This window comes from Canis aureus, chromosome 1 (genome assembly GCF_053574225.1).
Source record: "Canis aureus isolate CA01 chromosome 1, VMU_Caureus_v.1.0, whole genome shotgun sequence".
Classification (NCBI taxonomy): domain Eukaryota; kingdom Metazoa; phylum Chordata; class Mammalia; order Carnivora; family Canidae; genus Canis; species Canis aureus.
This window is the reverse complement of record NC_135611.1, coordinates 86,619,005-86,743,862: the sequence shown is the minus strand read 5'-3', so window position 1 is coordinate 86,743,862 and position 124,858 is coordinate 86,619,005. Positions and strand designations below refer to the sequence as shown.

General features: G+C 41.5%; 1 protein-coding gene across 5 annotated transcripts; it reads right to left on the bottom strand.

Moving 5' to 3' along the window:
• Window positions 1-42,099: 42,099 nt before the first annotated feature.
• On the bottom strand, window positions 42,100-121,583 carry CEMIP2 (cell migration inducing hyaluronidase 2). Of its 5 annotated transcripts, XM_077907002.1 has the most exons (25): window positions 120,045-120,200; window positions 119,618-119,804; window positions 101,910-102,252; window positions 97,206-97,346; window positions 96,108-96,669; window positions 90,473-90,642; window positions 85,144-85,332; window positions 83,263-83,432; window positions 81,596-81,805; window positions 81,081-81,286; window positions 80,862-80,931; window positions 77,582-77,710; window positions 76,021-76,109; window positions 71,258-71,389; window positions 69,878-69,913; window positions 69,067-69,222; window positions 65,849-66,026; window positions 63,528-63,743; window positions 60,066-60,274; window positions 56,318-56,500; window positions 53,788-54,007; window positions 50,817-50,915; window positions 47,035-47,189; window positions 44,488-44,591; window positions 42,100-44,134 (listed from the first exon to the last, which is right to left on the bottom strand). In XM_077907002.1, exons 3-25 carry the CDS (start codon window positions 102,238-102,240, stop codon window positions 43,938-43,940), a joined length of 4,152 nt encoding a protein of 1,383 aa, XP_077763128.1. In that variant the 5' UTR covers window positions 102,241-102,252; window positions 119,618-119,804; window positions 120,045-120,200; the 3' UTR covers window positions 42,100-43,937. The 5 variants fall into 5 exon arrangements, with proteins under 5 accessions (XP_077763128.1, XP_077763123.1, XP_077763118.1 ...); XM_077906997.1 differs by lacking the exons at window positions 119,618-119,804; window positions 120,045-120,200 and adding an exon at window positions 121,435-121,583; XM_077906992.1 differs by lacking the exons at window positions 119,618-119,804; window positions 120,045-120,200 and adding an exon at window positions 120,446-120,766.
• Window positions 121,584-124,858: the final 3,275 nt, after the last annotated feature.

Genomic DNA, 124,858 nt, shown 5'->3' with positions numbered 1-124,858 from the left:
TATATCTTGTTCTATAGGTTATACAGATATATATCTGTGTGTGTGTGTGTGTGTGTGTGTGTGTGTATATATATATATATATATATATATATATATATATATATCTGTATATATGTCAGGGGACTGCAAGACCACTTCCAAGTTCAATAGTTCCCAGGATGACACAAAGGACTCAGCATAGAGTCACAATTACAGCTATAATTTATTACCAAAAAAAAAAAAATGCACAATAAAATTAGCAAAGAGAAAAAGCACATGGGGCAAAGTTCAGAGTAAACCAGAAGCAAGATTCTAAGAGTCCCAATGAAGTCACACAGGATGTTATTAATTCCTACAGAAAGAAATGTGGTATGTGTGAAGTGCTATCTCCCAGGGAAACCCATTAAAGACTCAGTGCCAGGATTTTTATTGGGAGCTAGGCACACAGGTAGCTTTTGCCTAGCATGTACTAAATTACAAACTCTCAGAAGAAAAGCAAGTCTTCAGCATAAACAATTGTTCCCATAAACACACAATGAGCCATTTGCTTTTTTTAAATTTTTTTAAGTTTATTTTTATTTTTTTAGCAATCCCTACACCGAACGTGAGGCTCAAACCCTGAGATCAAAACTCGCATGCTCTGGGTGGCGCAGCGGTTTGGCGCCTGCCTTTGGCCCAGGGCGCGATCCTGGAGACTCGGGATCGAATCCCACGTCGGGCTCCGGTGCATGGAGCCTGCTTCTCTCTCTGCCTCTCTCTCTCTCCATGTCTATCATAAATAAATAAATCTTTAAAAAAAAAAAAAAATCGCATGCTCTTCCAAAAACCAGCCAGGGGGACCTACAATGAGTCATTCTTATCAGGAAACAATGCAAACCCTCTCCAAATTCAAATTCCTAGCAACCTTGAAAGCAGGCCTAACGATAGCAGTCAAGTCTTCTCGGCTCTTTCTCTGCAATGTGTCAGAAAAACAAACAAAAAGCAAAAAACAAAACACCTCACTGAACTGTACATTTAAGATTTTGGTGTTTTATCATGTAGATTATATATCAATTTTTAAACTTTAAACATATAAATAATATGAATGACAGATCCACAGATCCTCTTCTGTGAGCAGTTTGTCATGATAGTGAAATAAGAAAATCATAATGATTTTGGAGGCCTACAAACAAGGCAAAGTAAAAAGCAAGTCCCTCAACTTGCTAAGGCTCAACTCTCTCAGGGCCATGATGGGTCCTGTTCTTAAGCAGCGTAATGTAATGGAAAGAACATGGACTTTGGCATCAAACTGGTCTTAAAATCTAGCTCTATCATTTGCTAGCTCGGTGATAACAGTCAAGATAATTCACTTCTCTGAGCTCCAGTTCCTCAGCAAGCTGAGGATGATAATTTGCCACTGAAATGTTATAAGGATTAAATGAAATAACACATGCAGTTGATATTCAAAAAAAAATGTCAAGTCCCTCTACAGTAGATAAAACTCTAGAAGATAAGACATCCATATGAAAAGTTGTAAGGCAAGAGAGTACTTAGTAAGCGCCATGAAGGTTGTTCAAAGTTCTGACTGCTATAGAAGACCAAGCAGAAAGGTTCTCGGTGGCCCGAAACAGGCCCAAGAGGTGGCATTTGAGCTGGTGATGGAATGTGTGGTAAAATTTTGAGATTCAGAGATGAAGAGTAGGACATTTTAGGACCACAGAAAAGTACCTGCAAATCACAAGCTGGATTTGTCTTGGGCTTTTGTCAGTCCAAACTTTGCTGAGAGAACTAGCATTTCTTTACCTACATGACTTGTTGTGACTGAGCCATTTTTTTTTTTTTGCATAATATCAAATACTTTATTTTCCCTCATTTTGTTCAGCCCACATCTTAATCATATCTATATATGCATCTCCATTCCTATAATTACCCAAAGCTAAAAACATAACAGTCATCTTTGACTCCTGTTCTAGAAAATGTATCCAAATATGATTATTAGCCATCACCTACTCAGCTACCACTCTGGTCCAAGCCATAGTCACATCCTTCCTTGACCATTACAACAATCTCCTAACTGGCCTCTCGAACTTTTTTTTATTATTTTTTTAGAGTCTTATGGGGTTTATTTTTTTGTATATATTTTTTATTGGAATTTGATATGCCAACATATAGCATAACACCCAGTGCTCATCCCGTCAAGTGCCCCCCTCAATGCCCATCACCTAGTCACCCCATTCCCCCACCCACCTCCCTTTCCACCACCCCTTGTTCATTTCCCAGAGTTAGGAGTCTCTCATGTTCTGTGTGACCGAGCCATTATAGGGATTGAATATACTGCCATGCTGAATGGGGTGATACAGTGGGTTCTTCTACTCTGGATCTAAGGCCAATGACATTTTTGCCTCTTGACATCTAGCAATACGGAGCATGAGTATGACCTCAACCAGGAACACTATTGAACCATAGGCAAAATGGTGACTTCTATAGAAACATCAAATGCATGCACAATCTTCCATTCATTACAGTCCCCTCAGACTCCACTGTTGTTGTTGTTGTTGTTGTTGTTTTTCATTTATTCAGTAGGGATTTATTGAGTGGGCAGTCTGTGCTAGACATTGTGCTATATCCTAAGGATGAAATGTATGGGTTCCAGCCCCAGGGAGTTCACAGACTAGTCAGAAAGGCTACATGTAAATGCACAGACTACACTAGAAAACAATAAGGACCTTAGGGTAGAGATGAATGAAAGATCTCAGGATCACACAGGCTAGAGCCGGGCCCTCTTTTGATGCATCTGGTTTCTACTTCAAGGATACTCTCACTGCTGACAGTTAAACTGAGGGATGGATTTGATAAACTAGCTACTTTCCCAAACTGGTCAAAGGAAAAAACACTGGGCTCTAGGTAAGGTCAGAGTGCCCTCTGCTGAAATAGGAAGCTGGAAATCAGAAGACGAACTATTCTAGTCTTGTTTATACCAAAACACTCTCTATACCATTTTATTTATAGAAATGAATAAATATCCTCTTTCCCTAACAACAATCCATCTTGAGTCTCACTGGATTCTTATAAACATAAGAATTGGATCAGGAGGCAATGAAGGAAGACCAAGGAACATCAGACTCCTGTGAACATCACATGGCAAAACAGGCTTAGGCTAACCAGCATATAAAAGCTTTCCAGCTTGATTGGTGGGCTATCGAAATTCAAGGTGTGTTAGCCTAAGGCCTTTTCATAGAATGACTTCAACACTGGAGCCTCAACTCCTGCAAGGTACCATGTGTTTTCATTCTCCCACTCTCACATTTTATGTGGATGAGAAGAAATTCAGCCATGAAAGACATGGAGTAAACTTAACCTCATGTGACGACATGAAAAAAGCCAACTTGAAATGTGTACATACCATAATGATTCCAACAGTATGATGTTCTGAAGAAAGTAAAACCACAGAGACAGAAAAAGATCAGTGGTTCCCAGGGATTAGAAGAGAGGAATGAATAAGGCCAGAAGCTACCCTGGTGGATACATGGCATTAGACATTTGTCCAAACCCATAGAAAGTACACCACCAGAAGAGAACTGTAAGGTAAACTGTGGACTTTGGGTGATATCATGTGTTGACACGGGTTTATCGATTGTAACAGGTGTACCACTCTGGTGGGGGATAATGATAGTGGAGGAGGCTGCCCCGGGGAGGGGGAGGGATGATGCATATTTCATACTTTATGCTCAGTTGTGTTGCGAACCTAAAAAATAAGTCTATTAAAAATCAGAAAAGATTAACACCAGCTAAATTCTTTTTCTTTTTTTTAATAAAAATAGACCAGCTAAATTCATAAGGGCAGACCTCAGGAGGTAAAATATGTTCATAAAAAGCTAATTTGGGGGCACCTAGGTGGCTCAGTCAGTCAAGCTTCTGCCATCAGCTCAGGTCATGATCCTGGAGTCGCAGGATCGAGTCCCATATCAGGTTCCCCGCTCAGGGAAGAGTCCGCTTCTCCCTCTGCCCCTCACCCCGCTCATGCTCTCTCTCTCTCTCTCTCTCTCACTCACTCTCTGTCTCTCAAATAAATTAAACCTTTATTTAAAAAAAAGCTAATTTGTTTTACCAGCATAAGGGGCTGCAGATAGGATGAATGTGTGATGGAATGCATGATGGTGTGAGATTCCAAAAACACCATATTATTTCTATCCTGTTGCCCAACCCCCGTACCAAGCAACAAATCCCAAAAACAATAACTGTCATTACCTGTGGCTTACCCTGTGACTGATTTAGCAAAGACTGACACATTTCACTCCACAGTAGCAAAGACAGCGATCATAATTTCCTCTTATCTGGAATATGCATCCCAGACTATAGAACTCAAACTGACATTCAGAATGCAGTGTGACACCAAAGGGGGAAGTGGCTTGCGTAAGGACCCTCCCCCAGCAGCCTGGGACTGTCCAGCTCTGATGATTGACGGTGTGCTGAGGACACAGCGCTCTTATGCAATGGAAAAGGCAGTGGCAACTCCGTGGCTTGTAAACGGGGAGGCTCTGCAGTAAGGACTCTTTAGCAAATGGGTTACCTTAAGGGAGCAATCGGGGCTGCTAAAAGTCGGTGTCTTTCCTTGGGGCTGGATCATGTGTGATCTGAAGTCCTTTCCCACTCCAAATTAACATCCCAAAATGGATCCCATATTTTGAAACAGTGTGATTAATGAATTTTCAAACATGTCCCAGAGGAAACACTGTAGTCATTTACTTAACTGGCATTTAGAGTAAAATAACAAATGGTTTTAGACATTTTCCTTGCCTCTTTAATTATGGAGGCTAAATATTTCGGCACTCCTGATAATTAGCATGCTAGCCTGCATGAAAAGGTAAGGGGGAGGTCTCTTTAAACAGGTGCTGAATGCCTTATGTGCAATAAACATCTCCAGCCACCATGGATTTCTACATCTGGTAGAGATTTTGTAGCTGTAGAACATCTGGAATTTAATTTGCTACATGTAGTAGAAACCCTTTTCATTTAAAAAAAAAAAAAAACCTTCTTTATTCAAAGTAATTTGCAGTCTCTTATAATCCACTCACACACACCCCCATGTACCCCCTTTGAAAAAAATCTCCACAATGCCTATTGTGAAGACCCTTGGAATTTTTTGGCCTTGCAAAATAGTAACCTAATGCAATTCAGGCGAGGTTACTCCAATTCCTTTTTCCTCATTTCAATGCACTGATGAGCTCTGGCTTTATAATTAAAGTGGCCTCTTAGGTTATTCCAGCCTAATTATTATTCAGTGCTGTCATCTACCTATCCCATGGCCTGTGGATTCAACAATATGTATGAAGGTGTGATAAGAGGTATTGGAGTGGGGGTAAGGGGTGCAGCAGGGAGTTCATTTGTGTTTATTACATACAATGTTCTTTTCCTGTGGAAAGGGGCTTTTGTGACTGTTCTTTTCCTAGTCCTGTGGACTGCCTGCCCCACTGCAAACGGCTGCTATCAATAAACACCCTTACTTTCATTTGTGAGACCCAACCACCATTTCCTGGAGATAAAGGTGGCTTAGATTTCAGCACAATGTAAAACATATTCTATGACATTTCTTGAATGGAGTTGGGATATTTAAAGAAAACCTAACAGACAGACCTCTTAGGTAAGATGGTTCTTGCCCTTTTATGTTTTGCCATCTTCAGATATGGTGTAAATCCAGCTCCAGAAAGCAAGAAGGAACCAGTAAATAACATTAGCCCCCTTTGTCAATCTCAGTGGGACCAGATTGCCCCACAGGACAAAAGGCTAGAAGCTGACATGTAGATCCTGAATGTGTCTTTCTCAATTCTTTTGTAAACTTGGCCTATGGGCAGTGTCATGCACATTATAAGCCAGTAAGTACTTCTCAGAATGATTTCCTCCTCCTTTGGAACAGATCCCTAAAGGAAAGGAAACGTTGACTCTGACTTTTCCCTCAATTACTCATACTCAGCTTTTCCTAAGATCACTAACACCCATCTCATTAAAAGCAAACTGTCCTCAAACAGTTATAGCCATTACATAAATTTCATGTTCCCTTATTTCATTTATTTCTCCTTACAACAAATCTTCCCTTTGGGTCAAATCCATCATATTCAATCTGCTAAAGCACTTCGTTATTTTTCTAATAATTGAAATGCGAATTGATTGCCTGCAAAAAAAAAAAAACACATCCCTGTAGGTGGGATCTTTTGACACGGGAAGGTTACATATGGGAAATATACAATATGGCAACAGTTGAGGTTGGTTCCCCTACGTCAGGACCGGTTGACCTTCCAGTAGTCTTAAGCTTTAAGACGAAATGAAACCCAAAGCTGGGGGAGTAAAGGAGGACCTGTGGTCGGTTTTGTATTGTATATTAGATTGGGAACATGTGTTTTTTAAGGAAAGGAAGCCTGACACAGTGAAACCTTTTGACACAACAAAGGAAGGAAATTGATCTAAGTGTCTGTCTGTAATGTGCCATTTGCTGTGATCAGTCTCTCATTCAAGCCTGATCTCTGGCGTCCCTGTTTGTATTGGAGCCATTTCCTGCATGATAGTACATTCCTGTTTGACACACCATGCCTGGGAAAAGGCAGTATCACCTACCCCCACCCGGGCAGACACAAGCTGTGAGACGTCATCAGGACTCTTCCGTTTCCGTTGCTGGGCGTTGGTTATTCTGTGGGGCTTGCATCTTTCTCTATTGACTTCCTGCTCAGTTAAGGGAAAATTATAGAAGTGTCCAAAGACCTGGTTTCAAGATGAATTGGCAAAGCTTAGAAAAGGAAGACAAGGAGGAGGGGAAGATATATTTCAAGGTCAAAGATTTTATGATCAGAATTTTTGAAGCCTCTAGACTTTATCTGTTCTCGGCTGCTCAAAGTGTGATCCCTGGACCAGCAGCATCGAATTACATGGTTCCCTATTACCAATGCGACACCAGATCCTATCTATGACCTACTAGAATCTGTATTTTCACATGATACTCAAGGAATTTGTGTGCACCCTTACGTCTGAGATACAAGGATCTCAACCCATTTATTTACAGCTAAAGAAAAAGAGTCTCAAGTAAGTAGATTGTGCCAAACCATAAAGTTATTCAACAGAGCAGCTAGGACAAGGACCTTAAGATGACTGCTTCAGCTAGTCAGTCTACTTTTTGCCGTGCATGAAAGGAAGACGTACAGCTCAAATGCCCCCTTCAAACTCCTCACCATCCTTCAACTCATAGGCCAAACCAATGTCCCCTTATTCATCAGAGTCTCTTCACTTCTGTCTTCATCATCTTGGAATCCATAACAATGCTCCTCCTCCTGCAAACTCCTGAACTTCCCTAGGACCCTTTCTCAAAGCACCTACTTTGATTGAACTCAACCACCTACTTTCTCCATACCTGTAGCCAAACAGCCCAGTAAAGCTGGACAAAAATCACCCCACTGAACAGATGGCCGTCACTTTACATTTAAAACCACCAACCTCAGCCGAACCCTCAGCAAGGCTGATTCATCTTGCTGTTTATTTCTGTAGTTGCTTTTCTACTGTTTTTATATACCTTTTCCAATGTCCTTACACTTTCCATCATGCATTCTCAAGTAATGACTTGTCTCCAACTTCACAGAGGTAATAAAAGGAATTAGATATCAAACCCCTCAAATTCCCACCACTGATTCTTTTTAAAGATTTTATTTATTTTTTCATGGGAGACAGGGAAAGAGGCAGAGACATAGGCAGAGGGAGAAGCAGGCTCCTCACAGGGAGCCTGATGCAGAACCCGATCCCCAGATCTGGGATCATGCCCTGAGCCAAAGGCAGATGTTCAGCCACCAAGCCACCCAGGCATTCCCCCACCACTGATTCTAAAGCAACATAACCTCCCGCATCTGCCCACACCCATCTTCTCTTTTTCCCCTTTTTACAGTAGATAAAGCACCCATCTCCTCAACAAAAACTTGATCAGAATAGATGCTGTGAAACTCATTCACTGTCCTCTTCTCTGGAAGGGAATCCTACTCCATAGATCACCTCTCTTCCCTAAATATGCCACGCGTATACATTCTTGCTTCTGAGTCCATTTCATTTGCATTCTGGTTTATTCTAGTACCTCACTTCTAGCAAGCTAGCAAAATCTTAGAGAAAACCTCTCTAGTTTGATTTCTATTTCAATGCTCTCCTTCACAGGTAGTTTGTAAGCTTCTAGCTTGTAATATTCTCCACACATGTAGTCTGTGCTTTTTCATCTTTCATTCACTATTTTTCAGAATGACTTCGTTGATATGTGATCTTTTTTTTAAGTAATAGTGAAAAAATAAAGAAAACAGCAAAAAAAAAAATACTGGAACTCTCACAACCCCAAAATAATCGTTTTTTTCTTTTTGTAACATTTTTTTCATCCAAAAAGAAGATGGATATGTAGAGGAGAAAATGTAAAATGAAACTGTACTCTATATACAATCTTTTTAAAGTAAAATTTAATTGTTCTTGAATTTAACAGAAGAAATGTTCAGAAAATAAAATTAGGACTAACTCATTACCTGGAACAATAAGGAAATTCACCTTTTCTAATTCACATTTTTAGTTTTATAAGTTATATTTTATTTAACTTTGTCAAGATTTTTAATAATTAAAATCTGTTTTGTAATGATAATCCTCTGAGTATTCAGTCCTGGTCTTCTACTTAAATGTATTCAAACCTGAACACTAATCATTTTTTTATCATAAGTTTTCCAATCCTGAGTATATTCAATCATATGTTTGGAGTATCTGGACACTGGGGAGATGAGTCCAAAAATGGGTCAGATCCTTTCACTCACAGAACTTACATTCTAAAGGAGGAGAAAGAAAATAAACAAGGCAAAACAAAACAAGATATTTCTCAGACGGTGTGTGGTAAGTGCTACATGTATATAAGGATACATGGTGAATGAGTAGGGGGAAAAGCTATTTTAGCAAAAAAAATATGTCTCTTTAGATGTGACATGTAAGCTGAGTCATGAATAATTGAAAAGTCTCTATCACTAAAAGGCCTTAGAGGAGAAACATTCTATGTGGAAAGAATAAGAAATGCCCAAGTTAAAAATAAGTGTGGCTTGTTTAAGTACCAGAAAGCAGGCCAAGGTAGTGGGAAAGTAGCAGAGGAGACTATATGGACAGAGAGATAGTCAGGAGTCATTTTACACAGATATTTCAGATAATGATGTTCAAAATGAAATGTAAAACCTATAGGTGTAAGTAAGAGGGGGAAAGAGGGATGTAAACTGATATACATTTTTAAAAGATCAATTTGACCACCTGCCATGTAGAAATTGAAAGAAGAGGTAGAGTGAAAAAGTAGAAGCAGAAAGTCCTGCGAGGAGATAATACTAGTAACCCAGGCAAGAGATGACGATGTGGACTGGGGTAGAAACAATGAAGATACAGAGAGGGACATAATTGGGATGTACATCACAAGTAGAATAGATGGCACTTCCTAGAGTGGGTGGAATCACTGGTGGAGGAACAAGAAAAAGGGAACCAAAGATAAATTCTAATGGTTTGTTTGCTTGGTTGGTTGGTTGGTTGGTTGGTTTTGTTCTACTTGAGCAACTGGGTTAAAATTAGTACCACTTACTGAAATGGGCAAGGCTGGAGAAGTAATAGATTGGATCCAGGAGTGTCCAGGGGTGTCACATTTCAGATATCTATTAGAAATCCAGTAGACTCTATGTTGAGCCTAGAGTTCAGTGGAGAGAGAAGTTTTGAAGTGGTCAACATATGGACAAAATTAACACCAGGAAGAAAATCACCACGGGTAGCCAGTGTCTTCAGTCCTCGCTGTGCAACAAAATCATCTGAGCTTTAAGAAATACTGGTGCCCCATTCTCTAACCCCAAAACAAACAGCATATGTGAGGACTGGATGTGGCACTGACATAGATAGAAAAGTGCACCCAGGACTAAGATTTTGGATATAGTCACATCTGGACGTTGAGAAAAGGAGAATCCAGTAAAGAAGACCGAAAAGGAGTAGCCAAGGAGAAAGGAGAAATAGGTATTGTCCTAGAAGCCAAAGAAAGTAAGTGGTTCATGAAGGATGGAGAGGCCACTCTGCCACTGAGACATTCAGAAAGATGAGAACTAGGTCCCTGCAGAGGAGGAAGCCAACTTGCCAACCGTTTACTTTTTTCAGGTAAAGGGAAGCCATCAGCCAAGAGTGTCCATCAGGAACAGACTGATACTAAAGGTTGTAGGAGAGAGAGGGAATTATATCAAGATCAATTTGAAGAGTTAGAGAGCAAGGAGAACGTACACACAAAGAAGGCCAGGAAGTATCAAATGCTCATCTGAAAATTATGGGCATAAGTTTAAAGCAGGACTAGTCCATCTATGTGTACTAGTTACTCCAGCACCATTCAGGGGCTCAAAGTAACAGACGGTTGGATTTAGTCATGGTAGGGTTTTTGTTTAGAGATTTATTTTTTGCTTATTTGTTTTGCAGAGTAAATATAATAAAAGAGGAGATGGAGGCAAAGGAGTCAATTTATATACTGGTTTCCTCACAGTTGACTGCAGTGACAGCCCATAGCACAAGAGCCTTCAATATAGGCTATCTCTTGCTCTAAACCAAGCACCAGCCATTACCAGAAAGGCTACCATTCCAGGGAGAATTTGCCAAAAAGATAAAATAAAACAACAACCAAAGCATTATTCCCACTTTCAAGGAGTACAATAAGTAAATCTAAGCTGGATACAGTGGCAGTGAGGCAAGAAAGCTTGATGAATTAATTATGAAACGCACAGATCAAAGGATGATAATCGCAGTGAAGTGGAAGAGTTGGTAAGATGTGGCCTTGAGAGCGATCCAGAAGACCAGCATAGCGAGACTCTGTTCTAACTGCTTTCAACTCTTGCATTTTCCTTTTGAAATCTTCAGCCCTTTCTCTATGGAAATAATTTGATTTTCAGCTGTGTGTACTCTGCTCTTTGTTGTCTCTAATTTATGCGTAAATTTCTAATGACGTTGTTTGGGTCCTTAATTTGTTCCCTTAGCTCTGAAATCTTCTGTATTTCATGCTGTTGTTTTATTACCATTCTGTCCTTGAGTTCTTATTTTTTTGTCTGTTCTTAATAAAGAATTCCTGGGGTGCCTGGGTGGCTCAGTCAGTTAAGCATCTGACTCTCGATTTCGGCTCAGGTCATGATCTCAGGGTGATGAGACTGAGTCCCATGTTGGGACTCCACGCCCAGCATGGAGCCTGCTTAAGATTCTCTCTCTCCCTCTCCCTCTGCCCATCCTCCCTTTAAAAAAATAGAATTCCTGTTCATACTTCTTTTATGATCCAAAGCATTCATAGAAATACGGACTGAGCTAGTCATCTGTGATTTACTCACCATGTTCTCATTCCTTCCCTTTGTCACCCTCCCTTTCCTTTCTTCCCTTCCTTCTTTCCTTTTTTCCTTTCGTTCCTTTTTTTTTCATTCCTTTGTCCTTTCCAAGCTGTCTTCCTTCCTTCCGTCCTTCCTTCCTTTTCTCCTTCCCCTTACTTCCTTCAACTCTCTCTTCCTTTCTTTCCACTTCTCTTTTTCCTTCCTTCTTCTCAATCTATCTAGCATCGTGTGTTTTGTTTTTTACCCATATTTAAGGTGGACAGCTCTAACCAAACTTCTCTTTGCTCAGATAGAATGCAAGTCAGTTCTCATTGACATCTTTGCAGCTCATTTGAGACTACACTATTTTCTCCGTGTTATGGGTTAAAAGAGTGAATATTGTTTTAGATTCATTTTTCCACAGTCTGTGGTGTAAGGGAAAAGAGGAGAGTTCTGCTGGAACTCTGAGTAACCTTAATTTGAAGACACAGTTTCTTCCATTTCTTCAGAAATTCTCCTAATATCTTAAGAATTCACATCATTAATTGTGAGTGCTCTCCTCTCTAAAAAACTATTTCCATGGGGCAAGGGTGTCCAGGCTTTTTCCTATGCTGCCTATTCACTTCCTTTGTCTGCTTCTCCATAAATTTGGCAATATTTACAAGAATTTTATGAGCATTTTCACCTACTAGGGCAACTGGGTGGCTCAATTAAGCATTTGACTCTTGATTTTGGCTCAGATCATGTTCTTAGAATCATGGGATCAAGCCCCATGTCAGGCTCTATGCTAGGTGTTAAGTCTGCTTAAGAGTCTCTATCCCTTTCCCTCTGTCTCTCTCCCCCCTCCCTTCTCTTACTTAAAAAAAAGAAGAAGGAGAAGGAGGAAGAGGAGGAGGAGGGATGCCTGGGTTGCTCAGCAGTTAAGCATCTGCCTTTGGCTCAGGGAGTGATCCCAGGGTCCCAGGATCAAGTCCCACATCAGGCTTCCTGCAGGGAACCTGCTTCTCCCTCTGCCTGTGTCTCTGCTCTCTCTCTCTCTCTCTTTCTCTCTCTCTCTCTCTCTCTCTCTCCCCCTCTACCCGCGTCTCTGCTCTGTGTGTGTGTGTGTGTGTGTGTGTGTGTGTGTGTGTGTGTGTCTCATGAATAAATAAATAAGATCTCTAAAAAGACAGGCAGCCCGGGTGGCTCAGCAGTTTAGCCCCAACTTCAGCCCAGGGCCTGATCCTGGAGACCTGGGATTGAGTCCCACGTCGAGCTCCCTGCATGGAGCCTGCTTCTCCCTCTGCCTATGTCTCTTTATCTTATTTATGTTGCTTCCGTTTTTCTTTATTCTCAGAATACAGACTGAGAAGGAACCAGTGCCAGGATGATAGCCATGGGGAAAATTTTAGGGGAGGCTAGATCCATTTATTCACTCCACACACATCTGTTGAATACATGTCTTACGCCCATGTGTCAGGCTCAACTCTAGGAACTGAGGTCACAGAAACAAAGACACAGTCCTTGGCCTCAAGGACCCTAGAGATTAAGTGATACAGACATGTCAATTGGTAATAAAGGTATGGCGTGATAAATGCTAGACACAAAAATTCTGACGCTACAGAGCCTGTGGGGTCGGAGTGAGCTAAATTGAGAAAGAAGGAGACAGGGAAGCATTTTGTAGTTTGGAAGTGACACCTGAATGGCTGAGGTATAGTTCAGTTAAGAAAGGAGACAAGGGGGGCACCTGGGTAGCTCAGTGGCTGAGCATCTACCTTTGGCTCAGGGCATGATCCCAGGGTCCTGGGATCAAGTTCCATATTGGTCTCCCTGCGAGGAGCCTGCTTCTTCCTTTATGTCTCTGCCTTTCTCTCTGTGTCTTTCGTGAATAAATAAATTTTTTTTTAAATCTTTAAAAAAAAAAAAAAAAGAACCAGTAGAATGAGAAGAGAATACAGGGTCAAGGAGGCAAGCCAGGGGAACATAAATACCAAAAAAGAAGAGATGTGGAAAGAAAAAGCCAGAGATATATAGAGGGAATAAGAAGAGTTGAAAATCATATTAATCCTGTTTCAAGACTCAATTCAGGTACAGCCTTCTCCAAAAGCCTTCTCTTACTCCCCACCTTACCACCCTGTTTTGCTTTTTGCTCATCAGCAGAGTTACGGCCCAGTGCCCATGACATTCTACATCAATTCCCTGTCTCCAGCCTCTAAAGCCCTCAGGGACAGGTCCAAGTCTTACTCATCTCCCTATCTCTGGCACCTCTGATGGTTTCTGGTACATCTTATCTGTCCCATCAATAAATGTTCATTCAGGGCGCCTGGGTGGCTCAGCCTTCAGCTCAGGTTGTGATCCCAGGGCCCTGGGATGGAGCCCTGCATCGGTCTCCCTGCTCCTCTGGAGCCGGCTTCTCCCTCGCCCTCTGCCTGCCACTCCCCCAGCTGTGCGGCGCACGCACACACACTCACACACACACACACACACACACACACACTTTCTCTCTCTGTCAAATAAATAAGATCTTTAATAAATAAATAAATAAATGGTCATTCAACTAAATTGAAATCAGGGGAGGAAAGGCATTCAGTAAGGGGAAATAATGAACTTTATGAACTACTTCCAAGAAGCCAAGTCAAAACATTGTACTTACCAACAGCGAGTTGACAATGTTCTTGGCAAGAGAACTTAGTGAACTAAGAGAGGTGGGAACCAAACAACCATGGAAGGGGCCCTAGACAGTGCAGAAAGTGCATACAGCTCTCTCTTTTAAGGAATTTGATGGTGAAGGGTTAGGGTACTGCATGGAACAGCCAGTCAGAAAAGGATTTTCACCCTTACAGCTCTTCACATGGGGACAGAGTTTTCAGAAACCGATGTTGCTGAAGGAGGAATAAATAGGAGTAGTGGAAATGGGAAGGTCCCGGAAAATCAAGGGGGATTTTTTTTCTTTAAGTTAGACGACAGTTAAGCATAATTGTAGACCAAAGGGAAATAAAAACTCATAGGAGAGAATACCACCACGGGCGTCAGAGGCACCGTGGATAAACTGATGTTCTGAGAAAGTAAGCCAGGAGGGGATCCAGAACTCAGGTCAGTGAACGGGTGTAGAAGGCAGGCCGCTCACGGAGACTGAGGGGAATGGAGAGAATAAAGGCTTTTGGCCCAGACCCATGGGTCAGGAAGCAGAGGAGGAGAAGCTCTATGCTAGCTGGTGGCATCTGCTGAGGGTGGGGACTGTTAGGGAGCGTTAGAAGACTGCTGAAGGTGTGTGTGCAGTTGTGGACAAACAAGAGGTTGCTACTGAGAAAAGTGCAGGACCGGTCCCCGAAGCAGCAGCCTGAAGGATGCTGCGGGCTGGCAGCTGCTTGCACCCCACTACTGCCTCTCCAGGACTCCTGCGGCCAGAGCTCTACAGGCTTGCACAGCATGGGCACCAATAAAAGATGCCAGCCGGGGTGGGAGGATGGAGAAGGACCCTGCTGGGCATCACTGGTTTACAAGAATTATGCGTATGAGGGAAAGAATGCATTTTTCACATATTTTCATGTAGTGTTGTGAATGTTTAAATTGGTTAAATAAGTGTCACCTCAAGGTCCACATTCAACAACTTGCTTTTTTCATTCGACTTTTGTTTTTGAGATTTACCATGTTAACTCATATAACTGGAAAATTAGATTTAGTATTATAGGTTGTTTTTTTTAAAGATTTTATTGATTTGTTTATGAGAGATACAGAGAGTGAGGCAGAGACATAGGCAGAGGGGGAAGCCTGCTCCCTGTGGGGAGCCCAATGCAGGACTCTAATCCCAGGACGCCCCCCAATCATACCCTGAGCCAAAGGCAGACGCTCAACTGCTGAGCCACCCATGGCCCCAGATTTAGTATTATAGTTTTAAGTGAATGTTAGAAACACTAATTTTACTTCAAAAAATCCTTTTGCAGAGAGCAAGGCTTTAATTATACTTTATTAATTTTAATGAATTTTTTTATTACACTGGTTGTATTAATTGAAACAAGAACAGAATAACACTTTATTTCTTTAAATGAAAAATACAATTATCTATTACAAATTCCTTGACAAACATAAAATAAACAGACATTGTTTCAAGTTCACAAGTCAACTGTCTTTGGAAAAGAACTATTAAACAAACTTTTGCATATTATACAAAGTTCTTTGTTCTGTTTAGTAAACAGACTTAGATAGAGATAATTTTATCTAAAATATAAAGGAAGCACAGATTAATTTAAAAATCATGGTTACTGGAACGGAAATATTCTCTAACTTTCTCCATTATCTTTCTTTTTTTTCTTTTTTTTTTTTTTGCATTATCTTTCTAATCTAAACAAAGAGCAGCTAACCCAGTATTTTGGATTCACAAAAGCCCTTATGCCAATGACTTCACTGAAATTTCTTATCGTTGAAACTGTAAACTACATGTTTCAATGATAATTTTAGCTGAGGCTACTTCCAAGTATTTGGGGTCAATACTGTTGTCTAGTAAAGAACACCAGAGAATCTATAGGTAGAATGTATCTCCACATAGTACCAATTCATTTTAAGTATTCCATTTGATGAAGATCCTACATTTTCATCCACTTGCTGGTAAAAGAATTAGGTTATTTCCAGTCTTTCATTATCACACGCAATGCAGCAAGAACATTCATGCCCGCACCTCTGTGTGATCAGATGCAAGAGTTTTGATAGGTTCTTAGTGAGCAGAACCACTGGGTCCCAGAGAATATGCATCTTTAGTTGGATATGATATGAGGACCATATCCTTACTAGGTATTATCAGATTGTTCACAAAGGAATTAGACCAGTGCATCCTCTCACCACCTGTGTGGGAGACTTCTGTCTTGTTTTTCCATATCCCCACTTACATTTAGAATTACCAGGCTTTTACATTTTCCTTGACCTGTTGGGTAAGAATCCACATTTAAATCTGTATTTCTCTAGTTGCTAATGAGATGATACACTTTTCTGTGTTCGTTGGCCATGCTGATTTCCTTTTATGCAAATAGCCTAATCATTTGCAAATTTTTTCAAGGTTTTGTCTGTTCTTTAAAGGTTTTGAGGATTCTTCATAAGTTCTAGAAACAAATTATTTTTCAGTCTTCTGTGTTGTGAAACCTGTCTTTCAGCCTATGGATTTAGTTTTACCGACTTCATTTCTGTTTACTATTCTCCTTTTCTTCTTCATTATGTTTTCTCCTTTCTTGCCTTCTGTTGTCCTTATAACATTTTTATACACATTCTCTTCTCCTTGGTGGTTTTAAAGCTATACGTAGTTTCTATGCTCTTGATGGTTACTCAGTTTTTTGACCTACAGAGTTAGTTAGCTACAATATTTTTCTAATGAAATCTGGAGGAGTGGTTCTCAAAGTGTGGACCCCAAACCAGTAGCGTGAGTATCATCTGGTAATTGTTAGAAATGCAAATTCTCAGGTCCCATCACAGACCTAATGAATCAGAAACTCTGGGTGGGGCCCACAGCCTGTGTTCCAAGTGGTTCTGACACATGCCAGAGTTTGAGAATTACTGAACATTTCTACCCTAAACAACCAAAGCCTTCTTTTCCTACCCAATGGAAAGACCTCAACTCCCTCTTCTGTCTTTCCCACTTCCTCAGTATTCTTATGTAGAGCTGTGTGTGTGTGTGTGTGTGTGTGTGTGTGTGTGTGAATAATGCCAATCATTAATTAAAATAATAAGATATTATTTTCTGGGGTTTTGCATCCCAGTTCTTAGATAGCTGTTAATAGCTCTTTCACTGAGAATGTTAAGCAGCAAATTTTCCTAATGCTTTCTGAAACTGTATGGTCTTTATATTTGTTTTTTTAAAAAACATTTTATTTATTTATTCATAAGAGACACAGAGAGGGAGAGGCAGAGACACAGGCAGAGGGAAAAGCAGGCTCCATGCAGGGAGCCCGACGTGGGACTCAATCCCGGGACCACAGGATCACGCCCTGAGCCAAAGGCAGATGCTCAACCACTGAGCCACCCAGGTGTCCCTGGTCTTTATATATGAGTCATACTTTATTTGAATTTGGAAATCGATGTTTGCACTTATTTGCTATCAGTACCTTGAAAGTGTTACTTTGTTATAATCTGGCATCAGCTGCGGGTAAGAAGTCAGTTGTTCATCTAATAGGTATTTATTAGCAGGCATTCTCTCTTGTAGCTTTTAAGACTTTTCTCTCCATGCCTGGAGTTCCACATTATTACCATTTTGTGTCTACATGTGCATCTATTTGTAATTATCCTCTTCATTATTCTTCGTGTTCATTTACATGTGAGGGTTTGTGACTCTAACCCTGAAGTCCTTAGTATCTCTTTTGAATACTGTTTCTCAGCCTCCTTCCTTTCTTCTGAACTTCCTGTTGGATGTAAGCTTCTCAGTCTATCTTCCACATCCTTCCCCTGTTTCTCCATATCTTGTTCGCTATTCTCTCTGTACTGCATTCTTGGCGAATTTCTAATACAATTATTGAGAACACCCTATTTTTCTTCAGATGTATCAGCCTAATGGTGATGCAACCTATTGTGTTCTTTGTTTCAGTCCATATTTTTCATGCACAAGATACCTAAGTGGCTCTATTTCACATATACTTTTTAATTTCATTTCTGCTTATTTTGTTTGGTTAATTTTTGCCCTTTTAATGGAAGTCCTTATTTCATTTACCACTCTGAGGATCTAAACACACATTACCAGAGCAGAAACCCCCAATGCAACCAATACCAGGGTAGGAAAAGCTTCAAAAGTAATTGACAAATTTCTGGAAGTCAGTGCTGACAAGTAGAGACTATGGGAGAAAATGGATCCAATGGGGAAAAAGGATCCATTTTGAAATACTCTAGAGAATTCTGTTCTTCTTAACAAAATACCTCCTTTCAAGAGAGCCTAACCTGCTCAGCTTTTATCAGATCCTACCCAATTTCTGGGAAGGAAACTATCCAACTGCAGCCCACTCCTACCCCCACCTAAGTGGGAAGGGAAGGGCACGTAGAAGCAGGTGTGAAGGTGACAGTGCAGAGGCCCAGGCTCACTAAGAGACTGAGCCCTAATCACAGAACTTCCCTGCCCCCGACACTGCACCACCACATTACTAAAGGTCTATTCACTAGAGGTTCTTTTTCACCCCGTAAATTATGTCTGGCTTTTAACAAAAACAAAACAAAACAAAACAAAACAAAAAAAAAAAAAAAGCACAAAACTTGCTAAAGCAAAAAAACAGTTTGAAGAGACAGAACAAGCATTAGAACCAGACTCAGACATGCTAGGAATGAGAACTATTATTAGGTCTATTATTATGAGACTGGGAATTTAAAACAACTGTGATTAATATGCCCAGGGCGTTAATGGAAAAAAAAATCGACAAAATGCAAGAATAGATGGGTAATCAGAGAGATGGAAATCCTAAAAAAGAAAAGGAAATGCTAGCAAGCAATCAAAACCACTATAACAGAAATGAAAAACGCCTTCAATGAGACCAGATACGGCTGAGGAAAGAATTTCTAGGTTTATGCAAATGTCAAAAGGAACTTCAAAATCCAAAAAGCAAAAAGAATGAGGACTGAAAAGAACAAACAGAATATCTAAGGGCTGTGGAACAATTACAAAGAGTGTTAACATAAGTGTAATAGGAATATCAGAGGCAGAATGAAGGGTAATAATCAAGTTTGCATCTGTGCGACCAATTAAATTGCATTTTCTAAGCAATTCTCCTTTAACTCTTTGCGAAATTTCTTCATAACTAGACCACAAGCTCCACAAAAAAAGAGCATCTTTGAAGTCACTTCTCATGTGCAATGGGGATAGATACAGAAACCATATAGACCATCACCCCCTTGTAGTTTGAGTAAGGTCTCAACAAGTGCTGGCAAATGCTGGCACAGATACCACGGCTGATCTAGGCAAGCAGTTGCTGTATTCCTCCCACAATCCCTTAGCAGTTCCTCGTGACCCTTCTCAATGCAACGTACAGGAGAGTGGCTTCCTATTTACTGGGGTTAGCATGCAAAATGAATTCTGTTATCAATATCTCCTAAGCGGTGTCTGAGGCAGCTTCCTTCTGTAAAACATTAATTGGTAAAAATAATAATTATTATTATAATGTCAAATGAATTTGAAAGTACTGAATCAAAATTATAGAGTTGTTTTTAACTGCCGAGCTTCACAACGTACATTATAAATTTCTATTTTCTGAAACTTCCTAAACCAGGAAGCAGGAGCTCAGAGAATGAGTGTTCCCTGGGGCAGACCTGGAGACATATGGTTCTAGAAGTATTCGTGAATCCATTGTCTATGGGAAGAGAAAATCCTGGAGGTAGAGCAGCAGTTAGCAAATTTTGTTCATGAAAGACCAATTAGTAAATATTTGGGGTTTTATGGGCCAGAAGGTCTCTGCCACAACTGCTAACCTCTGCTATGGTAGGAAAAAAAAAAAAAAGCAGTCATAGTCAACACTGGATGTAGCTGTATTCCAATAAAACTTTATATAGGAAAATGGGCCTGTGAGCTATAGTTGGCCAACTCCTGCTATAGAGCATAATGATGATACTTTGCCATTAAAAAATTCTTTCATTCCACAAGTACTAACTGAGTGCCTACTATGTGTGTTCTGTTTCCATACAGATGAATCTATGTGTCGGGGGAGACTATAGTATTCAGAGCACAGATACATACAAAATCATGTTTATATATGAACTTCAAAGTTTATATTTACAGGCAGTTTTTCACTTGACTTGTTCTAAAACTGGTATTTTTAGGGTCACCTGGGTGGCTCAGTCGGTTAAGCATCTGCCTTTGGCTCAGGTCATGATTTAGGATCCTGGGATTGAGCCAGCAGGGAATCTGCTTCTCCCTCTCCCTCTGCCTCTGCCTCTGCCTCTCATCCCAACCTGTGCCTATGCTCTCTTTCTTTCTCTCTCTCTCAAATAAATAAATAAAATCTCTAAAAAATAAAATAAAACTTTTATTTTTTAGTACCACCATTGCACTGAAAAGGACACTGAGACTCAAACTTTCTTGGGAAGGCAGTTAAAATGGAAGGTGAATGGCCACACCTCTAGGACGGCATTTTTATGTCACATATACTTTGTGTGTCAACTTCACAGTGCCTCCAATTTGTATTCAACCACAATAAAAACATCAGGAAAAAATAAGTAATTTGCTTTTGCCTTAGGCAATGGAAATAAATCCAGGCCCACGGTGTTTTATGTTCCAGGGCAGAAGAGATTCTTGGCTTGTTCAAAGAGACGGATTATTCCAACTCACTAGTCCTCTCACTGAACTCAAAACCCGGACAATGGGAAGAAGAGATAGGGGCACCCTCTGTTTCAATGCTCTATTCTTCTTCAATGTTTTGTTTCAAGATCCTGATGGCGGTGCTTTACTTGAGTCTGGCCTTCATTCTACAAAAGTTTCCAAACAAAGTCTCCACGGCTTGGTTCTCTTCCAGATTCTGTTGATTCTGGTAAATCGAGCTAACCCCAGGCATGTTTGGGCTTTGTTCAAATCACCACCAGCCTCCACTTACACGCCTTTTCCCCGTGCAGCTGTTTAGACTACGGCATTCAGATATCTGCTGTCCCCAGTTACGCCTCATCCTTCCCTGGGAAAAGAGAACCCCAGGACTGTTCGAGCACTTGGCACCTCACAACTACAGAAGCAGGGAAGAGGAAGCGACTTATAATGAAAGGGGATATTGGTGCCCATGATTACTTTCTCAAGCTCTATTCCAGTATCCTTTTTAATTGTGACCTTTTGGAACAAGCACGAGGAGTTAGCCTGTTTCAGACAAAAGAAACCACTGAAGTCCCCATAGCGTCATACACCAAGTTGCTGTTGTGAAACAATTAGCATTGTGGCCAGACATAGGGCTCCAATTTTAAAAAGTGCTGCGTTCCTTGAAATTCCTTAGGCTTGGCTGCCCTGCTGGCCACAGCCAGCCACTGGAATGTTTCATACAGCAAATGTTGTTGCTCTCAGTCTCAGTCATTTGTTTCTCTTCCTAGAATTCCTATGGAAAATTTCCTATGAAATGAACTTGCGGGTCAGGATGAATAAAGAGCTTCCCTTTGAACAACTGTCTTGCACTCCCCCATCCCCGCCACATCAGATGAAAGAAAAGAAAAAAATGTTCTCAGACTATGCAAGAAAATTTGGGCCTCCTAAGGGCTTATAAAAGCCAAAGAAAGTGGGGGCCATTCTCCAATGTGCTTCAATGAATTAGCTGCATAAAAGCAAATTCCTGAAATTCCCCTTTGCTGGCATCATTCAAGATAGCCCACTCCCAAACAAAAGTACTGCTCCTATATCCGCCAACGGGGATTGTCACCACTCATAAACACCTGGAGATTTAACTCACCCCAGAGCTCTAAAAAAGGGGAATCAGGCATTTGTTTTTTCTGCAGAACAAACCAAACTTGACCCAACAAGAGACAAAAACAAACAAAAGCAAAATGAAATGACAAGAAATAGATGTGATTGTTGGAAGGCAGCGTACAGAGACAGGGGACGAAGGAGAGGGTTTGTGCTTGGGAATGCATAACTGACAGGTAAGGACACCTGCCCAGCATTTAGAACCCTGGCTTCTGTTTAATTAAATAAGGAGGCCAAGGACCCTTTCAGTTCGGGTCTTGATCCTGGGGTCCTGGGATCTAGTCCCACATGGGGTTCCCTGCAGGGAGCCTGTTTCTCCCTCTCTGTGTGTGTCTCTCATGAATAAATAAATACAATCTATAAATAAATAAATAAATAAATAAATAAATAAATAAATAAATAAATAAGGAGGCCATAGGTTGGTGTGGCTCTAATGTTGCAGCAGCTTACATAAGCAAAGCAAAATCTAAGCCTATAGAGATCACCCCTGACTTACGATGGGTTGAGATTTGTCTATTTTAGAATGGTGTTAAAGTGATATATATTCAGTAGACACTGTCCTCCAAATTTTGAATTTGGATCTTTTCCCCGTTTAGTGATATGCAGTACATTGAAACCCTCTCCTGAGCTAGGCAGGGGCAACAAGCTACAGCTCCAAGTGGGCCCCACAATCACCAGGGTAAATTACTGATAGGGTTACAGCTGTTCTGTACCCATTCAGCCATTCTGGTTTTCATTTTCAGTGCAGTATTCAATAAATTACATAAGATACTCAAAACTTTGTTATAAAATTGGCTTAGTGTTAGGTGATTTTGCCCAACTGTAAGCTAACATGTTCCGAGCATGTTTAAGGGAAGCAAGTCTAAGCTATGGTGTTTCTTAGCTTAGGTGTACTAAATGCATTTTCAACTTAATGCATTTCAACTTCAACTAAATGCATTTTCAATTTTTTTAAGATTTTATTTATTTGAGAGAGAGAGAGAGAGTATGTCAGAGAATGAGCAAGGGGGAGGGGCAGGGAAGAGGAAGAAGCAGGCTCCCTGCTTAGCGGGTCTGGGCTCAATCCCAGGACCCCAAGATCATGACCTGAGTTGAAAACAGACGCTCAACCAACTGAGCCACCCAAGCACCCCCTTAAGAAGATATTTTCAACTTACAAAGGGTTTCTGGAGATGCAATCCCATCTTAAGTGAAGGAAGGAAGATCTGTCTCTGCTTCAAGGTTACAAAATCAAAATACTGATCACAGACAAGTAGATTTTAAGTTGTAGCCAATCAATGATTTCCTGACTTTGCTTCCACCTTTTCTCTACAAGAAACTCTCCGCAGCTGCTGTGAGTAGAGCCTTCCTAGCCACTTGCAGCTGGGTGCTGCTGGATTTCCATCACATTTTGCTCAAATAAATTCTTAAAATGTTAAATGTGCCTCAGTTTCTCTTTTAACAGTTCTGATGTCTTAAGAGGGAACCAAAGGAGGCCTCTCAACACTCACCAAGCCCCCACCACCACCACCAGGAGTCCCAGGAGCAATGAGTAACCCTTCCTCCCTACCTGCTGAAGCCCTTCAGCTCCCTGCACTCTGGTTGGCTCTGGAGGTCGCCTTCCCATCCTAGCTAGATTCGAGGGTCTTTGTGAGGAGTGTTCAGACCCCTTGAGCATTTCTTTTTCCGGGACTGAGTCTGGAAAGTGGCCAAAGTCAGGCTGGGTCTGACTTGGAAACCTGGTTATGGGGGCGGGGAACTGTGTCTGACTTGGAAGTCAACTCTTGCCTGGGTCAGACTGGGCCCAACTGGGTGAACCGAGTTTGGGGGCATAGTGGATCCCCCACTTAGAAAAGGGACTATGTCTGACTTAGACACCCTGACTTTCTGTGTTTGATTTCCATCTGAGTGGAAGATCTTCTCTCTGATGTAAAAAATGTAAAAAAAGCAAATTAATAATGTGCTTGGGGAGGTGGGTTGACCTGGATATCATTCAGGTTGAAATACTGGTTCTTTAATGTTTCGTGTCTCCAAATTTAAGGAAAGATCTTTTGATTTTCCCCTAAGCTGTTGGCAATTTTGTAAAGTGTACTTTTGTGAACAGAATTCAAACATTTGCTATCTCTCTCTACCTGAGCCCTCTGGTTCTAGACGCCAGGAGTCCAAAATCAAGGTGTCATCAGTGTTGGTACCTTCTCAAGACTCTGAGAGAGAACCCATTTCTAATGTCGTCTCTTTTTTTATTCTAAAGATTTTATTTATTTATTCATGAGAGACACAGAGAGAGAGGCAGAGACACCGGCAGAGGGAGAAGCAGGCTCCATGTAGGGAGCCCGATTTAGGACCCGATCCCAGGACTGCAGGATTATGACCTGAGCCAAAAGCAGGAGCCAAACCACTGAGCCACCCAGGGATCCCCTCTTCTCTCTTTTTATTTTTTATTTTATTTTTTTTTTATCTTCTCTCTTTTTTGATGGCTGCTGGCAATCCTTGGCATTCCTTGGCTTGTGATCTCACGACCCTAGTCTCTGTCCCCAGCTTTGCATGGCTTTTGCCCTGTGTTTCTGTGCCAAATCTTCTTCCCCTTCCTCCTAGAAGGATATCTGTCATTGTATTTAGGGCCCATCCTAAATCTGGGGAAATCTCATTCCAAGATTCGTAACTTGATTACTTCTGCAAAGGCTCAACTTCCAAATAAGGTCCACATTCACAGGACTGGCGATTAAGATTTGAACAGATCTTTTGGGCGAACACTATGCAGTACTTTTGAAAGCATGAGATCAAGGACCCCATCCCCCTCTTTCATTCCAGGAACTGAGCCAGGAGCCCAAAACCCATAAATGAATAAAATCAATGCACTCCTTATCCTAAGGCTCAGACTATTCTTCACCTTCCCCCCTGCCAATACCCCACTGGAAATGGTCTCCTAATTTTTCTCCTGGCTGCAAGTCTAACAAGTGTTACATCTGAAACAAAACAAAACAACAAAAACCTATAGTAGCCCAAACAGGTGAGGTTATGGTACAGTAACAACCACCATGTCTCCATGTTTTAAAACAACTATGGTTTATGTCTTATTTGTGTCTGTGACAGGCTAGCTGAGATTCTTCTCTATGTCATTCTCACTCAAGGACAAAGGCTCATGCTTCCATAGTAGCTAAGGCAGGAAAAGGCTCAATGACAAGTCAGATAGTGTCTCTTAGGGTTTCTGCCCAAATGGGGCACACATCACGTTCAAGCAACAGCGTTGGTCAAAGCAAGTTATGTGCAAAGCATGCAGAGAAGTACAATCCTGATACAGGCTTTGAAGTGGAAAACACTGGAAATATTCAGTGATTAGCTCTAATAGCTAGCACGATCATCCTGCTGCTTAAATATCTTCAGTGTATACATCTCACCTGCAGACGAAAGTGAACCCTCCTTAGCATGGCATTCCAGGCTCTATGTAGTGACCCCACTCTTGATTTTCAGTTTCATTTCTCTCTCCTTCATTACTACACATGCTGCAACCACACTAAATTTAACTACTCATAATCCCCTGCCTCGATAGGCTCTCTGTAGCCTCAGGGCATTTATTTACACTTTTCCCTTTACCCAGAGCAACGCTTGGCCTTATTCCTTCTCCAAGATTTTTCTTAAAGGGCACTTCCTCTTCGAAGTCATCTCCTTAGGTTGAATTAAACCATCTATCTGTGATCACATTTCATTATTGCATATCTCATGTCTGCATTGATTTAAGCAAGCACTCCAGAAGCAAATCATGTGCCAAGCACTGTGTCACAATAGAGAAAAGAGCCCAGCCCCAGTGCTGGAAGGCTTGTGTCTTGGGGGAAGGTGGGGGGCAGGGAACCACAGGTGATTACAGCACAAAATCACTCATGACACTGTGGGAGAAGGATGAGGTGCTATGGGAGCCCTTGGCACAGTGACAATTTCCCACAGGATGTGACAGTTGAACCGAGAACTGGAGATTTTTTTAAAAAATTAAAGGAGGCATTAGCTCAAAACAAGAATGGGGAAAGGAAAGATCTGGGGAGAGAGCAAAGGGCATATGAAGACCAAAGATGAGAAAACATATGGTGGTTTGGAGAACTGAAAATATGTAGTTAAGAAATGCAGGGGAAATATGTGGCCTACACTATAAAGCAAAAAGCACCACAGATCTTGAATTGGAGAACAACCGAGGGCCTATTTCCTACTTTTCATGATTCAGCAGGGTGGCTCCTTAATTTGGCCTCCATGATCTATCAGGCTCTAAGAAGAATATTCCTCTTTCTCTTTCTCTTTTTTTTTTTTAAGGTAAACTCTACCTCCAAGATAGGGGTTCAAGCCCATGACCTGAAGAGCAAGAGTCATATGCTATACGGGCTAAGCCAGCCGGCATCCCTTTCTCTTTGTCTCCCAATGTCACCTCGTATTGTTATGTGTTACCTTCCTCTTCCTCTACCCAATTTCTTGCTTAATATCCTATTAGGATTCTCTTAGTATTAACATTTTTCAATATTAACACTGTTATATCAAATTTCTCAGTTAGTGTATCATTTTCTCTCCTTTCATCACTCCAAATCATTTTGTTTAAGGTAGATCTATAAATAGCTTATAATTATTATATATTTTTAAATTGAGGTATAATTTCCATATAACATTATATTAGTTCCAGATGTACAACATAATGATTCAATATTTGTATATACTACAAAATGATCGCCCCAAGTCTAGTTAACATGTCATCGGACATAGTTACACATTTTTTTTCTGTGAAGAGAACTTTTAAGGTCTACCTTTTTACAAATTTCACTTTTTTAATCCAAGACTGAGAGATTTTTGTATCCAGTATTAGAAAAGTAAGTATAACCTGCACCTGTGTATTATAATCATTGATGTATTTGGATTAATTTCTACCATATCTATATTTTATTTTTTGCTATTCATTCTTAACTGTTTTTCTTCTTTTTACTTTCATCAAATAGATCAATTTTTCAAACTTCTTTCTTTTCACTTTCCAATTTGGAACTTATGCCTCTTGTTTATTTTTAGCATGCATTCTTACATTTAAAATATGCTGACAATGTCAAAGTTAATCAGTATGTCTTTTCTCTACTGAGAAAGACAGGACCTTGGCACACAGTAACTTCCTCTGCCTCACGATGAGGCCGGACACTTGGTTCCTGGACCTGTTTTGAAAGCATAAGCAGAACTACAGTTGTGTTAGTTGTGCTATTATCTTTGCTCCATGTTCTATTTTGTTCCCTACTTATGTTTTATGCACCACTTAACGTCACACAGAATCAGTCATTAACTTCGCCTCTTTAGGCCTGCTCTCTGTATCTGCTGATTGTAGAAACCTAAAGGGGACCGGGCAGCAACATTTGTCTTGAAATTATCTGACATACCTGATAGAACCAGGTCCCAAATGGTGCCTCATTGTCCAGAAGAACCCATACCTGTTAAAGGTTTCGAGAAACTCCTCACTCTCCTCTTAAGTATCCACCTCCTTCCCCAAACATATATTAGCTACCCCTGGGCTCAGTGGAGCAAGACAGCCTGGAAAACATTCCCTTGCCTTCCTTCTGATTTTAAAGCTTTCTTTTGCTTCAAAACCAGTGTCTCAGACATTGACTTACTGCACATCGGGGATGTGGACAAATTGAGTTCAGTAACAACGCTTTCCAAGTTATGAAGTATTTTATTTCCAGCTTGTTTCCAAACACAAACACATATTGTTATACTTGTTCTGGAAAGCACTTTGTAAAACTATATTCTATGTTTTACTGCTTTCTTTATTCATCATTGCTGCTTGTACCACATAGCTTCACTCTGCAATCATTTCTCTTCATCCTCAAGTACAGTCCCCATGGCTGTTTACAGCACCACCCTCAGAACTGAGTATCTGGGGGACGCCTGGGTCACTTAGTGGTTGAGCATCTGCCTTCAGCTCAGGTCATCATTCCTGGGTTCCCACATTGGGTTCCCTGCAGGGAGCCTGCTTCTCCCCCTGCCTGTGTCTTTGCCTTTTTTTTTTAAAGGTAGTTGTTTTTTTTTTTTTAAGATATTTATTTATTTATTTATTTATTTATTTATTCATTCATTCATTCATGAGAGACACAGAGAGAGAGCGAGAGGCAGAGACACAGGCAGAGAGAGAAGCAGGCTCCATGCAGGGATCCCAATGTGGGACTCAATCCAGGGACTCCAGGATTATGCCCTAGGCCGAAGGCAGGCACTAAACCGCTGAGCCACCCAGGGATCCCTGTCTTTGCCTTTCTCTGTGTGTCTCTCATGAATAAATAAATTAAAACCTTAAAAAAAAAAAAAGAAGAACTGGGTATCTGAGACCGTGGAGTGTGACCCAGCATTTAGAGGGTTTCTCTTGCCCTCCAACCACAGCGGCTGTCTTCAAGAACCAAGGAATCCAGGAGCCTGAGAAGACACACCCCTCTGGACATGCACCTCTTGCCCTCTTCTCCACCATGTTCCCAAGATTCAGGACTCTGGACTCTCCTGCATGGATGGCAATTGTTAGGGGCCAGGTTTCAGTATAAATTCTTTGTTCCAGGCAATGCCTGGGTGGCTCAGCGGTTTAGTGCCTGCCTTTGGCTCAGGGCCTGATCCTGCAGTCTCAGGATCGAGTCCCACATCAGGCTCCCTGCATGGAGCCTGCTTCTCCCTCTGCCTGTGTCTCTGCCTCTCTCTCTTTCTGTGTCTCTCAGGAATAAATAAATAAAATCTTTAAAAAAAATTCTTTCTTCCAATGAAACTTTAGCTCCTGCTCTTTGAAGTAGTTCCTTCCTAGTTTCCAACATGTACACATTTTCCTTTATTCATTTTGAGCTCAGCTATGTGTGGGGGAGGAGGGTGAATATGAAAAATATATTATCTAATAATTCTATATGTTTTGAGTAGAAGGGTTTTTGGGGGTTAAGGGAAGCTTGATTTTGTATGTGCTAAACCGACTGCCTTAACCTTTATTTTGTATGTAAATTAAATGTAAAATTTATTTAAGTAAAATAAAATTTGTTGAATCACATTGATTAGCTTTAAAATAAAACTATCATACATTAAGTAATTCTTTTACTATGGCCCAAATCATACCTTGGACTAGGTATGATTGGTGTATGGCCTAGGGCAGATTGCTTTATCATTCTGAGTTACAATTTCTCTTTTTAAAAAAGGAGATTGGTGTGGGCAACACATAGAGACTTCCTTCCAAAAAGTATGGTGTAGAAAGAGGAGAAAATAGAATAACTCTACAGATGATAAACCCAACAAATACTACTAAAGGATCAAGATTAACGACAAAGATGATAAGTCATGTTAATGATATGGATGCTTGATACAATGTGATGAAAATGATACTTTATCTCTGTGGTGTTCTACTCCGATATAATTATGAGAAAAATATCTGACAAATTCCAGTGAAGAACATTCTATGAATTATCTATTACAACTCAAAACTGGCAAAGTCATTAAAAACAACAAAAAAGGAAAAAAAAGGGAATGTCTGAGAAACTGCTATAAATGAGAGGAGCCCAAGGAGACACAACAAATACATTTACATAGAATCTTAGATGGGATTCCAGAACAGATAAGGGACATTAGTTTAAAAACTAACATAGGGGGCAGCCCGGGTAGTCCAGCAGTTTAGCCTTCAGCCCAGGGCGTGATTCTGGAGATCGGGGATGGAGTCCTGCACTGGGCTCCCTGCACGAAGCCTGCTTCTCCCTCTGCCTCTCTCTCTCTCTGTGTCTCTCATGAATAAATAAATAAAATATTTTTTAAAAAAACTAACATAAACTGAATAAAACATAAACCCTACTTAGTTCATTAATTGTAGCAAATGTACCAACTAATGTAAGATGTTAATTATATGGAAAACTGGGTGCCGAGATATATGGGAACTCTCTGTACTGTACTATCTTTACAATGTTTCTATGCATCTAAAACAATTCTAAAATTATAAGTTCATTTAAAAAGATCGTTTTAAAACGGAAGAAATTAGATGAGATGAGTTTTAGGAGAGTTTTAAACATCAACATTCTGATATCTAAATATAAAATAAGGAATCTCTAAGGTTAGCAAGAGTAGAAGGAAATTGGATCATGCAGCTTCAACAATATGTTTGCATCCAGAAATATCATGTCATCAATACTTATGTATTTATTTGTATCTTCTCTATGTAAGGGCTGAGGGCAGACCACTCCAAGATGAGCCACTTTGGCAGGAACATTATTTCGAGTTAAAAGCAATCAAAACCCAGCAGATTTTGGAAAAGCTGTTTATCTCTCCAACTGCCTGCATACAGCAGGAAGAAAGCTTTAACAGAGATTCCTCTTTACCTAAGAAACTTATCTACATAATAGGGAAACCTTTGCTTTCCAAACAGCCCTCACCTTCTTATTAATGGTCTTTCTCCCTTTCTTCTTTTTGTATCCTCAGACCCACCCCCTCCTTAGCTCACAGAAGCATGATTTTGCCTCATTGTCTTAGGAATTCAATGTCTGTGTGGATTCCCTGTACATACATGATTAAACTTGATTTTCTCCTGTTAATCTGTCTCATGTCAATTTCATTCTTAGTCCAGCTAGAAGGACCTTGAAGAGGAAATTCTTCCTCTGCAACAACTGATGTTCTATGTCCTAAGAGGTTAGCTTTGTGACCAATGAGAACATTCTCTTTGGTTTCTACCATCCACTTAACTGAGTGCACTTTGGAGGTCAAATAGATCAAGGATTCAAGTCTCTCTCTCCCTCTCTCTCTTTCTCTGTCTGGCCATGCCAGCTCTCAGGGACGTTTATCATGAGAGGTTCCAACCCACAGGAACTTTTGTCACATCAACCTTTGTTCCTTGGTAGTGTGGAAAGTCCCATTCCAGTATTGCCAGCTGAGTGTCGCAGATTAGCAGGTCTGTGGATAGAGGCATCTCATGTTTTGTGGGGAGACCGGAGACACTGTTTTCATCACACCATCCTTACCAACTGTGAAACAAATGTCTTTACTTTTATAGGCTAATTTTGAGAGTGAACTTTTGGATCATGGGGCTACATCATCTATGCCCTGTTTGGACGCCTCTTGGGTCTTTGGTTAAGCCATTAGGGCATATTGGTCTGAATCGCTGTTAATAGATCCTACTCATTAATAGCCAGATGATGGATCCTTTACATTGCCTGTATTTAAAAGGAAAATATTTTACTTTTGAAATTTTCATGCCTGTGTGGATTCCCCATACATATGCTATTAAATTTGATTTTTCTCTTATTAATCTGTTTCATGCCAACTTGATTCTTAGTCAATCTAGAAAGACTTTGAAAAGAAAAGGAAATTCTTACTCCCCAAGTAAGTATCAGTATTACCTTTTCTAGATGTATTTATATCAATACTTAAACATAATTTGTTCATTTTAACTGGAATACAGAAGTCCAATCTATGAGTACACTATAATGTACTTATGTGATCCCTCAATAATGAACATCCATGTTCTTTCCAATATTTTACTCATATAAACATAGCTATAGGGATGCCCGGGTGGCTCAGCGGTTGACCATCTGCCTTTGGCTCAGGACATGATCCTGGGGTCCTGGGATTGAGTCCCACAAAAGGCTCCCTGCATGGAGCCTGCTTCTCCCTCTGCCTGTGTCTCCGTCTCTCTCTCTCTCTCTCTCTGTCTCTCTCTCTCTGTGTCTCTCATGAATAAATAAATAAAATATCAAAAAAAAACATAGCTATAAATATCTCCACACATTTCCTTGCACAAGGAAACTCCTATGAACAAGAAATTCATAGGAATATATATAATTAAGGTAGCTTCTATATACAAAGCTATTAGATACTACCAATTTGATCTCCAAAGTGTTTGTACTCACTTCCCAGCCAACAATGTATCCAAAAGTTTCATTTTCTCTGCATATTCATGAACTCTTTGAATGGAACCCCTTTTAAAAAAAAAATAGATTTATGGGGTCCCTGGGTGGCTCCATCGGTTAAGCAGCTGCCTTTGGTTTGGGTCATGATCTCAAAGTCCTGGGATAGAGCCCCGCCTCTGGATCCCTGTTAAGCAGGGAATCTGCTTCTCCCTTTTCCTTTGCCCCTCCCCTGCTCCTGCTCTCTTTCTCTGTATCAAAGAAATACGTAAAATCTTTTAAAGAAATAAAAATAAAAAGATTTATTTATTTTATAGAGAGCATACAGGAGGGAGGCACAGAGAGAGTCTTAAGCAGACTCCTGCCTTGAGCACAGAGCCTAACATGAGGCTCAATCTCACGGTCCTGAGATCGCTGCCTTAGCTGGAAACCAAGAGTTGGTCACTTAACCGACTGTGCCACCCAGATGCCCCAATATTTCCCTTTTTAATTGTGTTATCCCTAAACACTAGTACAGGTAGACATCTTTTTCATATATGTATTTGCTTCCCAGGTTTCCTGTTCTCAGTTGGATGTGATTAACAAATGCCCAACATTTTCCCTCGGTTTGCTTTTATTTTCATTAATGACTTAGAGAAGTTCTTTACATGTTTTTGATACTAATTCTGTTTTTGGTTATACTCATTACAAATATCCAAGTTTACAGTGTGTCTCTTGGCTTTGCTTATGATATCTTTTGTCATACAAAATGATTACATTGTAATCTAGTAAATTTTTCTTTTTTTCATTATTTATTTGTCTCTTTTAAATTTTGTTTATTTATTTGAGAGAGAGAAAGAGAGAGCAAGGCAGGGAAGGGCAGAGGGAGAGGGAGAGAGAGAAACTTTTGCAGACTGCACTCAGTACAGAGTCCCACACGGGGCTCCATCTCAAGACCCTGAGATCACAACCTGAGCTGAAACCAGGAGTCGAATACTGAACCACTCAAGTGTCCCTGTGTTTTTTATGTACTTAATATCCATTTTTCTCTTCCAATGTCAAAATTATATTTTTCTGTATTTTCTCAAAAAGTTTTATAGTTCTACTTTTCACACTTAAATGTTTAATTCATATCGAGTTTGATTTTCTTCATGCTGTTTGGTAGGAATCCAACTGCATCTTTTTTCCATGGAAAACCATTTATTCTCACTTTATTTATTGAATAGTTTATCCCTTACCCACTGATTGTAATGCTATCTCTGTTGCAAGACTATTTCTGGATGCTAATGATTCACTCCACTGTTTAGGCTGCTTATTTAAATGCAGACTTTTGGGTTTCAACCAAAGATTCTAACTCAATCCATCTAGAATGGAGCCCATGAATCTGTAATTTTTAACAATAAACTCCACGGTTCTGATGGAAATAAACTCCATGGTTCTGATGGAAAATACCTCACTTTTAAAAGGATACATTTTGGGCTTTGGAAAACAATCAAGAATGTAAAACCCACAACAGTGATGTCTCTCTTCTTTATAACTGTTCTTTTTCCATGTGGTACCTGAAACCTTAACATTCACTATTACAGCCCATTTCAAGACAATCTCACAGAAGTCTAATCAGAGAGAAAGCCTAAACTGTTATTTCTCTCTAAACTTAGAAACTCATACCAAGCAGATGGGTACATCTAAATAGCTAACTTCCCCCCTGGTAATTAACAGTAGACTAAACTCACCGACAAAGCACAAGTCTACCTATCACTGAGGCAGATCCTCTCCTTGATCAAAATGAGTTAGGCTCCTCTGAGTTCTGACAAGGTCCCTGACCTTGGGTCTTGGGATCTTTTGGCTCATTTCAACCAATTTTAGCAGGAATCCTGCAGCATCAGTTTGGAGAAAATCTCCCACCCTTGGTATCTTATCACCCTGGTAAAAATCCTATAAAGCCAGAATCCCGCCACTCATCAAGTTTCCTTTTAGTAATTTCCCATCCCCCAATGCCACCCTGCTCCTTGGCTATGAATGTCTAGTTGTAGTCCGAATAGAGCCCATCCTCTCTCCTAGTCCAAATCTCCATTGTTACCCGTTGAATAAAGTCTACCTTTCCACCCTTAACAAAAGTTCCGAGTAGTTTTTTCTTTAACACTGTTCACACCAGTAAAATATTCTCTGTGTAACCTTCACCAAGATTAAGTGCTTTATAATTCTGGAACCAAATTTTGTTTTTATTTTTATTTTTTTTTTCAAATTTTGTTTTTAAATGTGAGTTTTTGACACTTGGTGGATCTCATTCCAAATCCTCAATTATATAATCACAAAAAAAGGGACCCCTGGGTGGTGCAGCGGTTTAGCGCCTGCCTTTGGCCCAGGGCGCGATCCTGGAGACCCGGGATCGAATCCCACGTTGGGCTCCCAGTGCATGGAGCCTGCTTCTCCCTCTGCCTGTGTCTCTGCCTCTCTCTCTCTCTCTCTGTGTGACTATCACAAATAAATAAAAATTTTAAAAAAATTCTATTAATCACAAAAAAATCCATGCTTCAAAGAAATATATATATATATATATATATATATATATATTTAAAGATTTTATTTATTTTTTCATGAGAGACACAGAAAAAGAGAGAGAGAGGCAGAGACACAGGCAGAGGGAGAAGCAGGCTCCATGCAGGGAGCCTGACATGGGACTTGATCCCGGGACTCCAGGATCACACCTTGGGCTGAAGGCAGGCACTAAACCACTGAGCCACCCAGGGATCCCCCAAAGAAATATATTTAATATCAAATTCACATCACTCATCACAAAGTTAAAGACAGTCAAGTGTATTAAGGATAAACAAAACAGCAGTATTTACTAATTTATTTTTTTATTTTTTTAAAAGATTTTATTTATTTATTCATAGAAACACAGAGAGAGAATGAGAGGCAGGGACACAGGCAGAGGGAGAAGTAGGCTCCATGCAGGGAGCCTGACGTGGGACTTGATCCAGGGTCTCCAGGATCACGCCCTGGGCTGCAGGCGGCGCTAAACCACTGCGCCACCGGGGCTGCCCAGTATTTTCTAATTTAGATTACATGAAACATTGTAAAGAATCTTTTGTTAATCAACAACAAAATACCTATTTTTTACACACTAAAATGATGCACACCTGTACACAATATGATAAAGTCGTAATGTTGAAGACTTTAAATTAAATTCAAGGTTGTCATGTTAAGGACTTTTAATTAAATTTAAGTGAAAGGGACACCTGGATGGCTCAGCAGTTGAGCCTCTGCCTTCGGCTCAGGGCATGATCCTGGGGTCCTAGGATCAAGTCCCGCATCGGGCTCCTTGCAGGGACCCTCTTCTCCCTCTGCCTATGTCTCAGCCCCTCTCTCTCTGTCTCTCTTGAATAAATAAAATCTTTAAAACAAAACAAAAAGACAGTCTAAAAAAAATAAATTCAAGTGAGAATGCATTGAAAACTGAACTCAAGGTGAAGGTCAAAGTGATAAAGACTTTAAATTCATGGTGGTAGTGATGATATCAGTATAACACATACACTCTCAGGCATATTACACACACACACACACACACACACACATACACACACAGAGTAACAAGGAGGGCAGAATTTATTGAAAATAGCAAACTCAGAAATTTAGTGACAAGATTCCACTGGCTCTGACCTGCTAACTTAAGTGTAGAAATAGTTAATGGAAAAAGTTTTTTTTTTAAAAAAAAGGTAGTCATTCTTCTTCATCTCATTACTTTTTATTTTTTTTAAAGATTTTATTTATTTATTTATAGAGACACATGGGGTGGGGTGGCGGAGAGAGAGGCAGAGGGAGAAGCAGGCCCCATGAAGGGAGCCCGACATGGGACTGGATCCTGGGTCTCCAGGATCACACCCCAGGCTGCAGGTGGCGCTAAACCGCTGCGCCACCGGGGCTGCCCTCATTCTTTATTTCTAATACTATTCTTTTTTAAAAAGATTTTATTTATTTGAGAGACAGAGAGCACGAGCAGCAGGCTTCCAGCTGAGCAGGAAGCCTAACTGGGGCTCGATCCCAGAACCCTAGGATCATGACCTGAGTCAAAGGCAGATGCTTAACTGACTGAGCCACCTAGGTGCCCCTTCAATTACTATTCTTAGGTTTTTCATTGGTTATCTTCATGCTTCATATTAAGCATTTTGTCTTCTGTAAGTAGATAAAGAACCAAATAAAATGAGAAGAACCTCTTGTTATTTCAAGTATGTAGCAACAATATAGGTATTAAGTTGATAATTTCAAAGTTGACTATCTAAAATATCCAGTAATTATACTTGTCAATAGATTCTGAATCAAGTGATTTTTAGATAATATCACATTAAAAGGGATGTCTGGGTGGCTCAGCCAGTTAAAGCATCTGCCTTTGGCTCAGGTCGTGATCCTGGAGTCCCGGGATTGGGTCCCACATCGGGCTCCCTGCATGGAGCCTGCTTCTCCCTCTGCCAGTGTCTCTGCCCCTCTCTCTCTCTCTCTCTCTCTCTCTGTCTCTCATGAATAAATAAATAAATAAAATTTTTTTAAAAAGTATATCACATTAAAAATTTATAACTGACAGAAAAAATTAAAATTAACCCCTTTCGAGGAATTGGAAACAAGAGCCAGAAGAAAGAGGTCATCAGTATAATAAAATCACTCTGCCTTCACCCCCCAAAATAATAATTTTGTATTTGTAATTGACCTTCTTCCTCTGGATAAAAGTGCACAGGAAACTCCTAATCCTTGTGATCTCTAATCTTGTTTATATGTCATCTATCCTCTTGGATCCTCACTTAACCTTACGGCCATATGTTTTCAATATAAAGCTGCAACAAAGGAAAGCTATAATTACCCCAATCTCTTCCTTTCAGCTATTGAAATAAGGCAATTTACAGAAATGCAAGACACTATAAACAGAGGGGATTTTCCAGTGCTCACAGAGCACAGCTTCCAGGAAGATGCTGGAATAAATATGCTTTCTTGTGGCCAAGCCCCTGGGCCTGGAATCCAAATGAATTATATGTTTCAGAGCCAGGTAGGGTTACTCATCTAGTCTGTGTTCTGAGAACATTGCTTAAGCAGGAGGAAAATCATAGAATTATCCATAATGTTCTTGAAGATGATCAGAAGGGATTCCATTCAAACACAAATGCTGGGATCTCATCAACCGTACTGACCCCATTACCCAGTGACTGATGATCTGGTTTATGGATTTTCCAGATCTGTGACTTCCTCTAGGCTTTGATGGCAGCTTCATTTGTAGGTGAAGTATGCAGGAGGGCAAAATTGCTTCAAATCAGGTAAACAGAACTTCCAGCAACACGTTACTTTAAGCATTAGAAGCACTGTGAGCTGGTATTAAAATGGCATCATTGCCTAAGAGGGAACTAGGTTCAGATCTGAGGATTAATCCTGACTTTGAATTTAGCAAGGGCTCAGGATCCTGAGGGCTGGACACAGAAGGTGGGAGCAGTGATGGGGGGTGAAAGGTAAAAAGAGGTCTGGGAATGTGGTCTTGCCCAGTCTGGCCTGAGCAAGTGACCCTGGGCAGTCAGGAGGTGTGACAAGGAAGAAATGGGATGCAGAGAGACACGGGAACCTTTGCCGCCAAAGCCGCTCGTATTCCAAGCCCTTCCCTCAGCTTCAGCATGTCCTATAAAACCTAAGCTCTGAACCACTTCACCGTAGGTTAAACATTTTTCCTGCTTGATAAGACGCAAAAGTGAAAATGTGGGTGGTTGAAGGATGGAGCAATAACTAGAAACGAGTTGTTTCTAGTCCATGTGCGTTTAGGGCAAAGAGGGATTAGAAGAACAACCTATTAGCTGACCTGTAATTCTCCATCCCAAGAACGGAGAGCAGAGAGCTGCCCACTCCAGCTATGGAACAGGGTGCAGCCCCATGTTCTCACGTCAGGGCTGTCTCTCCACATTTCGTAGTAATAGCCCGTACCCAGCTGGCAGGCTGGGATACAGACTGGGTGCAACACAGGGCACGGATGCAGATTTCATGAGGACACTTCAAACAAGTCACTGAACACACACTTCCTGGCCCCAAGTCTTGTTTTCTAGACACAAACAACGGAGTACAGAAAGTGTGTTAAAACTAGGCCAGTGGCTTTCATAGGGACTTCTCAGTGGTTCCCAAATTTGGCATTAGCAACAAAGTTTGTTTTAATAGATTTCCTCATCCTTAGCCCTGAAAAAACTAAATCACAATTCACAGGTGTCTGGAAGTCTATTTAGGGGGGCAGGAGGGGTTGGGGGGAACCCACCACTCAGGCATTGTTATTATTGATTAACCATTTTTGGGAACCATGGCTCTTCTCATTTAAGCCGCTTCGTAATTTTACCCAAGTATTGGTAATCCCATTTTATAGATGAGGAAGCTGAAGATCGGGACTAGAAATCTACTCGAAGTAACACTGCTAGTAAAGATCCCAAACTCGGGTCAAATCTGGCTTGGTCACCAGAACATCCACCGTATCTACAACAATGAACTGTATGAGACACTTCACTATCTCAAATCCACTCACAAAGAGCCATCTCCCTTAGAAGATCGTTCATGTGTACATTTTGGGAGGCAACAAGTTTTGGATTGTTTTCCTCTCCCCTATCAGAACTCTATTCTTCCCTGCCATGTTGGGAACCAATGATGCTCCTTGGCCCCCAAGATCAGTAAGACCCTACATTTTCCCACTCCAGAAACCTTTCTGATCTAAGCCTTCCCTTCTCAGGAACTGGGTGTTTAAGATCAACATGGGCAGGCGGGAGGAGATGGAAGAAGTAGCCCTGCCACAGTGTCCCACAGAGTGTCCCACCCTCTCTGGGCAAAGACCAATTTCATTATCCACCAACCCTATCCAACCGCCTCCCACCCCCTCCATTAAGTTTATGTGTTAAAAGGCTTTCACTTAGAATTCAAACTGCTTGTATGAAGTCATTCATTCTACCTTTTAAAAAAAATCGGGGCTCCTGGGTGGCTCAGTTGGTTAAGCCTCTGACTGTTGGTTTCCGCTTGGGTCACGATCTTGAGATAATGGGATCAGGCCCTGCAACAGGCTCAGCACTCAGGAGGCAGTCTGCTTGAGGGTTCTCTCTCCTTCTCCCTCTCTCTGAAATAAAATCTTTAAAAAGCTAAAATTAAAAAAAAACAAAAAAAAAAAACCTGCAATTGACAACCCAGTGCTTCTAGGAATGTGAAATAACCAGCGTGCATACAGTTCCATCCCAGAGCAAAGAAACGATGCTTTTGTTAATCTGTGCCGCTTGGTTGTGGCTAAATGTACATTTTCCTTTAAACTCAACTAACAAGAAGAACATGCAGAAAACAAAGGATGGCTGGCTTTCCATCGTAGGAATAACTGTAGCCAACAGGATAATACTAACAATGAGAATTTCGGATGATGGAGAGACTCCAAACCGCTGCCTCAGTACCAGTTACACACTGTGCTGTGTGCATCAGATCTGCCTTGCATTTGGCACAAAAAGTTCTGGGGAAGACAATGTAGATCAGGGCTAAAAAACACAACATTCATATTTGTTCCGATGTGCTCTCTGCTGAAGGAGAGGAGGGAGAGAAGAACAGGACCTTACTACATGTTACAGGGTTCTCAAAAAAGCTCTCAGACTTCTCTTTATAAAAAATAGCTGGGGAGCTTGTTGTAAAATTACATTCCCAGCTTCAACCTCTGGAGATGCCAGTTCCCCAGTTTGAGTTGGGGCTTCAGATTTTCCACTTTCATCAAGCACCTCAGGTGATTCTGATGCCAGATTTTTCCTTAACTTTTTTTAAAAAATTACTATTAATTCCATTTTTTAAAAAAGATTTTATTTACCTATTTGAGAGACACAGTGAGAGAGACAGAGAACACAAGCAGGGGCAGAGGAAGCAGATTCCTCGCTGAGCAGGAAGCCCAACTTGGAGCTTGGGGCTCCATCCCAGGACCCCGGGATCATGACTTAGGCAAAGGCAGACATTTAACCGATGGAGCCACCAAGGCACCCCTTTCCTTAACGTTCTATTTAAAAAATTCTCAAACCTTATCGAAGTTCCAAGAAGAGGATAATGAACGCAGTACACCCTTCACCAAGATCAAGGGTCAGCAAACTTTTTCAGGAAAGGAACACTGTAAATATTTTCAGCTTTGCTGGCCAGGTAGTGTCTGCAACCAGCTGGTACAACGCCTGCCACCAGGACATGGGCACTAGGCAACACGTAAGCCAATGAGAGCGGCTGTCTTCCAATAAGACTTCACATATGAGCACTGAACTTCGATTTTCACATCACAAAATTATACCCTTGACTTTTTCCAAGGTGTTACACTTAAAGATGTAAAACCCATTCTTAGCTCAGAATTGGTATGAAGCCAGTCGGGGGCAAATCTGGCCCCCATGTCACTTTGCAACCCTTGAGGACTCCAACTGTGGTTGTACAGTCCAAGCTCTTCTGAGGATGAACCTGAAATTGAGGACTTTTCAGATCCAGACTACTCACACTGTCCATCTGAGGAAAACCGAAAAACTCAATCTATGAGGTTGTTTTCTGACTGACTCTCAGCTATATTTTCAGATAGAACTGAAAAAGCTGTAAAATCAGCTTCCTATACCTGGTATTTTCGGATGCCCTCTGGGGCACAGCTCCTCATTTAGAAATCTTCAAAATTCAGTCAGTCATCCTCTAATTTTATCACATAAAATAGTGTGTGGCCCTTCCCCCACCACACCAGGGCCTGATTGGCATCTTTTTCAGCTTATCTCTTCTTTTGAGGACAAATGGGTAAAAAAACAAACAAACAAACAAACAAAAAAAGCCCCTCTACCTTCCAAATGACTCCAATGGTCCAGCAAGACATACATAGCATTTTGGTATTTGTGAACAGGGGCCTGGGCATGCCTTTTCCTGATTTTTTCCCTCCCTGACCTTTGGTGAAAATTAGCTCCTGCCTAGAGTGTCTGTTTGCCTTTCTGGAAAACTGAATGATTACCACCAAGTTAAGACAACAGTAATGATACAAATCTGTTACCCAATTACTCCCATTCACAGTGTTCACCTTTAGGTGAATTTCTCGAGTTATTAAACATGATTTCATAAGAATCTGAAAGCCAAAGAACTCTGGAGGGTGGGCAGCCTGGGTGGCTCAGCAGTTTAGCACCACCTTCAGCCCAGGGCCTGATCCTGAAGACCCAGGATAGAGTCCCACATCAGGCCCCCTGCATGGAGCCTGCTTCTCCCTCTGCCAGTGTCTCTGCCTCTGTGTGTGTGTGTGTCTCTCATGAATGAATGAATGAATGAATGAATAAATAAATAAATAAATAAATAAATAAATAAATAAATAAATAAAATCTTTAAAAAAAAAGAATTCTGGAGGGTAAGCTCCAACTCTGTGTCGTAATATCAACAATCATGGTCATGATGGGATCATATGTACTTACCTACAAGGACCAATTGGGGGGGGGAAACCCACTTGAATTCACTAAGTGCATTCTTGTTTATTAAAATGCCTTTCAACTGGACTTTTCCAAACATTACTTCATCTCTTAGAGAACGAACACCTAGTTATCTGAAGCATTCAAGCTTCTATCACCTCATTGCCTGCCCCTCCTCAAAACAAAGTAATCCATTTAAAGGCAAGAGGATGTGTTCTCTTCTGAAGAAGTTGGAAAACAGAGAAGTCCTATTCCCCCCACCCCGTCTCCACATCTGACACGGAGCTTAGCGACTGCACTGGAGTCACATCCTGAGACCATGCGCCTGCCTTTCATCTTCTTGCAAACTCTCCTCCAGCTCCTGAAGAGAGTATGTGGCATGCTGGCTCAGGTGCAGAGGCAGGAACCTTACAGCAAAGACTTAAAACCCACGGTCTGTTGACATATGAGAAGGCCCTGTGTTTCTCATCAGCTGGCTGATTTGTGGACGGCCACATTTCTGGAGCTCAGCCAATCGCCTCACCTGATGGAAAATGCTTACGAACTTATAAATCACCTTTGGATATATTTTCTCCACAGAAATAAAACAGACTGCTAGCTCCCATTGCCGGAAATGTACTTAAAAGCTTAGTTTACCAATTTAACAATGTGAGACGATTAAGGACAGAAAACAATATTTAAAATTCCTTTAAAAGGAGACAATAGTGAGACGCTGTTTAGGGCTGGGAGTGCTGTAATATAGGAACAGCAAATAAAAATAATAGATAAATGAAATTTTGTTTGGGTCACAAGAAATTACAGATTCGAGTCAAACAGTGGATCTATTATATTAGTGCAGTGGTTTTTAAACCTGGCTGCATGCTAAAATCACCCAGGGAGCTTTAAAAAAATTCCAATACCCAGGCTGCATCCCACACCAATTAAATCTGAATGGAGGTGGGGAGGTGGGGCCCAGGCCTTTGTATTTTTTAAAGCTCCCAGGCAATTCCAACGTAGACAGACTTGAGAACCTCTGCAACACAGAATGTGAGCCCTGCCCTTCTGAAGCTTTAGTGTTTCCAAAAACTATTTGGTGGACAGTTTCCCTTCCTCATCTCTGCCAATAGCTTCTTCACGGCTGGAAGCTGGAAGAAAAAATGATCGATTGATTCATTGATTGAGTCACACACATCTATAAAAAATACATGCACACATATTTTTCTTTATTTAACTTAGGCCCTGATAATTAGCATACAAATCAGAAAAACAGAGTGCCTCACAACTTACATATCCTCTCCAAATCTTTAAAGAACCAAACTCTAAAAAACACACACAAAAGATATTTAAGTCATAAAACACACACACAAACACACACACACAAACACAAACTTTAATCACCTTCAGGAACCATGATCCAATAACATATTTAATAGGTAAGATCTCGTTCATCCATATACAAAAGAAAAAAAAAAAAACAAAACACAACCCTCAACTTTAAGACACGTGCCCCTAACAAGGGCACTTAAGAGTTAGAATGGTTTATCGGTAGCATTTTGAGGTAGCATATTTTGTAAAGTAACACAAGTCTCAGACCTGCTCTGCAGTTTCTCTTGGACACAAAAGGCCAGGCCCTCAGCCTTTGCTCTTGGTAGAGGAAAGCGAATTTGTCTGTATTCACTGCCAAGTCAGCCTGAACTCACTTCCTACCCTCTCGCCGTGTCTTCAAATACTCCACGTACTGCAGGTTTTGGAAAAGGTAAAGGCATTTTCTGATCATCCTTCCCTCTTGAATATGGAGACATCCCTGGCCATGGAGCTAATCTTTCTGCCACATGCAATTCTCACTGACAGGACATGCATGCACCCTGTGGGAAGGGAAATAGGGCATTGCGGCACTTTTTTTTTTTTTTTTTTTTTAATTGGCTCTAACAATTCATTTACAAGTGACTAACTCCTCTAAGGCTATACAGAGTATGGTTTCTGAATATCCCCTCCACGATTCTGGCCCTTAAAAGGCTTTCCCTTTTTTTCTCCCCCTGAGTACAAAATTTTGGGGTATCATGAAGCTTTCTGCAATTTTCCTGGCAGGACGGTGAGCAGAAAAGCTTAAAAAAAATCCACATGCAAAAACAACAAAAACTCGGGTGCAGGAGCAACCCCAAGAACAGACTTCCTTTGTGTAAGCTGAAACGACAAAAGTTTACAGTTCAGGAAAACAGCCTTCTTCTTTAAAAAAAAAAAAAAGTAAATATTTAGCTCAGCTCTGCATTTTAAACACAAATATACAGTCGAAACAGGCTAAGGATTAAAGCTGCAAATATGGTCCTGACGACTTCAGACCTTGGTGCAGATCAAATTTTTGCCCATGGGTGCAGTTTCAAGGGATGTCAAATCCCTAAAGCCCTTTGCCCCAGGATGCTTTCTGTTTGAAAGTTAAACCCTTGGAAGGAATCAATGTACAAATGGATAAAAATAGCACATGCCCAGGCCAAAAAAAGGGCATGAGCTGGGCCTGAGCTGCCACTGAAAACTCTGTCATTGAGTATCCTATACAATCCACAAAAGGCGGCCGGCCCGGATCCAGGGCCTGAGGCATCACCGAACATGCCAGCCACCTAAGTCCATTGCTGACCCAAAGCCAATGACACAACTGGGCATCACACTTCAAGTATCCAAGGCGCTACAAGAGCTGGTCCCCTCAAGGACTCTGACTGATTCCCACCTCCCCCCACGACATCCTGTTAGATGAAAGGTGAAGCACTGCTTACAGTCACTACGACACACAAGGTGAAGGGTGAGGGGCAGGAGAGACACTCTCTGCATATACCAGCCTAACAAATACAAATAAATTCGTCAACACTTTGTACAACTAGAAGGTGCAGGAGCTGGTATTCAAGCAATCGCTTTCAATTCTTTCGTCCCCTCTCTGTATCAAACAGGAAAATGGTTCCATTGGGTTAACAGTGTCATTTTAAAATGCCATAAATTAAATAAGTTAGTTCACATTTTTTTCCCCCAGCACTTAAGTTACAGTGAGTCCCTAATGTGCTTTTGAAGTCTGCTTTAACATCTCCAGGTCTCTCCTGCGGACAGCGCTGGCTCTGCGACAACCATATTCTTCCAGCTGCAAAGGTATGAACTGTTCAAGCAGCCCGAGGCCCTGGCCAGCAGGACTGGTAAACAGCTTAGCCCAGGATGGTTTAAAGTTTCCGCTGAATCCCACAAATATGGTACTTCCTTAAAAAAAAAAAAAAAAAAAGTGCAATTTGTAAATCTACCCATTCTAGGCAAGACAATGCGTGAGGTGAGCTGGAGGTGAACAAAACAAAGACAGCTATAAAACAACACCAAAAAATGTGTATGCTTCCTTACGTCAGTCAATGAACTCTTACCACCCACCTCTTGCCCCAAATAACAAACCACATCCCCAAACACTTCCTCAAATAATGTTTCCTTATTGAAAAATTATCTTAATGATAACCACTCCAGCAAAATAAGCTCATGAGAATGGTCCGGGGACCACGTTCCACCATAAAAATGCTTATGTGGCTGGACTCATAAGAACGTCATAGAATAAGACAAATACAAACCTTTGTTATAAAGATGAGCTGGTTTGGCTAATCCCAGAGGTACTAATGAATCTGAAATATTTAAATGCTTTATTTCTCCTCTTGTGCTCAACAGAACAATTGACCTGTATGTGGAAGTTAGAAAATTGGAAAATATGGAAAATGTCAATAAACTGGTGTGTATTAATTAAGTACCTTTCTGAACTAAATATAGCGTAGAAATATTAGATAAAAGCAGAAATAAAAACAAACAAACAAACAAAAAAAACAGATGCTTTTCACACCCCTGCTGGTACAAGATCCGGCTCCCTGCCCCACCCAGGACACTTGGTTGCTATTACAAGATGTTGGGGAAACAAAGGTCATTTAGGTAAGTGGACCCAGTGGGTGAATTGGGACTCAACTCTTTTAGGGAATGTATTAATAAGGGAGGCTAGTTTTGTTTGTTTCAGATGCTCTATTTATCTATTTGTGTCCTATTATCTACTTATAAAATAAATGCATAAACAGCCAATTCTTTTATTTCAGAAGAAATAAAATAAAATCTGTGTCCCATGGTTTGGTTTATTTTTTTTAAAAGATTTTATTAATTTATTCATGAGACACAGAGATATAGGCAGAGACACAGGTAGATGCGGAACTCGATCCCAGGACCCCGGGATCACACCCTGAGCCGAAGGCAGATGCTTAACCGCTGAGCCACCCAGGCATTGAATCCCATGGTTTGGTTTAAATTCCATGTTTATTATGCAGCATATCAACACATATACTTAAATCTGTGGATTTTCTCTTCTCCTGATCTCTTTCTCTCTCTCTCTCTCCTCTGCCAAAGCTAGGCTGGCTTAATTACTCTGTCCTCGTGATTTAATATCTTATAAAACTAGCCCCGTGTGTTATTTTGAGTTGTTCACAAATACTCGATTACTCTCCCACATTCATTCTTCCAGAGGAACTTCAGTATCAACATTCAAGGACAATAGAAAAGTAACCTATTAGGACACTAATGGAAATGTGGCAAATTTATATATTAATTTAGGCAGAGTGACATTTTTATGTTAGTTTTCCCTCTAGGAACAGAGAGAATCTATCCTTTTTTTCAACTTTTATAAACCCATGACTATTCATTTTCTGAATGTGGGTCTTGCCGGGTTGATGTCACTCCAAAGCAGTGGTGACCATTCAGAGTCAGAACAGATGTTGGACCATAGCAACCCTACAGGCCTGATCCTCCTCAGGATCACTTACATGAGATCACTTTACTGGTCCCGAGTTACCCCCACACCCTAACACATGGCTAGTGTCTTTAGAAGTCACTGGCAGTTGCTCCATAACCTCTTAACACTTTGTTAAGATACAAACAAATACAGAAAAGTATTACTAAGTGTATAGCACACTGAATTTCTGCATGCTAAACACAGTTATGTAACCGGCCCAGATGAATAAACAGAGCACTACCCATATCTTAAAAGCCTTCCTTTGGTCCCCTTTCTAGAAACAACCTACTGACTTTTTAATGAGTTGGTTTTAACTCTTAAATCTATAGGGTCCCTTACAGGACTGCCGTGTTATCCTAATATTTATGGTGAGCTGTATGCCCTGGGTTGTTTTAGGTGAACTGAGTACATGTTTTCAGCATTAGGAAAAATCTTGAAATCCTTAATGAAAATTGAGGCCTTAGAAATGAATTCCCTGTAAGTATCTTAAAGCAGAAGATAGAGCTATGCATGCACACCGAATATTATGCTCAAATACTATAATGACTTTATGGGACTTAACTGAAATCTGGCTCTGTCATATGTCAAAAGTGTAAGTCATCAGATGACTGAAGATGCATTCAAAAACTAGACAGGACTTAAGTCTCCAAGAAGCTTATGTCCTCCCCTTAGTCACTTCACTAAATGAAGGACTGCATGCAAATCTATGTCTGCAGCACAGCCAAGGGAGGCAGAAAAGGAGCCTGAATTCATCTCCCTTCTTCTAGGTAAGGTCTCCCCAGTCTCCCCCCACCACCAAAAAAAGGGTTTGCTCATGTGCATGCTTCTTCAGAGATGAACAAAACAAAACCAATCAGGCCAGGGCTCTTAAAAAAGAGAACAGACACCTGTCTGCTTAAAAATCAATTGACTCCTTTCTAGTCACTCCCATGTAAGTCAGGGGAATTCCCAGTGCATTGCCGTCTGAGGGCTTATCAGTGGTACAGATGGCCACAAAGGTAATACTGTCTATAAAATTGCTTTAAACTGGTAACCTTCTGAGTGAGTTAGATGCCATGTACTCAAACAAATACTAAAATGTGGGATAGAAACGATCCAAAATATGAAACAATTCCCCTTCTAAGAGCCTTCCCACCATTTGTAAACTCTTCTAACATCCAGGCTTTCACTGATCTGTAATAATTCCACTTAGACCACATGGGCGTCAATGTGAGAGCAGGAAGGCATGAATATCTTCTCAACAGCACTGAGGGCCCGCGAGGTAGAAGGGTGGAAAGACAAACCAAAGCTCAGAGTTAACCAGGCACCATCTGGTCAGGCAGCTTGTCCCTCTTACCGAGCAAGCGTCACCTACCTTGGAGGGATGCCTGTTCTCAAATACCCTTCCATGCGACTGATGTCACCAAGAGAGAAGACCTTTCTTTCCGTCAACCGGAAGGGAACACTGCAGGCATCCACGAGAAGGAGGAGAACACCCGCACTTTGGATGGTAAAGTCGGTGCCGTTGACCTGAGAATAGAGAAACGTCTGCTGTCACCACCACTTCATGTCTCCAGGATGACTCATCTTCCCAGCCCTTCCCTCTGTCTTCTAAACCCATGAATCAAATGACAGTTCCAGGATTCAAACTGCAGAATCCAGTTACTCTTTCTCCACCAACACCTGGAACTCTGCCAGCCTTCTCATAACTCTGCCTTGATTGGTCTTTACTGTTTGCATTGGATGCTCTGAGCAAGGCACAGCAGCCCACGCTTGAGCAGTGTGACTCTGACTCTCGCTGCAGCCTGAAGGGCTTCATTCCTATACACTCCCTCCCTGGGATCCAAAAAAAAAAAAAAAGGTTTTCCCTGAAAAAAAAAAATAAAATAAAATGTGTACAATTATAAACTATGCTAAAAGCTAACAAAGAAGAAATGCTATCACCACTACACTTGTCCTTGTTTGCGGAGTTTATATTTAAATTTTTTTAAGGGGATCCCTGGGTGGCGCAGCGGTTTGGCGCCTGCCTTTGGCCCAGGGCGCGATCCTGGAGACCTGGGATCGAATCCCACATCGGGCTCCCGGTGCTTGGAGCCTGCTTCTCCCTCTGCCTGTGTCTCTGCCTCTCTCTTTCTCTCCGTGTGACTATCATGAATAAATAAATTTAAAAAATAAATAAATAAATAAAAAATAAAAAAATAAATTTTTTTAAGGTTTTATTTATTCATTTGAGAGAGAAAGAGATAAAGAACAAGTGAGAAGGAGGGAAGGGCAGAGGGACAAACAGATTCCCTACTGAGCAGGGAGCCCAATGCAGGAGTTGATCCCAGGACTCCCAAGATCACGACCTTAGCTGAAGTCAGAGGTCCAATTGACTGAGCCACCCAGGTGGATGGATATATTCCTTCTCTTTATTTTTAAAAATCTGAATACTTAAAACTGAGAAATTTGAGAAAAAAAATATAATGATCCTCAACACATTTAAACTCTTCTCTTGAAAAGAATCCACTAAAACCTACTGCTTAAAGAAAATACAAAAGTCTCCATAAAGACTAAAGAAACGCCGGGCAGCCCAGGTGGTTCAGTGGTTTAGCACCGCCTTCGGTCCAGGTCGTGATCCTGGAGTCCCGGGATCCAGTCCCATGTCAGGCTCCCTGCATGGAGCCTGCTTCTCCCTCTGCCTGTTTCTCTGCCTCTCTCTGTGTGTCTCTCATGAATAAATAAATAAATAAAAATCTTAAAAAAAAAAAAAAAGGACTAAAGAAACGCCAATTCCTAGCAAAGACTCTTTAGGCAATGCATGAGTAACGTATTGGAGTTAAGTACAGTAACAAGGTTCTGTAAATTTTTGGGGATCCCGAGCACCCAGTGTGCAGCAATGGAGTTAAAAAAGTGTCTTCAGACACTGGAGCAGAGCCTGCCTGAGATTTTTTGGGCAAAATAATATCTTCTTGAATTGCTTAGTGAAGTTAGTAGAGCAGAGAGGCTCAGTATCCACTTGCTTTCCTTATGCAAGGAAATGCAAATGACTCCTGCCAGACACCATGTCTACAGGCTGGGATCAGGTTCTTTCCTTATGCAAATGACTCCTGCCAGACACCATGTCTACAGGCTGGGATCAGGTTCTCCATGCAGCCAACAGTATTGAGACGCTGAGGTAACAAATTTTATGCCAAAAAAATTACATCATGAACAAACTACCAAATGAACAGTTGCTAACAGAGGGCAATAGACATAAATACATAGTTGGGAAATCTTTGAGCTACATTTAAATAGAGGTATCCTTTCTTTCTTTTCTTTTCTTTTCCTTTTCTTTCTTTTTCTTTTCTTTTCTTTTCTTTCTTTTCTTTTCTTTTTTCTTTTCTTTTTAATTTTGTGTGTGTGTGCTCACAAGATCCATCTGCTTAACAAAGTTTAAGTGTACCATACGTAATTGTTGACTATAGGGACAACGTTGTAGAGCAGATCTGGAGAGCTTATTCATCTTAACTCATCTGAAACTATTTGCCTATTGATCAATAACATCTCATTTCACACCCCCTACCCCCAACCCCCAAGCAGAGATACTTTTAATTCAGAGTTGTTAAAAAGTTCTTATTTCAGAGTTCAATCCTGGAAATGGATGGTGGTAATATTTCCACAGCAATATGAAAGTACTTTATGCTACTGAACTATGCACTTAGAAATGGTTAAGATGGGGATGCCTGGGTGGCTCAGTCCTTTAGCATCTGTCTTTGGCTCAGGTCCTGATCCTGGGGTCCCCATATGCAGCCTACTTCTCCCTCTGCCTATGTCTCTGCCTTTCTCTGTGTGTCTCTTGTTAATAAATAAAATATTTTTTTTAAAAAAAGGTTAAGACAATGAATGTTATGTATATTTTAACACAATAAAAGAAATTGGGAAAGAAAAAAAAGAGTAAGATATAATTTTGTCCATACATGTGGCTTTGTGATTGTACTACCCACCACTTTATTTTTTATTTTTTTTTTAATTTTTATTTATTTATGATAGTCACAGAGAGAGAGAGAGAGAGAGGCAGAGACACAGGCAGAGGGAGAAGCAGGCTCCATGCACTGGGAACCCGATGTGGGATTCGATCCCGGGTCTCCGGGATAGCGCCCTGGGCCAAAGGCAGGCGCCAAACCGCTGCGCCACCCAGGGATCCCTACCCACCACTTTAAAACACTGAACTCCTATGGTTGGAGGATGGGTCAAACAGGTGAAGGGGATTAGGAGGAACAAACTTCCAGTTATTAAATAAGTCACAGGGAGGGAAAGTAGAGCAGAGGGAACAGAATTAATAATGTTGTAATAACTTCGGTGACAGTTGGTGACTACATGTACCATGGTGAGCAATTTATAATGTGCATAGATGTCAAATCAGTATGTGTTATGCCTAAAACTAATACTGTATTGGATATGTTATATTTCAGTTACAAAAAAAATAAATAAATAAACACACAAAAAAAAAAATAAAACAAAAAATGAGCTCTTTAAGGATACCACATGAGCGGTACCTGGGTGGCTCAGTTGCTTAAGCATCTGCCTTTGGCTCAGGTCATGACCCCAGAGTCCTGGGATTGAGCCTCATGTCAGGGTCCTTGCTCAGCTGGGAGTCTGCTTCTCCCTTTCCCCCTGTTTGTGCTCTTTCTCTCTCTCTTTCTCTCAAATAAATAAATAAAATCTTTTAAGAAATAAAAATAAAGAGATCCCGTGAGACTAGGCCCAGGCCCAGGCTGGATATTAGTTAGATGGCTAGATACCTGCCGCCCCAAGAGCTCTTTATATGATGGCACTCAAGTCAACCTGATTTTGGACAGATCTCACATCAAGAGCTGGTTACCACTGGCTAGCATGGTCTTTAGCCCAAATTCTAAGTGCTGACAGTGAGGCTCAGGCCTACACTTCCATAAACCCACCTAGAATAGATGACTAACACTTCGTGAATGAATTTTAACATTCATCAATAAACACAATCTAGTGAGAAAAAAGACTTAATAGATTTAACTTATTCAAAAATGTAAATGTTTGGGAGGTATTTATACCTCTATTATATTGCTTGTCACCAAGTGACTATTGCCAGAGATAATTCATGTCACTGGGATGAAACAATAAAAGTGAGAAACTGAGGCAGGGTACACTCCAGATGGTACTTACAGAGATAACAGACAGGTCTCCACGCTGAGTCTCGGCTTTACTGGGTGACTGGAATTGCACGGGGAGGTAGTTTTTATGAGGATCACTAGTAAACACCACCTACACCGGGAAGAAGTTCCATATTTATGTCAACCACATCTTCCTTCAAAAGGGCCTCAAAATCAACTCAATTATATCAAACCCAATGGTGATTTTTCCTCCCTGTGAACTTTTTATATAGATCAGATGTCCTAGAGTTCTACCTTTTGATTCAGACTTAACACAAGTAGTGTATGCTCCTCATTTTCTGGAATAATCCCAGTCTCAAATAGCTGTAACCTTGTTATTAAAATCAATTCCGCAAATGACTAATTAAATGTGCTTCACACTTAGATCTTTGTCCTTTTCAGGTCCTCTTCGGACCAGTTATCTTAAATTGGAACTCAGTCACTCCAGACTAAGAGAAGGACAGAGGACAAAGATTACACTGTTCAAAACCTTGTAGCAGGTTGTACATCACCAGGCTAAACTTCTCTACCTGACTTGCAATGTGTCCCACAAATCAAGCCACATCTTACATCAAGGCCCCTAATCCCACTGTTCTACCACCTTCTGCAGGCAGAGCAGCTAAACCTGCTTTCCCCCAAATGCTCCCCTTTCCCACCACTCTGCCTTTGCATATGCTGTTCCCTCCCTTGCTTCCTTCTACTCCTTGAAATCACTCCAAATCCCACATTCCATCTTTCAACTCTACCATAAAGGCCTTTTGCTCATTCAAAAGCAGGCCTAGGGGATTGCTGGGTGGCTCAGTGGTTGAGCATCTGCCTTGGGCCCAGGGCGTGATCCTGGAGACCCAGGATCGAGTCCCGCATCAGGCTCCCTGCATGGAGCCTGCTTCTCCCTCTGCCTATGTCTCTGCTTCCCTCTCTTTCTGTGTCTCTCATGAATAAATAAATAAAATCTTAAAAAAAAAAAAAAAAAAAGGCAGGCCTAACTCACACAATTCGGCACTTAAAGTACATATCCTCATGAATGGATGTCAACAACTTCATTCCAAGGGCAAGCAATCATCATTCAAAAGCTCAGATGTTTCTTTGAATCTCAGATTTGGAGTCAAAAATTTGTGTGAACTTTCCTACTTACTTCCCGCATACATGTGTTTGTTTTTGGTATTTAAAACAAACTCACTCCTTTTCCCAATTTCCAAGTAAAAGTGAGGTTCCCAAATGCCTCAAGTACTTTGCAACTGTGCCCAGTCAGTAATCAATACATTTTTAAAAAAATAAATTCTGATCCATGTTTCAAGCACCAAAAAACGAGAAATGCTAAACATTGAAGTATGGAACGATTTAAAATGATAGGCTTAGGATATTTCCAATGAGGAGTATTTTTATAAATTATAATGTTACAATTATTATAACAAATTACATAATCGTCTCTGTAATTTTAGCAAATTCAGCTTAAGAATTAGGATAGAGAATTTACTGCCCCACAAAGATTATCTAAAAGTATCACGTTATGGGGCACTTGGGTGACTAAGTTGGTCAAGCATCTGATCCTTGATTTCAGCTCAGGTCACAATCTCAAGGGTTGTGAGACCGAGCCCCAAACAATGGGCTCTGTGCTGGACATAGAATCCCTCTTCCCCAGAAAATAAAAATAAATAAAATAATAAATAAGTATCATTTTATCACTTTAATAGTTAAGATATTACATGGAACATGCAAGGATCTATATAAATTTCTTCATGTACATGGTTGGCTTGGTTGGTGGGTGGGATGGTTGGCTGGTGGGTTGGTTTTAGTTGAGTTGGAAAACAGAATGGCACAGGGATACAAAAAACTGAAACTGTGGATAGTGAACTGCCACTGAAAAAATGCTTATGTATCCTAACAGAAGAAATAAATTCATGTTCCTCTTCCTGCTCTTACTGCCACCAAAAGGCAAAAACAAATGAGAAACATATTTGATTCAGTAGGACTGGCGTGGAACCAAAGAATTCTAATAGTTCATGAGTTCCCAGGTGATGCTGATGCTGTTGGTCTGGGACCACACTTTGAGAACCATTTCCCTTAACCCATATTTGTTTGTATAAAGGTTAAATATAAATTAGAGCAGCATTTACTCTATATTTCTTTTTCACTTAGAGTTGGCCTGACATCCTTTGAAAACCCCATGCCCAATTTGAGCTCATATTTTGGATTTATTTTCATTGACATGTTTTCTTAAGATCTGGAGGGAGACTTTATAATCAAGACTATGTCAGGAGAAACACTTCACTTCTAGCCACACAGTTAGTTTGTACTTTTAATTACAGGCAAATATAACAGCACATGCTTCAAACTTAATGGTAGCTTTCCACTTTAAAAAAGGGGGGGAGAGGACAATTTTCATATGTTACATTTTTTAAAAATATGTATTTATTTATTTATTTTTAGTGAAGGAGGGGCAGAGGGAAAGAGAGAGAGAACCTCAAGCAGACTCCCTGCTGAGTATGGAGCCTGACTCAAGGCTCCATCCCAGGACCCTGAGATCATGACCTGAGCCAAAATCAAGAGTCATGCACTTAACCAACTGAGCCACCCATATATGAGTTGCATTTTTGGAAGAGAAATTTTATAGTCCTCAACAAAACAAAGCATTTCTGTACATCACTGACATATAAACCCAAAGGCAATAATATCCTAACAGAATCACCCTGGAGGGGAAGAGAAAAAAGATGAAGGCCAAGAAGTCTATAGTCATCCAGGATTAACTTATGTATCACAGAGATAAGATACTTTTATCACGAATTTGGACTAGTTTGCTTCTTATGACTATCAGATTCTAGAAGGGGCCAAAATTTAGGAGAAATCATGCAGTATTTGTAACTTGGCAATACAGATGTTTCAAAGAAAAATGTTCTCATTGCCAAAACAAACAAAGAAACAAACAAAATTAAAAAGTGCTTTTGATTCTTTCTCCTACCCACAGTCCCCTCTTCCTCAATTACCTGGCGGGTTCCACAGCCTTGACAGAGCCGGGTGAGCACAGATGGCATGCGCTTGAGTGCCGACGGCTTCCTATAATACTGGGGGTACGCTTTGGCCATGCAGTTACTGATATCTTTTGAGTCTGTTGCTGCCTGGATCTTGACTCTTTCGCATCCCTGAGATGAACAGTAACTGTGGCCATCCCTGTGGCTTTTGGCTTTGAGATACAAAAACAGCAACCTGAATGGAAACAAATCAATCCATGGGATGTTAGACGGACTCCCATAAACTCACAAAATTCCTCACATTGGCTCACAGCCCAAAGGGCTATTTCTCTAATAAAGTAACTTTTCCTTAAAAGAAAACAAATTCTAAAACTAATAAAGCTATTCCTCTTTCCTTTCTATCCTCCTAGGGTCCTAAGTCAAATGCCATACTGCTTTCAGAAAATATTTTGATAACCCGATTCAGCTGTTCTGGAGCATATCAAAGTTAATTTCTGGAGTGAATTAGTTCAATAGGTAATTTGGGAGGATGGACTTTGGTTTGCTTCAAAACTTCCTTGGAAATTTTTAGACTTGTGTTGAGTTTGGGATTTCATAAATTAGTGTGTGGGTTTTTTTTTGTTTTGTTTTGTTTTAAATCATTTTCGTTTAAGGCATACATTTGAAATTCATAAAAATAGCAACTGTGAGTTGCTTGACTGAGGCCAAGATATGGTCTCACATCAATTGCTGTGATGTTTACTAAGAGCAGATGGGCCTGAAGTCCTTCTGTCTGTACTTTGGCCAACATCAAGGGAAAAGAACAGACCCGCCCACTCTGAATTAACCTCCTGCTGCCAAGATGAATGGAAAAGTAACTTCCAGGCAACAGTCCAACGTCTGTCAGCAAACGTAGTCTTTCTGAACCAAAGGAAGTCAAGATTATAAAGCACTTGATCAAATGTGATTGATTACTATAGATCAAGAATTCATATTTTAATATGAAGTCAATGAACAATGGGAAGTTACAGTTAGGAGTAAAAGTAAGCCACTGTCCTAACATCAATACTTTAACATATATAAAGGAAGGAATGAGAAGGGATAAGAGGGATGTGGTTAGGCCTGTGCCTTTTGATATTAAATAATTAAAAATCATCAAAACAAACAGAATTAAAAAGAATTAAAGCCTTGAAGGCCAATGGATTCTAAAAAACAGCAGAATGAAAAAAATTATTTCCCAGCTAATCATTCATGATCCCCAGACCATCCTCACAAATTTGGGTGTTCAATTTATTTTTGTGGAAAATCAAACAGGGAATGTGGACATTCTGTCATCTGTAGAGTAAAAGTCCAAGCAGGTTGTTTTAAGTCTTACTAGAAATTGAAAACCAGTGACAATTACAGTAAGAAAAGACTTGAGCTGGTCACACAGGCTGCTGGAGGAGCCCTGGAGGGCAAAGGAGCTGCATCTTATTCAAAAACTAATGAGACCCTTGACTGAACCCCAACCTCAAGCCTCAAACCTGCCACCCTTCTCCCCATTCTGAACCACTGTCTTTCCCCAAACATGCCATGCCATGTTCTTCCATGCCTTCATGCATCTATCTACACCGCTCCTGGGGACACATTCCCCCTTTCTTCTACTATCTCCTCCTACCCATTCGGCAGGAGTTAGCCCCCGTGTCACCCCCTTGGGATGTCACGGATCACCCTAGGCTGAGCTTCCAGGTACCTCAAAAGGCGCACTGAATATTCCACTGTAGGAATTACAGCTTTGAAACCTCTAGCTCTCTAATCACTTGCCTTAGAAGCCTACATCCCTCAATGGACTGAGAATTTGCAGAAGAAATGGGTCTTATTTACATCAGCATCTTTACAGTACCTAGACGATGGCATGTGAAAGGAATGTCAGCTTAAGGAATGGATACTGGAGGAGCATGCTACTTGCTGGAAGAGTAGAGGAGATTGAGCCTACCATCACCCAAAGGCTGAGAGACTGTAACTGGATAAAAGCAGACAAAGCCAACAGGACCCCGGGTGAACAGGATTAGAATTAAAAAGTGGAAAGACGCAGCCTAGAGAAAGTTGAAAGCAAATATGCCATGGTTACACAGTGGTTTGGTTTTTTTGTTTTTTGTTTTTTGTTTTTTTTAAGTCAAGGTCAGCTTGAGGGATCACCTTAAAGGGAGGGGGTAACAATGAGCTTTCCCTGAAATATGAACTATATCACATGTAAATAATCATTGTAAGGATGGTCATAGAAAAAAAATTTATTTTAATTTTCAATTGGGCCTACTGGTTCTTCATTGACAAGGATAATCTCTCTCCAAATTGCCTTAATAGGTACATGGCAAACATCTTCATTCGATTCCTGCTGCCAACTATAATTACAAGTCATTCTACGTCCTTAAACCTCTAATAGTGATGAACAGAGAATTACCCACATCAGCTGCTCTTCTAAACAGCCATCCCATCACAACCTATTCTTAGTTAGGCTGAAGAACTAGTAATTTCACTATTAAAGAAAAATGGCAATAATTCTCATTCACTGGTTGCACCCAATTACCCCGTGCTGGAGTCAAAATAGAATTTCCTCTCAGACTGCTTCCTCTGCAATTCTTCCAGTGAATGCACAGGCTCATATTCTTCCATTTTGGATAATGAGCCATTATGGCGCTGTAAAAAGCCAAAGGTAACCTGAAAACTTGTGTTTGATGGATAGCAGAGGCCAACTCGAATCCAGTCATTCCTATAAAGGAGAGACAATAAAACAATGAATTCACACTTGAGCCTATATACTTTGAGTACTATAGCGTATGTAAATTTCAGCCAGGATTTTTCTCCTCCTTCAAAATCCCCCGCTTCTATATGTTCCCCCAAACTTCTCTTTAAAAAAAAATTTTTTTTTAATTTATTTATTCATGAGAGACACACACAGAGAGAAGCAGAGACACAAGCAGAGGGAGAAGCATGCTCCATATAGGGAGCCCAATGTGGGACTCGATCTCAGGTCTCCAGGATCACGCCCTGAGCCGAAGGCAGACGCTTAACCATTGAGCCACCCAGGTGTCCCTCCGCCAATATATTTACAACAATTGTCTGGCTTACAAAAGTGGCTTGGTCTCAACAGGATTTCAGAGAATGTGAACAGAAGTTGGAAAAAACGTACTTTAGACACTTCAAGAGGATCATAAAATCAAGTGAGATGGCTGGGAATGGCATATACGAAAATGGAAGAAACACTAATAGCCCAACAGTGTGAGTGACACTTGTAAAATCTTCCCAAAGAATTTTTCTTTTTATTTTATTGATTTATTTTTTAAGTAATCTCTACAGCCAATGTGGAGCTCAAATTCACACTCCTGAGATCAGGAGTCACGTACTCTACTGACTGAGCCAGCCAGGGTCCCTTCAAAGAATTTTTTTGTTCATAAATATATTTTTCTTTTTATTTTTGCAGTAGGATAAACACTTTGTGGTAAAACTGCTGGATATTTTTAAAGCTTTTAATGCATATTACCAAATTGCTGTGGGTTTTTTTTTTCCTTACATAACATCCTGTCTTTAAGATTTTTTTAAAAAACTTATTCATTTGAGAGAAAGAGAGAGAGCACAAGCAGGAGGAGGGACAGAGGGAAAGGGAAAAGCAGGGACTTTTCCCGCTGAGCGGGGAGCCTGATGCGAGGCTCAATCCCAGGACCCTAAGACCATGACCTGAGCCAAAGGCAGATGCTTAAAAATCTGAGCTACCCAGATACCCCATATCCTGACTTTAGATATAGAATCAACACTTTCTGGAAACCATTAAAAACATTTCTCCTTTTTAAATCATTTGCTGTTGGGGGCATTTTTAAAGTTTCATAAAGTATACATACACAAAATTTACCTTTTTATCCATTTTTAACTCCACAGTTCGTTGGCATTAAGTACATTCACAAGGTTATACAATTACCACCCCTCTTCCACAAAGTTTTTAAAAAATATGTCACAAGGCCTTAAAATTATTCATGCATGTTTTACCAGTAATCCCCACTAATGAATGACTAGAAATGTCCACCAAACAGGTATATGGAAAGATGCTCTATGCAGTATCATTTATAATAGCAGAAAGGGGTATAAGAGTATAGGAAGGGCTGGCAGAAAAAAAAAAAAATCAAGCTAAGTGTTCATGGAAGGTCCCTTCCATGGAAATGACAGTCAAATAAATTGTGGCATATCTATATGTTCTGAAAACACACAAGGGTGAAAGGAAGAAGAAATATCTTTTTAATGCCTCACTTTGATTAGAGGAATTATAGGTTATTTCAATTTTCTTTTTTTCTATATTTTTCTTATTTTGTTTAATGAACAAGCAGAGCTTTCATTGTTTTTAAAGGGTTACTTGTAGAAGTGGCACTACGACCAAATCTATGACCTCTCTATAATCACAATTAAGTTTGGGGAAAAAAATTGTCCATCTCTTCCTCCTGCCTCTGCCCATGATGTAATTTTTACAAACCCTGAACTACTTAAGCAAGGAAAGTCTGACTGAATTTCAAAAGCCCACACAGATTTTTGAAACTTTCTGAGTTTCTGCCTTTTTTCACTTTAAAAGATTTTTACTTACTTGCTCAGTATTTGTTCAAAAGTTACAGGGGATCCTTACAGAACCCTGCATACCACTCAGTTGTAATATCTCACCTCAAACTCATAACCTGCCATATATAAATCCTTGGGTTACTGATCACTCTGACATTTTTTCTTGGTCCTCTCTGACCATTGCTTATTTCTTTCACTGCCTTCTCTGTACCTCACTCCTGGGACTAATACCAGACTGGCTTCTAGAAACCTCACCCTGGATACACTGTGAAGTAAGGATCAGAGGTGGGGAGATCACGTAGGACCCAGGCAAGAGATGATGATGGCTTGCACTCGGCCACAAGCAGTAAGGGTAGAAAGAAGTGGAGAGATTTAAAGACCCCTAAGGAGATAGGACCAACAGGGTTTGGCCACTGATGGGACGGGATGAAGGAAAAGGAGAGTCAGTGATGAGTCCTGGGGTTTCTCCTTGGTTGACTCCGTAGGTAAGGGTGTGATTCTCTAGCAAAGGCAAAGAGACACAGCAGCAAGTATTGGAGGAATACAGTAACGGTCCAGGTTAGAGTAGGTGCTAGGGCCCTAACCTCTCAGAATAAGGGCATCCACTGATATTCACAGATCCTTGGAAGTGATCTACTTAGAGCTAAGTTCCTACATGTTCTATGCCCACCTCCGTTAATTTCAAGTGGGTGTTTTAAGAGAGTTTTACAAGTCAGAGCCTTATGACCAGCTAGATGAACAGACCATTTCAATTTTTACAGTACCTATCTGAGCAGTTTTCATGGGAATCCCATGGATTCACCATCACACACAACTAGATAGGTTACCTCTGCCTTCCAAAATAGTCTCATCCACCTTGCCAGTGTCTGTCACTTCCCCTGATGCAGCCCATGCTCCCATCACACTCAACTCATCAGTCCCTGACCAGAACCAGCCCTTTCCCAATGGTATTGCTTTTGTAACAAGACTGATCACTTGGTACCACCTTTTCTGTGCAGCCTGGCCCAGCCCCGATGGGCAGCATTACTGCTCTATCCTTTGTCCACTCACAATAGCATCAGCTTGTCAATTTACTTAAAATTTTTTTCTACCTGGATAATATGAGCTCCCAAAAGGCAGGTACTTTTCTTGTTCATCTTTAGATCTGGCATACAGAAAACACTTGAATAAATTCATGTAAAAATGAAGCCTTTGACTGAAAGTGATATGACTAGGACAGACCAATGAAATAGAGAAGGGACAGAAGAAAGAACTTTTCAGGCAGGGGCTGCAAGACCGGGCATTCATGCCACAATTTGTCCACCGCTTGCCTGTAGTTGACATTACTTATCAATCATGCCTCTTCTGGCAGATCTGCCTCTTCTGGCAGGTCTGAACTTGGCCTCAAAAATGTTTTCATCTTCTAGATAACCAAGTGCTCAGCTGGAACACCAGAAAAAAACTTCCCATCTCAGATATGGGGAATTAAAGTATTCAGCAGGCGATTTTAAAACCTACTGTGAATGGCTTTCTGCACACAATACCTCGACCATAGACAAAAAGAAATGTTTCTAAAATGACAGGATTCAATCTGTAAAATTGCTTAATTCCATCAACAAAAATATACAGCCTCCACCTAAGAAGAACAAAGCACACGAAGTTGGCATTCTTTACTTGCTACAAAAGCAATGTTATAATTTGTCTCTATGAAATTGCTACTTGCTCAACTATTTGAAATAACAGTAATAGAGACCTACTTGTTGAAGTTTATGAGGTATAGAAAAGCAGTCCTGGGTGCTGGTCCATTCCAGTGGATGGTATAGCCCTTCTCCAGCATGATCACAGGTTGGTACTGGGGAAAGGTAGCCTTCTGGTTGATGCCCCGGAGCACCATAGGGTAGGAGGGATACTCATCTCGCGTGATGGTCATAGTCAGGTTCTGAGTGCTCCATGTCTGCACATAAACCTTCAAAAAGCAATTAAGAATTAAAGGGAAGAAGACTCCACTACAGAGAGCCCACAGGTGGTTACCAGAGGAGAGGGTGTAGGGGAAGATGGGTAAAATAGGTGATGGGGATTAAAGAGGACACTCATCGTAATGAGCACTGAATCCTGTGTAGAATTGTTGAATTGCTATATTGTCCATCTAAAACCAATCAACACTTTAGTTAACTATACTGGAATTAAAATTAAAAACTTAAAGGGCGCCTGGGTGGCTCAATTGGTTAATTGACTAATTTCAGCTCAGGTCATGATCCTGGGATGGAGCCCCAACATCCAGCTCTCTGCTCAGCAGGTAATCTGCTTCTCCTTTCCCCCTGCCCCCCTCCCCCCACCCTCACTCATGTGCACGCTCTCTCTATATATATAATAAAAATCTGAAAAAAAATTAAAAACTTGATAAAATCTTAAAAAAAAAAGAATTAAAGAGAGAATGAAAGCTTAGATAAACTAAGCAAACATTTCCAGCACAAAGGCCAGTGCCTCTACTTCCAGAAGAGAGGTTCTGTGATCTGAGCCAGACTAAATGAGTAGTAGCCAACTTCATGCGAAATTATACTTAAAACGAAGCCTACTTAAACTGAAATGGTAAAAACAGACCAAGCATTCTGCTAGCCAAGATCTTCATCATCTCTTCCACCACCACAGGCCAGCTTATTCATCAGAATATAAAACCTTTGCGGCTTATATAGCTTGTCAAAGAAATACCTCAATCTGAAGAACACACATACAAAAAATCTGTAAATTAATGTGAAAACTGATACCCTCCAGTCAAATCTGAATCTGAAAGCCTTTCTTCTAAAATAAGAGCTGGAAAACTGAAGTATCTTAGAGGTTTGGCTTTCAATTTTCCATGACCTACATCAGCCCAAGAAGTCATTTTTCACTCGTTCAAAAACAAAAGGTTATAAGGAACTTTGCAAAAACTGAAAACATATATTAAACAGAGACAAATTTGAAAATCCTGAATTTATTCCAGTGGTATTTGAGCCCCTTGCTGTGCCAAAACAAAACCTTCCCCAAATGCATCCTCCAAAAATGAATCTCAGAACAATTTCCTAAAACAAATCAGTCTCCTATAACAGAATTCTCCAGAAAGATTAAAACATTTGCCAAATACTACATTTAATTCACAGTATTTCTTTCTGTCATTTCATTTTTTTTTTTAAGATTTATTTATTCATGAGAGACACAGAGAGAGAGACAGAGGCACAGGCAGAAGGAGAAGCAGGCTCCTAGTGGGGAGCCCCATGCAAGACTCGATCCCCAGACCCTGGGATCACGCCCTGAGCCAAAGGCAGACGCTCAACCACTGAGCCACCCAGCCATCCCTCTTCCTGTTATTTCTATAATTTTGTTTATATTAATTCTTCAATTAAACAACCTGTGCGCCAGACAAGCTCCCTAAGTCTCATTCATGTTTGACTCTTTTAATATAATAATACTCTTCCTTATAGATCCCACTTAAAGATTTAAAAAAAAGATAGGAAATATATATCTTAGGACTACCAATTATCTTCCTTTAAATGTATATATTTATTAGTACTACTATGCTATAGACGATATTACAGTTACAACACATACATATTGAATTTTTAAAATGTTAGTTTAACCTATATTTACTATTTAGGTTATATAAATATAAAATAGATATAAAAATAGAAGTTAAAATAATATTTTCAAACTAGGTTGCTATATAACAGATTATATATAATAGCTTCTATGTAATATATAACAGGAGATAGATTGATTAATCTCTTGCCTTCTTCCAAACCAAGGAAGGATAGGAGGTGACACATGTAACCTTAATTCTCCTTATATTTCCACCTTTCTTCCTGAGCCCCTTTAAACCTTGGGTTAGCAAAGAGCTTAAAATATATTTACAAATAGGGATCCCTGGGTGGCGCAGCGGTTTGGCGCCTGCCTTTGGCCCAGGGCGCGATCCTGGAGACCTGGGATCAAATCCCGCATCAGGCTCCCGGTGCATGGAGCCTGCTTCTCCCTCTGCCTGTGTCTCTGCACCTCTCTCTCTCTCTGTGACTATCATAAATAAATAAAAAAATTTTAAAAAATAAATAAATAAATAAAATAAAATATATTTACAAATAGCCAATTATTATTCTATCTTGAGATCCAAGTGCTTCTACCTTTCACCTAAAAACATACAGTTGTATACATTACCTAAGTAACAACAATGGACTGCAGATCTGGGCTACCAGCCCACTTCCCAAAGCCTCAGAGAACATTTCTGACCTGTGGTCCTACCATTCCCAGAACCTCTTAGGAAGTACTGGATGACTTACTTCCTTCTCCTTCCTCCAACAAAAAACTGAATTACTACTCTGCTTTGTAAGCTAGGAAGATTAGGTTCACATTCTTGAATACGTAGAAAATCCACAAGGTCAATGGGCACATTTCTAATAATTTTGATAGGTTATCTTAGTTTTGGCAGACAATTCTGATAAGAATAACATGAGAGGCGTCTGGGTGGCTCAGTGGTTGTGTTTGCCTTTGGCTCAGGGTGTGATCCCAGGGTCCTGGGATCGAGTCGCATCAGGCTCCCCAAAGACAACCTGCTTCTCCCTCTGCCTATGTCTCTGTCTCTCATAAATAAATAATCTTAAAAAGAATAAAATGAAAGGAAAAAAGAAATTACATTTCAAATCACATTCTTTTCTTCTCCACTAGATTTAATTCCCCATTTTTTTCCCTTGTTTTTCCCAGAACTCAGACAAGAATAACATTTTTTTTCCTTATGGGAACGAGAAGTCCCACAACAAAGAAGCTAATATTCCTTTAAAATAAGCCAGGAAACTCCCCCCAATCTTTATCCCTCTGCCTAATTCCCTAATTTAGTAGAGATCATGACCCTGGAAGCAAAGAATAAGTCTCCCTCTCAGTGGGCACAGCTGTAGCATGGCAAGAAACACCTAAGACTTAGGAAATAGGGTTCTCACCCCAACTACATCCCAACCATAAGTAACCCAGGGCAAATTGTCCTACCACTTTCTATTTGTTTAACTGGTTTGGAGCAGGAGAACTTTAAATAAAATTCTAGGAGTCCATGATTCCTAATACATTTTTTTTTCTTTTTTCCTAAAGACAAATCATGCATTGGAAAGTATCAATCATGCTGAAGAGCAGAAGAGTACTCCTCATGGAAGGAGCGCTGTTAGGAGCTGGTTCGGAATCAGGCATCATGATGCATTCTGGCCTACCTGGGCATAACTCCCGCTGCAGACCACTGCATTCCATTTGGTAATGTTTACACAGCTTGGGTGGCGAATCAGGTAGTTGTCAATTCTTCCCACATAAGCATCCTTGTATCCTGTCACAGAGCCATCAACATCGTGGAATATGGAGTTCTTATCACCATCCAGCTCACAATCTTCAAACCAGGGGCCAGGCTTTCCAAAGAAGACATTCAAAGAGACCTGCCAGCAGTGAGAAGCCAGGACATCACAAAATGAAGCCTTCTACCATCCTGGCCAGAGTTCCCTGAAAGGATCCAAGTGCATTACAACTGCTTTAAGGTTAAAGCAGTTCTGAGTCACAGTTCATGGCTGTCAACTACGGTACCCAGTTAATCACAGTTTTCAATTCATTATGACATGGCTGGGCAAAACAAAATGATAAAGCCTGTGGAGTTCAAGTAGCAAATGTTGAAAACATATTTGGTGTTTTCTTTTTTTTTTTTCCATTTAAAAACTATTACCGGCTCTCTCTCCAGACAAAACTAACCTATGGCCACAGAATCACAACAGGGAGCCTGCTTCCCCCTCTGCCTCTCTCTCATAAATAAAAATTCATGAGAGAGAGAGAGGGGCAAAGACATAGGCAGAAGAAGAAGCTCCCTGCAGGGAGCCTGATGTGGGACTCAATCCCAGGACCCCGGGATTACACCCTGAGCCAAAGGCAGACGCTCAACCACTGAGCTACCCAGGCATCCCATAAATAAACAAAATCTTTAAAAAAAAAAAAAAAAACCAGCTCAGTAATTTTCATGTCAGGTAGAGTTAATTTAAGGCTTTTATTAAACACATAGCACACAACTGCAGAGCAGGCCGCCGGTGGCATGTTTTATAGTCTTTAGCTGCTTCCTATTAGTGGTAAATTATTCACGCCAAACAAGGTGTTTAGACACAACTTTCATATGTTTTATTTTTTTCTCATATGTTTTAAAATCAACTGATCATCTAAGTGATAGGCAACCCAATGAATTATCAGTGATGTTTGGGACAAGTGGCTCTAGGTTCTTAGTTGTTGGCTTTTTTCTTTCTCCCCATTTCCCTTATACCATCTATGGTTAAATCCAAGAATAGTTGAGGGCATATTTCCCACCTTTTAAGGCAGAATGAAATTTCCTTCACAGACTGTTCCCAGGGCATCAGCACCATCAGATCAGACTCCAGTTTGATGACTGCTACACTTGAACAGCACAGATGCTAGAACTCAGGAACTCTACCACCAATGTTCACTCAATGACTTGTTTTTCATAACAACTACGTCCGCAGTCACTAGAACTCCATGTATGAAGAGGTCTGTGTGGGCAGTAAGTGAAGACCCAACCTCCACACTGGAAAGCTGATCCAAGGACCACCCTGTTAATTTTTGTGGGAGCTATCTGCTAGTGTAGCCCTCCCTCTTCCCCTGGAGTCACAGGACCTAAAAGAGAACCAGCCAACGTGGTTGGCATCCCGAATTGCACCTATGCTTCTGTTTCATGCCTTAGCCATTCTGGAAAACCAGATACAGACCTTGGTAAACTAACCCATGTTCTATTTTAAACCAGGCAACTGCAGAGTCTGCCTGTGGACATCAATGAGAGAAGTATAGGTCATTTTCCAGTTGTAGCCACCTGTGTGTGGGAGTGGCGAGAGAGACGGCCTGAGACTCAAACTCCCCATCCCACCATCATCTTGGAATAGGTAAGATGGTGGAGGTGGGGTATGAATCAGACTGTCCTGTGTGCTCAGAGAACAGAGGGCACTGATGAAACCACTAAGCCAACGATTTCTGTGGCCCACTATACTGTAAACAATTACTTCTCAGTCTTCTCTGCAGTCTTTATAAAAACCTTCCAACAGTTTTTATCTGCATCTGTCTTACACCACCCCAATATTCCTCTTCTTTCCCATCCTTTTATCCTCTGGTTCCCCAGAAGAATAAGCCCTGGACAAGTAAACTACCAAGCAGAACTCAAATCTCTTCATATTATTACAATGAACTTCTCCAAATTCTATGTTCTGCTGTTCCTCTGAAACACTACCATCCCCATGCCCCTGTCATCACTCCAAGTCATTGTCCCTTTTGAGCTATCACTTGAATGTCAAAAATACCTCAGGTCACATGAGACTACTGTTCTCACCTTGAACCCAATAGGACAATGTGCATGGAATTACAAGTCTCTCTTGCACATACTTCTCCTCCTAGTTGTCAAGACTCAGTACGAATACTTTGTGTTCTTGTCTTTGGGAATATGCTATCCCTCCTCCTCCCGCCATGGTCACCATGTGGGTACCGTTAAGGACATACTTACATGTGGACCAAACTTCACGAGAGAGATGTTATTCCTGGGAGTTATCTGCCACGGATTCTTCATAAGGAAGCCAATAGCACTGGTGTACCTATCTGGAGTTGGCACATATTTTTTGAAAGTACACCTGGTTAGATGAATGGGCCCATCATAAATCTGAAAGCCTCTGATTGGGAACGTCCTGTTGAAATACAAGATTTTGTTTAATGCACATGGGCCATCCCTGTACTGGCATTCTCTTACAGATTTGTTTTATAAACACTATTAACTATCTCGGCCACACTAAGCACAATTCTAGGATCCAGTGGTACCAAGAGAAGATCCCTGATCAAATGAAACTTACACCGCAGTGGGAAAGGCAAACAGAAAAACAAGATAATTTCAGAGAGCAGGTGTGCAGGCAGTGAGACACGGTACTACAACAGACCAGGTGTGAGAGACGTGCTGCTTTGGACAGAATGGAGGCCTCTCTGAAGAGGTGACTTTGCTTCCTTGAATCAACCCAGTTATGACCTTTCATTTGGGAACTCATATACTTTAGTTTTGTTTCCAAAATCTTTGGCAGGCAGGAGAACAAAAGATAAATCTGTACTTTCACAGAGAGGATCTCCTTCAAGCCACTAAATGATAGTAATAAGATGAAATGATATACTTAAAAGTATAAAAGTGTAAATCCTCAAGGCTTACTATGTTAAAGGGGCTGGCTGGATTGAGAAATTTAGTTTATTCACTTTGCTCCTTTCTGTTCAAACACAAACCCCTTAACCTACTAATCATATATCATTAATCATAATTAAGGTAAAAACCCCATAATATTCTGGATCTCTTAGGTTTCTACCCCGTTAAATTCTTTAATGGCACTGCAGAGGATTTCTATAGCAACTTTAGTTTATAACTCGGCAGTGTTTTATAGTAAAAGCATACATGCTAGCAAGATAATGAAATAGCTTGGTTAAAAAAATCTATGCATCTTGATGTATTTCTTTTTTTATTTTGTAAAGATTTTATTTATTCATTTGACAGAAAGCGAAGACAAGCAGGGAGAGACAGGCAGAGGGAGAAGCAGGCTCCCAGGTGAGCAGGGAGCCCGATGTGGGACTTGATCTCAGGACCCCAGGATCATGAACTGAGCGGAAGGCAGACACGTAACAGACTGAGCTACCCAGGCACTTGCATCTTGAAGTATATCTAAGGATAAATCCCAAAATGGTTCTGTCTCACAGAAAAAGTAGTCAAGACACAGTAAAATAAAAGCTGGATCCATTGTCCAGTGAGGAATCTTTGTTTGGGAAACCTTCCTTTGCAAAGAAGCAACAAGCATTTTGAAATAAAACTGGAGGCCAGGGCAGCCCAAGTGGCTCAGGGGGTTTAGTGCCGCCTTCAGCCCAGGGCGTGATCCTGGAGACCCAGGATCGAGTCCCACATTGGGCTCCCTGCGTGGGGCCTGCTTCTCCCTCTGCCTGTGTCTCTGCCTCTCTCTCTCTCTCTCTCTCTCATGAATGAATGAATAAATAAATAAATAAATAAATAAATAAATAAATAAATCTTAAAAAAAAATTGGAGGCCACATAATGTATGTATACATTTGTCAAATCAGAATTTTGTACACCTGAAACATAATATTGTAAATCACTTATGCTTCAGTAAAAAAAAAAAAAAAGAGAGAGAGAGAGAGAAAAGAAAAAGAAGAAAAAAAAAAAACTGGAGGCCAATGTAAAGTAAAAAGAATGGAGCTGGCCACCATGATACTGCTGCCACATGCCAACCAACACAGTTTTCATGACACATTAGCCGAGACAACTGCAGCTTCACTGTGACAGGCACAGTGCTGAGGGCAAACTAACAGGGTTTGAATCCCACCTCAGCTCTTTTTAGTAAACTCCTCATTTAGAAAGCAGGATAATGACAGTACCCACCTCACTGGACTTTGCAAGGATTAAGCAGAGAATAAAGTATTCAGAACAGGGCCTGACACATCATCAGCATCTAATAAATGTTAGCTATTAAAAATCCATAAAGTTTCTTTCCCAGTGGCTTCCACAGTCTGACTAGTAGGATGGCTACACAAAGCGTAGCTTATAATAGCGTTCAAGATTTCCCAACACCACGCTCACTCTCTGCCAGAAGCTAGTAAAGCCCTTCTGCCACCGAGCACTGCTCTGTCCCTCAAATAGCAGCCTCTTTGGCCCACGCCCCTGACCTGTCCTAGCCCCGTGGCCACATACAGAGTACAACTCTAAGGGAGTGGGTGTTTGGTGCATTCTGGCAGTAGCTCTAACATGAGACCTTTAAAATATGAGTTTTTCTCTATCTGTGTTTCTACAAGTAAAATGAGGACAACTCCAAACTTGGTCTCAGAACTAAGGTATGGATTAATTAGTTAATAGTTCCCTAAAAGCTCTGAAGAATCTTTCTGGTGGGAAGTACTCTTTTAATGACAGTGATTATTTTGACAGAAAACATGCCAAGAGTCTACTCCGTACAACAGAAACACTGGTAATTAGATGGCCGTGGTTAGGGTTTGAGTCAGCTTTGGCATTTACCAACTCTTATTTTCTAGGAGTCTTTTCAATAGGTTATTTCCTTTTTCCAGGGGCTATTTCTGCAAACCTATCTTCACAAATAGAGGCCAAAGGGATCCCTGGGTGGCGCAGCGGTTTGGCGCCTGCCTTTGGCCCGGGGCGTGATCCTGGAGACCCGGGATCGAATCCCACATCGGGCTCCCGGTGCATGGAGCCTGCTTCTCCCTCTGCCTGTGTCTCTGCCTCTCTGTCTCTCTCTGTGTGACTATCATGAATAAATAAATAAAAATCTTTAAAATAAAAAAAAAAAAAAAAAAAACAAATAGAGGCCAAAATGACCTAATGTCATACTTCATAGTTTGGCCAATTTCCTGTGGCTCAAAAAGAAGAAAACCAAAAAAAAAATCGGCAGCTACTAGAAGACCTCGTGTAAGGAATGAAAAGAGACAGCTTCCTATGGGATACAATTGATAATGAAACCTATAGAGCGTCTGGTAGCTAATGCTCCAGAGTTCCAGAAGATAATATACACAACTGCAATAGTAATAATACCAAAAATAATAATAGTGGCAATTAGATAAGGTGGGAAAAGTGTCACAGTGGGAACCAATCCATCCAACATTACTACAGAAACTTCCACAAGGGTTAGGTTTTCATTTATCGTTCAAACTAACTGTCCACTGCTAAACCACTGCTTACCTGTTCCTAGGTAAGGTCCGGGGCTTCTGGTCTATTCCTCCAGTGCCTACGTACTTGTTCTGACCACCCTGAAAGCCATAATTCCTGCTCTCCCCAACAAAGAGAGATTCGGATACCTCCTGGCTGGAGCCTTCATCACTTGGGAAGCTTCCATCGCTGTAAAAGTGAGTATAACCATTACACTCCTCTCCATGAGATTTAAATTCATCCTCAGATAAAGGCAAGCTATAGCTTAAAAGCTAAAAGTTTTCCAAGCAGCCAGGAGCTTTCTCTAATACATATTATCATCAATAAGTCCTTCTAAACTGTGAACGTACATATAAATTAATAATACATGGTTTGCAGGTTAAACAGACGAAAATGCGTCTAGCATCAACAATTGATTATTTTCGTCTCCAGCAACAGCAATGCACATGGGTGAATGAACTTGCCCTGAGTCTAACAGTTCGAAGACAAGTATGTCTAAGACAGTGGCCCAAATAACTGTTGTCCGGAGACAAATATGGGGCATAAAAGGTCTTAAAGATCACTGCAACATCAGACCAGCTTCTAAGAAAGAAATTATTTAATATGTTCCCAACCTTTATTCCGTTCTTCTCGAGTGTTATCTTTTAAGCAAAAAATCTGACAGTGCTACCTTTCTTTGGAGTTCCAGCTAATATTAACCCCTGACTTTGGTATTATGCTAATATAATGATATAACATTCCTATGTGTGATTAAAAAAACAAAAACAAAAACAAAAGAAACCCAGGCTATTTTACCTTACATCTTTAAAATAATCAGGTAAGTATTTTTAAAGTAATTACAAACCTGGCAAAGGTCAGTCCTATTCCATTATCTGCAAATCTATAAGAGAAAAGAGAATAAAAGAACGTTGTTTAATTTACCACCTCAAAAAAAAGAATAAAATAAAATAAAAATAAAAATAAAATTTACCACCTCATATAACAAGAGATAATTTCTCTCAGTATTCAGTTTTTAGGAAACCCAGGAGGTTCCGATGTTTACTCTCCAAGACCACAGAATGTGTTTCGTTTCCCAATAGCTAAAAGCACAGCCTTCACAGTGAAGGCACCTGGTTCAAATCTAGGCTTTGATGATCAACGGCCACATGACCCAGAATGACCTTGGGCAAGCTACTCAACCTGACTCTCCCTCAGTTTGCTCACCTAGAAGTTGAAGCAATAACATAACCTTCCTCATCAGATACTCAAGGGCATTAAACATAATAATTAATTCCACCCCTTTAGGACAGTTCCCGGCACAGAGTACGTAGCATATAAGTGTAAGCTATAACTATTACTTTTCTAATTATTTCTGAGAAAAACAATTAGATCATGGTACCCTCTTCAAAATGTTCAACGTGAATACCCAAGCTACTTCTACAGCTGTAATACAAAACTAATTTTTGCATGATGAAAGTCAGAGGGGACAGTAAAAATGCCAAGGAGCTAACATCAGTGCCAGCCAGAAAAACACATGTTTTTCTAGGCTCTTGGACACCAAATTTTAACTCAATATACATCAAAATTTCTCCTAAAATTATGTAAGTGGGAAAAGAGAAAAAAGTGGGATGCTCACTGCCTCAGATCATGTGAAAATGTAAGTCAACAACCTTATTAAGGTGGAATTCACAACTTTTGTTTTGAATGGCAGTGGAAGAGCATCAGAAAAACTTCAGAGTTTCCAAAAAGGAAAGAAAAAAAATTCCAGGTAGTTTCAAAATCTTTATTTAGCTCTCTGACATAGACCATGTTTGTTCTATAAAGTTAAATCCCCAGTTTCTGTTCAATCTCATCAGAAAACTCTTGGGTCGCCAGACAAGTTCAGTTCCAATAAAAGCAGCAGAATGAGACAATTCCAAACATTTGCAGTCTGTGAACACAAGCATACTTCCTCAGAGCTCACCCTATTAGTAATAATAACGATTCCAGAGGTACCTGACTGGTTCAGGCAGAAAAACATGCAACTCCTGATCTCAGGGTTGTGAGTTCGAGCCCCACGTTGAGTGGAGAGATTACTAAAAATAAATAAATTTAAAAATATAATAATATCATTTCAGAAAGTACCACCGTGCTTTTATATGCTGGGGGTTTTTTAAATTGCCTTAAAACATAAATACATCAAAAAATAAATAAATAAAAGCATACATCGGTGTCATCAGACAATGACTTTGCAGAGAATACCTACGCGGAATTCTGAACAACAATGTCTCCGCCTCTGACCCAAGCTCCGTTGTCATTATTTTTAAAAGAAATGAGCCTGTCAATTAAAGCAGCAACACGTGGTTTTTCAGGGTCTGCATCCTGATGAGGCCTAAATCTTGGGGTTAAAAAAAAACAAAAATGAACTTTTTAAAAAAGCACTATTTACAATTATAAGCTTATGTGTCAAAAGGCAGGATTTATATTTGACCAAAACAAACAAAATCTTAAGACACAATTTACAAATTCATTATTTATATTTCAGATATTAAAAAAAACTTACATTTATTTATATAAGTTTCCAGAGAACTGCTTTCATAACTTATTTTTTTAAATCAAGTTATACTATAGAACAGGACACTGCAAAACATTCTAAGCACTAAAACCATTTCAAAACAAACAAACAAAAAAAACCCTCAGACCAGGAAATCTGGCGTGTTTTCACAAATTCTTAAGCTACGTGACACTAACATAAACATACTGAATAAATTCATCAGATATTTCAACATCTATATATGTGAACTAGATTATTTGAATTGTGTGCTGGTGAAATGTTTTAGATACAGAGATTAAACTAGTTCAAGATCTTAAAAATGCCTAAATTTAAGACATATTGTATTTAATTAACTTACTAACCACAAAGATTGAATTCTACCTCTTTTATTCTTGTCCTTCTAGAATACTTACAAGGATCTTAATGAAAAGATTAAAGAATTGGTGTCAAAAATTGTCCCATATAACAAATCGAATAATTAATTCCATAAGGCCACCTATTTTTTTTTAAAAAGGATCATTCCTATCTTAATCTCACAAAGCTTGGGCGCGGGTGGGGAGAGAAACAGCTAGATAGCTTTTTAAAAACCAATTCAGCAGTTTGAGATTTTTCAAATATGCGGTCAGCAAATACCATTTGCTCAAATGCCACTACTTCATTGCTGGCACACAGTAGGTGCTGTGATGGGAGATAAAGCCATGCACAGAGAACAGTAAGTGCAAAGGTCCCTAGGCGTGGGTGACCCTGGCTCATTCAAAGGACGAACAAGTTGGCTGGAGAGTAAAAAGCATGGAACAGAGGCTAGAGAGCTGAGCATGTGCCAGGCAAATATGTGGCTCTTCATTCTAAATGCCGCGGGAAAAGCAGAAGAACGCCTGGGTGTCTCAGTCAGTTAAGCATTTGACTCTTGATTTTGGCTCAGGTCATATCTCAGGATCATGAGATTAACCCCCATGTGGGGCTCACACAGAACATGGAGCCTGCTTAAGATTCTCTTTCTCGGGGATCCCTGGGTGGTGCAGCAGTTTAGCGCCTGCCTTTGGCCCAGGGCGCGATCCTGAAGACTCGGGATCGAATCCCACATCGGGCTCCCGGTGCATGGAGCCTGCTTCTCCCTCTGCCTGTGTCTCTGCCTCTCTCTCTCTCTCTCTCATGAATAAATAAATAAAATCTTTAAAATTAAAAAAAAAATTCTCTTTCTCCCTCTCCCTCTGCCCCTCCCAACCTTGCACATGCACACATGCTCTCTAAAAAACAAAATTTAGGATTTATCTTGCATAAGTAAAACTTTGTACCTTTTGGCCATCACCTGCCTATATCCTGCTCCCCCCCCAGATGCTCACAGCCATTAATCTAGAGATCTGCCATACAGCATAGTGCCTACAGTTAGTACCACTCTGTTGTACACTTAAAATTTGCTAAGAGAGTAAGTCTTAGGGTAAATGCTCTTATCACAGAAACATTAAGAAATATTCTTAAAAATTTTTAATGATAACAATAAAGGAGGCAGGAGAAAACTCTGGGAGGTGACGGCTCTGTCTATGACCCTGATGATGGTGATGGCTTTATGGGTGTATACCTATCCCCAAACTCCTCCAGTTGTATACATTAAATCTGCACAATTACATGGTAACCATACCTCAATAAAGTAGGTGAATAGATCAATGGATGGATGGATGGATGGATGGATGGATGGATGGATGGACAGATGGATGGATAAATAGATGTGGTAGAAAGTCTTTAGAAACTGGGAGTCAAGGAAGTTATACTAGATTTCACTTTTTTTTAAAACTGGTAATTAGCTGCTACTTGGTGAAAGGATTGTAGACAATAGACCACAGAAGACTAGTCTGGCAAGGACTACATCCACCCTTAGACTGTATATATAACCGCTTACACTAAATAGCTCTGACCTAAGGGGTGAAAAGTCTAACTCTGGGCCACCACCCACTTTCCAGCATCGTGGTTGCTGCCAAACAGGTTTGTAGTCATTACATAATAGCATGCCAGTGGAAAGTTGTGGAAAGAAAACTATACAATGTTCTTAAAGAAAGCCAAAAAAGGTATCATAAAGCAACAATGATTTTCTGCTGCAGCCATCTTGTCTTCTCTGAAATTCCTCTCCATATAAATCAACTGTTGACCACTTGCTTGGATACTCTTTATTTTCAACCTCTTGATGTATAGATGATAGCTTTATTTTCAACCCACTTGATATATAGATGATAGATAACTTTCCCAATTTTTCATCATGCTTATCTATAAGCAGCTTTAAGCAAACTTTTCAATCTCCCTTAATTGTCCTTGGCTTTAAACACTAGTTGGTTTTCATGTTCTTTCATTCCTTTGGATGAAATGTCCCAATCTCAAACCAAGAGTTTCCTTGGGTAATAATTTCCCATCTTTGGATGCCTTTAGTTTCACATCTTGAAGGCACAAGGAAAGGCTCATCTGATTAACAGTTGAGTCAACTTCCCCTTTGTTGAACAGACTAAAGATCTCTGAATCCCATGAGCCTGATGTTTAACTCATGGGCTGGCTTATTACTCATTGTGTTAGAGTTTTATCATTTTTACTCATGTCTGGACTGCATGAATGCATGTGGGCAAAGTCTACACATTAGTTTATACAAAATTAAATGTATACACCAGCTGCCAAATGTCTTGTTACTCATCTCCTATAATCAGTTCTTTTCAATAACAACTTCCAAATGGACTCTAATTCCCAATATGTATACATTTATAAAATGGCAAGAGGAATAAGAGCAGAGAAAAAAATTACCATTATCATAATATATACACATACCCAGTAAAGAACTTCTCAGGCCATTATGGATAAACTGTTTTATTGTCAAGTCTAATTAATTCTGAATTAATTCAGAATTCTAATGAACTCTGAAATATATATTCTTATCCATCCACTCATACACACCTACAGAATTTTTTAAGGCAAGGAAGAGAGTCAACTGTGTTGTATTTGAGAATCTTTCTGTTAATACTAGGCCAAGTACACACTATTAATTCTACCAGTTAAAATAACCTCTTAAAGGCAACTGTGTGCTTGCAGCAAAGCTTTCTTTGTTTGCCAGTTCATATGCTCTTCTTGGTTCCTGGTTGGTTGTTATCTCTATGCTCCTTTTTCTTTTTAAGTTTATCCCCTATTGGGACACCTGGATGGCTCAGTGGTTGAGCATCTGCCTTCATCTCAGGTCGTGATCCTGGGGTCCTGGGATCGAGTCGCACATCAGACTCTCCACAGGGAGCCTGCTTCTCCCTCTGCCTATGTCTCTGCCTTTCTCTGTATCTTTCATGAATAAATAAATAAAATCTTTTTTTAAAAGTTTATCTCCTGTTTACCCATTTCATATCTTACTCAGCTATTCGGTATCTAGTAACTTCTGTTTTATTTAAATAATGTCCCTAGTTCCTTGGCTTCTCAAATGCCATCTGATTGTTGCTTTAAATATTTCAGGCTCAACTTGACCTTTAGGAATCCTGGTGAGCAATTTTACTCACTGTACTTTGCCCAGTTTTCTCCTGACCTCATGCCTTATTACTGTGTTGCAAGCATCCTGCCTGGCACTTAAGTGGACTTACCAGCCTACAGTGTGGCTCTTATCTTATTCCCTTGTGAACAACAGGGCCTGGCGTCTTTTCTTAAATGCCTATCAACAAAGCCTCTTAAATTTAGCACCCTTGTGTAAAACCAGAAGTTGGTCAGTCAACTTGCAGTATCAGAAAATAATACAAATGCAGTTTCTGCTGAACAGGACTTGAAGTTGCTATCTTTTCCAGAAACTTTTATTTCCATTGGAGACATGTTATTTATTTTGGCTCTTATTTAGCACGTAAGAGAACGTTGTTGAAATGTTCCCCCTGTTCGAACCACATCTTGTGGTTATAATAGAGCCCAGCAATGATGGGACTCTGGGACTATAAACAACTGAACCAAAGTAGCTTGTTCATCAAGTTCAAGATTTTTCCTGTGAAATACATTCAATGCAATGTTCCATTCTGACCACTGACAATAAATTCTACATGACTTGGTTTTAAGGAATTACACGAAAACATCTTAGTTCGGTTTTTTTGTTTTGTTTTGTTTTGTTTTGTTTTATGATTAGCTCATTTTTCAATGAACCATGTTCTACTTTGGGCCAAATGTAGACCCTGTTTTCAATACCTCTCCTTTTTCTTTCTCTTTCTGCACATCTAACATCAACTGACAACTCGGAGGCGGGGGGTAGGAATGGAGAAAGCATGGACCTTGGCATCTCAGTAAGATTTTATAACAAACCAACCAACCAGACATAGGATTAAAGAACAGCAGAAAAAAAAATGTTTTTCCAAGAGCTTCCAGCAAACTTTGAAAACTTCAGTTTAAATGTGTTACTGTCAAAGAGAGCACAACGGCTTAACTCAGGAAGTTTTGCTTTAGCAAGATATGGCCATAGAGTGAGGTAAAAGGATGAGCTCTACCTTGCACTGTTATCCAAACAGAGGTATTCCCTTGGGTCTGCAGCACTAGCGTTGGTCGTTTTGACACCCTTGTCAATAAATAAGCCAGCCTGGAAGATATAATGGACTGAAATGAGTATGAATCCTAAGTTAGATCTACACACACACACACACACACACACACACACACACACACATCCAAATGGTACTCAACTGGCAGTCAGAGAGACGTGACTGACCTCTACTAGATACAGATTTGGGTAGCACGAGCAACCAAAGCAGAAGGGTCAGGTTGCTGTATTTATGGCTGATCCAAAGATGACAGGTTATTCTCAGAAGATTCCAAGGGCTCTGTTTCCCTTGGCTATAAAGTATCATTCTGGAGAGTCAGTCCCAAATTAAACAAGATAAAAACCTAATCATCCACTCATTATTTAGATCTAATATTCTTATAATTAATAGAATAGATTAATACGTGTCCTCATGGTACACTGCATTAAAAAGTAATTAGAATGAAATGTTTTTTATACCACTATAATTAGAAAATTTTGAGGATTTCTACTTTGAAGTGCTAATCTCTCAATAATTGTTAGCCTTAATCAACTACTCGGCTCACAAAAATCATAATTCTGACTAAGGATTTTTATTCTCTCACGTCTTCAAGTGATCCTAAGCTTTTCAAATTATAACACACTTATGTTTTTAAAGGATCCTCTCAGTATCATAAACGGAAAGGATTAATTGAACTTTGATGTGGTTCACATCAAAGTAAAGAATCTGGGCATTGTATCATATAATGAAAATATCAAAGTGCCTTCTGAGCACAAAATGAGGCAAATATATTTACCCCTTGAGTGTGGGGATGAATGCTAAATATGGAAGCTGGAGTTCCTAAGTGGCCTTTGGTTTACTTGATCTGCATCATTTTAAGTTAGGTCAAATATCATAAATAATATTTTGCGGGATCCCTGGGTGGCGCAGCAGTTTGGCGCCTGCCTTTGGCCCAGGGCGCGATCCTGGAGACCCGGGATCGAATCCCACATCGGGCTCCCGGTGCATGGAGCCTGCTTCTCCCTCTGCCTATGTCTCTGCCTCTCTCTCTCTCTCTGACTATCATAAATAAAAAAAAAATTTTAAAAAAAAAAAATTTAAAAAAAAAAAAAATAATAATATTTTGCTACATAATTAGTATTAAATGCCCACGAGGACACTCTATCAGCACTATGAACTAAGAAAGGATGCTTCTTAACCCAGAGAAACATATTATTTAATGTATAGATTACTAAAACATAATATTAGTGACTGGAAAGAAGGTGAGAGGAAGGAAGGAACACAGGGATCAAATCCCTCACTACAATTATTCAGATTATATACGTGTGTTGGTAGTTATGCCTGTGGTGTATAAAGGTGATACGTACATAATGCTGAATGTGGAAGGGTTACGGGTCTTTTTTAATTACAAATTCCTTTTTCTGGTGGTAAATGTTACCTAAAACCGACATTTCTCACTTGTGTTTCTCAGCATTCCATCCTTCACCCTGGAAATCATATGAACTGATTTTGTTAAAACCTAGGAACCTACCTTAAAACTTGAATGGACCCTGTTGTTATAAAATATACCCAATGGAGTGAGTTCTGGTTTTGCTAAGAGCTGCAATCCACTGGATTCCCCCGTAGGTTCCTTGTGGAATAAATACCATATTCCAGCATCCTGTCATTAAAAGAGCAAGATCATTAACAGCCTTTCTTTATAATGCCACTCTATGAAACATGCTCAATAAACATGCTTCATAAGCAAAGTGAAATCTTTTTAACACTAATTTTTCATTGTTTCGGGTTCAGAGTGGACTATAAAAGCTGTGCACTCACCTAGCACCCTCAAAGCCATTATAATCAGGCTTTTAAAAAAACAAACTTAACTCTGCTTATGGTATTGGATAGAAGTAATTGGCTGACACCAAAACTCATTTTCAAAATATAACTCTCCCATCATCATCTACAAAAGTTATGCAGAATTAGAACCAAACAAGCATGCCTGCCTTCCATGTGACCCGGACAGCACGGCCTTTTAGCAATATGAGTGTTTTTCTGTTTACCTCCAAACCTGATCAATAGATGAGTCATACTCATTAAACAACTATCCACCAACACGCAGAGCTCACTGACTTCTTTCAAACAACTCCAATGCCCTTCCTGTCCCAAGGCAAATTTTTGCCAAAGAGAAAAAACCACCACACGCATGAATCAGGATGCTGTCTCAGTCTGGATCCTGTCTGTTCAATTTCAGTATTACTAACCTTAACAGGAACAGCACAACAGTTTAAAATTTTCTGACTCTCAAAATGAGATATAAAAATCAAAATTAGTGGTCTTAAACCCCACAATTGTTTTACTTTACATCTTAATTAAAAACCAGCCCAACTCTAAAAACAACTTCACATGATAGAACTCTGAGTGAATAGGTTGTTCAAACTTAAACATAAGTCCAAAAGTGTGCCATACATTCATATTCGGCAAACATTAGTTTAGTACCCACTCTGTGCCAGGTGGACAGTAAGGCTATTCTCAAAGAATTCATGGTCTGATGGGAAATACAGAGACAACTAAAATATATGTATTAGGTATTACGTTAATTGTAACACACAAAGTTTTTTTGAGGCATAGAGAGATGAATTGTGGAAAGCGTATACATCCACACACCAAAATGAATGCAGTATTTAACATTTTTCCATGATAAAGGTTGAGAGATGGGTCTTAATAAAACAAACTATCTTGAAAAAATGTGTTTGCCACCTTTACTCTTTGGGGCACAAAACACAGCACAGATGAAGACAGATGAGGCTCCACAGCACAGCCCTATAAGCTGAGGGTAGGGCAAACCCTCCCAGGATGAAATGGAGTCTGGGGAGGGGGTAGGAGGTGGGGGCAACAGGGGGTAGCAGCTGTTTCCTGTTTAACACTGTGGTGTCAAAACAGGTAAAAGGAGCTTTGTAAAATGCAGTGGAAACGTACAAGAAGAAAGAGTTTGATTTATTTTGGGAGGAAAACCCTTGCCAAAACATGAGTTCTACTGGAACAGTTTTTCTAGAAAGAAAAGAAAGAACTCACAGAATGAAAAGGAAGAAGAACGAATATAAGATGGAAAACGAAAGACATGCTGTCTTCATGTCTCACATGAGCCCCAAGAAGGGTTGCTGGCAACCTCGCCTCACATTTTTTTTTTCATAAACTATTCGCAATGTGCTTTCATCTTCAACCCATGACTTCTGAAACAAGCTGAAAGGAACCTCTGCTCTGGCTGCTCATTTGAAATGTAATGCAGATCAGAAGACGATCCCAGGGTAAAACTGCAAATCAAACCCCAGCCATCTTGGCCCCAAAAGTCATCTCCTAATTAGAAACTCTCAACACAAACCCAATAGAGGCTCAACAAACATTTGGCCAAAAAATGAATGGACAGAAACCTGAAATGATTAAATGTCTAGATCTCTGGCCTATTTTTTTTTTTAAGATTTTATTTATTTATTCATGAGAAACACAAGGAGAGAGAGAGAGGCAGAGACACAGGCAGAGGGGAAGCAGGCTCCACGCAGGGAGCCCAACGTGGGACTCGATCCCGGGTCTCCAGGATCACACCCTGGGCTGAAGGCGGCGCTAAACAGCTGAGCCACCTGGGCTGCCCTCTCTGACCTGTTAAGTAAAGATTTTGGGCTTTATGTCTTTAAGGAAAATCACAGGTGTGAACTCCACCATTACCCACTGATGCCTGTATTCTGGAAGAAATACTCTCTTCCACTAATCTTTTACTTGGTCCTGGGAAATAATGCTAGGTGTCTCTTTTCTTTTAAAACTTTTAATAGCCAGAATATATAAATATGGATATTTAGGGGTTGCTGCAAAGCTCTTATCTCTGTACTATAGTTTTCAGCACTGATATAATCATAATAGTTTAACGTCTTCAAGATTCACTTTTATATGATAAATTAACAACTTTGAATCACACTCAATTATACATGTAAATCTCCCCAAGCTTCTCCAGGAGACATTTCTGCCATCCCAAAATAGTTCATTTATTCTCTTAAGTTATTCTTGTGTGCATGTCTCTGAAATAATTCAAAGCACCGAGTTAATGTAAGGCACATAGTTGAGTTTAGCTGCTTTACCAAGGAGATGAAGTCCCCAAGTGTGGATGATCCCTGCATTTAACAAGAAGATGTACACTTGACAAGAACGACCGCTGTCATAATGTTCTACAGAACAATCCATTCCCCTAAAGAAAAGCCAAGGTTTTCTTTGTTTATCAAAATTAAAAACTGAAATGATTAGGTACCAGGCCATGCCTGACTTGAATATGAGGAGCCAGAAAGATTGCACATGATCCGCTAAAAACACACTCTGAGGGGATCCCTGGGTGGCTCAGCGGTTTGGCACCTGCCTTTGGTGCAGGGCGCGATCCTGGAGTCCCGGGATCGAGTCCCGCGTCAGGCTCCCGGCATGGAGCCTGCTTCTCCCTCTGCGCCTGTGTCTCTGCCTCTCTTTCTCTCTATGTCTATCATGAATAAATAAATAAAATATTAAAAAAAAAAAAACACACTCTGAGAGTATGACAACCCCACACATTACCCCACCTCTTTTCCCCCACTTGGCATCTGTCTTACCTCACTCATAAACACTAACTGGCATGAAGGACGTAAAAGAAACAAAAGAACCATCTCAACCATATCCTGCTTTCAGTGAAATAAGCAGTAGCAGAAACCACCGCCATCCTGAGTTAGACCGCCACACGTTACATCACGTCCATATAAACCAGAATACTTATAAACAGGAAAACAAAACAATGGAAAGCACTTAATATTACTTACCTGTGAGCCCGCAGCTGCGTTACTAATCAGGTGATTGTTGGGATGCGCAATCCAGAAAGTCGAAACGGCCCTGCAAGGCATTTTTTAAGGTGATTTAAGCATTAGTCATGAAAAAATCCTGCCCACTAAAAAAACCTTCCCCCCAAAATGTCTTCCGTCCCCCCAGAGTCAAAGGCCTGGAGCATCACACATGTGCTTTGTTCTGTGCCGGCCACTCACATGCAGTCCGTGGCGGGCACAGGGACGTAATTCCCAAACACTTTGTCTCGCATGGTGGTACACATGGAATTATTCCTATCGGTGGGGAGCAGGGTGCCGGGTTTGGTCAGGAGCCCCAAATTGTGGAACAAAATATTTCTCTGTTCAACACCATCTTCCAAAAAGAAACAATGACCCAGCGTGTCGAATCCAATGGTGTCTTTAATCTGCAGAAATACAAGTGTGTGATGTCATTGGTAATGTGACTGGCAGTGGTTTAAGTGACAAGTACTGTCCAAGTAGCACGCATGGGAGCATGGGACACATGCAGAAACACTGTCATCGTAACTGAAGGGGCAAAGCCGGATATCAGGTTTTAACCATCTCTGAATAGAGAAAAACACCAGAATTTTCAGTAAAAGGATGGAGAAAGATGCAGTACAGTAGCTCACTTATACCACATTGAGAGGTGGTGACAGCGAAGGAGAGTTAATTGGTCTCAACAATATGCGCTAGCAGACAGAGAGGCTCCGTACCAGCAGGCCATTTGTCCCATGCACGGTGATGCACCGTGAGAAGCTGTGATGAATAGAAAGGCCATCCACGAACGTCGCGGGGCTGTACCCCCCCTTGTAATCCACGTCTCCGCACAGGTGAAAATGAACAGGATACCGCCCCAGCTCCTGCTGACCCATGTGTTTCAATTCCACATAAGAAAGATGGACGGAGGTGAAGTTTTTCCTTATCTATAAGACAAGATAACCAAAATCAAACCAACACACTCTGAAATATTCAAGTAGAAAAAAATATATATATACACACACACACACACCCACACACACATATATATAGATATAGATATATATATATATGTATGTATGTATATAGTTCTAATAGAAAATGTCTAAAGGAGAATATATATTAAAATATTTATTTTCTGTGGCACCTGGGTGGCTCGGTTAGGCATCTGCCTTCAGCTCAGGTCCTGATCTCTGAGTCCTGAGATGGGAGCCCCTCGTCAGGCTCCCTGATCAATGGGGAATATGCCTCTTCCTCTCCTTCTGCCCCCTCCACCAAATAAATGATTAAAATCTTAAAAAAAAAATAAAAATTTCTTTTCTTTGGCACCTTGCTTTCCTGGATGTCCAGTTACTAATTTAGCAAATGCTTCCTTTTTTCTCCAAAGTAGTCTCTATGCCCAATGAGACTCGCACTCACGACCCTGAGATCAAGAGTTGCATGTTCTACTGACTGAGCCAGTGAGGCACCCCAGCAAATGCTTCTCAACCTAAGTGAATACTTTAAAGAGCCATAAAAATAGCCTCTAATTAGTAATAAAAGGAAATGTAACCAGGAAAGCTATAGAAATGATTACTATATATGTAAAGTGTTTTTGGTTCATTCAAATATTTTGGTCATTTCCAGTCTTGTCTTGTTCTTTTATTTCTATGAACTCCACCACAGTTTGATAAATAGTTATGTGTAAATCCTCCCTCAATGTTTTCATTAGCACATATTATTTACTTCAGCTCTTTTTATAAATGTCTCTGTGATCCACAATTTAAACATTCTATTTTTAAACACTGGATTTTTAATCATACTACTAAAAACAAAGGAATAACATTGACCAACATTTCATTAAACAATATAACAGAAATGTTGCTAACAACCATAACCTATTCAGTGCACAAAAACTGATTTTAAAAAAACATGTAGCCAAAATGCAGGCCAAAAATCCAATCAGTTAGTACAGTGCAATGCTTCCCATATAGTAACTGCTCAGTAGTTTTAAAACTGCATACAAAATAAAATAAATAAAAAACTGCATACAAAAAATATTTTGACAGATATTTTGGATGTATATATTGTTGCTGCTTACTCTTTCATAATATGAAGTTTTAAAAAGAATCATCGATCTTTTCAGAGACTGCATGAAAGGACACCAAGAGTCTTTGGTTGTAACTGGTTCTTCCCAACATGAACTGATTTAATTCTTCATGGGACAAAATGGTTTAACTATAGGTTGAGGTCAACTAAATGAAGAGATAACTCTTTTAACTATGCAAAATCTCCTCGCTGACATTGAATAGAAAAATAAAATATGATTTCTTTTTAATACCCAGATATAGCTCATTCCAAAACTTGAAAGTTTTCACAAATGTGTATTTAGCAACTAAGGAACTCATTAAATCTTTTTGCCTACCATGACATGTCCGCCAAAGGTATCATAATCAAAGAACTGGCACTGGTTTCCAGCATAGCATGAGTCCTCCATTTCTCCTCGGATTAGAATATTCCGGGTGAGAATTCCAACCTCTGCTCTCATGTCTACACCATCAATGATCTCACCCATGTGCAGGAACTGAGGGGCTTCTGATTGATGTGGGCAAGAGACAAAAATATTTTTAAAAAGAACACATGAAAAATATCACAAAGACAGTCCTTTTCATTCTGCAACTCTAAGATACTATCAAAATTTATCGTCTGCTTCCAATTCCTAATACCTCAGAATCACAGACTATAAGGAAGCAAAGATTTTAAAGATTATTTACTCTAACCACTCACTCGATGTCAAAATTACACAGAGACAGAGAGGTTAATCCTCTCCTGAATGGCACCAATATTCTGGAATCTACCTAAGTATCCTCTCTCTCTCTCTCTCTCTCTCTCTCTGGATCCTGTCCATACCATATGCTCTTGTTCTAATCCCAAGGACACATGAAGAACCAAATCCATAGTGAATCCAGAAAAATGGATGGTTTTGTAGATGTTGATAATGAGGTATCCAGTTATTGTTGCTTTTACTTCAAAGCTAAAGCAATATGCATTTAAATATTAACAGTACAAATATTACCATTCTTTCTCTCCTACTTTTTAGTATTAGTATAGTATATTACTATATTATTTAGTATTAGTATACATATTAGTATGTATTCTTTTAAGTTTCCACCTTTTTTGGATGACTAGAAACACTTTTAATAATGAGCTTTTCTCTGATGTTTTTAATATATAAACTCAGGAAGGAAAAATACAAATAAATCAAGCAGTTAAGATCATGGGAGATTCATTATCATGTAGACTTGTTAACAAGAGTGGGAATTTCCAAACAAAATTAATGCCAGATGGTAACATAGTGGTTTTGGGTTTTGTTTCCTTCTTATGCTCTATATTATCAAGAAGGAAAAGTACCACTCTGAATGAAGCACAGAGATAAAGTGCCAAGTGAGCCAACTGTCCAATTTTTTTTTAAAGCCAAAATTCTTTCCGTTAAACTACAAAGCTCTCAATTACCCATGAGTGTGTGCTATGAAAGTTACTATCAACTCTTATCAATTTTATATAATTTTGAGTACAGAAGGAAGGGAGACGATGTAATAAATGAAATGCATAATAAATTCCACAAGTCAGGCAACATACAACCGAGCTTTGCCTATTACCTGGCTCAGTTTAAGTACCTGGTAAATATCAGCCATTCTTCCTAAACACACCTTACAGTATGGATCTCACTGCATATTGCTTCCCCTCAAAAAACATGATTCAAGATTATGATAAAAATGTAGTCTATAAACATACCTTTCTGGTTCTATTTTAAATATTAGTGAGATCTATATATTTGCCAAGGCAGTAGGCACTCAAAAATCATGAGTTTTTTTTTTAATTACAAAGAAGAAAGAGGTCTATTTAAATATCAATCAGAAAAAAATAAATAAATAAATAAATATCAATCAGTTGGTAATTGGGATTATTATTTGATAGCAAAAATTAGTAAGAAACAAGTTGGATAGGATCTTAGGGGAAAAAAATCCATCTAGTCCATATCTTTTTATTTTGTATTTTTAAACAAAGCAACAGCACAAAAACACTGATTTGCCTGCTACATATCATTCATAGCAACCCTACTGCTTTACTAACTACTCTTTATCTAACATTCTCTGGGATCTAGTGTTCAAAGCACCCCACTGCTAAGATCTTCAATATCCAGATGATAATGAGGATGCTGATGGTGATGATACTTTGGCCTTGGGGTAGGGAGAGGGGAGGGGGGATAGTCTAGGAATCAAATGGCAAAAAGCAAGTCTGATACCTTTGACTTTGACCTGGAAGCGGTTGCACTCAGGACAGGGGAGCAGAGTGAACTCCTCTGCTTGGTACATAGAATAGTCTGTGCTTGCAACCACAATCTGGTCTCCAGGGTTCCAACTACTAACGTCATCCAGCAGATGAAGCTTCACTCCATCCACCACCTCCACCCGGAAACCTGAAAGAGAAACACCTACACCAAAAAGCAAGAAAGAAAATGATGCATTAGTAGGCATTTTCCCCCCCTAAAATCAACCTCCTCCCTGACCCACAAATCAAAAGTTAAGACAGATGCAAACCAGTAAATTTCTAACAATGTTAACCATGTGCCAGTCATTCTGCAGATACAAATGATAAGAAGATGAACATGGACATCCCTGAGCTCCAGGATAGAGAGCCCCAAGTTCCCCTAACCAGACGGGACATGAAATGTCACGTCAACAACTCTTTTATAATTTTGAAGAAGGCTCTCAATTTCCAAATCTCTCACTGTACTTCAACTCAGTGCCATAATACTGGGTGCCTGGGTGGCTCAGTCAGTGAAGCATCTGCTTTGGGCTCAGGTCATGATCCTGGGGTCCTGGGATGGAGCCCCGCAATGGGCTCCCTGCTCAGCAGGGGAGTGGGTTCTCCCTCTGCCTCTGTCCCTCTCCCTGCTCATGATCTCTCTCTCTCTCTCATATTCACTCTCTCAAATAAATAAATAAAATATTTTTAAAATAAAACTATAGTCCTGCTTCCAAGCCATCCTAAAATGCAGTAATGCCAAACACAGAATAGGTCTGTATTCAGTACTCAGTGCTTCGATCTGATCCAAACAGGATGAGAAAACATTAACACACACATACTCTTAAGAATAAAAGTTTGCCAAGGCAAGCTCTTTTCTGTGCCTCTGTTCATGCTTTATTCTTTAGCTACAATGTCCTTCTACTCTTAATTCACCAAGATTCTAACCCCATCTTTTAAAGATCAGGCAAATCGGGATCCCTGGGTGGCGCAGCGGTTTGGCGCCTGCCTTTGGCCCAGGGCACGATCCTGGAGACCCAGGATCGAATCCCACATCGGGCTCCCGGTGCATGGAGCCTGCTTCTCCCTCTGCCTGTGTCTCTGCCTCTCTCTCTCTCTCTCTCTGTGACTATCATAAATAAATTAAAAAAAAAAAAAATTAAAAAAAAAAAAAAGATCAGGCAAATCCTATTGTTTTTTTCAGTTGACTTATTTAAATAATCTCCACCCAAAGTGGGGCTCAACCTCATGATCCTGAGATCAAGAGCCACACGCTCTACCAACTGAGGCATCCAGGTGCCCCAAGATCAGGCAAATCTTTAAAGACTTCCCCAACATCCTTGCTGGGAGCAACCTCGTTCTCCAGGATTCTCACCCTAGTGTTCCCTCTGGTATTATTCATCCCGTCCAGTGGGAGAGTAGCTCACTTCCTTGAAAGGTACAGTCACAAGGGCAACACAGCACTCTACCTGCATCCTCACTCTATTTCGTTGTGCAAACTCAAAGATGTCTGCTGAAGGGATGAGCATTCCCACTACAATCTGCAATGTCACCCAGAGGCCACAGGACAGTGTCCCTGTCCAGCTCTGCTCCTCTCCAAGGATAACTTCAACTCTGCAGTCTGTGCAACCCAGAGACCACTAATCACTGATCTCTCCTAATGCCTCCTTTTGAAACTCAAACCAGGTTCCCAATTAGGCAGACGAAACCTGAAACGTTGATCCAACATCTCCTTCACTTACTCTTTTATGTGCAACCAAGTGTAGTAGAAGCATTTCCTGCTTCTAAAACATCCGTGATATAATCTGTCATAAACCAAAAGCTGACTTAATGCAAATGTATATGGAAGATGCATATGCAGATGGAAGCCACTTCAGAGGAGGGTAAAGGAGAAACATCGCATTCCAAAGGTACCCGTGCTTACAACCATCCTTCCAATTAACCGGCACACTACTCGGGGGTTGCTTTAAGATATATTGACACTTAGGGGGGCACCTGGGTGGCTCAGTGGTTGAGCCTCTGCCTTTGGCTCAGGGCGTGATCCCGGGGTCCTGGGACTGAGTCCCACGTTGGGCTCCACACAGGGAACCTGCTTCTCCCTCTGCCTGTGTCTCTGCCTCTGTGGGTCTCTCATGAATAAATAAATAAAATCTTAAAAAAAAAAAAAAAAGATACTGACACTAAGGGTCAATGGCAGGAGGGAAGAGACACATTTCCTCAAGTGAGGGAAACCAAAAAGAGAGAAATTCAGGCAAGGCATAAGGAATACTACAGATATCCTTACAATCCTGAGCTGACTCTCCTGATTTTAAAAACCTAGCCTGGGCAAGTCTTGGATTCTGTTCCTTGAGTTGCCGACCTATCATGCAGTTGTTTTCACAAAGGACCCAAAAAAAAAAAAAAAAAAGTAAAGTAGCTTTCTTTTTTTATATGTTTCTTGCATCCAGATACTAAAGCCTATGATGGGATCTGGTCTAAACAATAATACTAATAATGATTACTCTAACAACTACCACTAATAGTTGCTGGAAGTTCACACTCATAATCAATAACTTTTCATCAAAACAGCTTTGAGAGACAGAAACCATTGTGCACATAGACATGAAGAAACCAGAAGTCAGGGAGTGCTGCAAGAACTTCTTCCAGCAAAAAAACCGCTGGAAATAGCAGACCCCACAATGGAATGCTAATTTAACTCCAGAGCCCAGTTTCCTCATTTTGTTTTTTCGGCCTTCCCAAGAATCAGAACAGGCAGGTTAAGCACAAAGCTAACCAAGAACTTTAGCAGCCATGACAATCACTGCCCAAATTTCCAAATTAAAAAAAAAAAAAAAAAAAAAAATATATATATATATATACACACACACACACACACATATATAAAATCTAAAAAATAATTTTTTCAGAGAATTTCTTTTTTTTCTTTCTTCTTTTTTTTTTAAGATTTTATTTATTTGATACACACTGAGAGAAAACACAAGTAAGGGGAGTGGCAGAGAGAGAGGGACAAGTAGACTCTTTGCTAAGGAGGGAGCCTGATGCAGGACCCGATCCCAGGACCCTGAGATTATGACCTGAGCTGAAGGCAGAGACACTTCCCTGACTGAGCCACCCAGGCACCCACACACACACAGATAATTTTTCAAAAAATGCTTTTTAAAGAAGAGGACTGCTAGATAAAACAGGTTCAACTTCAAAGAACATTAGAATTTGTTTCTGGTTAAAAAAGAAGTCAGAAGGTTAGATGGGGACAACCTGTATTATTCAATAATTCCTCACCTTTTCCTAGCTTCAGAAGAAAATCCTGCCTAAGATTTCCTCCCATTAACACCAGCAAATTGGAAATATGAAAGGAAATAAGCTCACCCTCCTTGCTTCCTGGAGAGAATTTCCACCTCTTCCAAAAAGTAAGAGTCATTGAGAACACGGGACTCAGTATCCTACGATAGCTAGAATGTACCCTCTTCCAGAAATGAGTAGTCACTGGTTATGTGGAAATGAAAAACAAAATTTTCCACAGAGGAAATGTTGGCTTGAGGTTTGTCAGTAATTATCCTCTGCATGAACCCTTACTGGAAGCAATTCCACTAAACTCTTCATGCAGGACCAAATTCTTGCTAAGAAATGTTTCTCATCCACCTGTGCTTTTGGCCAGAGGCAACCATGATGGGGAGGAAAGAAGTGATCTTGGAGGCAGAAACCTGAGCTTCCCCATCCACAGATGTACCATCAACTCACCCCAAACCCAGAAGGCTGCTTAGAAGCAACATATGAAAGTCTCTGTTACATACTAGGAACTCTATTTACCTGTTTATTTTAAAGCAGAAGACTTTCTCTAATTACAATGGTACAAAATACACCATTATAACCCAAGTCATGTTCGATCACTGTTAAAATCACTGATACCACGTGCTTCCAACGCACGCTGTGCTAAAAACTTCATATTCTTCACATCAGATACCCACAACAGCCCTAAGTGGTAGTTCCTCTCATCATCCCCATTTTTCAGATAAGGAAACTGAGGGCTAGGAAGTTAAAATCACCATCACACAGTAAGTGGAAGAGCTGGGCTACACATTCCGGCACTCTGTCTCCAGAAATCCATCTTGTGACCATACTGCTACCTTGCTGCTCAAAACAGAGGTATGAGCCCTGATCAACCTTTCTGGGTAATAAAGCACTTCTCAATTACTCATTTCACAGCAATTTTGGTATACTATTTGGTTGCAAAGGAAAAGGCGGTAGGCAAGCACAGACAGGAGGCCACCAATCCATAGCTGGCACCAAAAAAAAAAGTCTGACAGCAAAGGAGGTAAGTAAATATCCTGAAAGAAACAAGCCAGAGGTACCCCAAATACCCAGTACTAGGCACTATTTGAATAAATGATATTTCTTCTGAAAAGTGAATGAGAACAAAAATTCAGCTGAAGAAAATGTAAAGATATAAGGTAACTATATGAAACATTATCTAAAGAGAGGGAAATAGATTAAAACAAAAATGAACACCAGGGGAATTCTTATATGTAAGATACAAACGACTAGATTATTTGCACGGAAAAAAAAAAAAACTATCTTGGGACGGCTGGGTGGCTCAGCGGTTTAGCACCTGCCTTCAGCCCAGGGCATGATCCTGGAGCCCCAGGATCGAGTCCCACATCAAGCATCCTGCGTGGAGCCTGCTTCTCCCTCTGCCTGTGTCTCTGTCTCTCTCTCTCTCTCTCTCTCTCTGTGTCTCTCATGAATAAATAAATAAAATCTTTAAAAAAAAAAAACTATCTCTGGATGATAGGGTTAAGGATTAGTTTTTACTTTGTACTTTTCCGTGTTTTCCAATTCGTCTGTAAGATAAATGTCATTAGCTGGATAATCAAAGAAAACCTGCTAAGAAAATGAGAGGTTGGTTTGTACAGCATGTGTGCAAAAGTACTATTTGCTAGCAGGTCTACCTAAGGAGAGGATCCAAAGTTCAAAACTATGTTCACAGTCACAGAGCATAACCAAAGGCAGCTCACCCCACCACATCTAGATTGCTTCAACTGGTTCCAACTCCAGGAAACAAATCCATTTCTAACACTTAACCATACTTTATGACTCAAGAATCGAGAACAAAGTCCAGTCGGGAGTAACCGAACTAGAACAGAGCATTCTCCAATCCAATAAGAACTCTTGGAGTCTACAGGATCAGAGGAGGCAAACCGCAGGTTTTGTCTTCAACCAGCTGAGAAATCTAATCAGACTGTCCTCTGACTACACCACCACCTAAAAAAGAACCAGTCTTTCACAGTACTTACCAATGTCTTACAAGGGTCTAAACCACACTTGCTTACCTTCAATCCACTCACTGTAAGCTGTCACAGTGAACTTCTGACCATCCACAGTATGAAATTCTCTTTGGGCAAGAGCCTTCCCTCCACTGCTATGATTTTCATAGTTTCTCACAGATTCATTGCAAGAGGTACTCCCACCATCAATGACACCAACCAAAGCCCACGCTTGCCTAGAAGGAAAAAGAGCACATGCCTTATTTGTCATGGTACCAACCCAGATTCTTTTACTTTTTTATTATTTTTTTCAAAAGATTTTATTTATTTATTCATGAGAGACACAGAGAGAGGCAGAGACACAGGCAGAGGGAGAAGCAGGCTCCCTCTGGGGAGCCTGACACAGGACTCGATCCCAAGACCCCATGATCACGTCCTGAGCCAAAGACAGATGCTAAAGCACTGAGCCACCCATACACTCCTTTTTATTTTAAGATTTTTATTTATTTATTTGAAAGAAGGAGAGAGAGAGGGGAAAAGCGTGAGAAAGGGGAGGGGCAGAGGGAGAATCCAAAAAAAGCCCAAGTCGGAGCTCAATCCCAGGACCCTGGGATCGTGACCTGAGCCAAAGGCAGATGTTTAACCGAGACACCCAGGCATCCCATCAACCCAAAACCTTGACACAGATATTATGTCAAGTGCTTCAATTCTTCTATTTCATTTTTATCAATCCCTCTATCTTTTTCCCTGAGGTTGTAAGTCCAAATCTTGACTAAAGTAACTGACGTCACAGAAGGAAATGCACATGGATTTGAAATCCTTGTTTGTCTAGCTCTGTAACAGGTGAAACACAGATGACTGGGACTAAAATGAATCACTGTCTTCCTTCCTCAATACACACCCATTTTATTCACCTATCATTCTGGCCATAAACCCATTTATTTCCCTTCTTTTAAAATGAGTATTGCACGCACCCCAATGTTTACAGCAGTATTATCTACAATAGCCAAATTATGGAAACATACCAAGTGTCCATCGACAAATGGATAAAGATGTGGTGTGTATATACAATGGAATATTACTCAGCCACAAAAAAATGAAATCTTGTCATTTGCAAAGACACGGATGGACCTAGAGAACATTATGCTAAGCAAAATAAGTCAGAGAAAAACAACTACCATAGGATTTCATTCACATGTGGAATTTAAGAAACAAAACAGATGGGAGCGCCTGGGTGGCTCAGCTGGTTAAGCATCTGCCTTTGGCTCAGTTCATAATCCCAGGGTCCTGGGATATAGCCCAATATTGGGCTCCCTGCTCAGTGGGAAGTCTGATTCTCCCTCTGCCCCTCCCCCTGCTTATGCTCCCTCTCTCTCTCTTACTCTCTCTACAATAATAAATAAAACCTTTAAAAAATAAAAAGAAACAAAACAGATAAACATAAGGGAAGGGGGAAAAAGAAGCAAACCATAAGAGACCCTTTTTTTAAATTGTATTTTATTTATTTGAGAGAGAGGGAGCACAAACAGGGGGAAAGATGGAGAGGGAGATGCAGGCTCCCTGCTGAGCAGGAAGCCTGACATGCCGGACATGCTGCTCCATCCCAGGAACCATGACCTGAGCTTAAGGCAGACACTTGACTGACTGAGCCACCCAGGTGCCCTCACAAGAAACTCTCAACTATAGAGAACAAACTGACAGTTACCAAAGGGGAGAAGACTGGGGGGCGGGGGGGTGGGTGGAGGGGGCGAGATGGATGAAACAGGTGATGGGGATTCAGGAGGGCACATGTGGTGATGAGCACCAGGGGACGTAGGGAGCTGTTGAATCACTATACCGTACACCTGAAACTAACATTACACTGTATATCAAATGCAAATTTAAATAAAAACTTTTGAAAAGAGAAAAAAGAAAAAGAATATCCTCTCTTTGGAAATATCAGCAATGTTCTCAAATCTGGCTGCATAACAGAACGACCCAGGGAGCCTTAGGAAGCCATGCGTACTCAGACCCAGCCCAGACTGATGTCATCACCACCTCTCCAGGTGGGGCAGGCATTGGTGTATTTTCAAAGACTTGAATGGGCAGCCACACTTGGAACCGCTGAGTTAGAGAGTGGTTCTCACACTTCAGTGTGCATTAGAACACTTCAAGGGCTTGTCAAAGCAGATTGCTGGGCCCCACCCTCTGATTTCTTGAGGTGGGGCCAGATGATATGCATTTCCAACAAACACCCCAGTGATGCTGATGCTGCTGGTCTGAGGACCACACACCGAGAACCCCTGAGTTAGAAGTCAGAGGTTAGAGCGGTAGTCATCAACCCTAACTACACATCAAATGCCCGGAGTCCTATCCTTCAGAGATTCTTCTGTAAAAATATTTAGGGGGCCCTGGGCCAGGGATTTTTAAAAAATCTTAGCAGGGTAAAGTTGAGAACTATTGAATTACTGGTATCTTAATCTTAAAGTTGTATAATCACTATCTAAAAGATTAAAAATTTTACATGCCATATATCAATTTGTTGAAAGAGGCTGTGTTTGAAAATGCCCTTTAATTTCATTTTATTTCTGTAATAAACATTCCTGGGACTTGCTGAAACTTGTGGCCAAAATAAAAAGAGAACAAAGACAAAAAGCCAAAAAAAAATTTGCCTTAAGATTCCTGGTCTTGGGATCCCTGGGTGGCTCAGCGGTTTAGCGCCTGCCTTTGGCCCGGGGCGTGATCCTGGAGACCCTGGACTGAGTCTCATATCAGGTTCCCTGCATGGAGCCTACTTCTCCCTCTGCCTATGTCTCTGCCTCTCTCTCTGTGTCTCTCATGAATAAATAAATAAAATCTTTAAAAAAAAAAAATTCCTGGTCTTAAAAAAAGAAAAAAAAAGATCCCTGGTCTAAAACATGGGGGGAAAAATGTGAATTTCTTACTCGGGGGGAGTGGATGGGGGTATGTGGTGGCATACACAAACACATACACACACACATATGTATATACCCACCAAATGTAATCTATGCCAGACAGATGGTGGCTGGATATTCACAGATAAAAGTTAACCAAAGCGTGCCTATATCCTTAAAAATTCCACACCTGCCCTATGTGGATTAGCTACTTTTCAGCTGACTATGCTTTACAGCTCTATTTATATTCCTTGATAGCACAAAGAATCAAATGCCAAATGTCTCAATTTATTATCTCCTATGTGAGAGGAAAGGAGAAGAAATATCAGAGGCTTCCTTTATTTACCAGAGCTGCCTCAGCAACTATAAAACAATGTTCTATTCTCCTGACATTATCTCCAAAACACTCCTACTTCCCTCCTCCACTTGAGGAAAATTTCAGCGCACCAGAACATTATCTTCAAAGGCGTGTGTTTATGTACACTGGAGATAATGTCAAAGCAATGGAACACTGGCAAAGGATCACAACTCAAATTCCTCTGTCAAATCAGCAGCACCATTTTAAAGGGAATTTAGAAACCAGTAGGGAAAGGAACCAAAAAGAGTCAGACAAAATGTCCTGGCTAATGATCGCACAAAGGCAGAAAAATAATGGAGTAAAGAGACAAAAGTGGTCATCCTGGCATTACTGGATAATGAGCCAAAGTGGCCATCTAACCTTGAGAAGATCGTGCTTCCATTCCTAACTCTATAAAGACAGACCTATGTACACATGGGTTTCAAGCGATGGATAAAAGAACATTTGGAGAAGCCCTTTTTATAACAGAGGTCCAAACTGGAAAAGACGTCCAGCAGTGAACACAGTGTGGTAGTCAGACAGCAGAAAATGAACAGCAAGGAGAACGAGCCAGCGCTGCATGCATCAACACACCCAACACTCAGTTAACGCAGCGCTGAGCAAAGAAGCCAGATGCAACATATGATGCATGCTTGCATTTGTACGAAGTCCAATTACAGGCCAACGGAAACTCCCCTGTTCTCCACAAATTCCGGTGAAGGGTTATCTTCGGTGAGCAGGAGTGATCAGTGAAACAGAAGGGACCGCAAGGGGCTCCCGGACCACTAGTGATATTCTATCTAGACCTGGGTGGTGGCAGTCCAGGTATCAGGTTGTGGGAAGTCATTAAACCCTGCATTTTAGTTTTTAGCACTTTCCTGCATGTGTATGATAATTAATCATAATTTTTTTTAAACCCAGTTCCGAGGTTTGGCACCTGCTATTTATTCCCTGTCTAGAAAGCTCTCCATCTCCCAACTGCCTACAGAGCATGTTACCAAACTGCCGTCGGGTTTCTCACCTATGGGAAGCCTCCACAGACTCCCCAGGTGGATCTGGGGGTTCCTTCTATTTGCACTCCCGTTACAGCCTGGAAGCAAGTGTCTCTCTGTATGCTCCTGTCTATTTAAGTGTGTTTATCCATGGGATTAGGGGGGCACCGAGCTGGCTCAGTTGGAAGAGCATGATCTGTGGTCCTGAGTTGAGAAGAGGAGAGGAGAGGAGAGGAGAGGAGAGGAGAGGAGAGGAGAGGAGAGGAGAGGAGAGGAGAGGAGAGGAGAGGAGAGGAGAGGAGAGAAGAGAAGAGAAGAGAAGAGAAGACCACACTATCCACACTATCCCCTGGATTAAATAATGGCTTTCATCCAAGCACCTATGCAAACCCAGTGCGCAGCATCTCCTCAATATCCCTGGGGTGAAGAAAAGGCATTTAAAAAAAAATTACAGACACTTTTCTTCATTAATTTTGTCTTCTTAACTTTCTCTAGAATTTCTGCAGGTCACGTTCCACCCCAACAGCCAAAGGAAAATAACAACTGGATCAATCAACCATCCAAGGAAAAAAATAACTCGACCACTTGAGCACTTAGTGTTGGAAAGTCCTCTCACTTTTCATAGCAGACATTCCCTGGCTTTGCTAAGAACACCGAGCAGAATTAAAACTTCTGTTTTCTGAATTACATGTTGAGCCAGCTACTTCCCCCAGCCTCAGGGCTGGATGAGGAAATCCTGGTCAGCCAGTGGAGGGCACACGAGCCGCCAGCAGCAGCAGCAAGGTCGCCCAGTGTGTGCAGGAGCTGCCCAGCCCTCTATTTCGGGGCTTTCCTCACCTAGGCCAGGCCTCCAGATACCTGCGCCAATCACACAAGCAGATTCAAATCGGCATGCGTAGAGCTCCAAATAAAAAGGAAGAGAAAACTGTGCACATGCCACCCCTTCAGGCTTTTCAGGCACTTTTGACACCTCAGCACACCATCAGTTAGCTGGAGCTTCCTACGGTTTGCAAAAGGTAATGAAAGAAGGAAGTAAACCACCCTCAAACTGCCCGACGGCTTCTCCGTACACTTCTGTTCTTTGCTTTTCAAAGCCTGATGCCACAGTTCACAAAGTGCTTCATAGACAGACACTTCATAGACACTTCATAGACACAGGCAGAGGGAGAAGCAGGCTCCCTGCAGGAAACCTGATGTGGGACTCGATACCAGGACCCCAGGATCACACCCTGAGCCGAAGGCAGATGCTCAACCACTGAGCCACCCAGGTGTCCCAAGAGAAGAGCTTTTGTAACCAGCATCTTGTCTTCCAGCCCCGTTTCAAAGCAAGAAGCAACCAGACTTCCAAACAGTAGGGGCCTTTGTGACACCCAAAGCCAGGCTGCGGGGCAGGGTGTCCCTTTCTGCCACCCCTTCTCCCGTCACACAGACACAGACTCTGACACGTTGCTGGGAAGGAAAGTAAAAGGTATGCCCACCTGTAGCCCAGTCCTTGGATCAGCTTACTTCCCAGCCGGTCCTGGATCATTTGTATGGTTCCCTGTAGGAGGCTCTTGGCTGCCGAATCTCCAACGGCTATGGCAACAATCCGGCCCGGATCCTGTATTCTCAGAAATTCCTGAAGCCGTCTACTCTCATTGTGGTATTCATGGGTATCAAACCTCACACTTTCCAAAATTTTGGCTGTGTCTTGGTCAATGATCCTCACGTTGAGGCCCCTAGAAAAGTCTTTCTCGAAGGCATAGGACCCGAAGGTCAAGCCTGAGGAAGGCAGAGTTCTCGCCAACGACGTCCACGCAAGCTTCTGTGCCCCGTGTATCTCCAGTGTCCCACCAGCTTCCACGCCAATAAATTTTTTGCCAAATGTTGGCATACTTTCACCTTCATCTGACTTGCCATACAAGGCAATTGTCGCTTTGGATTTATAGCGACATTTTTCTGCTCCAATATGAAGCGCCCCACCATCCTTGATCAGGATGTAACGAGTCCTCAAAGTAATATTTCTGGATCCATCTTTATCATCCCCAAAAACAAGCAATCCTGCAAGGAACAATACTAGTATCAGCCAACTTCTATAACATCTCTCTGGGATGTAGAGAAATGGTTTACCCTGGGGGGAGAGGAGGAGTAGAAAAAACTCTTCTGCGATTAAGTTGGGGAGAAAAATTTATTAGAGTCTGCTTAGAAAATTAAGCCTGTTTTCAAAACACAGTAGAGGTAGAAATGGAGAGGTCATGTCTCAACACGCTAGAAATGCCCAAAAGCATAAATTTCAACCCATTCACCTTACGACTAACTTATTTTTAGAAAAATATCTAAGAGCCTGTAGATCATTTTTACATATGTTAATGCAGATTAATTCTCTCATCACTCTCCGTAGCTATAACAAAGATGGGGATATGAGAGATCACCTTCTGGAACTGCTTCCTTTCCTATCAATCAAAGGTCTTGACTGGAGTGATTTCTAAGGACCTCTTCTTAGCTCTTGAATTCTATGGTTCTACCTTAGGAACTTCTCATGCCCCCCATAGGAAGGAGCACCTTTGCAGCTCCCATAGGCATGGACCAGTCCTCACCTCCATCCTGAATGACTACAGAATTCACCGTGGCATCTGAGGTCAGACGGAACATATCTCCCTCCTTGATAACAACTTGCTTTGCAGAATCTTGTCCTGGATCCCAGTTCCTGAGACGTGGGTTTTGATCTGGGCAATTCTCTATTAAAAAAAAAAAAAAAAAGGCAACGTCAATATCCCATCAATGCAACAAATTCCAAGAATGCCTTGAGCCTGATCCAAGCACTATCATCATTTATCACCATCTGCAAAGATGGGCAGACCTGTTTTAGGTTCCTGCCATCAGAATGGAAAACTCATTCCATTCCACCCAGCAGATATGTCAAACCCTTCCCTTCAACGCATAAAAAAGGTTTCTCTACAAAACTAAGTTGCTACCATCTAGGTCAGGTCAAACTCTGCAAGGTAAACACGGAGTTCCCCTGAATCTTCTACTCTGGAAATAAATTAACAGCAAGAAGCAAAACTGTGAACTGTCTTTGGACCCACACTAGGAAGCAGTTTTAGCAAACAAAATCTATTCACAACCTACTAATAAATAAAAAATAGGAACTGTTAAAGTTAGCTATGGCAGGTCTTCCCAGGTTCCTTCCTGAGCAGTGAATCATAAAGCAGACTACAGAAGCACCTCTATCATTCTAGAAGCCACAGCTGATAAATACCAGCTCGCAATGCAGACATGCTCGCTTTCCCAGTGAAACTGCAAGAGGCAAACAGCCAAAGACATGACTTCTCATTTTCACAGACAAGGAAATGACAGATCAGAGAAGCCAAATCCAAGATTACTCAGCAAGTTGAGTGATATGCAAGTTCCCCCTTAAGAAACAAGGTTTACTAGACATGCAGTGTTCCTTTACTAGAATTTGCCTCTTGAATAGATGATGATGGAAACATAAAAGTATTCTGTGTTGCCACAGCTATTTAATGCACAAGAACTTAAGTTGCTGCTATAATTGGGGGCAGGGGTGGTGGCAGGAATCACACTGGTTTTGATCAACTAATGAACAAGTATTTACTGAAGATCCATTTGTTCACTTTGTACTAGGTATTATAAAATTTATAAAGCATAGAATGAACTCACAGCCTGCAGAGCTTATAGTCTAGTTTAGGAGAAAAGCCACCAGGTAGGAAATAATTAAATACTGAACAATGTGGTAGTCACTTGACATGCAAATGAGCTCAGAGAAAGGAGGGGTGGGTTGGAGTACCTGAGGCAGTTTCAGTGAGACATGGGGACACTAGACCTGAACCCCCAAAGGCCAGACAGTACTTCCATTAAGAAAAGCTTGGGGCCACACAGGTGGCTCAGTAGGTTATGCATCCAACTCTTGATTTCAGCTCAGGTCATAATCTCAAGGTCATGAGAACGAGCTCTGTATCGATCTCTATGCTGGGTGTGGAGCCTGCTTAAGATTCTCTCTCTCCCTCTCCCTCTGCCCCTCCCCTGGCTCCCTCTCTAATTAAAAAAAGAAAGAAGAGAGGGGAGGGGAAGGGAGGGGAGGGGAAGGGAGGGGAGGGGAGGGGAGGGGAGGGGAGGGGAGGGAAGGGAAGGGAAGGGAAGGGAAGGGAAGGGAAGGGAAGGGAAGGGAAGGGAAGGGAAGGGAAGGGAAGGGAAGGGAATGAAGGTGAGAGATGCAAGTACCCCTTGCCATCCAAGTCCGTTGGTTCCTCAGTTAGAAAAGCAAAATGAAGGGACACCTGGGTGGCTCAGCGGTTGAGTGTCTGCCTTTGGCTCAGGCCATGATCCCGGGATCCTGGGATCAAGTCCCACATCGGGCTCTCCGTGGAGAGCTGGCCTCTCCCTCTGCCTATGTCTCTGCCTCTCTCTGTCTCTCATGAATAAATAAATAAAATCTTAAAAAAAAAGAGAGAGAGAGAAAAACAAGATGAAGCCCATATTTAAACTCAGCCAAGGTAGGGATAGGCAATGTATGCGTAGGAATCCTATAAAGGTAGAAGGTACATGTTGGAAAATAATAGGAGGAAAAGCAGAGAGACTGAGTGCAGCACAAAGATATTAATTTTTATAGAAAGGAAATTCTGATTCCTCATTTTGAATTGTATAACCCTTAATGCAAACATCTTATTTCTAAGCATTTGTATTTTGCCCTCGGCTCATGCTTTCACTTTTAAGGTGATAGTAACTACTGCAGTTAAAATCAGCCCTGCTGGTTAAATCCTTGGCAATTATCTCATGGAATTTTTCTCAAAGCAGTTTTATAATCACCAATATTTAATTCAGATAAGTCAGTGATCATCACTATTATACTAGAAATAATCCTTAAATATTTCTTTCCATTGAAGAAACAAATCTCTTGAATGTGCTCTGACTCAATACTACGGATTTCTTAAACTTCTCTCCAACCTCCCTCTCTTCCCATAAAACATCTAGCTGGAACATTCCATGATGTTATGTCACAAGTAAATGTCCCATACAAAAAGCACTCTACCCAGCTACTGAGAAGGAAATACTGTCTTTTAACATGTAGAGCCTACCAAATGGTTATAGAATTCCTCTTGGTTTTCATTTTGCTGTTTTGTTTTTTTTTTACAGAGAGACAGAGACTCTTAAGCAGGCTCCATGCCCAGTGTGGAGCTCAATCCCACGACCCAACACAGGGCTCAATCCCACGACCATGAGACCATGACCTGAGCTGAAATCAAGAGTCAGAAATTTAACTGACTGAGCCACCCAGGTATGCCAATTCCTCGTTTTTAGTTATTTCCCAGGCGAGCATGCTTCCTTAGGAACCATCACCAAAAATTCTAGTCTACTTCCTCCCAGTAGAGTATACTTAATGAGAAAATACATGGCCCGCAGAAGGCATTGACAAGTAGCTCAGGAGCCCCACCTCCCAGGCTGCCCATTGTTGAACTTCAGGTTCATTATCAAGATTATATAACATCAGTAATCACAGTGAGGCTGACCCTGAAAGATGTCAGCATACCACATATTTCCACTGAAGTTTTGCACTTGTACTGCCAAAATGTGACACTAAAGAATGTTGATTCAAAGGAACCACATCAGTGATTCACTGTCTCAGATGGAATATGAAACATCAATTAAAGCCACAGATTTCAGCTCTGATCTCCCCCTCCCCCCCTGGATCTGGCAGGTCTTTACTACAGATTACTTGGGAAGAATGAATCAACTGCACTGAACTTGGTTATTCTGCTGGAGAAAAGGGGTGAGAAAGTCAATGCTAAGAGCCAACAGAAAGCAATGTTACAAACTCATTCTGTGGTCTGCTGGCCTGGTCCACAAAAATGTTGATATGAACATCTCTCTTTCTTCAGCTCTATTCTTTTAGAAGCACTGACACAACCCCGCCCCCAACCAGGACTTTAAAGTCTATAAAACCCCTAAAGCACCCATGGAAGCTAAATAAAATAGTACTTGTAAGTCTTAGATATGATAACATGCTTCTCAGATGTTATATCCATTTAAGGAGACATCTAATTTGACAAAAATCTGTTGTAGATCCCAAAAAAAAAGTAGGGGGCAGACAAAAATGATGCCCAATCCAGGTTGTTTTGGTCTGCTTCTCCCTTGACAGATATGAGCCCTCTGATTTTTGGACTGGTGGATGGGACTCTATCATGAGGCCATTCTTTGTTGATACTATATTGAAGCTATCTGACAATAAATTTCTTCAAACCATTCAAAGTATTAAGATATCACCAACTTGAAAAGCAAAGGCCATTTAAGAAATGAAAACCTCCTCAGATGATATTTAACTATGAGCAATGAGTGATTTTTAGATAAATGTATTAGACTTCAAAGCTCCTAATGGATGTTTTCCTTTGAGGATACACATTGTTCCTCAAAAATACTTGAAGCTAAAATAAAAAAATAATAAATAATAAAAAAATAAATACTTGAAGCTTCTCTTTTAGAACGGTCTCCCAACTGGTTTCAAGCTATAGAACACAAATCTTAGTATTTTCACTGATTTAAAAAAAAAAATCGGGACACCTGAGTGGCTCAGTTGGTTAAATGTTTGCCTTCAGCTCAGGTCATAATCCCAGGGTTCTAGGATTGAGCCCCGCATCAGGCTCCCTGCTCAGTGGGAAGCCTGCTTCTCCTTCTCCCTCTGCTTACCACTCTGCCTACTTGTGCTCTCTGTCAAATAAATAAATAAAAACTTTTAAATAAAAAAAACACGAATGTAGTTTTACCACTACATTTAGTAATTTTTTAAATATATTTTTTAATTTTTATTTTAAGTAGGCTCCACACGCAACATGGGGCTCAAACTCACAACCATGATCAAGAATCACACACTATACAGACTAAGCCAGCCAGGCACCCCTACATTTAGTAATTCTTATCACTGAAAACTTTTGGCAGTCAGAAAATCATACGAAGGATAAAATTGTGCTACCATAAGAATGCAGTAAAGACTCAAATGAATATTTTGAAAAGAAATGTTCTAAGAACATCTTGAGCACTGGGACAAAGTAGTAAAGTGAAAGGAAGAGCAATTCCTTAATTGAATCATTTCCAATGGATTCCTTTAACAATTGCTTTAATAAACGGTTATACCTCCTATTCTCTAATTATATATTAATTAGCTAGAGCCAAGTGGAGATACCACAAGTTTTTCTTTTTAATTCTATCCTACTATTTCCTTCCCTTGTTCTTCTCCTAGAACAAGTTCTCTGTACACGGGCGATTCCACACGTGCATCTGTGATCACTTACCATCTGGAGCATATTTTGAGGATATTCCTAAAATGGTCGCAAGTGCAACAAAAAATGAGAAACTAGTGACGGCAAAGCAAATGAAAGTATTTTTGTGCCTCTTCTGCTTTTGGCTTTCTCTCTGGGCCTGCTGCTCTTCAGGTGAGAAAGCAAAGGTGGCCCGGGCTTCCTGTCTGATGGAGGTCAATTTGGCTGAAGCTTGGCTCTTTGGAGGAGGAGGGGGCCGCAGTGGCACAACCTTCCCTGGAACATAGCCTGACGAGCGATGGCTGTTTCCATTCTGAGGTTGTAGGAAAGCAGGGGAGTGTCCCCTGGAATCAGTGGCATGCATGATACACTGTCACTGCAAAAAAGAAAAGAATTAAGGTTCAGAAATGTGAGAATTGTAATAGCTTTTTTAAAAAAGATTTATTTATTTGAGAGAGAGAGCATGTACAAGCGAGCAGGGGGAGGCGCAAAGGGAGAGAGGGAATCCTCAAGCAGACTCCTCACAGCGCATGGAACCGAAACAAGGCTGGATCCCGTGACCCTGATTTAATGAGCAGAGGTGAAACCAAGAGTTGGCCGCTCACCCGACTGAGCCACCCAGGCACCCCTGTAATGGCTTTATTAAGTGTTTTTTATTGTGACCAAATCACATAACATAAAACTCACCATTTTAACGTGCACAGTCCTGTGGCATTAAGTACCTTCACGGTTTTGCACAACTATCCCCACCATCTATCTCCAGGACTTTTCATCATCCCAAACAAAAATTCTGTAGCCATTAAGCAAGAATTTCCCATTCCTTCCTTCCCCAGTCCCAGGTAACCACTGTAATGACTTTTTGAAAATATCAAGTCAGCTCACATCCCTGATATAATCACTAATTGCGTTTTTTTTTTTTAAGATTTATCTATTTATTTATTCAGAGAGAGAGAGAGAGAGAGAGGCAGAGACACAGGCAGAGGGAGAAGCAGGCTCCATGCAGGGAGCCCAACGTGGGACTCGATCCCAGGTCTCCAGGACCATGCCCTGGGCTGAAGGCAGTGCTAAACCGCTGCACCACAGGGGCTGCCCACTAATTACATTTTAATGTCACTGCTTCTTGACCTTGGTTGCACATTTTAATCACCCACTAACATCAGTGCCCAGTGCCACACCTCAAAGCAATTAAGTTAGGATCCAAGCATCTCTATCTTTAAATGCCCCCACCAAGTGATTCTAATGAGCACCTTGGTTGAGAGCCACTCTTCTAAGGCAACTGTTCTCAATTTGCACTGTGCCTAAGAATCACCAGGGATATTTGTTAAAAATGTAGATTCCTGGGCCCTCCACCCCCGTGATTCCAGCTCAATTGTTGGAGAGGGATTTTTACATCTTTAAAACATACCCCGGTGACACTGAAGCCAGTGGTCACACTTTTCGGGTATCATTACTCTAAGCTCTTCAAACTAAAGTTAAAGTCCATGCATCCTATGAAGACGACAAGTTGGCCCTAAAGAGTTCCAATAGGGGGCAGCCCTGGTGGCTCAGGGGTTTAGCGCCGCCTTCAACCCGGGTGTGATCCTGGAGACCCGGGATCAAGTCCCACATCAGGATCCCTGCATGGAGGCTGCTTCTCCCTCTGCCTGTGTCTCTGCCTCTCTCTCTCTCTCTGTGCCTCTTATGAATAAATAAATAAAATCTTAAAAAAAAAAAAAAGGAATACAGGATGGTATAAATTCTTTAGAAAAAAATAAAATAGAGTTCCAATAGACAAGCTTTCATGTTTAGGTGTTTGACTTCCCCACTAGATTTATCTTTCAGCAAAACAGCTTAAGTATTTCTACCTGTGTTATCACTTCACTGTAGACTCTGAATTCATTTAATGAGAAAACCTGAAGTCCACATTCTCTGGTTAAAAAAGAGACAACAAAAAATAAATAAATAAAAAAAATAAAAAAATAAAAAAAAAAATAAAAAAGAGACAACAGGGACACCTGGGTGGCTCAGCGGTTGAGCGTCTGCCTTTGGCTCAGGTTGTGATCCTGGGGTCCTGGGATCAAGTCCCACATCAGGCTCCCTGCAGGGAGCCTGCTTCTCCCTCTGCCTGTGCCTCTATGTCTCATAACTACATAAATAAAAAAAATTTTGTTTTTTTTTAAGATTTATTTATTTACTTATGATAGAGAGAGAGAGAGAGAGAGAGAGAGAGAAAGGCAGAGACACAGGCAGAGGGAGAAGCAGGCTCCATGCCGGGAGCCCGACGTGGGATTCGATCCTGGAACTCCAGGATCGCACCCTGGGCCAAAGGCAGGCACCAAACCACTGAGCCACCCAGGGATCCCTTCATAACTACAGAAATAAAATCTTAAAAAATAATAATAAGTCCTCAAATTCTGTTTAAAAAGTAGGCATTCAAATATTATGATTAGAATAATTTTTTTTTAAAAAATCTAACTCAAAGTCCATACTGCCAGGCACTGTTGTAAACCTCTCACATGGATTACTCATCTAAAATACTTAATACAAGAAATCTCAGTAGTTCCCATGGTCCCCATCTTACATATGAGAAAGACTGAGGCCTAAAAAAGGTTAATTAGCTAATATATGGGAAAACCAGGACTTAAACCCAGGGCACACTAGTATTCAGGCTCTTAACTGTTATACTAATGTGTCTTTTAAGACAATTGAGAGGCAAAAATTTCAAAGACATCAGTTTTCTGATTTGCAAGGGTGTAACTAGAATGGGCTGAGTCAAAGAGCACATTAGCATTTTCAAGAATTCTTCATGCAGAAGTCCACTACAAATGATTCTTATCTAGGAGAAGCTGACACACACATAAAACAAGGTCAGTCCTTATTCTCTATAGTAAGCACTTGGAAGTTTCTGAATGAGTCAATTTTGAATGCAACCCGACTTTGACTTTGCAAAGTCAAAAAAAAAAAAAAGCAAGGAAGCCAGAAATGCTATGCTTCTATCATGTTCTTAGTACTGTGGATAAATAAGGACTGTGGATAAATATGATGTGTTCAGTGGCTTCAGAAACATGGTTCCATTACTTCCCTTCCTTCATAGCTAGAGCATCTCAGAGTCACCTGATTTCATTCAGTCCCCTTGTAATTAATCCCCCTCGACTTCTGCCAAAACAGTGAATAAGATCCCAGTCATAAGGGGACCCCAAATTGCTCTAAACGACAGCAAATCCATGAAACACAAAATGCGGTCATTAGAAAAGACATCAATAAGCATTCCCAGGACCCAAACGACCTGGAAATTAATGGAGACAGAAAGGGAATCTAATCAGGTATTGACGCTGATTTTATACGGGGCAAAGAACATTCTCAGAGTCAGTATGTCTGTCAAAACCACTTGGTTCGTGGGGTTTGATTTCTGAACAAAGGTAATTATTTAGATGAAGCTAAAGCTCCGAGACAAAGGGATGAGAACAGGATTCAAGGTGGTATTGAAGAAACTGCTGCATGTGCCAACCAGAACGAAATAATGGGGACATCCTGCTGGAAGAAATGAGAGAGTATAACAAAGGCCCCTTTATGATCCTCTATTAACAAAGAAAGGACTAAACTAGATATTCTTGAGTGCCAGGCTCACCAGGGTGGGAGGGGAATCGTGACTGTAATCTGCTCTGAAAGGGAATGGGAAGCTTTTGTTTGAGGCTGCAATCATCTGATACTTCATTGTTTCAGGGTGAGAAAGGTTGTTATTACTTAACAGGCTGGAGGGCCCTTTTGTGGGAGATGATGGGTCTCCAGATGTACCCACAATATAATAGCAGGCAGTAAGAGGCTAAATGAAGTCACCAACCCACTGGGAATTAATTTGTGTCTTCACGTTAACAAAATGATATCCTAACATGGAAAACTCGGATGGTATCTGCCACAAACTAAAATGGTCAATAAATGAAAAATAATTGTGCCTGTGTTTTTCCCTGAACTCTTGTAACTCTAAATATTTTTTTTTCTTAAATTTTTTTAAGTAAACTTAATCCCTATATCCAACATGGAGCTTGAACTCATGACCCCCGAGATCAAGGGTTGCGAGGTCTACCAACTGAGCCAGCCAGGTACCTCAAAACTAGATATCTTTATATTCATATATTCGGGGCACATAAGCTCCACTTCAGTGAAAAACATGTAAGTGCATAAGCAGCAAATACAATCATCCTTTTCCTAAGAAATAAACACACTGTTGAAACCATCTTAAAATTACAACCAGGGACATCTGGCTGGCTCAGTCAGAAGAACATGTAATGCCTTGGTCTTAGGGTCGTGAGTTCAAGCCCCACGTTGGGTGTAGAGATTACTCAAATAAATAAATAAACTTTAAAAAAATTACAACCAAAAAAATCATTTTATGCAGATTTCTTTCAATTTATCATGTTTTTTAAAGATACAAGATCCAAATACATTGCTTTAGAACCTCACTTTACATTTATGAGTTTAGGAGTGGTATTATGAATCAATTACTTAAAAATATAATGATTGATAGTTATAGATTTAAATTACTTGTGGGAGGGCAGCCCCTGTGGCACAGCGGTTTAGCACCACCTGCAGCCCAGGGCATGATCCTGGAGAACCTGGATCAAGTCCCACGTCTGGCTCTCTGCATGGAGCCTGCTTCTCCCTCTGCCTGTGTCTCTGCCTCTCTCTGTGTGTGTGTGTGTGTGTGTGTGTGTGTGTGTGTGTATGTCTATGAATAAATAAATAAAATCTTTAAAAAAATTATTTGTGGGGAAAAAGTGATATTTCACTTATTCGATAAACAGTTGTGAGCTCTTGTGGTCACTAGAGAATTGCACTGAGCACTATGAAGGATAAAGGAAGGATGTATTGCATCCAAAAAATACAATTCCTAAATCCAATAGTAAACACTTGCTTGAAGACAGAGTGTAATTGACAAAGAAAATACAGTTGACCCTTGAAATGGGGGGCGGGGGGCGGGGTCTGATCCCTGCACCCACCCCCCACAGCAGTCAAAACTCCATATATAACTTTTGAGTCTCTCCAAAAACTTAATAGCTTACAGTTGACTGGAAGCCTTATGGATAAGTTAAAACAGTTGGTTACCACACATTTTGTAGGTTATATGTATCATATACTGTATTCTTACAATAAAGGAAGCTAGAGAAAAGAAAATGCTATTAAGAAAACCACAGGGAAGAGAAAATACAATTATAGCCCTGGATTAGTGTGAGCTTGGGGTTCTGAGATAAAGAAGCAACTTACAGAAGAAAAGATGGAGTCCCTTCAAGGATTGCAGGATGTCAAAGTGATTATTAGCTATCATTTTAAAGTTTTTATGACAGACCAATGTGTTCACTCAATACACTAATCATTTGTTCATATTACATGTCGTTTATAAGAGGACTGCCTTTGTAGTGTAAAGAACACAGTACTATACGGAAGGAACACATTAGCATTTTATGATGTATTTGATGAGCTATCACAGCCTGAGCTAAATCCCTCAATACAGACAGATAATCTAAAATATGGGAAAACTAAGTCACTCATGTGGAGTTTGAAAATGCACTCCATGAAGGGTTTTGAAGCATAACTTCTGGTATTTGGAAGAATTATCTCATATTTATTTACTGGATGATAAAAAGTAGTAGCCCCGAAAGGCTTAATAATAATTAATTAAAAAGTAAAATCAGGGCAGCCCCGGTGGCACAGCGGTTTAGCACCGCCTGCAGCCTGGGGTGTGATCCTGGAGACCCGGCATCAAGTCCTACATCGGGCTCCCTGCATGGAGCCTGCATCTCCCTCTGCCTGTGTCTCTGCCTCTGAATAAATTTAAAAAAGAAAAAAAAATCAACAAAAGCATTAAAAAAAAAGTAAAATCTAATGATATATGATTTTATCATATATCATGATACCATGTAAATAAATAAATACCATGCCATTAAAGACCTTCACAGGGAACTTAGGCAAATAGTAAGTATACAAATAGTATAATATATAGTAGTAAAAATATGGTAGGTATTACAAGAAATCACTAAGAATATGAAACTACAGCAACTCGCAAGATATAAATGCAAACACCGAGAAAGTGGGAAGCATTCAAAACCTACTTCTGTCTTTTTTTTTTTTTTAATAAATTTTTTTTTTTTTTTTACATTTTTATTTATTTGTGATAGTCACAGAGAGAGAGAGAGAGGCAGAGACACAGGCAGAGGGAGAAGCAGGCTCCATGCACTGGGAGCCCGACGTGGGATTCGATCCCGGGTCTCCAGGATCGCGCCCTGGGCCAAAGGCAGGCGCCAAACCGCTGCACCATCCAGGGATCCCCCTACTTCTGTCTTAAAAAAAAAAAAAAAAAAAAAACTCAAAAACACCTTTAAAACTTGTTTTTTTTTTTTTGGTTTTTTTTTTTTTTTGGATTTTATTTTTTATTTGCGAGAAAGAAAGAGAGAGAGAGGAGCATGAGCCAGAGGAGGAGCAGAGGGAGAGGGAGAAACAGAACCTCACTGAGCAGGGACCTGGACGCGGGGCTCACTCCCAGGACCCTGAGATCTTGACCTGAGCTGAAGGCAGACACCCAACCAACCAAGTCTTCCAGGCATCCTAACTTGCTGTTATTTTAAATACAATTCTTCTGTTGGATAAAAAAAAGACTGCATAACCTCAAACAGTAACTCAAGGTGGGAGGGGTCAGTGCATTTGGCAAGAGCACCCAATTACAAGAAGTAATTGCAAAAAATATTTTGGAATTTCCATGACATTAAAGATCAAGTTGACAAAAGTTTCTTGGGCCTTTAAAAAAACAGCATGATATGGGGCACCTGGGTGGCTCAGTCGGTTGACTGCTTGCCTAAGGCAGGCTCAGCTCACGATCTGGGGGCTCTGGGATCTGGGTTCTGGATTCTGGGATCTGGGATCCAGCCCCCTGTCGAGCTTCCTGCTCAGCAGGGAGCCTGCTTCTCCCCCTCTCCCTCTGCCTGCCCCTCCCCCTGCTTGTGCTCTCTCTCTCTCTCTTAAATGGATGAATAAAATCTTTTTAAAAAGAGAAAAAAGGGATCCCTGGGTGGCGCAGCGGTTTAGCGCCTGCCTTTGGTCCAGGGTGCGATCCTGGAGACCCAGGATCGAATCCCACGTCAGGCTCCCGGTGCATGGAGCCTGCTTCTCCCTCTGCCTGTGTCTCTGCCTCTCTCTCTCTCTGTGACTATCATAAATAAATAAAAATTAAAAAAAAAAAAAAAAAACATAATCTGGATTCTTGTTCTCACTGGATAACCTGGGTGAGTTACTGTGATTTGTGATTTAGAATAAGAAATATATATTTAAAAAAAAATAAAATAAAATAAAAATAAAAAGAAAAAAAAGAAAAAAATTTTAAAAAAAAAGAGAGAGAGAGAACATGATTTTAAGAAAAGTGAGGTGTGGCTGAGCATCTGCCTGAGGCTCAAGTCATGATCCTGGGGTCCTGGGATCGAGTCCCACATCAGACTCTACACAGGGAGCCCGCTTCTCCCTCTGCCTGTGTCTCTACCTCTGTGTGTCTCTCATGAATAAATAAATAAAATCTTTTTTAAAAAGTGAGATATTCTCATTTAAAGTTGTCAAACACTGTGCCATCCCATCCATGAAGCCCTGTCATCTCAGGATTCTAACATGAAGTTCCCCGTCTGTTCTTCCCTGCACTCTGTTTAAGAGTCTTGTTGGGGGGCTCCTGGCCTGGCTGGTTCAGTTGGTAGGGCATGTAACTCCTGATCTGGGAGTCATGAGTTCAAGCCCCACGTTAAGTGTAGAGATTACTAAAAAAAAAAAAAATTTTTTAACAAAAGGATCATCTTGCCTTTTGCCTTTATGTTTCAGTTAACATGTGGACTTGTCCAACCATCCCCTGCAGTTGACTCTAAGCCTCTTGACAACAGGAACTAGTCTTACTCATCTTAGTATTCTCATATGACCCTAAACACAGTAGGTACTCACTAGGTGCTTGTTGAACTTCCATCAGACTATACCTCTACAGACCACACACACACATGCAACACCCACATAGATTATAATCACCCACTTAATCTTCCCTCAACATCCTTGAGGCTCTGGGAAATTTTTCTACTCTATCTGTATGTGTTGCCCTGGTTTGGGAAAAACTGAGAACATTTACAACTTCAAGCAAAAAAGCCAAAGTATTAATTTTTACAAAATGCAATCCTAGCATGCAATCTAGTGGGTGAATAAAGGTATTATTACCAACAGCACACGGGAATTCTAAAGATAAAGAGCGGCAAACCAGACAAGCTCAACCTTTCACAATATTTTGTAACACTTTTGGCAAAACAGTAGGAAGTGCAGTAGGCACATAGGAAAAAGGAAAGTGTTCCATTCCACTTCATATTGTTATGCTGACAGCCAATAAATGCTGTGATCTGGGGCGCCTGGCTGGCTCAGTCAGTAGAGCATGCAACTCTTGATCAGCAGGTCATGTGTTCATGTCCCACACTCCGAGCCCCACACCAGGCATAGAGCTTACTCTGAAAACAATGCTGTGGTCAAAGGGAAAGTCATTTTTGTACAAATATAGCACCAGTAATTCAAAACTAGTAAGTGCTCTTTAAAAAGACTGAGTCTTCACATTCTTTCTACTGCTGAGATGCTAATACTGAAGACAAAGTGCCTACAATAGTGCTTATTATTCACATGGTGGTTGAGGATGCTTGCCCTAGAAGCTAGAGTTTCAGTACAACTGGCCAAAATCTGGCTGAGGAGACTTCCTCTTATTAAGATCTTGGTAGGTCTTTACCACACACCTACTGGTATGCTCACTCACAACAAAAAGTCAAACATGCCAGGAACAAGAGGTGTTCATGAATTACCTTGAAAACAAATGATTGATGTTTATAATTTTTAGTAATTATGACCTAGTTAAAATCTTAAACTGCTCCTAATGGCCTTGGACTTCCAATTAATGGTTCCAACTTCCAATCTCCCATTTTTAAGAGAAAGAGAACACCAATGAATCAGGTTGGGGGGGGCGGGGCAGGAGGGTGCTTCTTTTATTGTAGATTCAGACCATGTCTACACTTGATAAACAAGGAGCTCAACATTTTAATCATATAAAGTTGTTCAGTAAGAAATAAACTTAGCAAAACTGACTTTTACGCCCTTTTGTTTTTCAAAATGTCAAGTAAATACTTACATGTGATCAATACTTTCATGAAGAGTATGTGTTTAAATATATATCATAAAGATTTTCAAAAACAATGGTTGAAAAGTTCCTGGGGGAACATCCTTCTATCCATAGTTTAAAGGAATCTATTTCATTGCATATCCTATTCCCAGAGCATACAGGATAAAATTCGTTTTTAAATGATAATCCCTGCAAAAGAATTCAATATAAATGCTAGGTCTGTACATAGAGCTGCTTGGGAGATAAGAGATGATGGGAAAAAATTAAGTGCAGTTTCCTTCAAAGATCTACTTGGTTTGTGTAGACATACTCCCAAAGAATCCAGTACCCTGAGACCTCCAAACACAACAGCGCCTTCATACAGACAAGACATATTTTCCAGTATTACCTTGCATAGGTAGGTGTTCTGTTTCTTCTTTCAAATCTCTAAAACAAGATGAGTCACTATAACCTGCAACTGTCTGACACATTTCCAAGACATAAGACACTTGGCACAGTTAGTTATTTGTATTAGTTCTGGCTCACTTTTACTAAGCTGATGGTGGCCAAGCCAATGTTTAGAGGAAGAGGGGAAGTACCAATCCTTCATTATAAACCTCTCCTTATGCAAGGAAAGTTAGATAAGGGGCTGAGAAATCTTCATTTTTATTCCCCTACCTTCTCCTTCCACTTGGTCAATTTAGACACATATGATGAATGATACTCCCCCAAATGGAGCTTCTATTACATATAAACACCAATACACCTAGACTCCTGGTCTAGCACCATGTATTGTTCACATTACCTCCTCCCACCATACATATGAACTCTACTGATATAATACAGAGAAATTATAAGGAATTTGTCAATCCTATAATCTCCAAAAAAGGCTAAATTGACTAAAACTGATTTTTTTGTCAGTAATATTTGAGTCAGAATAAGTATCATTTAAAGCCAGAAGACATTTTTGTTTTCCTGCTTAGAAATTCACTTTTCGGGCAGCCTGGGTGGCTCAGCAGTTTAGCACCTGCCTTCGGCCCAGGGCGTGATCCTGGAGACCAGGGATCGAGTCCCACGTCGGGCTCCCTGCATGGAGCCTGCTTCTTCCACTGCCTCTGTCTCTGCCTCTCTCTCTATGTGTCTCTCATGAATAAATAAATAAAATCTTAAAAAAAAAAAAAAAAAAAAAGAAATTCACTTTTTGTGAAGCATTCTTCTCTTTGCCACAAAGTTATAGTCAGGAAAGAGTAAATCCCTGGAAAACAAAATTTAACTAAAAATACAAGTTGGATTATGATGAAAATGATGAAACAATAAACACTGAGTATATGTGTCTGTAGTGAAGGAATTCAGATGAGCAAATCGACTACAATTTCGCTGAAGTGGATGCATCCTCGAAAATTATATTGGAATCTCCTGTTAAATATGGATCCTTCGGAACAAAGAGGCTTTATTCATAATATCTCCTGCCCCAAGGAAACCAAGCGAACACTTTCCCGTCTCAGAGTCATATAGGCGACCTTTGAGAAATATTTTTACTTCATTCTTACAGTCCTCTCATTCATGCAAGGTACAGGAGGCAGATGTCTGATTTTCTTGACACCAAACGTACTCATTAATCCTTTTTCAGATCTGTTAAGCATCTCCATGAAAAGCATCTCCATGAAAAGCCCTGCTTGACCCCAAAGCCAAGATGGCTGACAGGGCTCAAAGGCCGAAGAACATTACCATGGGCAACAAAAGAGAAGCAAAAGAAAAAAGAAAACACAGACCCACACAGACCAACAGGGGAGCAAGGCTGACAAGCAGAGTATCTAACACTCCTTACCCGGTCAAAAAAAAAAATTTTTTTTAAAAAAAGCACAGTCGGTAGGCCCCTGGGTGGGAGGAAAGACCTAGAAGGATAAATAAAACTTGGAAAAGTGGAGAAAGAAGGGAGTCATCTTACCTGCCCGTTGTCCTCTGCTCTTCACCCCTATATCCTTTTCCTGATTCTTATTCCTCAGATTGCTTTTGCTCCTACGGCTTCCTATTGAGAAGCCACCCTCTCTTCTCCCCTCCTTCCCAGAGCTCCTCAGACCACCCCCTTCGCCCTGGCTCCCCACAGGCTGGGAGGACGCGGCACAGAGGCTCCCAACCTGCTGACAGTGACGGATGGCTGCCAGCGAGGCACACAACGGCAGATGCAGGCGTGTCATCAGCCTTGCAGCTGGCCTTCGGAAGAAAGAACCAAAGCCAACGTCTGACCTGAGGGAGGCTGATTTAATTAAGGTTACAGCAAAGGGCAGAGCTGCCTGTGGGCTGCATTCTCTGCCGAGCGCCAGGGGCCAAGCTTGAAAACTACTTCTCCAGAAGAAAGAGCCAAGAAAGTTATGGCAGTTAAAATGTTGGAAGTAGGGGGGAAAAAAAAAAAAGGAAAAAGAAAAGAAAAGGCAACGGAGAGCTGTTTGAGAAGGAAGCACAGATGCACCAGAAGTCCACGATCTCTTGAGATACAGACATCAAAACGCCAGGACAGGAGAAAGCCTGCAGCGAGTATGTCTGGACACGCCTGTCGAACTAGGCAATACTCCAGATGAATAATGAGATGCCCAGATTGAAGTGATCGGGGGCCACTCAATCCAGCATCAAAGCAAAGTTTCTATTAATGGCAGGGCCAGGACTGGAATCCAAATGTACTATTTCTTTTACCTACAACGCGCAGCCTTTTTTTTTTTTTTTTTTTTTTTAACGTGCAGCCTATTTTTAACACAATTTTTACCACTGAGAGTAAAGGCTTGCCCGACAGGGAACACACTCGGCTTGAACGTCTCTTATCAGACAAGGACTCTGCTAGATGATGGGGACCCAGCAGCACACAAACAAATCAATCTCTACCTTCGAGGAGCTCAGAGCTCAGTGTTGGGGGCTCAGGAGATGATCCAAATAAAGAGATAGGTGCAAAGTACAATGCATGTTGGGGCAAAGACACGGGGGTGGGGGGGAGCAAAGAAGTGATCACCTGAGTTTATTAGATCTCTACCAACAGACTAGAGTTAAATTTTTTAAAGGCCTGGCAAACCGACTTAGCCACACACGTGCCACCAGACCACCACTAACGGCTTCCTTCGCACATGTAAACTAAAATCCACCACGGGACTCTGCCACGACGATGACAACACACGGTCTACCCGTGACCAATACGGGAGGAAACGGACAGAAGGCTCTTGTAGCGTAGTCTCCGGAAGGCTGGCAGGCCCGGTGTCACCTGCGCATGAGTTCCTGGCCAAAAATAAAAACAGTGACAGTGCTTGACGTCCTGCGGCGTGGGAAGCCTCCAGAAGGGACCACGTTCCACCTCCCCCAGGCTGGATGCTCATCAAAACTCCATGGTGCCAGGGAGTCAGCAGGGAGCACCTGTAAAGGAGCACCGACCAAGCCCTGGAGGGGCCTTAGACTTGGCCCAGCTGAGCAGGGACAGACCCAGCCAGCAGCGGGGGGGACCAGGCAAACGGGGCAGGCGGGGCGGGCGCAGGAGGAGCTCCAGGGCCTTAAGCACAAACAGAGAGCACTAGCGGGAAGCAATCCTTTAGATCCCGGGTGGCTCAGGGGATCCCGGGTGGCTCAGGGGATCCCGGGTGGCTCAGCGGTTTAGCGCCGCCTTCAGCCCAGGGCGTGATCCCGGTGATCCTGGAGACCCGGCCGGGATCGAGTCCCGTGTCGGGCTCCCTGCATGGAGCCTGCTTCTCCCTCTGCCTGTGTCTCTGCCTCTCTCTCTGTGTATCTCTCAAACAAATAAAAATCTTAAAAAAAAAAAAAAAGAGAGAGAGAGAGAGAGCCCAGCTCAGCCCACGCGCAGCTGGGCAGCCGGACCAGCCAGCCCCGAGCTGACCCTACATCATGAAGCGTGACCACAAGGACAGGACAGGCAGCGAAGTGAGCTCAAGCACTTGGGAAAGCAGCTCTCAGTGTTAATCAAAAGACATCACTGCCCGTGCTGAAAAGACGATCCATCTTCCTTTTGGCCTCCTCAGCTCCACCTCTGTACACAGCCCACTTGCTACCAAATTGCTAGCTTCTCCACGTTCCTAGCACTTGGTTTCTATCTGAGCATGCCCTCGGGTGGCAGGGGAAGGCTGTCGTCAAGTACTCACTGAACAATTAAGGCCACAGGTTTTGTGTGAAGGAAATGGAATTCCTAAAATCCTCATGCGAAGAGGATTTGAGAGAGGTGGCACTGGTGGTCGTTAAAAAAACAATATATATATATATATATATATATATATTTTTTTTTTTTTTTTTAAGCCACAATAAAAACAATGACTCATTTTTCTCATTCCTTCTGAAACAGGAATCAGGCATTTGTCCTCGGGCTAAACTTCATCTTTCCACTCCCTGAAATGTTAATAATTAATTTTCCAACCTCATCGTATGCAGGAAAAAAAAAAAAACGATTCATTCTTCAGGGAAGTGGGCTGTCAGTGAGGACCATTAGAAGAACAGAAGGTTGGCAGTACCCAAATACAAGCCGGTGATTAGGCAAGAGCTCCCAAATCAATAACAATTTCACTCTTCAGAGAGACTTCATAATAGATATGACCAAGACATCTGGCTTGTGGTGGATATTTATGTTTTAAGATACTTATATCAAACTCAGAGTCAATGAGGGCAATTCCTCTCTCCGTAGCTCAGCATGGATTGTCTTAAATTGCAATCCTTTCAGGCAATAATGTTCTAATCACACGTCTATGCAGTGTTCACACTATTCTAAATACTGTATTTAAGCCAGGACTGCTACAAGCTCTCTGAGGCAAACTTTTCATGATATTATTAAAGTGTCCAAATGCTGTCAATTTTTTCTTACTGTCCCCCAGGAAGATGCAGCCCTGATAAAATAAATATAAAAGGTTTACCACTTGTTACCACGTAATGAGAATAAATGTCTTGTTAAAATCTGGCCACAAGGTTAGGCAAATAATAATAATTTCAAGGCAGATTTACCTAATCGGTCAAAGGGCTGATTTGATGGGAGATAGCAATTGTGTGTGTTAAGTCATACACAGCATCCCAGTCCATGCCATATTTTTTAAAGAGACATTTTAATAAAGACCCTATGCTTCTTTCATCTTTGTACTGCTCACAGCAACCAGCGCAGAGACCTGCACATCTTAGGAATGCAATAAAATATTTGCTGAACATAGTTCCTGACAACCAACATTAATGGCTTCCCAAAGCAAGCACAAGAAAACAAAAGACCATGCCAACCAACATATTTCTAATATACTTTTATCCTATGATTCACGACACAAATCTGAATAATGTTTCCAGGAACTTGCTTCTCTTTTAAAAAACAATGTGCACTTCTATGGTATTTTAAATTTGTGTGCAATTTACAGAAAATGCAAGTAAAGGGAACATTATTTTTATACTTAGTTCCCTATTTGCCAGAAATGTGTTACATGTCACAGCACCCCCCTGTGTGCATCATATCATGTATAAATCCTCCCAAAGAGAAAAGATAGAGTGTCTGCTTTAAAGTTGGGTGCAATGGGTTTCCTAAGCCCAAATGCAAATTATTTCACCATTAAAACACTAAACGAAATTGCTAACAAAACCAAACAGGAACAAATTAGGGTACGTTAGAGTGGGGGGGGGTACTCTGACTGGAAATAGGGACAAAGGGGTTCTTGTCCCTGCTCAGCCATTAATTTACTATATGACCTTACCTAATTAGTTAGCCTCTCTGGGTCTCAACTTCCTCATCTTAATATTATTTTTAAAGCCCTTTCAAACTTACATGCTAGGATTCAACGTGTCCTAAAAATTGATTTACATTCGTATCATCCCCCTCCCCCCCAGTCACACTGAACACGCTAGCTTTAAATATGTGAGTATGGATTCCTATCAAAAGGCAATTTATTAAAATGTCAGATGAGCTTAAGTCCATTTTAAGTCAGGAGGAAGGCAAGTGTATTCAAGCAAATAATGCTCATAGATTCAAGTTTCAGCCAGGCAACAACTGATCTTGCTGGGGGCGTCACTGAAAACTACACCTCTTTACAGATGGAGAAAACCAGTAAAGGCCATTTTCATGGTCTCAAAAAACACAGATGCACGGCTTTTCCTTCCTTTTCACTTTTCCATATTCATCTTGTTAGGACAGGGGAAAGCAGAAGGGCTAGCTTGACTTGGGAGGGAGGGGAAAGACCATGGCAGTTATAGTACAGACCCAGACAAGCCCCTCTCAATTGAGGTACTATACGAGCCAGCCCATCCTTCTAATTAGTGCTCACAACCCAAATGCAATGAAAAGATTTCCTGTGGCTGGGGATGGGAAGATGTCTGGACAAGTTGAGGAATGCCATATGACAATAACCAGCCTAACGTCTGAAAAACTGCCCTCAAGCTGAGATTCAGAACACCCTGGAAAGGGTCAGCAAAACAGAAATCTGTCCCTGAGATCAGTTGGACTTAGGTATGATTTAGAGCTAAAAAGCTCTAAAAAGAACCTATTTTCAAAGTACCTTTCGATACCAAACAGCACTAGCTTGTGTGGCACTTTATTATATACACGGCAAATTAAGTCATCAAAGAATTCAATAAAGTATGCTTAGACTCATTTTACAGATGAACAAACAGCGTGTAAAGAATTGAGAGATTTGGCCAGCAGCAAACGGTTAGCAAATGTCAGAGCCTCGTTTTAAACTCCCTTCTGACTTCAAGTACTCCAATCTTTACATTTCAAAATGGTACCGCCAATGGGATCCCTGGGTGGCTCAGTGGTTGAGTGTCTGCCTTTGGCTCAGGGCGTGATCCTGGAGTCCTGGGATCGAGTCCCACATCGGGCTCCCCCGCAAGGAGCCTACTTTTCCCTCTGCCTGTGTCTCTGCCTCTCTCTGTGTCTCTCATGAATAAATAAATAAAATCTTAAAAAAAAAAAAAAAAAAAGGTACTGCCAATACCAAACACCAGTGTTCAGTCTCTACTATTTCTGATTTAGAAAACTTTATTTTTCACTAAATTACTTCCTCACTCCCCCCCCCCCCCCCCCCCGCATTCCCAGTCTTGTCCTCCTTTGGATCCTTAAAGCATTCTATGCATGATGCTCCAAACACTTACACACTTACTGGGCCTTCTAATTGTTCGTTTCCTTTTCTCCCAGCCTAGGCTCATTCCTTTCAACAGCAGAGACCATCTCATCTTTCCTTAAAGATGGAAGCCACCACTGATTATCTTGGCTCCCTGTGACTGCCCAAGCCTGAACCACTCCATCCAACTCCCTCTGCCTACCACAGCACACGGTGGGCATTCAGATTGCTTCCTAAGTGCCTAACACAAAAGAGGTGAATAAGAATTGTTAGTCGAATGCAGGGTGGGTGGGTGGGTGGATGATGCAAGACTCCTAGTTTATGACACTTTACAGAGTACACTTTGACAGCCAGTACTCCATGGGAATCCAAAACTAAGTATTTAATAATAATCATTTCAATGTTCTCTTTCTGCACTGCTGTGGTTCATCCTATCATTCTCAAATTCAGAATGGGGCCCAGGCGTGCAGAGCTGGTAAGCAGCAACCTTTCAACTTCGGAAATGGCCCACGACTTTAATTCCTTAGTCTGTCTTCTCTGCATTCCCAAGGTAGCTTGGGAACAGGCTAGAGGAGGTTCATTAGAACACGAATGAGGTGTTGTCCCATTCCAGCTTCCCGTTGTGAAATCTGAGACTTCTGAAAATCTACAGATTTTCACCAACAAAGGAGACTTTACTCAAACAATTCCCTGTGACAAAGAAAAGCTAAACAAGCACAGGGTTAGAGTTCACAGATTCTCGACCCCCCTGTCCAGACACTCCTCTGTCTGCACACTCCTCAGCTTCGTTCACAGACTGTTGAAGCAGAACAGGTAGGTGATGACTCAAAATTCACTTCTAACCTTCACTTCTTAATTTTCTGAGCTTAAACACACACTCATCAGATAAAACAGCATCAGGTGGAATGAACTGAAAGCCAGAAGCAGACTTCCAGTTCCACCCCCGGCACACTCTGAGCCTATAGTCCAGGAACACAGAAACCAGGGGAGTAACGTTAAGGATACGACCCCATAAGGTCCGACCCAGTGTCTAGTAGGCAGAAGTACCTGGTTCATTTTCTTCTGCTTTGCATAGAAATGCAAACCTAAAGGAGCCCTTTGAATAGCTAATCCAAGGCACACAACCAGAGCGTGAAGCCCAGACCAATTTTGAAAATAGCAAGCTTCCTTCAAAGGTCAAAGATCAATAGCTCCATTTTTGCCCACCAAACACCCAGAAGGCTAAATATTTCAAAGGCATTTCTAACACAGAGCCACTTCCAACAGGTAGTTCCGTCTGGCTGCCCCGAGGTCTGAGGCCTCCCTCGGCTCAGGTGAAATCTCTGCGTCCCCCCACTTCCTCGAGATCCTCATTTTGTCCTGGTAAAGGGCTCCCAAAAACATCTGCACGCGCTGCACACATGCAATTATGCAACAACGCCTCACACTGTCACAGTGCATCAAGGAGAGTGGACACAAGCCAGCGAGTGGATGAAAGTTAACCTTATTAAGCACTCCCTTCCAACCCCGACGGCTGATGAAAGGAGATCACAGGCTGTTTTCCTAACCTTATGCAGAGAATTTAAGTGAGTGGTTTCTGCTCCACAGCGAGGTCTGGCGACGACGGTCAGCAGAGAGCATCCAGGGACATGAGGACCTTGGTTTTATTGCAAAGGATGTCGCACCGGGCATCAACTACTCAGCTCCGGGATCCTCAGGGAGCGGGACCCCCGACTTTGCCAGGACCTCCCAACCCTGCAGAGTAAAGCTGGGAGTGGGGTCCGGGGGTAAGGCCATCCCCAGCTGGCTGCAAAAGAGAGCTGCAAGCGATCTTAACCACCCCCCCCGCCCCGCCCGCGCTCGACTTCTACTAACACAAAGCCGGGCAAGGGGTGAGGGGTTCGCCAACCCGGAGGGAATAGGAAAGAGACAAAGGTCACCCCGGCGCGCCCGCGCGCACTGCCGCCGAGGCTCCGCGGTGGACGTTGCACCAACCTTCCAGCGCGGCCGGCTTCCTGTGGGGTTTGTCCCCCACCCCAACCCTCTCCGGAAAGTTTGAGGCTGTTCACACCGACTTTCAAAGGTCCATTGTTTCCCTCCCCGTCCGGGAACGTAATGAAAAGAGAGACGGAGAGAAAGAGGTCAAGCCGTGGCCCCCCAGACCGTCTCTTACGGAGGGGTTGGCCCGGGGGGAGTCCGGTTACGCCCGATCCGAGGGGAGAGGGGCCCGGGGAGGCGGAGCGCGGGGGGGGGGGGGCGGCGGGGCGCTTCGGCGGCGGGAGGAGGTTTGCCCTTTCAGCAGAAATGCCTCGATGCCAGGCCGCCGGGAGCCGGACGGGGCGCGGGGCCCCCGCGGGCAGCTGGGGAGGCGGGGCGCGGGGAACCCCTCCGCTTACCTTCCCCTCCCCGCTTAGCGTCGGCTACTCCAGGTGCCTACACCGCGGCCCAACGAGACGGAGCCGAGCTCCTGGCGTCCCCGGGTCCGGATCCTCTCTCCATGGCCGGGGAGCCCCGGAGCCGCCGCCGCCGCCGCCGCCGCCGCCGCTCGCCTGCAACTGGCAGCCGCAGCCCGTGCCTGGAGGTGAGGCAGGCGCTCTCCGCCGGGAATGACGCGCACTTCCCCCGCCTCCGCCCCCGCCTCCGGCCGCCAGCCTCGGGGGCCGGGGCCTCGGCGCGCTCGCTCCCGGAGCAGCCGCGCCGCGCTCTCCGCTCCTTCCCCTCCGGAGCAAGGGAGCCTCGGCCCCGCGACGGCGGTGGCGGCGGCGGCGGCGGCGGCGGCGGCGCGGGGCGGGGCGGACCGCGGCCCCGGAGTCGCGCTTTCCCGGTCGGCGGGCGCCGCGGCTTCCCCTCGCTCCGGTCGCGCTCAGCCTCCGCGGGCCAGACAAGCGGCCCGGCTCTGCTGGGCCGAGGGCTGCCGATTGGGCGGGCGGACGACGCGGAGGAGGCGGGGGCAGAGGAGGAGCCTGCGGCCGGAGGAGGCGGCGGCCGCGCTGGGCTCCTCCCGCCGCGCGCTCCGCCGCAGCCCGGGACCCGGCGTCCAGCGCCCCCCGCCGCGGCCCCGTGCGGCCGCCAGCACCTCGCGGCCGAGCCCGACGACGAGCCGCCCTCACCCCCGGGGGAGCCTGCTCCCCGCCCTCCTGTGCCGGCCGAGCCTGACACTGCGCCCCCGCCGCTCCTCGGCCGAGCTGGACACTGCGCCCCCGTGGCCGCCGGCGGAGCCCGACTGCGCCCCGGCACCCCCGGCCTGAGCTGGACACTGCGCCTTCAACTGCGCCCTCATCGCTGCCGCGGGAGCCAGACCCTGAGCCGCATCACCCCAAAGCCACTTCCAGGAACTCCCGAAAACGTTCCGCGCGTCCGGCCAGCGCACCACGGCCGCCCCCACCTGGCCGAGCCGGCGCGCTGGGTTCTTAGCCCTTCCCGGGGAGCCACCGGCTCTCGGACTCGGGACAGCTCCTCGGCAGCTCGGAGCGGCCCGGCCCCCCGCGCTCCAGCCGGAATAAATACCGCCAGGTTGCCCCACGCCCCTCGGCCGCGCCACTCCGGAGTGGCTGCTGCTCGCGGGAGTGGCGCTGAGCAAGCCCCTCCCCCGCCCCCCGCCCCCCGTCCCCTCCCCCAAGCCCGCGAACCTTCCATGGACCCTCGCTCCCCGGCAGGAGCAGCCCCGCCGCCGCCGCCCCGCCCCTCGCTGGAGCTGCTCCCCCCCCCCCCCAGAAGCCTTGGCTCCGCTGAGGGCGCGGCCGGGGCTCGATCAGTCAGACCCACGCGGTCCCCAGCTAGTGACAGCAGCAGGACTGCCAAATCCAGGCGGTCGTCATCCTCCGGTTCTTTCGGAATTGGAAGTTGTCCCGCAAGGGAACTCTCTCTCCCAGCGAATACTGTACAGATACGAGTGTTCATTTTTCAGAGTTGCTCTTTCCAGCCTACACCCCCCCCCCAACCCTTTTAATAGAACCTTAGTCATGTAACCGTGACATACCCAACAGGCGGGAAGGGGAATTCCCTGTTTCCACGAGTTTGGTGCTCGAAGTTTCCAAATCTTGGCTGATAAGATTCCCGATTCCCAAACTTCACAAGACCTGGCTGAATCACAGTTGCCTGGAATGTGTAAGTTTGAGAAACGGTGCTGCATCCTCAAATTCATTAAAACTTCGGAAAGTTGCCTCCAAAATAGCAACAATATCCAGTGCTGAAACCTTAATGAAACTACCCCACTTTGGGAGCCACTGACCCTCTGGGAGCGGAAGGAGGATTCTTGAAATGAAGCAGATACAGGTGCCTTGGTGGCTCATTTGGTTAAGGGTGCCCTCAGCGCAGGTCCTGGTCCCAGGGTCCTAGGATCGAGCCCCATGTCAGTCTCCCAGCCCAGCGGGGAGCCTGCTGCTCCCTATCCCTCTGCCCCTCCAACCTGCTCCTCTCAAAAAAAAACCCTTTTAAAGGGGGGCACGGGGCACCTGGGTGGTTTAGTCATTTAAGCATCTCCCTTGCCTCAGGTCATGTCCCAGGGTCCAGGGAGTCTGCATCTGCCTCTCCCCTAGCTCATGCGCGCGCGCTCTCTCTCTCTCTCTCAATAAATTAAATAAATAAATAAATAAATAAATAAATAAATAAATAAATAAATAAATAAATAAATAAAATCTTTTTAAAGGAAGAAGACAGGGCAGCCCGGGTGGCTCAGCGGTTTAGCGCCACCTTCAGCCCAGGCGTGATCCTGGAGACCCGGGATTGAGTCCCACGGTTCCCTGCATGAAGCCTGCTTCTCCCTCTGCCTGTGTTTCTGCCTCTCTCTCTCTCTCTGTCTCTCATGAATAAATAAATAAAATCTTTTTTAAAAAATTGCTTAGAAAATAAAAAAGAAAAAGAAAGAAAGAAAGAAAGAAAGAAAGAAAGAAAGAAAGAAAGAAAAAGAAAGAAAGAAAGAAAGAAAGAAAGAAAGAAAGAAAGAAAGAAAGAAAGAAAGAAAGAAAGAAAGAAAGAAAGAAAGAAAGAAAGAAAGAAAGAAAGAAAGAAAGAAAGAAAGAAAGAAAGAAAGAAAGAAAATGGTTTTGAATGACAAACTGGAAGGAACAAAGGATTATTTTCGTGATCAAAGGTGAAATGCTTAGGATCATGCCTTATAAAGACAGAATAGGAAATGTGTCACTCTGTGTGGTAAGCTGGAAAATAGCCCCACCCCACCCCCAAAAAATTTCAGATCCTAATCACTAGAACCTGGAAGTGTTCTTTTATATGGAAACAGGGTCTTTGCAGAGATTAAATTAAAGATCTTGAGTTGAGGAAATTATCCTGGGTTATCAGAGCGGGCCTTAAGTGCCATCACTTGTATCCTTATAAAAGGGAGGCAGACCTGAAGGCAACGTGAGCATGCAAGCAGATGTGGCCACAACCAAGGAGTGCCAGCAACCACCAAAAGCTGGAAGAGGGGCTGGGGGCCGCGGGCCGGGGGCAGGGGTAGGGAGTGGGGGTTGGGGGTGGGGGGGTGGAAGAGTCCTGCCCACTCAATGATTCCAGACTTCCAGCATGCATCCGGTCCAGGAACATGAGAGAATGTATTTCTACTGTGTTAAGCCACCAAGTTTGTTGTGATGTGTTATAGGAGCCATGGAAAACACATACATGCTATGGCTTGTGCAGTGCCAACTTTACATTAAAATGCCCATTTTCTGAATATTAAGTGCCAGGCCCCTTGCTTGGAGTTTGAACATGTTATCTAATTCATTCCTCCCAAAGATTGTTAGTCCAATTGTGGCCGTGGGGACACCGGGACTCAGAAAGTCTAGAGAGCCTACTGTACAGCAGGAGCCTATCAAGTCTGCCAACCATTCAAATATTAAAAATAACAATTAAAAAATCACAAACTATTTTATGAAAGTTTTGGTTTTAACAACGTCCTACTTCCATAACCTATACCTATTGCCAAAATCTAAGGAAATGGACATGGATGTCTGAGGACGCTGTGCCCAGAGGCCAGGGTGGGCAGGGGTTTATAGGTGCCTCCCCACCTTCTGCTCAATATTGTTTTGAACCTAAAACTGCTCTAAATAAAGCCCACTGTGGGGTGCCTGGCTGGCTCAGTCAGTAGAGCATGCGACTCTTGATCTCAGGGTTAAGAGTTCAAGCCCCAAGCTGGGTGTAGGGATTACTTAAAAATAAAATCTTTTAAAATTTTTTTAAATTAAAAAAGTAAGTCTATGGATACAAAAAGGGGGGCATTGAGTCCTTGTGCGGCTGACCTTTGAGAATTTTATAAATTTTTGTTCCTGGGTATTTATCAGGAAACAGAAAAAAATCGAAGTTTCTTCGAATAAGACAGATGGTTTTGAAACTACAGGCAGTCCCCAACTTCCAATGGTTTGACTTAATTGTTCAACTTTCAAGGATGAGAATGTAAAATGCATTCGGTAGACACTGTACTTCAAATTTTGAATTTGGACCTTTTCCTAGTCTGGCCATATGTGGTGAGAGACTCTTTCACGATGCCAGGCAGTGACAGGGAGCCGTAGCTCCTGGTCAGCCCAGCGATCACAAGGGTCAGCAACCAATACACTCACAACCATTCTGCAGTTTTTCACTTCCAGCACAGTATTCAATACATTCCATGAGATACCAACACTTTATTATAAAATAGGCTTTGTGTGAGATGGCGTGGCCCAACTGTAGGGCAATGTGAGTGTTCTGAGCACGTTTAAGCTGGGCTAGGCTAAGCTATGATGTTCAGTAGGTTAGGTGCACTAAACACATTTTTGACTTTAAGGCTTTTTCAACTTATTGTGGGTTTATCCAGATGTAACCCCATCATGAGTTGAGGA

What these genes read in the sequence shown, in the direction of transcription:
- CEMIP2 (XM_077906997.1), bottom strand. Translation starts at nt 102,240, where the DNA reads ATGCATGCCACTGATTCCAGGGGACACTCCCCTGCTTTCCTACAACCT. An exon ending in TACCTCATAAACTTCAACAA is followed by an intron (nt 56,501 to 60,065) that starts GTAGGTCTCTAT and finishes TCTCCTTTATAG; the next exon opens with GAATGACTGGATTCGAGTTG. An exon ending in AGCTCATCTTTATAACAAAG is followed by an intron (nt 44,135 to 44,487) that starts GTTTGTATTTGT and finishes TTTTTTTTTAAG; the next exon opens with GAAGTACCATATTTGTGGGA.